Raw genomic sequence first — 106,546 nt, 5'->3', positions numbered from 1 at the left:
AGTATGGCTGGTGGCATTGTCATGCTGGAGGGTCATGTCAGGATGAGCCTGCAGGAAGGGTACCACACGAGGAAGGAGGATGTCTTCCCTGAACGCACAGCGTTGAGATTGCCTGCAATGACAACAAGCTCAGTCCGATGATGCTGTGACACACCGCCCCAGACCATGACGGACCCTCCACCTCCAAATCGATCCCGCTCTAGAGTACAGGCCTCGGTGTAACGCTCATTCCTTCGACAATAAATGCAAATCCGACCATCACCCCTGGTGAGACAAAACCGCGACTCGTCAGTGAAGAGCACTTTTTGCCAGTCCTGTCTGGTCCAGCGACGGTGGGTTTGTGCCCATAGGCAACATTGTTGCCGGTGATGTCTGGTGAGGACCTGCCTTGCAACAGGCATACAAGCCCTCAGTCCAGCCTCTCTCAGCCTATTGCGGACAGTCTGAGCACTGATGGAGGGATGTGCATTCCTGGTGTAACTTGGGCAGTTATTGTTGCCATCCTGTACCTGTCCCGCAGGTGTGATGTTCGGATGTACCAATCCTGTGCAGGTGTTGTTACACATGGTCTGCCACTGCGAGGACGATCAGCTGTCCGTCCTGTCTCCCTGTAGTGCTGTCTTAGGCGTCTCACAGTACGGACATTGCAATTTATTGCCCTGGCCACATCTGCAGTCCTCATGCCTCTTTGCAGCATGCCTAAGGCACGTTAACGCAGCTGAGCAGGGACCCTGGGCATCTTTCTTTTGTTGTTTTTCAAAGTCAGTAGAAAGGCCTCTTTAGTGTCCTAAGTTTTCATAACTGTGACCTTAATTGCCTATCGTCTGTAAACTGTTAGTGTCTTAACGACCGTTCCACAGGTGCATGTTCATTAATTGTTGATGGTTCATTGAACAAGCATGGGAAATAGTGTTTAAACCCTTTACAATGAAGATCTGTGAAGTTATTTGGATTTTTATGAATTATCTTTGAAAGACAGGATCCTGAAAAAGGGACGTTTATTTTTTTGCTGAGTTTACATCAAGCTTGTGACTCTACAACCTTTTCACACAATAGCCCATAATGACAAAGTGAAAACATGTTTTTAATATTTTTTGCAAATGTATTGAAAATTAAAATGTTATATCTAATTTACATAAGTATTCACACCCCTGAGTCAATACATGTTAGAATCACCTTTGCCAGCGATTACCGCTTTTTGGGTAAGTCTCTAAGAGCTTTCCACACTTGGATTGTACAATATTTACACATTATTCTTTAAAAAGTTATTTAAGCTCTGTCAAGATGATTGTTGATGATTGTGAGACAGACATTTTTAAGTCTTACCATAGATTTTCATGCCGATTTCAGTAAAAACTGTAACTAGGCCACTCAGGAACATTGAATGTAGTCTTGGTAAGCAACTCCAGTGTATATTTGGCCTTTAGTTTTAGGTTATTGTCCTGCTGAAAGGTGAATTTATCTTCCAGTGTGTCACGCCCTGGCCATAGAGAGGCTTTTTGGTTAGGTTAGGTTAGGCCAGGGTGTGACTAGGGTGGGCATTCTAGTGTCTTTATTTCTATGTTTTGTATTTCTATGTTTTGGCCTAACCAAATGGGTATGGTTCTCAATCAGGGACAGCTGTCTATCGTTGTCTCTGATTGGGAATCATACTTAGGCAGCCTTTTTTCCTTTGGTGTTTGTGGGTAGTTGACTTTGTTAGTGGCACTATAGCCTTAGTAAGCTTCACGGTTGTTTCTTTGTTTCTTGTTTTGTTGGCGACATTCTAAATAAAAGAAAATGTACGCTCACCACGCTGCACCCTGGTCCGGTCATTTCCACCTAGACGACGGCCGTGACACAGTGTGTGTTGGAAAGCAGACTGAACCATGTTTTCCTCTAGGATTTTTTACTTTTTATTTAAAAAACTCCTTTGCAGATGACAAGCATTCCCATAACATGATGTAGCCACCATCATGCTTGAAAATATGAAGAGTGGTACTCAGTGATGTGTTGTGTTGGATTTGCTCCAAACATAACACTTTGTATTCAGGACATAAAGTTCATTTCTTTGCCACATTTTTAGCAGTTTTACTTTAGTGCCTTATTACAAACAGGATTCATGCTTTGGAATATGTTTTATTCTGTATAGGCTCCCTTCTTTTCCCTGTCATTTAGATTAGTATTGTGGAGTAACTACAATGTTGTTGATCCATCCTCAGTCTTCTCCTATCACAGCCATTAAACTCTGTAACTGTTTTAAAGTCACCATTAGCCTCATTGTGACATCCCTGAGCGGTGTTCTTCCTCACTGGCAACTGAGTTAGGAAGGATGCCTGTATCTTTGTAGTAACTGGGTGTACCAATACACCATCCAAAATGTAATTAATAACTTCACCATGCTCAAAGGAATATACAATCTCTGCTCTTTTTTTTACCCATCTACCAATAGGTGCACTTCTTTGCGAGGCATTGGAAAACCTCCCTGGTCTTTGTGGTTGAATATGTGTTTGAAATTCTCTGCTCAACTGAGGGACCTTACAGAGAGGGACCTTACAGAAAAAATCATGTTAAACACTATTATTGCACACAGAGTGAGTCAATGTAACTTATTATGTGACTTGTTAATCAAAGTTTTACTCCCGAACTCTTGTAGGCTTTCCATAACAAAGGGGTTGGATACTTATTGACTATAGACATTTCATGCTAACCTCCCCTGTTATTGGTAATGGTGAGAAGTTAGCATGTTTTGGGGGGCATGAACAAACTGCAAATGCATCCAACAAGTTTGTAGTCACAAGCTTTATGTGGTCATCGCGTGCTAGGAATATGGGACCAAATACTAAACTTTTGACCAAATGTAATACAATATAAGTGAATTTGTCCAAATACTTATGACACCTTCAAATGGGGGGACTACAAATATAAAGTGCATTCATTTCTAAATGGTTAAACAGTATGCATGAAACTACCCTCCAATAAAAGGTGACTTTCTCTTCTGTCGCCTCATATAAAACATTTGGTCTCAAATCTAAAATACTGGAATATAGAGCCAAATTAAAAGTTGCAGCTTCACTGTTCAAATAAACACGTAGGCGAGTGTGTATTATGTAGAAGCTTATAGAGACACTGGGCCCTATTCCAGACTGTATTCCCGTCACAGCTTTCCTCCTACTACATCCAGCTGTGGTCAATCACCGACCATTTAGAATCCCACCGTACCTTCTCCACTATGCAATCTGGTTTCCGAGCTGGTCATGGGTGCACCTCAGCCACGCTCAAGGTCCTAAACGATATCATAACCGCCATCGATAAAAGACAGTACTGTGCAGCCATCTTCATCGACCTGGCCAAGGCTTTTGACTCTGTCAATCACCGCATTCTTATCAGCAGACTCAATAGCCTTGCTTTCTCAAATGACTGCCTCGCCTGGTTCACCAACTACTTCTCAGATAGAGTTCAGTGTGTCAAATCGGAGGGCCTGTTGTCCGGACCTCTGGCAGTCTCTATGGGGGTGTCACAGGGTTCAATTCTCGGGCCGACTCTTTTCTCTGTATATATCAATGATGTTGCTCTTGCTGCTGGTGATTCTCTGATCCACCTCTACGCAGACAGTATACCATTCTGTATACATCTGGCCCTTCTTTGGACACTGTGCTAACAAACCTCCAAACAAGCTTCAATGCCATACAACACTCCTTCCGTGGCCTCCAACTGCTTTTAAATGCTAGTAAAACTAAATGCATGCTCTTTAACCGATTGCTGCCCGCACCTGCCCGCCGGACTAGCATCACTACTCTGGACAGTTCTGACTTAGAATATGTGGACAACTACAAATACCTAGGTGTCTGGTTAGACTGTAAACTCTCCTTCCAGACTCACATTAAGCATATCCAATCCAAAATTAAATCTAGAATCAGCTTCCTATTTTGCAACAAAGCCACCTTCACACATGCTGCCAAACATACCCTCGTAAAACTGACTATCCTACCGATCCTTGACTTCTACGTTGTCATTTACAAAATAGCCTCCAACACTCGACTCAGCAAATTGGATGTAGTCTATCACAGTGCCATCCATTTTGTCACCAAAGCCCCATATACTACCCACGACTGCGACCTGTATGCTCTTGTTGGCTGGCCCTCGCTACATATTAGTCGCCAAACCCGCTGGCTCCAGGTCATCTATAAGTCTTTGCTAGGTAAAGCACCACCTTATCTCAGCTTACTGGTCACCATAGCAACACCCACCCGTAGCACGCACTCCAGCAGGTATATTTCACTGGTCATCCCCAAAGTCAACACCTGCTTTGACCGCTTTTCCTTCCAGTTCTCTGCTGCCAATGACTGGAACGAATTGCAAAAATCACTGAAGCTGGAGTCTTATATCTCCCTCACTAACTTTAAGCATCAGCTGTCAGAGCAGCTTTCCGATCACTGTACCTGTACACAGCCCATCTGTAAATAGCACACCCAACTACCTCATCTCCATATTGTTATTATTTATTTATTTGCTCTTTTGCACCCCAGTATCTCTACTTGCACATCACCATCTGCACATCTATCACTCCAGTGTTAATGCTAAATTGTAATTATTTCTCCTCTATGGCCTATTTATTGCCTTACCTGCCTAATCTTACCACATCTGCACACACTGTACATATATTTTTTTATTGTGTTATTGACTGTACGTTTGTTTATCCCATGTGTAACTCTGTGTTGTTGTTTTTGTCGCACTGCTTTGCTTTATCTTGGCCAGGTCGCAGTTGTAAATGAGAACTTGTTCTCAACTGGCCTACCTGGTTAAATAAAGGTGAAATAAAAAAATGTAAAAAGCAGTGAGGGGAATTACTTCTTACTGTAACGCATTGGCTAAACAAACTAACACCAGGCTCCAAATCAAGACACCCTTGAACAATGTTTTATGAAGAGGATCCCTTATCTGAATTGAGACATGTCTACCCGCAAAAAAAAATTTTTTTCTTTAGCTCTACAATTATTATTTCCTTATATTTTCTTGCTTTAGCAACTTTTTCTGCAATCCATCAAAACTTAGAGTGCTTTATCTACGCTACAGTATATTGTATAAACATACCTTACAATAGGTGGCCTAGCCAGGAGAGCAATTCCAGTATGTCTGCCTATAGGCCTTGTGTTAAGGTACTACTGTAAATTATTACATTCTAAACACAGCACCATAGAATTTTTGTGTTCGTTATGATTTATGGACAACATGAACTACAGTATCTAATGAATGCCTTGCCTTACAACTTATTCACTTGTGCCTCATCCAAGACTTACTTCCTGTGACTAATTGTGTGTGTGTCTGTGACATGTGTCAGAGGGAGTGTGCTGGTCTGGTTATCTCTATGTTAGGCAGCAGACATGGCCACCACATCGTTTGGTTCGATGAGGAGGGCTTTTGGGGATAGGAGGAGGCGGGGGAGGAGGGGGAAGAGGGGTAGTGCGTTCATGGAGAGGAATGGACAGCTTAATTAATAACCACTGTCCCCTTTCGCCATGACCCCAGCCAGTCACACATACTCTTCCTACAACCCCAGACATTCAGATGCTCATTAGCAAATATTGATGGTTCTGTACTTTACGTGGAGATCAGAGAGAGGGTGAAGGCTGGAACTAGACTGGATTTACACAGGGGAAATCCACACTGAGGAATAAGGTAAGGATGAATGATAACTTAAACATGTATCACGTATAGCGAGCTGTAAAAAGAAGACTTTTCATAACTGGTGAGAGGGATAGGTTGATTCGTTGTGTAGGCTGACAAACTGGCCTTGACGCCTTCGTTGGGATCTTCTTGTGGGCTGCGGTTTAATCTCTGGGGAAATTAGCCCTGAGTAATTCATTAAAGCTATGTCAGGTAAGATTTATAAATCCAATGGTTCACATCAGTGGTTGGAACTGAAATCATTTTCCAATCGTGTCATTCTTAACAGAACCATGGATTTCTTCGTTCTGTTCCACTGTTCTGACCAGAAAAAAACAGTTTCGAACCCCCCAAAAAGTACCAGTTTATATTGTTTCTTTTTAAACCGCTGAAATTGACATTTTATACATTTAGCTCAACATAAAATTACTTCACCAATCTGTGCGGATAGAGCAGCTTGATATAGAGCAGGCAAGCTATAGTTGTTTACAAGCATTGGACAGATAAATGTAGGGCGCAAGATGCCACTGAAATTTTGCTTGTGGGGAGAAAGCAAATGAGGGTTGAGGAGGAGCTTGGATCTTGTTATGGCATGCATTATTTGAATAAGTGTAACGTCGACGCAAGGAGTCAGGAAGCAAGTGCAGTTAGTGAGTTTAATATTAACGAACGTAGACCGATACAAAACGGCAGACAAGATAACATAACCAATACCGCCTGAGGGGTGAATACAATGAAGTGCTAGATAAAGGGACATTAATCAGGGAAGTGATGAAGTCCAGGTGTGTCTGATGATGAGGCGCAGGAGTGTGTAATGAAGGTTGCCAGGTGTGCGTAATGATGGGTTGCCAGGACCGGTGGTTAGTAGACTAGCGACGTTGAGCGCAGAAGAGGGGGAGCAGATGTGACAGTACCCGCGCCGACACGCCGCTCCAGCCGCAGGATGACGCCGACCAGGAGGATGGTCCCGAGGGCATGGAGCAGGTCGGTCCAGAAGGCGAAGGTGGAATTCTCTGAGGATGTTGTCATCTAGAATGTCATCCACCAGAACCCAGCACTGCTCCTCTGGACTGTACCCCTCCCGGTCCACCAGGTACTGGAGCCGACCCCACAGCGTCCAGGAGTGATCTGACGGTATAGGCGGGACTCCCATCGATATCCAAGGGAGGCGGAGGGGTGTCATGGGGGACGGCATTAGCCAGGGGACCAGGAACCCCCAGCCTGAGGAGGGAAACATGAAAAGAGGGTCCGGTAGTTAGTGGGGAGCTGTAATCAGTATGTTACCTCATTGACCCTCCAGAGGACTTTGAATGGCCCCACAAACCGGGGGCTCAGTTTCCAGCAGGGCAGGCGGAGCGGGAGGTTCCTGGTGGAGAGCCAGACGCGATCACCAGGATGGAACACGGGAGCCTCACTGCGGTGGCGGTCCGCCTGCTTCTTCTTCTGGCGGACGGCGCATTGGAGCCGGACGTGGGCAGCTTTCCAAACCTCCTCTGCATGCCGGAACCACTCGTCCGCCGCAAGAGCGTCGGTCTGGCTCGGGGTCCACAGAGCCAGGGCCGGCTGGTACCCCAGGATGCATTGGAAGGGAGACAGCCTGGTAGAGGAGTGACGAAGTGAATTCTGGGCGTATTCAGCCCAAGGAAGGAATCGGGCCCACTCACCCTGCCGGTCCTGGCAGTGACTCCTCAGGACCCTCCCTAGCTCCTTGTTCATCCTCTCCACCTGCCCGTTAGATTGAGGCTGGTATCCGGAAGTGAGGCTGACCGTGACCCCCAGCTTCTCCTTGAAAGACTTCTATACACGTGATGTGAATTTGGGGCCACGATCGGAGACAATATCCTCCTGAAGGCCATAGTGCCCGGAAGACCTGCTGGAACAGTGCCTCTGCGACCTGGAGAGCAGTTGGGAGACCAGAGAGAGGGATGAAACGGTATGATTTTGAGAATCTGTCCACAACCACCAAAATGGTGGTGAAACCATCAGAGGAGGGGAGATCAGTGATGAAATCAATGGACAGATGAGACCAGGGATGCTGAGGCACAAGAAGGAGAAGGAGTTTCCCTGCTGGAGAGTGCCTGGGAGATTTAGATTGAGTACATACTCAACATGAGTTGACATAGTCAAATCAAATCAAATCAAATTTTATTTGTCACATACACATGGTTAGCAGATGTTAATGCGAGTGTAGCAAAATGATTGTGCTTCTAGTTCCGACAATGCAGTAATAACCAACAAGTAATCTAACCTAACAATTCCACAACTACTACCTTATACACACAAGTGTAAAGGGATAAAGAATATGTACATAAAGATATATGAATGAGTGATGGTACAGAACGGCATAGGCAAGATGCAGTAGATGGTATAGTGTACAGTCTATACATATGAGATGAGTAATGTAGGGTATGTAAACATAAAGTGGCATAGTTTAAAGTGGCTAGTGATACATGTATTACATAAAGATGGCAAGATGCATTGGATGATATACAGTACAGTATATACATATACATATGAGATGAGTAATGTAGGGTATGTAAACATTATATTAAGTGGCATTGTTTAAAGTGGCTAGTGATACATTTTTACATAATTTCCATCAATTCCCATTATTAAAGTGGCTGGAGTTGAGTCAGTATGTTGGCAGCGGCCACTAAATGTTAGTGGTGGCTGTTGAACAGTCTGATGGCCTTGAGATAGAAGCTGTTTTTCAGTCTCTCGGTCCCTGCTTTGATGCACCTGTACTGACCTCGCCTTCTGGATGATAGCGGGGTGAACAGGCAGTGGCTCGGGTGGTTGTTGTCCTTGATGATCTTTATGGCCTTCCTGTGACATCGGGTGGTGTAGGTGTCCTGGAGGGCAGGTAGTTTGCCCCCGGTGATGCGTTGTGCAGACCTCACTACCCTCTGGAGAGCCTTACGGTTGTGGGCGGAGCAGTTGCCGTACCAGGCGGTGATACAGCCCGACAGGATGCTCTCGATTGTGCATCTGTAGAAGTTTGTGAGTGCTTTTGGTGACAAGCCGAATTTCTTCAGCCTCCTGAGGTTGAAGAGGCGCTGCTGCGCCTTCTTCACAACGCTGTCTGTGTGGGTGGACCAATTCAGTTTGTCCGTGATGTGTACACCGAGGAACTTAAAACTTTCCACCTTCTCCACTACTGTGGAGTGTGCAACATCCTGCGCCAAAGTGGGCCACCAGTATTTCTCAATAAGGGATTGAATGTTGCGGGTGATAACTGGGTGTCCAGTGGCGAGGGATGTGTGTGCCCCGGTCAGCAATCAATCTCTGACCCCCGTGGGAACGTAGATGCGTGCCGGAGGGCAGGTGGCAGGAGCGGGTTCCCTCCCCAGAGCCTGGCGGATGTCCACATCTACGTCCCAAAACACGACACCATTGGAGCTGGTGCCTCTCCTGGCCACAATAGGGACAGAGCCCTAACTGTCTCCGATGGCGTCGCTCAGCCGCGGGGAGGCGTATGGCCCCTGCCTCCATGGGTTCAGGCTCTGACTCAGAGCGGTCAACGAAGGAGGGAGAGAGGCGATGGGGGTGCAGACGCTCCCGAAGAAGGTCTTCCCCAAACTGTTGCCACAAAGTTGGAAGCACAGAATCATCTACAATGTCATTGTATGCTGTAGCATTAAGATTTCCCTTCCTTGGAACTAAGGGGCCTAGTCCGAACCATGAAAAACAGCCCCAGCCCATTATTCCTCCTCCATCAAACTTTACAGTTGGCACTATGCATTGGGGCAGGTAGCATTCTCCTGGCATCCGCCAAGCCCAGATTCGTCCGTCGGACTGCCAGATGGTGGAGCGTGATTCATCACTCCAGAGAACGCGTTTTCACTGCTCCAGAGTCCAATGGCGGCGAGCTTTACACCACTTGAGTAAAAGTAAAGATACCTTCATAGACAATTACTCAAGTAAAAGTGAAAGTCACCCAGTAAAATCCTACTTGAGTAAAAGTCTAAAAGTATTTGGATTTAAATATACTTAAGTATCAAAAGTAAATCTAGTTGCTAAAATATAAGTATCAAATGTAAAATTATAAATCATTTTAAGTCCTTATATTAAGCAAACCAGACAGCATCTTTTTCTTGTTTTATTTAGGGGCACGCTCCAACACTCAGACATCATTTGCAAACGAAGCATGTGTGTTCAGTGAGTCCGCCAGATCAGAGGCAGTAGGGATGACCAGGGATGTTCTCTTGATAAGTGTGTGAATTGGACCATTTTCCTGTCCTGCTAAGCATTCAAAATGTAACGAGTACTTTTGGGTGTCAGGGAAAATGTATGGAGTAAAAAGTACATAATTTTCTTTTGGAACATAGTGAAGTAAAAGTAAAAGTTGTTAAAAATATCAATAGTAAAGTAAAGTACATATACCCCAAAAAACTACTTCAGTAGTACTTTCAGGTATTTTTACGTACTTTACACCACTGGAGATTACATGGCTGTGTGCTCGATTTTATACACCTGTCAGCAACGGGTGTGGCTGAAATAGCCGAATCCACTAATTTGAAGGGGTATCCACATACTTTGGTATATATAGTGTATCTACCTCAATTACCTCTCATTGTGTATTTATTGCTCGTATAATTATTTCTCTTTTTTTCTCTGCATTGCTGGGAAGGGCCCTTAAGTAACATGTATCTGTTAGTCTACACCTGTTGTTTACGAAGCATGTGACAAATAACATTTTACTTTATTTACTAGACTATGCTTCGGAAGGGGATGTGCAGGTAGCCTACACATGCACACACACTGGCAAATAGTTTCAGCTGGCAGGCAGACACTGGAATAAGTTTCTGAGTGATAGAGTGAGGGCTTTGCATAGGTGCTTTGTTGCAATTTTTTGTGGAAAGTATAGATCACTTTTGTTACCAGTTCTGATTCAGTTCCTCAAAAAATATATTTATTTTCTGGTTTTCTGTTCTGTTCCCTGAACCGGTTCCAACCCCTGGTACACATGGTGATTTACCTCCTCTCTGTTCACTGCAGCCGGATGTCAGTTAACGCCACCATGGGTGCTGCTAGTCAGTGATAGATTCAGGGAGTCCATGGAAAAGTTTAAGGACTGTGTTTATTTTACTGTGATAATAGAGGAATAGAATAGCACCTGTGTTCTGCACAGGAACAGACCTCATTCAGAGGGGTTGGCTTAAATGCGGAAGACACATTTCGGTTGAAGGCATTCAGTTTTGCAATTGACTAGGTATCCCCCTTTCCCAATACAGAATGTAACCTAAAGGCAATAATTGAGTAGGGTTCAGTGTGGTTATGGTTACACCAAAAGGGAAACAAGACATGGCACGAGACAAGGTCCTGTGGAAATTACATTTTCAGTGGCTTTATGCAGCCAATCTTACCAAATGTAACCAGCGAAACACAAACTGAAATTAAATTATTTGACAATGCATGCTATTGTATTATACACAGCCTGTTATAGAAAGTAAATGTTGGCTTTATGCACCATTATTTTCAGCAGTTCATTATCAAGCACAGTAATTCAATAAGTATTGGATTATCCAATGAGGTGTTTTGAGGAAATAGAATACTATAATACTGGGAACCTCCGGCTTTCGTTCGTTCCAGTAGCCAAGAGACTTGGAAGTCTGGCAACGCAAGACTACTGTATAGTAAACACTTTAAGACTACTGTTCAGTAAACACTTTAAGACCACTGTATAGTAAACACTTTAAGACTACTGTTCAGTAAACACTTTAAGACTACTGTATAGTAAACACTTTAAGACTACTGTTCAGTAAACACTTTAAGACTACTGTATAGTAAACACTTTAAGACTACTGTTCAGTAAACACTTTAAGTGGATGGCAAGTGTACTCCACCACAGTAGGCTACTTCATTGTTAATAAACCAAGATAGCTTTGCCCAGCCCATTAGTGTTGTATGGTCCCTTCCAGAGTTTCAATAAGCACATATCTTACCCCTCTCCTTCACCTCCTACGGGGCACACCCAGGGTGTCACCTCACCTTGGCCTGTATTTAAAGAGGACCTGTCAGGTGTGTTGGTATAAAGGGGGCAGGGGGCAGTCAGAGGGTAATACTGTCTTACCCTGGTCAACGGCTATTGTAGCACTGGGGAGAGTTGCGAGGGAGGTCCCATATACTGTAAGCACAGAGGAGGGATGCATTTAATTTTTTTTGCGGTAGGTGAGGAGTTTCTTTCTTTTAATAGGATGAATTAAGCCATTTACATTCCTTCATAAGAATTGTAGAGGTATGGCCATTGTTAAATTTGCATAAATCTGCAAATATCATAATTACCATAATGTAGAATAATGCATTGCCAATGTATACAGTGCCTTCAGAAAGTATTCATACCCCTTGACTTATTCCACATTATGTTGTTACAGCCTGAATTCAAAATGTATTAAAAATAATAATAATCTCACCCATCTACACACAATACCCCATAATGACAAAGTAAAAATGTGTTTTTAGAAATATTTGCAAATGAAATACAGAAATATCTTATTTACATAAGTATTCACACCCTTGAGTCAATACTTTGTAGAAGCACCTTTGGCAGTGATTTCAGTTGTGAGTCTTTCTGGGTAAGTCTCTAAGAGCTTTCCACACCTGGATTGTGCAACATTTGCCCATTATTATTTTCAAAATTCTTCAAGCTCTGTCAAATTGGTTTGTATATCATTGCTAGACAACCATTTTTAGGTCTTGCCATAGATTTTCAAGTAAATTTAAGTCCAAACTGTAACTCGGCCACATGCACTGTCTTCTTGGTAAGCAACACCAATGTAGATTTGGCCTTGTGTTTCAGATTATTGTCCTGCTGAAAGATGAATTAATCTCCCAGTGTCTGGTGGAAAGCAGACTGAACCAGGTTTCCCTCTAGGATTTTGCCTGTGCTTAGCTCTATTCCGTTTATTTTTATCAGAAAATAACTCTGTGGTCCGTGCTGATGACAAGCATACCCATAGCATAATGCAGCCACCCCTATGCTTGAAAATATGGAGAGTGGTACTCAGTAATATCTTGTATTGGATTTGCCCCAAACATAACACTTTGTATTCAGGACAAAAAGTTAATTGCTTTGACAAATGTTTTGCAGTATTACTTTAGTGCCTTATTGCAAACAGGATACATGTTTTGGAATATTTGTATTTTTACACGCTTCCTTCTTTTCACTCTGTCAGGTTAGTATTGTGGAGTAACTATAATGTTGTTGTTCCATCCTCAGTCTTCTCCTATCACAGCCAATAAACTCTGTGACTGTTTTAAAGTCATCATTGGCCTCGTGGTGAAATCCCTGAGAGGTTTCCTTCCTCTCCGGCAACTGAGTTAGGAAGGACGCCTGTATCTATGTAGTGACTGGGTGTACTGATACACCATCCAAAGTGTAATTCATAATTTCACCATGCTCAAAGGGATATTCAATATCTGCTTTTTTTACCCATCTACCAATGTGCATCAAAGCTGGGACCGAGAAATTGAGAAACAGCTTCTATCTCAAGGCCATCAGACTGCTAAACAGCCTTCACTAACTCAGAGAGGCTGCTGTCTACATTGAGACCCAATCACTGGATACTTTAATAAATGGATCACTCGTCACTTTAAACAATGCCACTTTAAATAATGCCACTTTAATAATGTTTACATATCTTACATTACTCATATCACATGTATATACTGTATTTTATACCATCTACTGCACCTTGCCTTTGCCGCTCGGCCATCGCTCATCCATATACTTATATGTACATATTCTCAGTCATCCCTTAAGATTTGTGTGTATTAGGTAGTTGTTGGGGAATTGTTAGATTACTTGCTAGATTTGTGTGTATTAGGTAGTTGTTGGGAATGGTTAGATTACTTGTTAGATATTACTGCACTGTTGGAACTAGAAGCAAAAGCATTTCGCTACACTCGTATTAACATCTGCTAACCATGTGTATGTAACCAATACAATTTTATTTTATTTTATTTGAATGGGTGCCCTTCTTTGCGAGGCATTGGAAAACATCCCTGGTCTTTGTGGTTGAATCTGTGTTTGAAAATCACTGCTCGACTGAAGGACCTTACAGATAATTGTATGTGTGGGGTACAGAGATGACGTAGTCATTCAAAAATCATGTTAAACACTATTATTACACACAGAGTGAGTCCAAGCAACTTAGTATGTGACTTACATTTTTACTCCAGAACTTATTTAGGCTTGCCATAACAAAGGGGTTGAATACTTATTGACTGAAGACATTTCAGCTTTTCATTTGTAATTAACATAAAAACATTATGGGGTATTGTATGTAGGCCAGTGACATTTTTTTTTCATTTTAATCAATTTTAAATTCAGTATGTAACACAACAAAACGTGAAAAAAGTCAAGGGTTGTGAAAACTTTCTGAAGGCTAAAGAGTTGTCCGTGAGGTATTTAACACCAAGTAGCTTAACGAAATGTCAAAACTAACACTAACATTATGTCTGGGTGTATCTTAGTTTTCTTACAGGATTGGACTGGAAAGAACTTACTTCTTAATTCCCTCCTTGTGTTTTGGCCAATCACACAATCTTTACTCTGAGCTGAGGTTCTGAGCTGAGGTCCAACCAGATTTGTGAATGAATGAGTGGGTGGGCCACGACGTCAATGTGGTGGGACTACTACAGATCCCTCCCAACGATGGATTCCCACTGTCTGAGAGCTCACACTTCTTTGGTAAGCAACCTCCAATGACTAGCCTGGTCCCAGATCAGTACTGTATGTGCTTCATCCAACTCCTCTGACTATTTTTGTCATGCAATACATAATATGCAGTGTACCATATTATATACAGTATATGCATATGGCATGCCAATGATAGGGGAGTTGGCACATGCAGATCTGGGATCAGGCGATCCAGTTGACACCTATGACACACATTACCTCTCAGTCAGTTGCAGCCAGTCACACAGGCCAGATGTGAAAGTGACTTTACACATTACCAAAACAACTACGTTATTGATGGGCAGAAATGTGAATGTCAAGTTAATAAGTAACCATGAAAACCTTTGCTCCCCTTTGTCATTCCTGAGTCAGTCCTCAAGCAAGCACAAAACTGTTCTGTTTTAGGACTATTGAACCAGCATTTTAATTGAGAATTTCCTTTCCCGAAGACAATAGAGGGAGTTATGCTGAAGTAGAAGAAGTAACGATAAGAGTAGAGCCGCAGAGGGGGATTACTTTTCAGTTGGTCACAGAAAGAAAGAGAGAGAGAGAGAGAGAGAGAGAGAGGGAGGGAGAGAGACAGACAGACAGAGAGAGAGACAGAGAGAGAGAGGGAGGGAGGGAGAGAAACAGACAGACAGAGAGACAGAGAGAGAGACAGAGAGAGAGAGACAGAGAAAGGGGAGGTTTTTATTCTGGGTGCTCTGGGTCACCCTGAGATGGCCATGGTCCAGATCAAACCTTCAGGAGGTCAGTGTCTCACGCCTGTCGATCGTGTTGCGTCAGTTTGGGTTATGTGTGTTATCAGATGAGTTTGGATTAACTCAACACTATAAAACTGTACGGCTACATTCCAGCTGTTTTTTGTTGTTGCCCAGTATGTATTTTTACCTTAATGTATTTTAATGAATAAAAATGAAATTATGGTATCAAAATGGTTCAAATGCTAGGGTGGTCTAACCAAGGGTTCACGTTGACAAAATAGGAATAGAATTATTATATTTTATGACAGAGTAGATAAACCTGATGATAAAGCATTTCTGAAATATAGAAATATGTATAATATAAGTAGAAATATAAGTATAGATATATGCAGTGAGTACAGGGCTGGCAGGTAGCCCAGTGGTTAACCAACTGTTCCTAGGCCGTCATTGTAAATAATCATTTGTTCTTAACTGACTTGCCTAGTTACAGTAAATAAAGGTTAAAAAGTACTATATCTCTTTGGAAGTAGTTAGTTAGCCCAAGCTGTCCTTTCAGTCTGTTATGGCAGTGTTCTGTGAGAGCGTGAGGTTAAAGGTAGACTAAGCGAAATGATGTTGCCACAGATATTGAGATGAGCTACATGCAAGACTTTGCTCTTACACAGTCACACACATTATATGCGCATGTGCATGGGTTAGCTTCATGCTGTTACAGTGTGGTAGCCAGCACACCAAAACAGTGGAGAAGTTGAGCCTCGCGCTTCAACGTTCTTAGTTGTTGCAGATATTGACCCACTATGCTGTTTACTTTTTGCATCTACATCATATCACTGAGTCTACCTTTAAGTTTTGCTGGGTTTATATGTGACTGTGTAGATTACTATCCCCTGTTATGTTAACGTTCAAATACTCTAATTAAGTCACTATCTAATACCACTGTAGCTTCTGCTGGGAAGTGTTTTTTGTCCGATCAGATAAATGGTTTTGTTGTGACTCACTATGCTTGGGAAAATACAGGACTAATTGGCTTGGGAAATGTGTAGCTATTGTGGTTATCTGAACCATGCTGAAAAAATGCTGACTTTTTATTGGCTATAAAAACTTTACATCATTAAAATCATCAGTTTATTGCACACTTCTATTCAGTGATACTATCATTTAATCTATGCCTCTTTCTTTTCTCCTTACAGATATTCTGTCAGAACAAGGTAGCCCTCTGCTCCAGCACCAGGAAGTCTTAACCTTCACCAGCTATCCCAGCATGCAATACCCCTCGGTGGAGCCCACCATGTCCTCCCCGCCATACTACTCCAGTCAGAACTACTACCCCCAGTACAACAGCGATGAGTGGTACTCACCCACAGGGATGTATGAACTGAGGAAAGGACCCCTAGAGGGCACTTATAATGCTGAAATGGAAGAGGCGTCCACCATAGTGCCTGCGGTGTGCAATAGGACCCGGCACACATCCCACACAGGCAGTGTCAAAGGGGAGGAGCTGTGTGTGGTGTGTGGGGACAAGGCATCCGGGTATCACTATAATGCTCTCACCTGTGAGGGGTGTAAAGGTATCAAAAATGATACAAAAATTGTCACACGCTTTGTAAACAACAGATGTAGACTAACAGTGAAATGCTTACTTACGGGAACTTCCCAACAATGCAGAAAGACAGAAAATACAGAAATAATAGAAAAGTAATAGCACAAAATAATAAAAGTAATATTAAATACACAATGAGTAATGTTAACTTTGCTATGTACACTGGGTACCAGTACTGAGTCGATATGTAGAGATTTGAGGTAATTGAGGGAGATATGTTCAGTACCAGTCAAAAGTTTGGACACACTTACTCATTCAAGGGTTTTTCTTTATTTTTACTATTTTCTACGTTGTAGAATAACAGTGAAGACATCAAAACTATGAAATAACACATATGGAATCATGCACAGTTGAAGTCGGAAGTTTACATACACCTTAGCCAAATACACTCAGTTTTTCACAATTCCTGACATTTAATCCTAGTAAAAATTCCCAGTCTTAGGTCAGTTAGGATCACCACTTTGTTTTAAGAATGTGAAATGTCAGAATAATAGTAAAGAGAATTATTTATTTCAGCTTTTATTTCTTTCATCACATTCCCAGTGGGTCAGAAGTTTACATACACTCAGTTAGTATTTGGTAGCATTGCCTATTAATTGTTTAACTTGGGTCAAACTTTTTGGGTAGCCTTCCACAAGCTTCCCACAATAAGTTGGGTGAATTTTGGCCCATTCCTCCTGACAGAGCTGGTGTAACTGAGTCAGGTTTGAAGGCCTCCTTGCTCGCACACGCTTTTTCAGTTCTGCCCACAAATGTTCTATGGGATTGAGGTCAGGGCTTTGTGATGGCCACTCCAATACCTTGACGTTGTTGTCCTTAAGCCATTTTGCCACAATTTTGGAAGTATGCTTGGGGTCATTGTCCATTTGGATGACCCATTTGTGACCAAGCTTTAACTTCCTGACTATTGTCTTGAGATGTTGCTTCAATATATCCACATAATTTTCCTGCCTCATGATGCTATCTATTTTGTGAAGTGCACCAGTCTCTCCTGCAGCAAAGCACCCCCACAACATGATGCTGCCACCCCTGTGCTTCACGGTTGGGATGGTGTTCTTCGGTTTGCAAGCCTCCCCCTTTTTCCTCCAAACATAACAATGGTCATTATGGCCAAACAGTTCTATTTTTGTTTCATCAAACCAGAAGGCATTTCTCCAAAAAGTACGATTTTTGTCACAATGTGCATTTGCAAACCGTAGTCTGGCTTTTTTTGGTGGTTTTGGAGCAGTGGCTTCTTCCTTGTTGAGCGACCTTTCAGGTTATGTCGATATTGGACTTGTTTTACTGTGGATATAGATACTTTTGTACCTGTTTCCTCCAGCATCTTCACAAGGTCCTTTGCTGTTGTTCTGGAATTGATTTGCACTTTTCGCACCAAAGTACGTTCATCTCTAGGAGACAGAATGCGTCTCCTTCCTGAGCGGTATGACGGTGTCACGTTCCTGACCTGTTTTCTGTTAGTTTTGTATGTGTTAGCTGGTCAGGACGTGAGTTTGGGTGGGCAGTCTATGTTTTCTGTTTCTAGGTTGGTTTTGGGTTGCCTGGTATGGCTCTCAATCAGAGGCAGGTGTTTGACGTTTCCTCTGATTGAGAGTCATATTAAGGTAGGTTGTTCTCACTGTTTGTTTGTGGGTGGTTGTCTCCTGTGTCAGTGTTTGTATGTTACGCCACACGGGACTGTTCTCGGTTTGTTTGTACGTTCGGTCTTTTGTGTAGTCATTTTCCTGTTCGTGAGTTCTGCGTTGTATGTAAGTTCGCATGTCCAGGTTTGTCTACTCCGTTTTGTTGTTTTGTTAGTTTATAGTGAAGTTCGTGTTTTCGTCTTTTCTGTAAATAAATAATGTCAACTTCAGAAGCTGCGTTTTGGTTCAATCCATGCTCCTCCTCTTCGAATGAAGAGGAGAACCGTTACAGACGGCTGCGTGGTCCCATGGTGTTTATACTTGCGTACTATTGTTTGTACAGATGAACGTGGTACCTTCAGGCATTTGGAAATTGCTCCCAAGGATGAACCAGACTTGTGGAGGTCTACAATTTTTTTTCTGAGATCTTGGCTGATTTCTTTTGATTTTCCCATGATGTCAAGCAAAGAGGCACTGAGTTTGAAGGTAGGCCTTGAAATACATCCACAGGTACACCTCCAATTGACTCAAATGATGTCAATTAGCCTATCAGAAGCTTCTAAAGCCATGACATCTTTTTCTGGAATTTTCCAAGCTGTTTAAAGGCACAGTCAACTAGTGTGTGTTAACTTCTGACCCACTGGAATTGTGATACAGTGAAATAATCTATCTGTAAACAATAGTTGTTAAAATGACTTGTGTCATGCATGAAGTAGATGTCCAAACCGACTTGCCTATAGTTTGTTAACAAGAAATTTGTGGAGTGGTTGAAAAACGAGTTTTAATGACTCCAACCTAAGTGTATGTAAACTTCCGACTTCAACTCTAGTAACCAAAAAATTGTGTTAAACAAATGAAAATACATTTTATATTTTCTTTTCTTCAAAGTAGCCATCCTTTGCCTTGATGACAGCTTTGCACACTCTTGGCATTCTGTCAACCAGCTTCATGAGGAATGCTTTTCCAACAGTCTTGAAGGAGTTCCCACATATGCTGAGCACTTGTTGGCTGTGTTGGCTGTGTTGTTTCATTAATCTGATGACTGTTTTTTATCTAATCAACTAACTACGTTTAATTGTTTCCCGATTAAATGAATCATGTAACACTTAACTCATTAGGAATTGGGGCACCACCAGAGCAGTTCTTTAAAGAGTTACCATCTCCCAAATTAAACTCTAAAGGTCTTTACCTATTATCTCCATAAACAGTCAGCGTATTAATCATAACCTCGTATCATATCATCATTCTGAACAGTCGTAACCTCCTGCATCTGCAAAAAACCCAGCTTTACTTATGATTCAGTACTACACAAATTGGTTTAATTATTTATTTACTAGCTAACTAAATGGTAACACAGGATAAACATACATACTTAATACATTTGAAACAGGTCCCTAGTGGACTGACACAATATGGCGGCTTGTTACAAAAGAGATGGAGAGGGGAGTGGGTAGAAAGTGACATAGACATAATACTTTGGTACATTTAGAAACCGCCACCCGTTTGGAGTAAGAAATCATGAATGTATTTATGTGTAAATGTCTTGGTTCTTTGTGAATTTCTGTCAGAGCCAGGCGTTCTTGGAAAGGGTGTAGGGCCTTTTTTGCGGTGCGCTTGTAAGGCACTGATTGTCCAAATGGGGTCCCCACCCGTCTTCTACTGTTGCTCTCCTCTGCCGTCACCCAGCATCAATCAATCAATCAAATGTATTTAGAAAGCTCTTCTTACATCAGCTGATGTAACAAAGTGCTGTTCAGAAATCTAGCCTAAAACCCCAAAACAGCAAGCAATGCAGGTGTAAAAGCAACGGCGACCCGTTGGCATCCGGCGACCCGTCATGTAGTCCTGAACAGAACTACAGAGCTCACTCTACTTCCACTCGCTCTGAAAGATGATTCTTTGAAGATCGATGGTGTGTGGATGGTTCACAGTGGGGTGATGAGAGTAGCGTACCATGGTATTTCGAGAAGAGTAGTGGAATAGTCCCACTTAAATTTGCTTTTCGAGATACTTTACTTTGGACAGCTAATCAGCCGTACCAGTGATTGTCCGGAAGGTGACGTTAACGTCTCTACCTTGTGTTGAGATTAAGTTCTAACCACTTTGGACGTGAGCTGCAGCTACACGTCTCTCTGGTCTGATGTGTTAATTCTTAACCCATAATTTTATACAGTTCTTCTTAAGGGGCGGTTCGTGAGGCTGACACACTCTCTAAGGGGGGCTCAAGGGGGCGGTGACTACTTACTTGTACAAAGTTATAGAAACAATTTCGTCTTGTAGTTTCTAAGATCACATCCCTCTCTTAACAAAAACACTTTCATCATGTTTCCTATTTCATACAAAACATAGAGGATGGACACTTCACAGATATAGTGTGCATACTTTTGAAGTTACAGTATTTCCTTTATAACATTTTTAATGACATCAAAAAATAACAACCAAACGTGGTCTTTGGCTCGCCTCCACCATTCCCCACGTTCTATGTTAGAAATATTGTTACAGTACTCGCTTTAGAACATGTTAGAGTTTCAGCGGGAAAATGTCTGTGAAACAAAGGAACATTCCTGTTCCTCCTGAATTTGGAGTGTGATGTTCTCTCCTTGATTTACAACAGGCTGTGGGTTGTCAATCCCCCACCAGCCCCCCCCCCCCCACCCGTGGGTGAGAAGGGGTCTGGTTGAAGCTATCCATTGCAAAGCTGATCTGACCCATTCAGATCCTCACAGGACAGTCATGACAGCTGCTTTTCCTTCAGTCTGCAGTCCAACTCATCCCAAACCATTTCAATTGGGTTGAGGTCGGGGGATTGTGGAGGCCAGGTCAACTGATGCAGCACTCCATCACTCTCCTTCTTGGTCAAATAGCCCTTAAACAGCCTGGAGGTGTGTTTTGGATCATTGTCCTTTTGAAAAACAAATGATAGTCCCACTAAGCACAAACAAGATGGGATGGCATATCGCTGCTGAATGCTGTGGTAACCATGCTGGCTAAGTGTGCCTTGAATAATAAGTGAATCACTGACAGTGTCAGCAGCAAAGCACCCCCACACCATCACACCTCCTCCTCCATGCTTCACGGTGAAACCCACACATGCGGAGATCATCCGTTCACCTACTCTGCGTCTCACAAAGACACAGCAGTTGGATTCAAAAATCTCCAATTTGGACTCATCAGATAAAAGGACAGATTTCCACCAGTGTAATGTCCATTGCTTGCGTGTCTTTGCCCAAGCAAGTCTCTTCTTCTTATTGGTGTCCCTTAGTAGTGGTTTCTTTGCAGCAATTCGACCATGAAGGCCTGATTCACGTAGTCTCCTCTGAACAGTTGATGTTGACATGTGTCTGTTACTTGAACTCTGTGAAGCATTGTGCTGCAATCTGAGGTTCAGTTAACTCTAATGAACTTATCCTCTGCAGCAGAGGTAACTCTGGGTCTTCCTTTCCTGTGGCGGTCCTCATGAGAGCTAGTTTCATCATAGTGCTTGATGGTTTTTGCGACTGCATTTGAAGAAACTTTCAAAGTTCTTGAAATGTTACACATTGACTGATCTTCATGTTGCTTATTTGAGCTGTTCTTGCCATAATATGGACTTGGTCTTTTACCAAATAGGGCTATCTTCTGTTTACCACCCCTACCTTGTCACAACACGACTGATTGGCTCAAACGCATTAAGAAGGAAAGAAATTCCACAAATTAACTTTTAACAAGGCACACCTGTTAATTGAAATGCATTCCAGGTGACTACCTCATGAAGCTGGTTGAGAGAATGCCAAGAGTGTGTAAAGCTGTCACCAAGACAAAGGGTGGTGTCACGCCCTGACCATAGAGAGCTGTTTATTCTCTATGTTGGTTGGGGCGTGACAGTGACTAGGGTGGGTTATCTAGGTGATTAATGATCTATGTTGGCCTGGTATGGTTCCCAATCAGAGGCAGCTGTTTATCGTTGTCTCTGATTGGGGATCATATTTAGGCAGCCATTTCCCCATTGTGCTTTGTGGGATCTTGACTATGCATAGTTGCCTGTGAGCACTCTAGTAGCTTCACGTTTCGTTTTGCGATTTATTGTTTCTCTGAGTTTCACTACCTAATAAAGAGGATGGAACCATACCACGCTGCATCTTGGTCCACTCATTATAACGAACGTGACAGGTGGCTACTTTGAAGAATCAGAAATATAAAATATATTTTCTTGTTTACTACATGGTTCCATATGTGTTATTTCATAGTTTTGATGTCTTCACTATTATTCTACAATGTAGAAAATAGTACAAATAAAGAGAAACCCTTCAATGTATAGGTGTGTCCAAACATTTGACTGGTACTGTACATATAACTAGGAATAAAGTGACTAGGCAACAGGATAGATAATAAACAGTATCAGTAGAGTATGTGATGAGTCAAAAAAAGTTTGTGCAAAAAGGGTCAATGCAGATAGTCTGTTTAGCTATTTGCTTAACTATGTAACTAACTATTTAGCAGTCTTATTTGCTTGGGGGTAGAAGATGATCAGGGTCCTGTTGGTTTCAGACTTGGTGTATTGGTATCACTTGCAGTGCGGTAGGAGACAGAACAGTCTTTGACTTGGGTTGCTGGAGTCTTTGACAATGTTTAGGGCCTTCCTCTGACACTGCCTGGTCTAGAGGACCTGAATGGTAGGGAGCTCGGCCCCAGTGACGTACTGGGCCGTATCCACTACGCTCTGTAGCGCCTTGCGATCAGATGCCAAGAAGGTGCCATACCAAGCGGTGATGCAGCCAGTCAAGATGCTCTCAATGGTGCACCTGTCGAACATTTTGAGGACCTGAGGGCCCATGCCAAATCTTTTCAGCCTCCTGAGGGGGAAGAGGAATTGTCGTGCCCTCTTTACGACTGTGTGGATCCTGATAGACCCTTAGTTATGTGGACACCAAGGAACTTGAAGCTCTCGACCAGCTCCATTACAGCCCTGTCGATGTTACTGGGGGTTTGGCACTATCTTTGCAGTCCATCCGTTTCCTGTAGTCCACGATCAGCTCCTTTGTCTAGCTGACATTGAGGGGGAGGTTGTTGTCTCGGCACCACACTGCCAAGTCTCTGACATCCTCTCTATAGACTGTCTCATCGTCGTCGATGATTAGGCATACCACTGTTGTGTCATCAGCAAACTTAATGATGGTGCTGGAGTTGTGTGTGGCCATGCAGTCGTGGGTGAACAGGGAGTACAGGAGGGGACTAAGCACACACCCCTGAGGGGCCCCCGTGTTGAGGCCAGGGATTCCAGGATCCAGTTACAGAGGGATGTGTTCAGTCACAGGGTCCTTAGCTTAGTGATGAGCTTGGAGGGCACTATGGTGTTTAATGCTGAGCTGTTATCAGGTATGAAGGTAAGACTCAGATGCAGACCACGTCGAATAAACAATAGTTTAATATTTCAACGGCGGCAGGCGATAGACAGGTCAGGGAAAGCCAGGGGTCAGTAAACCAGAGGTGGGTCAACAGTACCGGACAGCAGGCAGGCTCAGGGTCAGTGGCAGGCAGAGTAGTCAGGCAGGCGGGCTCGGATTCAAGACAGGCAAGGGGCAAAACCAGGAGGGCGAGAAAAGAGAGACTGGAAAAAGCAGGAGCTGAGACACAAAACGCTAGTTGACTCGAACAAGCAAGACGAACCGGCAACAGACAAACAGAACACAGGAATAAATACACAGGGGATTATGTGGAAGATGGGCGACACCTGAAGGCGGGTGGAGACAATCACAAAGACAGGTGAAACAGATCAGGTGTGACAGTACCCCCCCCCCCTCGCTCTAGTCCTTAACTGGCAGATTCATTAAATAGTACCCGCAAACACCAGTCTCAACGTCAACAGTGAAGCGGCGACTGCAGGATGCTGGCCTTCTAGGCAGAGTTAACCTGTCCAGTGTCTGTGTTCTTTTGCCCATCTTAATCTTTTATTTTTATTGGTCTGTCTGAGATATGGCTTTTTCTTTGCAACTCTGCCTAGAAGGGCAGCATCCCGGAGTTGCCTCTTCCCTGTTGCGGGTACGATTTAATGAAGCTGCCAGTTGAATACTTGTGAGACTTGTCTCAAACTAGACACTCTAATGTACTTATTCTCTTGCTCAGTTGTGCACCGAGGCCTCCCACTCCTCTTTCTATTCTGGTTAGAGTCAGTTTGCGCTGTTCTGTGAAGGGAATAGTTGTACGAGATGGAATAGCCTTCATTTCTCAGAACAAGAATAGACTGACGAGTTTCAGAAGAAAGTTTTTTGTTTCTGGCCATTTTGAGCCTGAAATCAAACCCACAAATGCTGATGCTCCAGATACTCAACTAGTCAAAAGAAGGTCAGTTTTATTGCTTCTTTAATCAGAACAACAGTTTTCAGCTGTGCTAGTATAATTGCAAAAGTGTTTTCTAATGACCAATTAGCCTTTTAAAATGATAAACTTGGATTAGCTAACATAACGTGCCATTGGAACACAGGAGTGATGGTTACTGATAATGAGCCTCTGTACACTTAGGTCGATATTCCATAAAAAATCTGCCATTTCCAGCTACAATAGTCATTTACAACATTAATGTCTACACTGTATTTCGGATCAATTTGATGTTATTTTAATGGACAAAAAATGTGCTTTTCTTTAAAAAACCAATGACATTTCTGAGTGACCGCAAACTTTTGAACGGTAGTGTAGGTGTTATTTTTGTCCAGGTGGGAGAGGGCAGTGTGGAGTGCAATAGAGATTGCATCATCTGTGGATCTGTTGGGGTGGTATGCTAATTGGAGTGGGTCCAGGGTCTCTAGGATTATGGTGTTGATGTGAGCCATGACCAGCCTTTCAAGGCATTTCATAACTAAAGATGTTAGTGCTACGGGGATTGTCATTTAGATAGGTTACCTTGACGTTCTTGGGCACAGGGACTATGGTGGTCTGCTTGAAACATATAGCTATTACAGACTGGATCAGGTAGTGGTTGAAAATGTCAGTGAAGACATTTGCCAGCTGGTCAGCGCATGCTCTGAGTACGCGCCCTGGTAATCTGTCTTGTGAATGTTAACCTGTTTAAAGGTCTTACTCACATCGGCTACGGAGAGCGTGATCACACAGTCGTCTGGAAAAGCTGGTGTTCTCATGCATGGTTCATTGTTGCTTGCCTTGAAGCCGAGCATAGAAGGCATTTAGCTTGTCTGGTAGGCTTGTGTCACTGGGCAGCTCGAGGCTGGGTTTTCCTTTGTAATCTGTGAAAGTTTGTAAACCCTGCCACATTTGACGAGCGTCAGACCCGGGTGTAGTAGGATTCGATCTTAGTCCTGTATTCACACTTTGCCTGTTTTATGGTTCGTCTGAGGGTGTAGCGAGATTTCTTATAAGTGTCCGGATTATTGTCCCGCTCTTTGAAAGTGTCAGCTCTAGCCTTTAGCTCAGAGTGGATGTTGCCTGTAATCCATGGCTTCTGGTTAGGATATGTACGTACAGTCACCGTGGGGATGACGTTGTCAATGCACTTATTAATGAAGCCAGTGACTGATGTGGTAAACTCCTTAATGCCATCGGATGAATCTGAAACATATTCCAGTTTGTACTAGCTTAACAGTCCTGTAGCTTAGCATCCGCTTCATGTGACCACTTCCGCATTGAGTGTGTCACTGGTACTTCCTGTTTGAGTTTTTGCTTGTAAGCAGGAATCAGGGGTATAGAGTTATGGTCAGATTTGCCAAATGGAGGACGAGGGAGAGCTTTGTATGCATCTCTGTGTGGAGTAAAGGTGAACCAGAGTTGTTAGCCTCTAGTTGCACAGATGACATGATGGTAGGAGTGTGTCCACTAAGAGTGCGTCCACTCGATGAGCATGTTTTTGTTTGCGCCATCTTTTTCTCTTCCAAGTCTCGGGGATTAGGGCCTGGTCCGGGATGAGCAGTATGTCCTGCACTGCCGACTCGTTGAAGTAGAATTCTTCCTCCAAATCGAGGTTAGTGAATGCTGTTCTGATGTCGAGAAGCTCTTTTCGGTCATAGGAAATGATGGCAGAAATATTAAGTGTAAAAAAAAAACACAAAATAGCAGAATTGGTCAGGAGCCTGTAAAACTGCAGCTATCCAGCACCATTATTTTTTGTAAGAACAGTGGTTAAGTATTACATCTAGATCATAGCTGTAGACATTGAAGTGCTATTGACTGCAAAGATAGCGCCAAAGAATAGCATCTTCAACATTCAGCATTTGAGAAGCCCTCGATGGATCGGCTCACATCTTCTAAAAGGCTGTCACTTCTGGTGAGGTGATTCTACATGCACATGTGTGAAATAAAGCCTTGTTAACAGCTGAACACTTGAAGCACTAAATTGCATTTCCAGTCCTAATTTGGCTCATTAAGCCTTCCGGCTTGTTGGTTTAGTAATGATGTTCCACAGGGGAAATTCAATTGTGAGGAGGGAGAGACGTTGAGCCCACAAGTGACTCATAGGAAATGTGTTATTGAAAAGAACTTGTAGTTGATAAGAATGTTGTTTTCGACTGGCGTTGCGTTCATAGAGGACATGAATGAAAATAGATCACATTAGGTGACCTGGTGGTGATGAGGTTCTGTTAATCTTCAGTTCTTTTGAAGATTACTCCACTGCAGGGTCAAGTAAGGCGATACGGTCTGGTACTGGTGTCCCGGCAAAATAAAGAGTGGGGGTATGCCTTACCGGTAAAACATGAGCCCATCACAATAATTAAAACAAAATGTCAAGAAAACTGTCGGTTATTACACCGCTTTCTATCATTACCAAATGTCAGAGTTATGGAAAATCAGCGAAGGGGCTTGAAAATGGGTGGTAAACTATAGCCTATTCTCTAAAATGTGATGTGGTTAGACTAGAACACAGACATTTTGCGAAGGGAGAGAAGAGTGGCCGACACCAAAACGCGCACAGACTGCGGTGGACGCATAAATTCTGTCCTAATGACTGTCGCCAAATGTCATAACACTTTTTGGTGTTTTGTTTAACAGAGGTCTCTTTCCATTCACCACTGTTTGTTTCTACTTTCACTCATCCTCCACTGGTATGACAAACACTCAAAGTGATCAATATTATATTTCCTCATGACAAGGAAAAATGTATGTATTGTTTCTGGACTTCACACAGTGCCAAGAGTAAGCACTACTTTACAGCACCATGTACAAATTACGAGCTCAGTCACACCCAAAGTGACAAACCACAACTAACAATCTATCTTTAACTGTTTTATGACAACATTGTTTTATTCTATTTTGTGTAAAACCCCAGGTGAATGGGTGCAAGTGTAATTCCACCCTGTTGGGGTGGACAATGCCAAGGATGTGGTCACTGGGCTGTCCTGCCTCATGTCTGAGTGTAGGTTTGAGGTTAGACTGTCCCTCGTTGGTTCACCCTCTGGATAGGGTTCCCTGTCAGCTTTCATCTGTATAATGGTGGAGGGAACCTGAGCTAAGCAATGTTAATGCGTGTCATTGTACTCATCACCCTGCGCTTGAATGTCTAATTACCTGTTAGAACTATGAGTTACACTGTTGAAAGGGGTTCATGTTAATGGTTTGAAGCATCACTTGAGCATATGTCAAGGCAAAGGGCAGATTGTATAGATCAACCAAAAATCCAATGCCATCATTCCATTAAAGGTGTAATTCATGGGTGACCGTGTACCTGTATCGTGTCATAGTATTTGTAGGGCAAGTCTATCAGGTTTATTCCAATATTTCTATTGAGCTAATCAGTTTCAAGGACACTCCACCTTTACAGTACATAATATCAATAGTATTTCATCATATGACCAAAGACTGAGGTCACTGGGTAATTGTGTTGATCACTGCCTTCAGGCTTCTTCAGGCGGAGCATCACCAAGAAAGCTGTGTACAAGTGCAAGAATGGAGGGACCTGTGAGATGGACATGTACATGCGGAGGAAGTGCCAGGAGTGTCGTCTCCGGAAGTGCAAAGAGATGGGCATGCTGGCAGAGTGTGAGTATCAGGCAGAGTGTGAGTATCAGCCCCCGCCAACAGCTGTTCTCCATGATACTGTACCCATGATGCCACTCTTAATGGTACAGACTGCGAAGTACTGGTATAATGAATAAGGAAAGGGACTAATAGTCAAAACAAACCATAAACCATCAACCTGTTTGGGATAGAGGGCGCTGTTTTCACTTTGGGAAAAAATCGTGCCCAATTTAAACGGCCTCGTACTCTATTCTTGCTCGTACAATATGCATATTATTATTACTATTGGATAGAAAACACTCAAGTTTCTAAAACAGTTTGAATTATATCTGTGAGTAAAACAGAACTCATTTTGCAGCAAACTTCCTGTCAGAAAGTGAAAAATCTGAAATCGAGGCTCTGTTCCAGGGCCTCCCTATTCATTTTCTTGGATTCTATGGCTATACATGCACTTCATACGCCTTCCACTAGATGTCAATAGGCAGTGAGAGGTGGAATGGGGTGTCTAGCTTTATCTGAGGTCAAAAGAGAGCTCTTGGAATGACATGACCCCAATTTCCTTTGTTCAGCAAGGCGCGGGAAGGAACTCTGGATTGCCTTCTGAAAAGCTTTCGTTATAGACGGCTAATATCTCCGGCTTTGATTTTATTTGATAAATGTGATAATATCATCGTAAAGTATGTTTTTTCAATATAGTTTTATCAGATTATTGAAAGTTTATCGGGAGTTTTGGCGTGTTCCGTTCTCTGCGTTTGGTGACGATGGACAGCTTCGCGCCACTTGGCTAGCTTTGGTTGCTAATTCGACAGACGAAGAGGACATTCTAAATCCAAACAACGATTATTCTGGACAAAGGACCCCTTGTACAAGATTCTGATGGAAGCTCAGCAAAAGTAGGACCCATTTATGATGTTATTTCGTATTTCTGTCAGATGTTTAGTATTATTTTCCGTCCTGATTTTGGGCGCTGTCTCGCTATAACGTAAGCTGTATGTCGTACTAGAGTTATTTTTAGAATTCTAACACGGCGATTGCATTAAGAACTGGTGTATCTATTATTTGCTGTACAACAGGTATTTTTTAGTAAAGTTTATGATGAGTTATTTGGTCAGAATAGGTGAGTGTCAGAAATATATCCGGAGATTCTGGAAAAAAGTTGCTACGTTTTCACAATGTATAACCACGGATTTCAGCTCTAAATATGCACATTTTCGAACAAAACATAAGTGTATTGTATAACCTGATGATATAGGACTGTCATCTGATGAAGCTTGTCAAGGTTAGTGAAAAATTATATATCTTTTGCTGTTTTTTTGCGATCGCTAACTTTTGCTGGTGATAAATGGGTTGTGTTTTTGGCTATTGTGGTAAGCTAATATAATGCTATATTGTGTTTTCGCTGTAAAACACTTAAAAAATCTGAAATATTGGCTGGATTCACAAGATGTTTGTCTTTCATTTGCTGTACACCATGTATTTTTCATAAATGTTTTATGATGAGTATTTAGGAATTTCACGTTGCTCTCTCTAATTATTCTGGCTGCTTCGGTGCTATTTGTGATGGTAGCTGCAATGTAAAACTATGATTTATACCTGAAATATGATTTTCGAACAAAACATAGATTTATTGTATAACATGTTATAAGACTGTCATCTGATGAAGTTGTTTCCTGGTTAGTTTGGTGTCACGACTTCTACCGAAGGTAACTCCTCTCCCTGTTCGGGTGGCGCTCGGTGCTCGGCGTGGCCGGTTTACTAGCCGCCACCGATCCCTTTTTCCTTTTCTGGTTGTTTTGTCTGTGTTCCTTTTCACACCTGGTTTCAATTGCGTTTATTTCTGTGTGTATATAGGGCACCTGTTACCTGCCTTATTTCGTGCGGGATTAAGCTTGTGGGTATTTTGCGCTCGTTTATCGTTGATGTTTCTTGTTCTCGTTATTACGCACGTGTAGTTTATTTTCGGAACTGAGTTTGTTCCTCCGTGCGTTTGGCACGAGTTTCTGTTTTGTTTTCACTATTTAGGCACTGTGATCTGTGGGACCTTATATAGACAGATCTGTGCCAATTTTGTATTGGTGGACTATGTATAATAAATTATTATATTAAACATGCTTCTCAGTAATCCCTGCTCTCCTGCGCCTGACTCCTACACCTCTCACCGAGACGCACGTTATCACATTTGGTTGGTTCTTGGTTAGTTTGGTTGGTTTTGTGCAAGCTACCTGTGCTGTGAAAGAAATGTATGTGCTTTTTTGTATTTGGTGGTGAGCTAACATAAATATACGTGGTGTTTTCGCTGTAAAACATTTAAAAAATCGGACATGTTGGCTGGATTCACAAGATGTTAATCTTTCATTTGCTGTATTGGACTTGTTAATGTGTGAAAGTTAAATATTTCTAAAAAATATCTTTTGAATTTCGCGCGCTGCCTTTTCAGTGGAATGTGGGCTGTCCTAGACAGGTTAAATTCATTCATACGCCACCATGATATAATAAGGCCATGACAACAAAAAGACAACAGTCGCATAGTGGCAGAATAAATGAAACTACACATATGTTTGTTTCATCACAGAACCGGAGAGCAACATCTGTCCGGTGAAGTCCACAAAGCAAATATTTCATGCAAGTTAATGTTTTCGACAGTTTATTAAACGACTACTGATTTAGAAACAAGGAGTTACTGCAAGTCAGCACAAAGAGAACAGGAGCACTGCCTATTTCAGCACCTTTTCTTCTTAGACATTGTCACGTAAATGCTGGGAGTCAGGAAGCAGGTGCAGAAGGTGAGTATAATAATGAAGAATGCCGATAAACAAAACATGAGAAGAGTACAGACCGTGAATGAAAACAAACCAATACTGCCTGATGACTAAGGCTACTGAGGGCTAAACAAAGGGAAGGTAATGAAGTCCAGGTGTGCGTAATGATGGGGAGCCGGTGTGCGTAATGATGGGGAACAAGTGTGCATAATGATGGGGAGCAGGTGTGCGTAATGATGGTTGCCAGGACCGGTGGTTAGTAGACTGGCGACTTCGAGCGCTGTAGAGGGGGAGCGGGAGTAGGCGTGACAGACATTTAAACATCATCAAATCAACAAGGCTATATATGCTTAGATTAATACACTGAAAACAAACTTAAAGATACCAAAAATTATTTAGTCCTATCAATGCTGCTAAATATCATGTGGCTGTCAATGGTACTGATTTCTGTGTGCTTGTGTGTGCGTGCGTGAGCGTGCAAGTAAAACACTTGTAGACTAGTTGAACACCAAAGCCATCTTACTCTCTTTCATGTTGGCAAAACGGTCTATGGCTCTGTCATAGAGTATGCTTTTAGTTTTTGTTGTCATAGGCTACCTAGCTAAAATTCTTGCTAGCCTAACATCCTCGCATGGGCAACAATGAACCAGCTAAGTTAGCTAGCTACACTACATGACCAAAAGTATGTGGACACCTGCTTGTCGAACATCTCATTTCAAAATCATGGGCATTAATATGTAGTTGGCCCCCCATTTGCTGCTATAACAGCCTTCCCTTTTCTGGGAAGGCTTTCCACTAGATGTTGGAACATTGCTGTGGTGACTTGTTTCCATTCAGCCACAAGAGCATTAGAGAGGTCGAGCACTGATGTTGGGTGATTAGGCCTGGCTCGCAGTCGGCGTTCCAATTCAACCTAAGGTGTTCGATGGGGTTGAGTTCAGGGCTCTGTACAGGCCAGTCAAGTTCTTCCACACCGATCTTGACAAACCATTTCTGTATGGACCTTGCTTTGTGCACGGGGGCATTGTCATGCTAAAACAGGAAAGGGCCTTCCCCAAACTGTTTCCACAAAGTTGGAAGCACAGATTCGTCTAGAATGTCATTGCATGCTGTAGCGTTAAGATTTCCCTTCACTGGAACTAAGGGGCCTAGCCCGAACCATGAAAAACAGCCCCAGACCATTATTCCTCATCCACCAAACTTTACAGTTGGCACTATGCATTGGTGCAGATAGCGTTCTCCTTGCATCCGCCAAACCCAGATCCATCCGTCGGACTGCCAGATGGTGAAGCCTGATTAATCCCGCCAGAGAACCATTTCCACTACTCTGGAGTCCAATTGTGGCGAGCTTTACACCACTCCGGCCGACGCTTGGCATTGTGCATGGTGATCTTTGGCTTGTGTGCAGCTGCTCGGCCATGGAAACCTATTTCATGAATCTCCCGACGAACAGTTCTTGTGCTGACATTGCTTCCAGAGGCAGTTTGGAACTCGGTAGTGAGTGAGCTCAACGCTGATTGGCAAATGTTTTATTTTTTTATTATCAAAGGAGGCCAAATGCTTGCTGGCATCAATCAATCAAATGCTCCAGCTGCAACATATCATACTGTTTTGTGGCAGACAGCATCAGATACATGGGCTACACATACTGAAACAGAGGGGCACTGTTTCCCTCGCTCAGATTATTTCTCCGGTGGGATTCAGCCACTTGCAAATTGACGGAAAATTATAAAAACACACAGAGAGCGAGAGAGATGAAAGTTTATTATTATTATTTAAAAGCCTGGCTTCCCTTGGTATCTGTGAATACATGCCACTGAGTTGCAGATGCATGGATATCCTACACTCTTAGATAAAAAGGTTACAAAAGGGTTCTTCGGCTGTCCCCATAGGAGAACCCTTTTTGATTCCAAGTAGAACCCTTTTTGGGTTCTATGTAGAACCCTCCGTGGAAAGGGTTTGATAAGGAACCCAAAAGTGCTCTTCAAAGGGTTCTCCTATGGGGACAGCCGAATAACTCTTTGAAGTTGTAGATAGAAAATTATTTAAATAATTTTCTAAGAGTGTACTGCGTGACTAACCATATTGCTATTTCTTATGTGCAACAGAATATCTTGCTAACATCAGGAAATTCATTTGGTGATAACCCCATCTCTTTGATATACTATTATGTGCATTTATTACTTGAGAGACTATATTGTAGATTTTATTAACTCATGGTACTTGTTACTTGATGCACATACTATACGGTATTACCTGCGCGTACAAAAATTCATATTCAAACCCTTTGTTTTAATTCAACTGAAGTACGGACATATCTAAGGGCACCTCCTTTAAGAATATGTGCACCTGCTCTTTCCCGCTAGAGCATGGTTCCCCAACTGGCAGATCGCGGGCCGAATTTATTGGACCCCCAATTTTTTTCAAATTAAAAAATAATAATAATTGGGTTGGACATAAAAGACTGTAAAAACATCAGCAAATCAGCTCCAAGTGATTATAATTTTGGAAATCTGTTCCAAAGTATTCCCACGCATAATAAAGAGATATAGAGAGATATATGTCACATTAGCGCATGTTAGCTCAACTGTCCCACGGGTGGGACACTGATCCTGTAGAGAATATAGAGATATATGTGATCGTATATGCAAATTTAAGCAAGGTTTGAAATTATTATGTTTTAGTCAAATATTATATCTCTTTGGGCTACTTGCGGTCAATTTGCAGTCTACTAATTATTATTTTTATTTTTTTTAATTATCTTGGATTTCTTCAATAGTATTGCATTTTACCATTCATATATCCATTTACTTTTTATCAGTTTAGGATCAACATGATTATAACAGAGCTATCTCACTCTCAGTATTTTATTCTGATTGACATGTCTAGCTGTGATTGACTTGTGTCTAGCTGTGATTGACGTGTGTCTTACTGTGATGGACGTGTCTAGCTGTGAGCCTGACCCCCTGACTATCTCTTCATAAGACTGTGTGATAGTGTCATACTGTTCTTTCAATGCACTGGAGGCAGTCTCAGATCAAGCAGAGAACTGTCTTTGTGGATTCTGACACGACTGCTTTGAATTCCACCGAGGAAAAATGTGTCATACCTCTCACAATAGAAAGGTCTCACCATTGTTGCTCTTAAAGGAAAGACTGTGGAAAGGGAAGGGAAAGGGGGATACCTAGTCAGTTGTACAACTGAAATGTGTCTTCCGCATTTAACCAAACCCCTCTGAATCAGAGAGGTGCGGGGGGCTGCCTTAATCGATATCCACTTCTTCGGCGCCCGGGTTGAAAGGTTGAAAGATAGGAGGGAGGAAAAGAGGGAGAGAGGGAGGGAGAGAGAGAGAGGTGGGGGGAGTCAGGAGAGCAGGAGGAAGGAGTTAGGCTCATGTTGCTCATAAATGTTGTAGGAAGTTGGGATGAATATTGCAGGTAGCAGGCATTCAACAGCCCTGTCTGTTGGCGCTACAGTGCTCCCTCCGATGACTCCCAAAGCTATTTGTTAGGCAGGCCTGGATGGCTATCATGGCCTGATCTCGCAGTCTCCTTTGATCTCAATGTTAAAAGAGCCAATTCTGAAGGTCTTCATTCAAAGGAAACACTGATCATCATTTTCCCCTGGTTTGTCAGAACTTTACTGAAAGGAGTAACATTGACATACTCCCTACATTAAATACAGGGGTTGTATAATTTAGAATAATATCACACTGACAGAATTTGTAATAATGGAGAAATCCCCAGTCATCGAAAATAATTCCCTAATTATCTGAACTTTACATCTGTGCTAACCAACTTTCTCAAACCCATAGCTATACGGTGAAGCCACTTGAATAAAATATCAAACTACAGTGGCTACAGTGCATTCACAAAGATAATAATTATTGAAGAAGTAAGGGTGAAATTCTCCTTCAGCACTTTGTGTTTGAACCCATCATCAATGCCCACAGGTCTGCTGACAGAGATCCAGTGTAAATCTAAAAGGCTGAGGAAAAACCCCAAGGTCTCACCAGGACAGTCCACCGGGGACGAGACAGAGGGGGGAGACAACGGAGACACCAAACAGGTCACCTCCACCACCAAACTGTCGAAGGTAAACTCTCCCCCTTTTACTCTTTAGAATGTTTTTTTGCTCTTCAAAATGGGAGACATGTCAGTGATTCTTTGATTGTCTACTTGTTTTTAACTAAATATAAATGCCCTACACTGATTACTGCATATGGGAATTACATGAAAATGAGGGAAAAAAAGGTTCCTCAGCTGCAGTTGTCTGTGATCCCCATAAGCCCAGTGTTTAAGTAAACCATGAATATTTAAGCATGTCTAAAGTCCTGTTGCCACCAAGGGATTGTATTACTCACAGCTAAGACTGCCACTTTACAAAGTATGACTCATAAATAGCCCTAGTGTTACACCGAAGAGATTCAAAACGGATAGCTAATGGTTTTATTTCAGGAGAAGCTTGAACTCAGTCAAGAGCAACAGGCTCTCTTGAGCTTCATCGTAGAAGCTTATCAGAAACATCGAATTCCTCAAGACATGGCCAAAAAACTGGTACGTGATATCTCCTACAATTCTAGCAAATTCTGTCCCACTGGGCACAGATGTCAATCCAATGTCTATTCCATGTTGATTCAACGTAATATCAGTGAAATGATGTGGAAACAATGTTGATTTAACCAGCATGTGCCCAATGGGGTGTGTTTTTCACCAAGCCATAGTGTATGCTTTACAACTCAGACATATTCATAGTTCATGGAAGACAGTAAGATACCCTTGTAACGTATCCCAGAATAGATGTGACTTACACTACATGCTCTCTATCCAAGTAGAAGTCAGACAGTTTTTTCCCCTCAAGTCGTAGATGAAGTTACATAAAGCTCCTTATCAGCCAGCAGTGTCACCCCACACACATTCTGTAATTATCTCCCTTTTGTGTGCCCTTGTTGTTTCTCCAGCTACAAGAGCAGTTCAATGCAGAAGAGAACTTCCTTCTTTTGACAGAGATGGCCACCAGTCATGTTCAAGTGCTGGTGGAGTTTACCAAAAACATTCCAGGTCTGGACATCTATTAGGCTACGATGATCATGCCAATATTTTCAATACATAAAATGTTTATATAAATAGATTACTCCCATGGATTATCAGTCAACATCAATTATCAGTCAACCTCTGGCCTTTTGTACCTCGGTACTCCATACTTATAGTCTAATCGGCTCCTTGGCATCATCATAGCAAAAAATAGCTTGTATGACTTAACATAATAGTACCGAGCGGGTGTTGACATCGGTCATCATTGTAATTCAAGACTGTATTTTTTGTTATTTTTAACTTACCTTTATTTGACCAGGGAAGACATATGAGACCTAGGTCTCTTTTTCAAATGTGCCCTGCACAATACAACACAAAAATACACATGTTACACAAAATATACATATATACACATTAAAATACAAAAACACAGTCATGGGAAGCACAAATAAAACATCACAAATCACCCAGAAAAACAGTTACATTCCTCCACAAATAAGTCCCCAATCAATGCTTTAAGCCCGAACGGCACCACAACATTAAGTTGAAATGTATTTAGAATGTTGTTCCATCAATACGGTGCATTAAAGAAAAGCAGAGTTACCTAGCTCGGTGGAGACCCTGGGAACCTGAAGAGTTAACCAATCCTGTGAACGGGTTAGGCAACTCAGGTGTCTACTTCAACAGCAAAGTTAGATAAGACAGACGTTTATGAAGTAGGGCCTTGTAAATGAAAAGGGAGCAATGTAGAGATCGACAGGTCTTTAGCGAAGTCAAGCCAACCTTCTGACACAGGATGCAGTGATGAGTATCAAACTGTCACCTGAACAAAACAAAGGTCACTATGGTAGATAGCATCCAAGGGTTTAAGAGTAGTATCAGCTGCACTTTGACAAATAATATCATCATTATCAAGAACAGATAAAAATATTGACTGAATAATCTGCTTCCTATTGCTTAGAGAAAGGCACGATCTGTTTCTGTAGAAAAAGCCAACTTTAAATATTAGCATCTTAACGAGCTCATCTATATGTTTTTAAAAGTCAAATTCATATCAATCCAAATGCCTAAGTATTTATATGCGGGAACACGTTCAATTGGAGAACCATCTAATGTAGTTAATCTGAAACATTCTTACGAGAGTGTTTTCAATCAGCAAGGGATTCCTGCATAGCTATACAATCTGACTGTAGTTCTGACACAGCCAGATCAACAGCCGGGGCAATAGCGTACAAAATAGTATCAGCCGAAGATAGATGAAGTTAACAATTTAACAGATTGACCAGTGGTGTTTATATAAATAGGGAAGAGAACAGGTCCCAAAATCAACCACTGTGGTACACCTTTATGCACTTCGAGAAATTCAGACTAAACCCCATCAATCATGATGGCCTGAGTTCTTTCACTAAGATAATCATGAAACCATGAACAGGCGTCAGAACTCAGTCCTATCGAGGACAACTTATTAAATTAAATAGCATGATCAACAGTATCAAAAGCTTTTGACAGGTCCACAAACAAAGCAGCACTTTCATTTTAGTGTCTAAAGCATTGACAAGAAGTGGCGCAGCGGACTAAGGCACTGCATCTCAGTGCAAGAGGCGTCACTACAGTCCCTTGTTCGATTCCAGGCTGTATCACTTCCGGCTGTGATTGGGAGTCCCATATGGCAGCGCACAATTGGCCCAGCGTCGTCCGGGTTTTGTCGGGGTACAGCAACCACCTACAGTGGTTGCTGTAATATGCTATGCCCAGGCCTAAACCCTGATTAGTTTACATTCAAAATACATTTCTCAGATAAACAAATAACAAAGTTGGACATTTACCAAGGACTCAATAATCTTAGCAAGACAAGGAATGTCTCAGGCAATGTAACTCATCACACAAGCGTTGTTCACCAAACCAACTCTGTTATATTACATTGAAATGGAAAGGTCTTCCTTAACTAATCTCTTTCTGTTGTTGAGGCATCTACTGAGTGAGTTTATTTAGCATAGTTTTATTTGCAAAGAGGATTTTTTACATTTAATTATTTTTAATTTCTCACAAACCATAGAGGAGGTCCATTCTCGCCTTCCTCCCTGCAATAGCCTCCCCTGACTGTGTGTGTGTGTCTGTGTACGTGTGTGTCTGTGTGCATTTGTGTGTGGGTGGGTGCATGTGTGCAGGTTTCTCAGCCCTGGACCATGAGGATCAGATAGCACTGTTGAAGGGCTCGGCAGTGGAGGCCATGTTCCTGCGCTCAGCACAGGTGTTTACCAGGAAGCTACCCCATGGACACACAGAGGTGTTGGAGGACAGGATACGCAAGAGTGGTGCGTTCATACTGGGAAACTGGCACATACAAGTGAAAATACTACAACAATATTCCAATATCCATCCACAAGTCTACTACTGCTATTAGAACTAAACGGAGGTTATCATTATCATCAGTATCATGATCCTCAGAAACATCTTCAGCTCATTCATCAACATGAACATCACCTTAACATGTCAAACAAATTTTTACCACAATCCATGGTTGGCATGAAACATTCATGACATTGATAGGCATCCGGCCTTTCATCCACCACACACACACACACACACGCACGCACGCACACACGCACGCACCCCACACACACACACACACACACACACACACACACACACACACACACACACACACACACACACACACACACACACACACACACACACACACACACAGGTCTGGTGTGAATAATGGATAGGACTGCTTTATCTGACGATCTAGTTGACGAGGAGACTGGCAGCCTAGCAGTGTACTGACCTGTTGATCCTTGGCCAGGTGTGGGTTACCCGTGTAAACGGACCCCTGCCTACCGGATAGCATTTCATTCCATTGTGAGCGTGTATGGGCAATGTGCCAGGTGGGGTGGTAAAAGAGGGCTGTCTTCAGGTGCTAGCTAGACTGGATCAGTTAGAACTATGCACATGATTTATCGTCCATAAATGCTGGTAGTGTTGGGTATCGGATGGCAGTGTGGTGTAAGGTAGCATGAATAATTCACTAAACATCCAATTAATTGTACTGGTCATAACACATCAAACGAGAGGATCTGGCTTTGATATTCTGATTTGTGTGTACAGTACACAAGACAACACATTACCCCAGCGGGCAAAGCTGGTTGAAATGACATCATTGAAACCAGTTTTCTCACTGAAACCAGTTTGCTAACTGGGATATTACAATAATTACTTTTAATAGAGAAGCCCATATTTGTGAATCGATGATTGGACCTTTTGTTGTTGTTAGGAAATCTTCATAGTAATCCCTAACTAAATGTATTTCCGCATCTTTATTTATGAAACTCACTTTCATATATTTTTTAAAGAGTGCAGCAGTCTGGCTGCCTTGATATCTAAAGCCTACTGTATTGCTGTAATATGCAGTCATATCTGAGCTGTCACTTTCATACCCCCGGTTGGACAGTTGAATATAGAGTGGTAGAGATGGCTGCTCTGTGTGCGTCATTACATCCCTTGGTGCAGGTCCTGAGTGAATGGATTAGTTGAGAGACATTCAAGCTAAAGGCCAGTATGAGGGAAAAGAGAGAGATGTCTAAAGAGGCTATTGTTCTTTATCTAAACATCCAGAGCTCTATTGTCCCCCTCTCTCCCTCTTTGTGCGCTCCTGGCATTTCTGAAGGTTTATGGCTCTGTGATTTGACTGACTGGATTGGGTGGATTTCTAAAATGGTTTTGGTGGTAGTAGTGGTGGTAGGTGGAGGTTGTCCTGCTCTCAGGATTTTTTTTATGGTATCCTCAAATGGTATACTACCTTTAATTTTATATCCCATATTTTGGTTCATTACAGTGGGACGTTATGGGAATTATACTAGATATCAGTATATTATCTATGCCGTTGAACAATGTTTGAACCCATTCCCCTGTGATCCATACTGCATCTATGGACAACACTGCCATCCAGTGGTTGTGTATTGATCATGCACCTCCACATGTTTTCCAGGCATATCAGAGGAGTTTATTACACCCATGTTCACCTTCTATAAAAGCATCGGGGAACTCCAGATGATGCAGGAAGAACACGCCCTCCTCACCGCCATTACCATCCTGTCACCAGGTGAGCTGCCACCTGGGCATGTGGCACAAGTTAAAATGTCATTGTCAAATCAACAAAAATCAACTTGATTATTTGGTTTGACCTTACTGAAAGGTGATTGGGCCTTTTTAAAAATGTGTTGAATGCCCCCTATCACTCCTTCTCAGCTAGCGATGGCTAAAGTTATTTGAAGTTTGTAAACCGAACTATGAAATACAGTTTCTCCTTCTCCATAGACTACTTTCAGGGTGAGAAACGATCTATCATTTAGTTGTAAAATATTGAACTTCCCTTTCATCTCCTCTACAGACCGGCCGTACGTGAAGGGCCAGCAGGCGGTGGAGAGGCTGCAGGAGCCCATGTTGGAGGTGCTCAGGAGGTTCTGTGCCATGCAGCACCCGCTGGAGCCCCAGCACTTTGCCCGTCTCCTGGGCCGTCTGACTGAGCTGCGGACACTCAACCACCACCATGCTGAGATGCTCACCTCCTGGCGCATGAGCGACCACAAGTTCACACCCCTCCTCTGCGAGATCTGGGACGTACAGTAAATGGTACACAGAGGCTGCATGGATGGACGGATGGATGGGTGGATGGATGGGTGGATGGATGGATGGGTGGATGAGGGAGAGGAGAGGAAAAACAAACATTTCACCTTAGTGACTCCTTTGACCATTTCAGATGCTGCAACCTTTTCAGAAGCTGACCATTTTACCATTTCCGATGTTCTGACTTTGGACTTAACACCGCTTGAGATGTGAAGGAATGTCGTGTAGGCTATGCTCAGGTCTTCTGTGAGCTTTTGTGATGGACTACTTGAATGTGACCACCTGTTGCCAAAGAAACTTGGAGATATTATTTAAAGAAAAGATCTCCCAACGGGATAATGGACTTATATAGCATTGACAATTCATGTTTTAATCACTCATTAAACATATTTTGACTGATAGACTTTGTTTACTGTAGTCATGTTATTGTCCTTTAATTGTGTTTATACTCATTGGGAAGGTTTCCCGTAAGCACGCTGAGTGGAGAATATTCATTGACATTGCTTTTAAGTCCAGGCTTAATTTGGAAACCGCCCCATAATCATTCAGTTTGGGTAGTCAAACTAAGCTCACCTCATAACCTAGTTATGAACCACAGATGTTTACACTTGCTGAAATATTTCTCACAACATAACTAGATTGGAATACTCCTGTAACATAGTTACTACTGTGGTGGCAAATATAATTAAAATTAGGATTTTAACCTCATGTGGAACCTATGGGGTCATATTTCAGACTTTCCCAATATGATTGCTTGTCGATAGCATGATATCATATCCCCTGTTTATGTTCAGATACAATACATTAAAGAGAAGCCCTTGTTCATGAACAATGCCATTGCTCAGATTGTTCATTGTTCAGATAGCACACATATGACATATTCTTACGTTAAGGATACTGTTTATATTCAGATAGATTAAGGAATGATTATAATGGTTTACAATCAGACTGACATGCAAATGGCACCTGCTTCCTGGTATCCCTTCTGGAAACCTGTGTCATGAATCTAACAATCTGACCCAATTATGTGAGTAAATATTCACATGTATTATCAAAAATGCTCCCAATGACTCTTTCTTTTTATATCTTTAATTTGCATACCCTTGTGACAATACCTCTAACAGTGGTGGGAAAAGTAACAAATTGTCATACTTGACTAAAAGTAAAGATACCTTAATATAAAATCACTCAAGTAAAAGTAAAAGTCACCATGTAAAATACTTTCCCAATATTGAGTAAAAGTATAAAAGTATCTGGTTTTAAATGTACTTAAGTACAGTGGTGTAAAAATTATTAAATTATCATGCTTGAGTAAAGAACAAAGTAAAAATAAATGCCATACATCAAATTCCTTATATTAAGCAAACCATGTCGGCACGATTTTCTTGTTTTTTTATATACGGACAAACAAAAACACACTCCAACACTCAGACATGATTTACAAACTGTGTATTTGTGTTTAGTGAGTTTGCCAGATCATAAGCAGTAGGGATGACAATGCGGTATATTGATATGTGCGTACATTGGACCATAATTCTGTCCTGCCTCAGCATTCAAAATGTAAATGAGTACTTTTGGTGTCATGAAAAATGTATCCAAAGTAAAAAAGTACATATTTTCCTTAGGAATATAATGGAGTAAAAGTTTAAAAAAATATTAATAGTAAAGTAAAGTACACCACTGAAACCACTGACCTCTACTAAAATTGGGAACTAAAGGGAAGAACACTGACCTGATCATTAAAAAACAGCGAGGAAAGAAAAGAAGCTCTGCTTCAGGTTCGCTACAGCATTTGTTTGACACATTCATGCATTTGTAATGTAGTTCAATTGGTTGAGAAACCCATAATATTCCTGGAATTTGAAGATCAAAGTAACAAACAAAAGAAAAAAGGAAACATGTGACAAATGTCCCTCCTCAATAAATGGCAAAGGTTGGGGACACATAGCAGTTCTAAGAACATGGTCCATCCTCTGCTTCAGAAAATGTAAGTGCTTATTATGCTGATTTACTGTGAGAACACTCTCATTTGTCACAATTGGGAACGTTGCGTGCATAACATTTTGAGACACCCGTTTCAACAATGTGTATTTAGCTTTGGAAATCAGGGCTATGAACTTAAGCAATGAAACACTTGTATTATTTTTTTCCCGTCACTGAGTTTACTTTACCTACATGGGGTCTCACAACTCCTATATTTGTGTATGATGCACAAAATGCATCATACACAAAAGAAGTTGCCTGGGGATCAAAATGTTATTTTTATAGATGATTTAAAAGCAAAAAAGCTATACAAGTTATATTTTTATTGATTTTAAGAAATGTTTTAGGAAACAGTTTTCTGTGATATTACTTTTTCAGATGTTATTCATTAAAAAAACAGATTCTGTGAGTACATTAACTAAAAATTCATTTCAACATACAGTATTTTATGTAAATGTATGAAATAGAGTCTATTTATTTTCTGGTTAGTTCAAGGTCTAGATAAAACCCTGTACAACTGATGTTATTTTGATTATTTTGCAGTCATGCTTTCTGCTTCTGATAACACTGTCGAGCAACACCACCAACACGGTTCCCGCTGGCCAAATTCCATGCACCCTCTTGTTGAACAGTGTTGTCTTCCTGTCCTCAGTCCTCCAGGTGGGTGCCCAGTATGTTGCCAGAGAGCAGAATTGATTCACAATTCCCTCCATCCTCTCTATCGGCCTCATTCTGATAGGCTTCCTGCTCTTTGCCCTGAGTTACCTGCTGGGAGAACAGCACAGAGAGATGGGCCTTTGGGTTGGCATGGCCATCACTGGGACCCACTTTGTCTCTGTACAGTATCCTGAGGACATTGGGAGATCCAGGAATGTGGTATGTATTCTCTCCAGCCTGGTCCGACTCCTGGTCACTTCGGCTGTGGTGGGGGGCGTACGTCCCTCTGTTAGGGGGTGGGTTTGATGCTGTCCACTGGGCACATCTGGTTCCTCCAGACCCAGTGCATTGAGTGGACCCAAGACCTGTTTGTATGGAAGATCCACAAGGGGGCCTTTCTGGAACAGACCATGCTGCTCAACATACGTTTTGAGATTCAGAAGGACAGAAAGCAAAAAAGGTAGGATTTGTCCAGTTTCTGTGAAGTGTGAGAAAGTGTATGTTTGTGTGTATATGTGTGGTGTGTGTGTGGTGTGTGTTTATAATACTGTATTTCCTTCATCACTAGGGAAACAGATCCAGTTACAGAGACCTGTGACGAGATGATGAAAATAATAATCCACATTTTCAGGTAAAGTCTGAAAGCAATAATTCTTTCCCACAAATGATAGAATGATGAATGACCTCTTTCTTTAATAGGCTGGACAAATACAGGCCAACGAATAACCCCACCAATGATGTGAGCTTTGAGTCCCACTATCATGACTTAGGATGAGACCCAGATGGCAAATGGTTCAAGTCTCAGAGATTTATTGAATATACGGTGGCAGGCAAAAGGCAGGTTGAGGGCAGGCAGAGGTTCGTAATCCAAGGCAGAGTCAATCAGGGACAGAATGGCAGGTGGGCTCAGGGTCAGGACAGGCAGAAAGGTCAAAACCGGGAAGACTAGAAAACAAAACTTCAACGCAGGGGAAACGGGATACATGCTGGTGTCACGACTTCTGCCGAAGTTGAAGCCTCTCCTTGTTCGGGCGGTGCTCGGCGGTCGACGTCACCGGTCTTCTAGCCATCATTGATCCAATTTTCATTTTCCATTGGTTTTGTCTTGTCTTCCTACACACCTGGTTTCAATCCCACTCATTACCTGTTGTGTATTTAACCCTCTGTTTCCCCTCATGTCTTTGTCAGAGATTGTTTGATGTTCAGTTTCGTTTGTATTGGTGCGCGACGGGTCCTCGTACCCACTTTGTTTTATTGTTATTATAGTTTCGGAGTTATGTTTTATTTATTGTTATTAAACAACTCCATTACCTTAAGTTTGATTCTCCTGCGCCTGACTTCCCTGCCACCTATACACACGACTCTGACAGCTGGTAAGACCTGACAAAACAAGACAAACTGGAAAAAGACAAACCGAAAACACAGGTATAAATACACAGGGGAAAATGGGGAAAAATAAGAGACACCTGGTGGGGGGTGGAGACAAGCACAAGACAGGTGAAACAGATCAGGGTGTGACACCCACATTTACTTCAATGACACCTTTAATGAATACACCCTCTCCCCTGTTTTATATAGATGACGTTTAACTATTTAATCTGCACTGCCATGTGGCTGGTGGCAACATTCTGTTATTAGGTCTTTGGAACCTCGGTCTACATCAGAATCCCAAATCTCCATCTCAATTTTTCCCAGACTGGGACTCATATCTACCTGGATCCTCTGGGACTGATGGATTGGTTGAGCTTTACATCCTTGCTACTGGTGTAGTTCTTTGCCAGGGTGTATCACAGGTGATTATGTTTTAAATCTGTCTTTAGTTTTCATCCAATTCTAAACACTCAAATACAAAATACTCTCTGTTGTACACTGTGATTTAATTTAAATTTAACACTGATTTAAATCTGAAATCCTTGGTTGCTACATCCATTTTCGGACATATAAATGACTGATTCTTCGGGAAATAACTTATAAATGCCTCATGAGTTTAGTTCAACTGTTGTACCCCATCAGAACTCAAAATACAAGCTTTTTTTTATGTTTATAAACAAAGTAAATGTAAACAAAACATGGTTAAAACTATAATGTTGATATCATGGATGGTCAGTTCTTGCATCCATAGCTCTGTCTATGAATTTGAGAGTGATACAATTTCTCCATACCCATCCCTCAGCTTTTTACCAAAACACAGTTGAGGTGACCGCTTTGTTATTGTTTCAAAGGATTCTAGCTTTAATAGCATGAACTGTACAGTATGTCCCATTTTCTTTAAATTCTTAAACAGCTATTACATTGTTGTTCAATTTGTTTTATTATTTTATCTACCCTCGGATCCATTTTGTGGCATTTGTGGACACAGAATCCAAGACTAGGAGAAGACTTGTGAAACACTCATAGCAGGATTCAGTTGATGAGAAGCAGGTAAATGTAGTAAGTAAATATTTTTTCGGATCATCTTGTTGACTTTGAAGTCATAAGTCAGAAAGTCATCAAAATCATTGTATAAATCATAGCAATATCATCCTTGATATGTAGTTGTGTGTCTTTATCCTCTAACTCTCAACGCTTCACAGATTACGCTCATAGAAGAGACAAACAGGGTCAGGTTTCTGTGCATTCAGAATCCGGTTGCATGGCTCAGTAGCAGTGACTGTGTGGTTTAAATGAGTGTCTGATATTGGATAATCCACTGCTAGTAGGTGATGGATAATGGTGGCTGAGCTGGAAGCATTGGGTCTCTCATAGGATAGGGTGCAAGCTGCAGCCAAAGATAGACTCCAGTGGCAGAAGATTTTTGCAGCCTTATGTCCACACTTGAGATGAGGACGACAGAGTAAATACTGCTTGTTGAATTCAGAACAAATATTGCCTGCATGTTGTTTGTCAAGCAAAGTTAGAAAGTGCTTTGCTAAAGTCTGAGGTTTCAAGGAGTGCCTGTTCAAATTGAGCAAACTGCACATGAAGTCAACTACTCAGGATCAGCAATGTTACGCTCTTTTGAACACATATCTGAATATGTAGTAAGCTATGTAGTAGTAAGCTATGTTAACTACCTACTACCTGTGGTATGTACTGTATTTACCTCTGAATTACTGTATTGACAATTGTTTATGTCATGCAGCTGTGCTATTTACAAAATGGATAGTGATAACTCATCTGAATTCTTACATCAAATCTGAACAATGTATTTGTTTGACCTCAGGAAAATAATCTCAGATAAACTTGAGAAAGGCTTGAGAATCGCTAACACTGGTAGAGAATGTTGAGTTCCTGATAATCTTGTAAATTGACCTTTAATCACTATGCATTCAGAATAGATCAAACAATCATAACTACATCACATTCAGGTTATCTAACTCCATACAGTCAGTCAGGCAAACTATACAGTATTTACACAGTAGTCTCTACTCAGTGCAATCACTACAGAAGTTAAAGTATTAAATGGTTTTATGAGTTCTGAGACTTGCATAAACATCTGCTCAGTAAGGATATATAATTCTGTCACTAAAAAAGTCTGTATATATAAAGATTACATAGGAAAGCTCTACTTATTATAACTCATATCCTTTGGTGAATGAGAAAAAAAAGTCAATGAGATTCATGAGGTATCCAAGGAATCCTGATGGTCCAGCATCATATACTAACATATTGCCTATAACTTTGGTTTGAACACAGCCAAACACATAACATTTTCCATCGTTTTACAGAAAATGTGCTTATAATAAGAAACATTACATGATTATGTGTGATAAAGTCATAAGCTTGTCGATGTATCAACAACAAAAAATGACTCACAACACCATGTTGTGGAATGATATAATACTTCAAAGGAAATTGCTATTTAATCAATAGAAGAGCAAACAAATGTGTATCTGTGTATAAGATATGTACATCTTTGCCCCATTTTTCAGCGGTTGCTGCTGTTGTTCAATCCACACCCAGAAAGTGACTGCAGCGGTTCTACACAAAGCCTTTAAAGCATTCGCACTTTCACAACTTTGGTTTTGTAACCATAGCACCATGTACATTTGAAGGAGGGTCCAGTGTGTTTTGAAGAACTCAGAGCCCTCAGACGTGAGTTCTGTCCTAGTCCTGGTCCTGGCTGGCTGTGGTGGTGGGCTCAGCGTCTGGGTAGACCAGGAAGCCTGAGAAGGTGGTGTAGCGTCCCTGGTTGCTGTAGACGGCATAGCGCTCATCCTGCTGGCTGTAGAGCCACACAGTGTCCCCTCTACGCAGCGGCAGCAGCAGACTCTGGCTCTGCATCTCCCTCCTTCTGGACATGTCCTCGTCGAACACCATGGCCTGCACCTCGCCGTGGCCCGTCATCAGCTTGACTGACACTGCCCTGTGCGGATGCTTCCCCACCGTGAAGGCAAAGTAGTAGGCCCCAGGGTAGCGGCAGGTGAAGCGGCCCGACGTCTTGTTGAAGTGCGCTCCAATGTTGACGTACTCCACGTCGAAGGTCAGAGGCTCCTTCTCTTGGTGCCCGCCACCATTCTCCCCCAGGACCGGGGATGTCCTGGCCACGGAAAAGGCAGAGCGAGGCTCTTCAGGGGCCTTAGCACTACCGCTCAAGCCATGCCTGTGGTCTCCAGGAGGAAGGCAGTTGGGGTTGGGGTAAGGCTGCCCTGGCAGGGATAGGTGGTTGTTGAGATAGCCAGGTGTTGGGATGTCGGGGTACACCAGGTAACCGGTGAAGGTAATGTAAGGGCCAGCTGTGCTGTAGAGAGCATGCTGAGGACTGTCCTGCAGCATCAGCCACACTGTGTCCATGGCCCTCAGGCTGATCATGACACTTTGACTCTGGACCTTCCGCCCTTTCTTTTTGTAGTCATCGTAGGCCATAGCCTGCACCTCCTGCCCATTCTTCACCAGTATGACAGATAGCATCTTCTTGGGATATTTCCCCACTGTGAAAGAGAAGTAATAAGCCCCAGGGATTCTGCAGCGGAAGTGGCCGGTGTCTGGGTTGAAGTCACTTCCTGCGTTGACCAGGAGCCTGTTGAAGGTCACAGCCTTCTGGGTGCCTCCTAGGATGCTATTGGTCCGTGTGGCCGAGAAGGAGGAGCGGAGGCCCATCGTCACAGGAGCTACATGGAGGGGTGTGACAGACCCCAGGAAGCTGAGTATGCCCAGTAAACAAGCCAGGTGCCAAGGACTGCTCCATGATGTCCGTTCAACTTGGAGAGATAAACAACAATGAGTAAAAATACTTTATTTTCCTTCAAAAACTATTTACAACAGTTATATTTATCAGCCAGTCTGGCTATTTTATTCTATTTTTGCTTCAACCAGCTGTTTCATTGTAACAATGTAGCTTTTTTGTTGTTGCTTGGAAACATCAAGCCACAGTTTTCTTCTTTGGCAGTCCACCTTATTAACTCCATACTTTTCGAGTTTTTGAAAAGATAGATTTTTTTGCTGATTGTAAAATGTTGTACCTTATACAGTCAAATTGGGCAAAATAGTTTATTCCTGCAGAGCATTTCACACTTTCACAATGTAAACCTTTTTTTATTTTTTATTATTCTGTTAAAAAAGGCAAGATTACAAGCTAAGATTGCGCATTGTGTGATGGGCTGGCTGAAATACTATATGAGTGGGTTAGGAAGTCTGGTTGAGCCCTGTCAGGATAGATCCTGCTCATTAAATCAGATGCCCTGTGGAAGCAACAGCTCCTCTAATTCAGCTGGTATTGTCTGTTCTCTATGTGCACTGAGAAAACGGACTAGATTAGACCCTGGTTCATATGTTCCTGTGTGTCTGGACAATGGAACATTTGGGATGGGGAACGATGTGGGGCAGGGCATCAAGGGTATTGTGGGTTAGGGACAATTTTTTTTGTTGTATAAAGCCTTTTGACATGGTGGACAATTGGCGGACGAAAGATCAGTGAGACCATGGGAGGGATATGTTGTGGGTCAATTGTGGGAATGAGGTTGTTTTCAGGACAACAAGCTTCAATACTTTATCATTATGTTATACATTTATATATTTTTGAATCTTGATTAGACTGTTATAAAAGGCACTGTGGAAATGTTGAAGCAAGTTGTCATTTCAGGGCCTAAGCAAATGTTTCAGCAGCTTCCTATTGTTACTTGATGTTCTGTCTGTGTTATTTCTAACCTGTTATTTCTAGCTCTGGTAGACGCATGGTTGAAAGGGTGGGGATCTCCCATCCCAGAATAGTTATGGCTTCACTGATGAATTATGCCTCTTTTCTGGAGCATTTGACATCCTCTAAGAAATGTCATTATTACTCATCAAATGGGATTGAGCTAACTGAGTATGAGAAAACAAACAGTATATCACTCAATGAACAATTCATTAATATATTTTAAAGTAGATTTTGCTTATGTAAAACATTTAATCACTTATTTTTATTTTATTACTAAAGCTCCAACAAATCCAGAGAGCCGACCCATATTCTGTACAGCTGCTCTTGCACTAAACGTATGGAAAACTTGCACCTAGTAAAGAAAATATACAGTACATTACCACCAGTAATTACAGTCTTATAACCTGAGGTTTTAAACCTGGTTACTTTCATATGTCTACCATTATTGCCTGTAATGTTCATTCATGATCACTGTAATGATACACTACATTACCAAAAGTATGTGGACAGCTGCTCGTCGAAAATCTCATTCCAAATTCATGGGCATTAATATTGAGTTGGCCCCCTCTTTGCTGCTACAACAGCCTCCACTCTTCTGGGAAGGCTTTCCACTAGATGTTGGAACATCGCTGTGGTGACTTGTTTCCATTCAGCCACAAGAGCATTAGTGAGGTAGGGCACTGATGTTAGGCGATTAGGCCTGACTCACAGTCGGCGTTCCAATTCATCCCAAAGGTGTTCAATGGGGTTGAGGTCAGGGCTCTGTGCAGGCCAGTCTAGTTCTTCCTCACCGATCTCGACAAACCATTTCTGTATGGACATTGCTTTGTGCACTGAGGCATTGGCATACTGAAACAGGAAAGGGCCTCCCCCAAACTGTTGCCACAAAGTTGGAAGCACAGAATCACCTAGAATGTCATTGTGTGCGTTAAGAATTCCCTTCACTGGAACTAAGGGGCCTAGACCGAACCATGAAAAACAGCCCAGACCATTATTCCTCTTTCACCAAACTTTACAGTTGGCACTATGCATTGGTGCAGGTAGCATTCTCCTGGCATCCGCTAAACCCAGATTTGTCCGTCGGACTGCCAGATGGTGAAGCGTGATTCATTACTCCAGAGAACGCGTTTTCACTGCTCCAGAGTCCAATGGCAGTGAGCTTTACACCACTCCAGCCAACGCTTGGCATTGCGCATTGTGATCTTAGGCTTCTGTGCGGCTGCCCGGCCATGGAAACCCATTTCATGAAGCCCCTGACGAACAGTTCTTGTGCTGACGTTGCTTCCAGAGGCAGTTTGGAACTCGGTAGTGAGTGTTCCAACAGCCCTACATGCTTCAGCACTCGGCAGTCCCATTCTGTGAGCTTGTGTGGCCTACCACTTCGTGGTTGAACCATTGTTGCTTCTACACGTTTCCACAATAACAGCACTTACAGTTGACCGGGGCAGCTCTGGGAGGGCAGAAATTTGACGAACTGACTTGTTGGAAAGTTGTCATCCTATGACGGTGCCACGTTGAAAGTCACTGAGCTCTTCAGTAAGGCCATTCTATTGCCAATGTTTGTCTATGGAGATTGCATGGCTGCATGCTCGATTTTATACACCTGTCAGCAACCAGTGTGGCTGAAATAGCCAAATTTACTAATTTGAAGGGATGTCCACATACTTTTGTATATACATTAGCACTGAAATCTGTGTGTTTCAATAAGTTGAACTCTGTGAAACCTATACTGAAAGAACGGAACAGTTGACAAGAGGCTTATCAACTGCCAAAATTCAAACTGAAAATGTAGATATTTATTTTTACTTCAAGAGAATATTCAAAAGTCAAACTATGTTCTATTTAGGGATGTGGAAACATTTCGCCCCAGAACATATTTTAAGATATGGCAATTACAAAGAAATCAGTGTCGAAATCAAACAAACAGTAAACTCTTACAAATTATTTGAATGAGGTCAGATTTAGTTTTGATTCTTACAGAAATACAGCAGCAACAATCCCATAGCTCTTACATCTCACAAAATCATAACTTCTGTATTGGAACCTTTATATATACAGTCTATGTAATTGACATGACAGCTAATGACAGAGAAATACAAACAATACAATACCTGTTCTCGTGTTCTGGTACAGAGTGTGCATGTCTGTAGTCAGCTGGTCACCTTCTCTCTCTCGTCAGCCTTTCCCCAAAGTACCTACCACTGTGCTGCTTAGCTAATGTCCACCCCCCTAGCCTCACCGTCAACCCATTGCGCAATGGTATATGTCCATTGGGATGAGTCAAGAGGTGGAGCTCCATGGGTCCCATTTTACACTGCTGAGCCCTGCATCCTGGTCTGGTAGTTTATCATTGAAGGGAGGAAATACACAGGTTTGTTTAGTCTCATAAGGGAACAGAACATCTAGTCCACATTGTGTTGAGTTTATCATCCTTAAAAACAACCATGATACTGGTTTTAGATTGTAGAGCACCACATGCTCAATAAAGTGAAAAAAATAAATAAAAGCATAGTCCTTTCAATTGGCACCCTCAGCAAGAAATGACTTACACTTTGAAATTGATCCAAAAGGGACAGGGTGCCTGAGTGATGGAGCCAAAGCCTACTATGTCTATTTCACAGCAACAGTAGGACTAACATGAAACAAAATTAATCACAGATGTTTTAACAAGCATCACTGACTTAATCTCATTCATGTCCATAACGGAAATGTTTCATTTATGTTGGCACACATGTTCTCTGAGCTTACTGATGGACAAATCTGAAGACATGTTTTCAATCGGCCAAAGCACTTGTCTACAATGGGAGTTTTTGATATTGTACTATATTTAGTCTTTGGACACATTGGGTTACTGTTTTTTATAATTTCATGTGAATATATGTTAAAATTATCAGATCTTAAAAATGTTTGCTATATAGATTGTCCAGACATATATATATATATATATATATATTAAAACAATATCTAAAGAAATCCACACACACCTATAGCATATGCAGTATAAGCAAGTTCAATGGAGACAGTCATTTTACAGCGTAATCTCTATTTTTCAGATCTTAATAATTGTCTGGACCAATATACAGTACCAGTCAAAAGTTTGGACACACCTCATTCAAGGGTTTTTCTTTATTTTTACTATTTTCTACATTGTAGATGTAACGTGTACGCTGGGAGTCAAAAAGCAAGTGCATGGGAGCCTGACGAGCCGGCTGAGGCATGGGAGCCTGACGAGCCGGCTGAGGCATGGGAGCCTGACGAGCCGGCTGAGGCATCCCCGGTTGCAGCGGCAATCGGACCCGACGTAACCAATATAATAAAAAATATCCCTGTTGCTTCCCTTTGAGGTGTTATTCTGTAACGTGTACGCTGGAAGTCGGAAAGCAAGCGCAGTTGGTGAGTTTAATAATTTATTTTATTTAACCTTTATTTAACTGGGCAAGTCAGTTACGTATAAACGGAACATTTAACAATATAACTAACACGAGTAAGGTATAGACATGAAACACATAACCAGAAACAATAACGCATGGGGGAAAAAAACAAAGCGTGTGACAGATATAGGGGAGGTAATCAGGAAGGTGATGGAGTCCAGGTGAGTGTCATGACGCGCAGGTGTGCATAACGATGGTGGCAGGTGTGTGTAATGATGAGACAACTGGCGACGTTGAGTGCGGGAGAGGGGAAGCGGGAGTAAACGTGACAGTAGTGAAGACATCAAACTATGAAATAACACATGGAATCATGTAGTAACCAAAAAAGTGTCAAACTAATTAAAATATATTTTATATTGTTCAAAGTAGCTACCCTTTGCCTTGATGACACCTTTGCACACTCTTGGCATTCTCTCAACCAGCTTCATGAGGAATGCTTTTCCAACAGCCTTGAAGGAGTTCACACATATGCTGAGCACTTGTTGGCTGCTTTCCTTCCCTTTGCGGTTCAACTCATCCCAAACATCTCAATTGGGTTGAGGTCAGGTGATTGTGGAGGCCAGGTCATCTGATCCAACACTCCATCACTCTCCTTCCTGGTCAAATAGCCTTTACACAGCCTGGAGGTGTTGGGTCATTGTCCTGTTGAAAAACAAATGATAGTCCCACTAAGCGCAAAACAGATGGTGTATCGCTGTAGAGTGCTGTGGTAGCCATGCTGGTTCGGTGTGCCTTGAATTCTAAATAAATCACTGACAATGTCACCAGCAAAGCACCCTAAAACCATCACACCTCCTCATCCATGCTTCACCATGGAAACCAGACATGCAGAGATAATCCGTTCACCTACTCTGCGTCTCACAAAGACATGGGGGTTGGAACCAAAAATCTCAAATTTGGACTCATCAGACCAAATTACAGATTTCCACTGGCCTAATGTCCATTGCTCATGTTTCTTGGCCCAAGCAAGTCTCTTCTTATTATTGGTGTCCTTTAGTAGTGGTTTCTTTGCAGCAATTCGTCCACGAAGGCCTGATTCACGCAGTCTCTAAACAGTTGATGTTGAGATGTGTCTGTTACTTGAACTCTGAAGCATTTATTTGGGCTGCAATTTCTGAGTCTGGTAACTCTAATGAACTTATCCTCTGCAGCAGAGGTAAGTCTGGGTCTTCCTTTCCTGTGGTGGTCCTCATGAGAGCCAGTTTCATCATAGCACTTGATGGTTTTTGCGACTGCACTAGAAGAAACTTTCAAAGTTATTAATTTTCTGTATTTAAGTAATGATGGACTGTCGTTTCTCTTTGCTTATTTGAGTTGTTCTTAACATAATATGGACTCGGTCCTTTACCAAATAGGTCTATCTTCTGTATACCACCCCTACCTTGTCACAACACAAATGATTGGCTCAAACACAATAAGAAGGAAAGAAATTCCACAAATTAACGTTCAACAAGGAACACCTGTTAATTGAAATGCATTCTAGGTGACTACCTCACGAAGCTGGTTGAGAGAATGCCAAGCGTGTGTAACGCTGTCATCAAGGCAAAGGGTGCCTACTTTGAAGAATTTCAAATATAAAACACATTTTGATTTGTTTAACACTTTTTTGGTTACAATATGAATCCATATGTGTTATTTCATAGTGTTGATGTCTTCACTATTATTCTACAATGTAGAAAATAGTAAAAATAAAGAAAAACCCTGGAATGAGTAGGTGTGTCAACTTTTGACTGGTACTGTATATAAAAACAATGTCTTAAGTATTCCACACACACTCCCACGCACTTCTAGAGTACATTATACAGCAGAAACATATCCAATGCAAGTCAATGCAGAGTGAGGCATGCTACTGTCACACCCTGATCTGTTTCACCTGTCTTTGTGCTTGTCTCCACCCCCCTCCAGGTGTTGCCCATCTTCCCCATTATCCCCAGTGTATTTATTCCTGTGTTCTCTGTTTGTGTTGCCCGTTCCCCCTTTGAAGAGGGGGAAGACCGTGGCAGCGTTCTAGTCTTTGGGGATCTCCGCTGATACGAAAGAGGTTGAATAGGCAAGTAGTAGGGGTTGCAACAATTTCAGTGGATAATTTTAGAAAGAGAGGGTCCAGATTGTCTAGCCCAGCTGATTTGTAGGGATCCAGATTTTTTTTTTTTTAGCTCTTTCAGAACATCAGCTGTCTGGATTTGGGTGAAGGAGAAGCAGGGGGGCTTGGGAAAGCTGCTGCAGGGGCTGCTGAGATGTTGGTAGCCAGGTGGAAAGCATGGCCAGCCGTATAAAAATGCTTATTGAAACTATCGTAGATTTATCGGTGGTGACAGTGTTTCCTATCCACAGTGCAGTGGGCAGCTGGGAGGAGGTGCTCTTATTCTCCATGGACTTTAGTGTCCCAAAACTTTCTGGAATTAAATTTCTGTTTGAGGCAAGGCATTTTTCTGTTTGAAAAAGCTAGCCTTAGCTTTCCTAACTGACTGAGTATATTGGTTCCTGACTTCCCTGAAAAGTTTCATATCGCGGTGGCTATTCAATGCTAATGCAGAACGCCACATGATGTTTTTGTGCTGGTCAATCAAGTCTGGGTTGAACCAAGGGCTATATCTGTTCTTAGTTCTAAATTATTTTAAATGGGGCATGCTTATTTAATATGGTGAGGAAAGTACTTTTGAAGAGCAACCAGGCATCCTCTGGGATGAGGTCAGCAAGCAGGCCTTCAGGATATGCACTATGCTTTACCATTACATTTACAGTAAGTGACATTTTGTAATGCAGGTAAATTCACAAAACATGTTCCAGCGTTCTTACTGTTCTATCCTCAGAATTGACAGAAGACCCTGTGGTGGTGGTGGAAATGGTGAGGGCCGGGAATGACATACGGCTGTCTTAAATAAAGCAGGCCATTGAGGAGAACGATGACACCTTCGACAATGTGGCATCCATCAGCCTACCAACAAAGCAGGCAATTGAGGAGAACGATGACACCTTCGACAATGTGGCATCCATCAGCCTACCAATAATAGCCCACCTTTTGAAAAGGCACCAGGTATCTATGAAACACATTTACCTGGTGCCTTTTAAGAGAAACAATGACCAGGTAAAACAACTGCGGGCCGAGTATGTTCAGGTACAGCACTATACTGTATACTGTATTACTGTTACTATTTGATGCACATGCTACTTCACAATATCATGTTGGAACTATACTGTAAAAATAACTGACCAAAATATATTTTTAGAGGGTGATGGTGCTTGATGCTGCTGTGAACCATCACAAGTATATCTTTGTTCATGAAGCGTGCTTCAACCTGGCCAAAAACTTGTGTCGTGGGCGGAACCTCATCAGTCAACGGGCGACCGTCCTAGTCCCTGGACAATGTGGGTTAAACATCTCTATGTGCGCAGCTATCTCTGAAGATGGTGTGGTAGGATGTAGGCCATTACTTGGATCCTACAATGCTGCACACCTCATTGTGTTTCTCAATTAAATTGAGCAGGCCATACAGTATGTCATTGTGTGGGACAATGTCAGGTTCCACCATGCAGAGGGGGTTGAGGCATGGTATTGGGCCGATCCCCGATTCGTGACCCCATACTCTACTTTCCTCAACCCTATTGAGGAATTTGTTTCAGCATGGAGGTGGAAGTGTGTACGATCACACTTCCACCCATCCCCATGAGCCACCCTCCTGGCCATAGGTGAGGCATGTGAAGACATCAATGCAGACCATCAATGCAGACCAATGTCAAGCTTGGATTCACCATGCCAAAAGGTTTTCCCCATGATTGCATGAACAATGAGGACATTCATTGTGATGTGGATAAGAATTTATGGCCAAATGCTTAAGACAGGCTTGATCCAAATTAATGGATTTATTTTCATTCGTTTCATTTAATTTCTTACATTTGATTACAGTCAGTACAGCTACGTTGCAATTATTTCGTAAAAATATTTTGCATGAATGATTGTAGAGGATGTTTTTATTGAGCACACCTTTGATTACACATTGGATAGATATTATGTAAATTATAGATTTTCTGTCAATTTTGTTCGATAATGTAAGTGTATTGCCTAATGTGAAAACTATGTAATTTACAGTACTGTAGCATATTATTTTCAGCACTTCTAAGGGTGATTTGAAACGCGTATCTTGCATTGTTTTCTATTGCATTAACTGGTAGTTAAAACAACTAAATTGAAAGATATCATTATGTTTTGGTGATTGTTTAATCTTCTCATTAAATTTCACAAACTTCTATTTTGAATCAATGGTTGTGTGGTGAGAGGTTTACAATCCAAAAGACTGCACAATGACAGGTTGTTAATGAAAAACTGGCTGTGTGACCAGTTTGGAGTTTAGTACTAAGATTTGTCAAAATGTACCACATACCTTTGAATGGAGTACCAAAGCGATTAAAAAAAAAAAATAATAATAAGATCTGATCATTTGAACAGGATTTGATTCATGAAATGTGGAAAAAAAACAGTAACCCCATGTGTCCAAAGACTAAATATAGTACAATACAGAAACTGTTTTATTTCACAAATGACAAAGAGTTGAATAATATACAGTGCATTTGGAAAGTTTTCAGAACCCTTGACTTTCTCCACATTGTTACATTACAGCATTATTCTAAAATGTATTAAACCTCCTGTTGTGTTTGTTTCATGTGAATTAATTCTGTGTTCCAGGTCTAAAATGACCACCCCATTATAGCTGATTATAAGTCCATAATATATTATCACATATTGTGTTAGATCTTTTCATCAACTTAAGTTCTTGTGAACATTACAAGTTATGAACTTCTATTTGCTATTTATGGCCTGTAGGCCTCATTGACCTGAGCTCATACAACTAGTTTTTGAGTTAAAAGCATATATGGATTATTTTGACTATAACAAATACTCAGATGAAACATATTGTGCTATTTATCACAGACTACTTTGTGTCAAAGTTTAATAAGGACTCTCCTCCTCGCCAGTGTCATGATCAAAGATATAATCAAGAGCCTCACATACAGTATATAGTTTGGTCATTGTGCTGCCACAGAATGAATTGTGAGCAAGGTCTTAAAAAAGCTTTATATACCGGGAACACCACAGGTGTACAAAAGTTAAATAAAACACCCAAAATGTAAAGAAAGTTATCAAAATGTATTTTGTGTGTTCAGATGCCCTGTGTGGGCAAAGTCATGGAACCTTATGACAATGAGATTTAATGAACTACATTTTTCAGAGAGAACTTGTAAATTGGTCCAATTTGACCGGAACACAACAGGACGGTTAAATAAGCAATTTTCCTCATAAATCTACACACAATACCTCAGACTGGAGTAAAGGTTCACCTTCAACAGGACAATGACCCAAAGTACACAGCCAAGACAACACAGGAGTGGCTTCCGGACAAGTCTCTGAATGTCCTTGAGTGGCCCAGCCAGAGCCCGGACTTGAACCTGATCTAACATCTCTGGAGAGACCTGAAAATAGCTGTGCAGTGACACTTCCCATCGAACCTGACAGCGCATGAGAGGATCTGCAGAGAAGAATGGGAGGAACTCCCCAAAATCAGGTGTGCCAAGCTTGTAGTGTCATACCCAAGAAGACTTGAGGCTGTAATCACTGCCAGAGTGTGCTTCAATAAAGTACTGAGTAAAGGATCTGAATATTTATGTAAATGCATTATAAAAATAAAAAAAATAATACATTTTCTAAAATTCTATAAACCTGTTTTTGCTTTGTCATTATGGTGTATTGTGTGTAAATTGATGAGGAAAAAAAAGATGTAATCAATTTTAGAATAAGGCAGTAACGTAACAAAATGTGGAAAAAGTCAAGGGGTCTGAATACTTTCTGAATGTACGGTATTTGGCATATTGGGGCTTAGAACAGGTCAAATAACAATACTATGCTTTTAAACAATTTAATTCTGAAATATTCCATTGTCAACTTTGATTGTCATTATCTATTACACTTCCAGTGTCAATCTTAACATTTCAATGTGGCCTGTCGATACTTGTAACTAAATTGAACAAAATATATAAACGCAACATGTAAAGTGTTGGTCCCATGTTTCATGAGCTGAAATAAAAGATCCCAGAAATGTTCCATACGCACAAAAAGCTTATTTCTCTCAAATGTTGTGCACAAATGTGTTTAAAATCTGTAATAAAGTCCTTTTGTGGGGAAAAACTCATTCTGATTGTACTAAATATAGTACAAGGATGTGAATGAGATGGGGATCTGTCCAATCAATCACTGTCACTTATCATACCCATTAACCATAATAAAATTACATTTTCCAATTTTCCAATAATCTTTAATGATCGTCTCATGGCGCAGAACTGCAGAACACCGGAAGACGTGTGTGCGCGCGCCTTTCGCTGTCAATGCAAACCAAAGAAAAGAAGCAAGAGAGCTACAGCAAAGATTTTTTATAACTAACCCAAGATAGACCACAGCCTGTCCAATCGGAACAAAGAGTCATAGTTGGCAGAACTAGCTGGGCGGTGGGCAGAGCCAAGGACAAACTAGTGAGATTCTATTGGCGCGTTCTCGTAAACGTTTGCGTGTTTCCGTTAGGGAACACACATGTATTGCACACATGTTTCCGCGTGTGCAATACCTACATTTTCCTTTGCAGTCCTTCTAAACAACGCGATTTAAAAAAAACTTTTCCAAAGAGTAAAATCTACTAAATGTAGTTCACTCTGTTCATAACAGAATTTAGTTTTAAGAACAGAAAACTGTATTGAGATCAAATGTTTCATCGGCCAAAATCCATCTCGTTCATCTTCTCCCACTGGACTTTCTCTCACTACCATATGTGAAAGTGAGTGGAAACGCCAAGCGGATGCTTCACATTTATACATCCGGTAATATATCTGTCTCATTGTTCTATCTGTGGTTACAGCTAAACCCCGCAATTAAGACAAGATGGCAGGACTGCCCCGCAGGATTATTAAGGTAATTATTCAGTGATTTTGACTGAATATTGTTGTTGTGTGTGACAGATTCATAAAACGAGCTAATGCTGAAAATGCTCTGTACTGTTAGCAAATTAGTTAGATTGCATTAGCTGCAAAGTTAGCTACTTCCGTTTCGTCCCTGTTCCATAACCGAATAAGTATCTACGGGTGGGTTAAATACGTCCACGCTTGTTAAAAATGGCGGATAAATTTGGTGTTTGTTTATTCGTTAATACACTATACACGGTGAATGTAACATATAGACAAAAAAGCGTTAGCAATCACTGTAACTAGCTAGCTAAAAGGTTAGCCAGCCACCCATTCCAAATAGGCTAGCTAACCGTAAATGTGTTGCAAGGAATAAACAATCAATTAAACAGCCTATTCTCTTAACTGTGCCACAATATAAACGGCTGAAATCTTTATTTTGGGCTAAATTGCTCATGAATAAAAAATATACTTTAACCTTTTATTAAAGGATCAATTTAGCAGGCTATTTACTAATCAAAACATGACCATTGTGGCAGATATTTTCCGCAAGGCCTGTGTTAGCTAACTAGCATAAGAAGTTATGGGCAGTGGGCAGGAGACACGGATAACTGCGTACATACTTGGGTGCCAGGGCATAAGCAGGATTTCAGTTTAACTGAGCTTCATTGAAATGGATAGTTCGATTCCACTTACCAGTCAACAATTTCTCTGATTAGAAAGCTAGGTAGTCATGACACACCCATTTTTTAAAAATTTGATTTCACCTTTATTTAACCAGGTAGGCAAGTTGAGAACAAGTTCTCATTTACAATTGCGACCTGGCCAAGATAAAGCAAAGCAGTTCGACACATACAACAACACATAGTTACACATGGAGTAAAACAAACATACAGTCAATAATACAGTAGAAAAATACGTCTATATACAATGTGAGCAAATGAGGTGAGATAAGGGAGGTAAATGCAAAAAAAGGCCATGGTGGCGAAGTAAATACAATATAGCAAGTAAAACACTGGAATGGTAGATTTGCAGTGGAAGAATGTGCAAAGTAGAAATAGAAATAATGGGGTGCAAAGGAGCTAAATAAATAAATACAGTAGGGGAAGAGGTAGTTGTTTGGGCTAAATTATAGATGGGCTATGTACAGGTGCAGTAATCTGTGAGCTGCTCTGACAGCTGGTGCTTAAAGCTAGTGAGGGAGATAAGTGTTTCCAGTTTCAGAGATTTTTGTAGTTCGTTCCAGTCATTGGCAGCAGAGAACTGGAAGGAGAGGCGGCCGAAGGAGGAATTGGTTTTGGGGGTGACCAGAGAGATATACCTGCTGGAGCGCGTGCTACAGGTGGGTGCTGCTATGGTGACCAGCGAGCTGAGATAAGGGGGGACTTTACCTAGCAGGGTCTTGTAGATGACCTGGAGCCAGTGGGTTTGGCGACGAGGATGAAGCGAGGGCCAGCCAACGAGAGCGTACAGGTCGCAGTGGTGGGTAGAAGGGCAATAGGCCAAGAATCAACAAATGTTTTTGTTTAGCTAGCAAAAATCTATTTAATCCATTTTAAATTCAGGCTGTAACAACAAAATTTTAACAGCGTGAACGTATTTAACCCACCCATAGATACTTATTCGGTTATGGAACAGGGAAGAAACGGAAGTAGCTAACTTTGCAGCTAGTGCAAATGCAATCTAACTAATTTGCTAACAGTACAGAGCATTTTCAGCATTAGCTCGTTTTATGAATCTGTCACACACAACAACAAGGATTATAATTATATTTCAGACATCGACTGTGCTGACACAAAATCAATAGAACATTTATTTTGACATACACTAAAGAAAGTGATGAGGCCTAGATACACCAGTATACTAGTACAGTGCCTTCAGAAAGTATTCATACCCCTTGACTTATTGCACATTTTGTTGTTACAGCCTGAATTTAAAATGGATTAAATAGATTTTTGTTCCGTCACCCATCTACACTATTGCTGGGCGATATGGCCTAAAAACCATATGTCGGTAAAATATTTTAAATCTATATATATATATACACACACACACACAGTGTTTTTTTATTTTACCTTTATTTAACTAGGCAAGTCAGTTAACCTTTCTAGGACACACGTTCCGCTAGTGGAACCCCACCACAACATTCCGCTGAAAAGGCAGCGCGGGAAATTAAAAAATATTTTTTTGAAATATGTAACTTTCACAAGTCCAATACAGCAAATGAAAGATAAACATCTTTCAAGTCCAAAAAAAACACAGCCATTTTCCCAGCCAAAGATAGGAGTTGCAGAAATAGAGATACAATTAATCACTAACCTTTGATGATCTTCATCAGATGACACTCATAGGACAGCATGTTACACAATACATTTATGTTTTGTTCGATAATGTGCATATTTATATCCAAAAATCTCAGTTTACATTGGCGCCATGTTCAGAAATGCCTCCAAAATATCCAGAGAAATTGCAGAGAGCCACATCAAATAACAGAAATACTTATCATACACTTTGATGAAAGATACATGTTTTACATAGAATTAAAGATACACTTGTTCTTAATGCAACCGCTGTGTCAGATTTCAAAAAAACTTTATGGAAAAAGCACACCATGCAATAATCTGAGATGGCGCTCAGATATAAAAAACATTTCTCCGCCATGTTGGAGTCAACAGAAATACGAAATTACATCATAAATATTCCCTTACCTTTGATTATCTTCATCAGAATGCACTCCCAGGAATCCTAGTTCCACAATAAATTGTTGTTTTGTTCGATAATGTCAATTATTTATGTCCAAGTAGCTACTTTTGCTAGCACGTTTAGTACACATGTCCAAACGCTCGCGCAGATCCAGGCGAACTCGGACGAAAACTTAAAAAAGTTATATTACAGGTCGAATAAACTGGTCAAACTAAGTAGAGAATCAATCTTCAGGATGTTGTTATCATAAATATCCAATAACGTTCCAACCGGAGAATTCGTTTGTGTCTCTAGAAGTAATGGAACGCAAGACAATATCATTTGGAATGCGCATGACCAGGAACTGGCAATCTGCCAGACCACTGACTGAAACAGCTCCCATCCGGCCCCACATCACAGTAGACACTTCATTCAACGTTCTACAGACTGTTGGCATCTAGTGGAAGGCGTAGGAAGTGCAAACAGATCCATATTCCACTGGGTTTTCAATAAGCGATGAGTTGAAAATCCACCAGCCTCAGAATTTCCACTTCCTGTTTGGAGGTTTGCCTGCCATATGAGTTCTGTTATACTCACGGACATAATTCAAACAGTTTTAGAAACTTCAGAGTGTTTTCTATCCAATAGTAATAATAATATGCATATATTAGCATCTGGGACAGAGTAGGAGGTAGTTCACTCTGGGCACGCTATTCATCCAAAGTGAAAATGCTGCCCCCTATCCCTAAAAAGTTAAGAACAAGTTCTTATTTACAATAACGGCCTAGGAACAGTGGGTTAACCTTTTCTCAATAGGGGGTGCTGTTTTCACTTTGTAAAAATTTAGTTCCCAAATTAAACTGCCTCGTACTCAATTCTTGCTCGTACAATATGCATATTATTATTACTATTGGATAGAAAACACTCTCTAGTTTCTAAAACCGTTTGAATTATATCTGTGAGTAAAACAGAACTTAAGTTGGAGCAAACTTCCTGTGAGGAAGTGAGAAATCTGAAATCAGGCAGGCTGTTCTGGGGTCAGTTTATTAATTTGCATGTCTTCTATTGGTCGACATGCACTGCATACGCCTTCCCCTAGATGTCAGCAAATAGTGAGAATTGGAATGGAGTTGCTAGGCAGATCTGAGGCCATATAAAGGGTCTTGGAACGTGGGGTGCTCTCAGACCTCAGAGCTCTCAGACAGACCTCAGGATGGCGTTCTGGAAAGCTCTCGTTATAGGCCTTAGATAAGACAGACCTCAGGATGGCGTTCTGGAAAGCTCTCGTTATAGGCCTTAGATATATCCGGCTCTGATTTTATTCGATATAGGTGTTAAGAACGTCATAATGTAGTTATTTTAAACCGAGTTATATCATTTTATATCAGTATATTGCGATTTTCGGAATTTTCTTAGTGCTGCGTTATAGTGAGTTGGGCACGTCTTCGCCACATGGCTAATGTTTACTGCTAATTCCAAAGTTGAAGGCGACAATCTACAACCGAGCAACGATTCTTTTGGACAAAGGACAACTTGCCCAAGATTCTGATGAAAGCTTATCAAAAAGTAAGAACTATTTATGATGTTAATTCGTTGTTCTGTTGAAAAATGTAAAACTCCTATTCCGCCATTAATTTCGGTGCGGTCTCGCTTTAACGCACGCTGTATGTCGTAGTAACGTTAATTTTAAAAATCTAACACAGCGGTTGCATTAAGAACTAATGTATCTTTCATTTGCTGTCCAACCTGTATTTTTTAGTCAAGTTTATGATTAGTTACTGATTAGATTAGGTGCCTCTCCCAAGATTTCTCCCGACATTTTGTTGGCAGCTTGGCTACTATTCTCATTGTATAACCACGATTTGTGCCGCTAAATATGCACATTTTCGAACAAACTCTATATGTATTGTGTAATATGATGTTATAGGACTGTCATCTGAAGAAGTTTGAGAAGGTTAGTGAAAAAATTTATATCTTTTGCTGGTTTATTCGTTATCGCTATTGTTGGCTTGAATCAATGCTGTTGTGTGGTTGGCTATTGTAGTAAGCTAATATAATGCTATATTGTGTTTTCGCTGTAAAACACTTAAAAAATCTGAAATATTGGCTGGATTCACAAGATCTTTGTCTTTCATTTGCTGTACGCTGTGTATTTTTCATAAATGTTTTATGATGAGTATTTAGGTAATTCACGTTGATCTCTGTAGTTATTCTAGTTGCTTTGGTGAGTTGTGATGGTGGCTGCAATGTAAAACTATGATTTATACCTGAAATATGCACATTTTTCTAACAAAACATATGCTATACAATAAATATGTTATCAGACTGTCATCTGATGAAGTTGTTTCTTGGTTAGTGACTATATCTTTATTTGATCGAAATTGTGATAGCTACCTATGCAGGAAAAAAATGGTGGGAAAAAAAAGTTGTGTCTTTTGCTATCGTGGTTAGCTAATAGAAATACATATTGTGTCTTCCCTGTAAAACATTTTAAAAATCAGAAATGATGGCTGGATTCACAAGATGTGTATCTTTCATCTGGTGTCTTGGACTTGTGATTTAATGATATTTAGATGCTAGTATTTACTTGTGACGCTATGCTAGGCTATGCTAGTCAGCTTTTTTACTGATGGGGGTGTTCCGGGATTGTGATGAAGTAGAAGTTAACTGCCTTATTCAGGGGCAGAACAACAGATTTTTACCATGTCAGCTCGGGGATTCGATATAGCAACCTTTCGATTACTGACCCAACGCTCTAACCACTAGGCTACCTGCCGTACCAGTCAAAAGTTTGGACACCTACTCATTCCAGGGTTTGTCTTTATTTTTACTATTTCCTACATTGTAGAATAATAGTGAAGATATCAAAACTATGAAATAACACATATGTAATGATGTAGTAACCAAAAAAGTGTTAAACAAATCAAAATATATTTATATTTGAGATTCTTCAAAGTAGCCATGAAACAGACTTTCTTAGTCAAATTTGCATGCTTCCAAGAAAAGTTGCTACTAGTTGGCCTCTATCCTACGGTTCTTTTCAACATTTCAATCTTGATCCCCTCCCACAAAAACAATGTCCCCCACACAGGGAATGTTGAGCTGTTGTTCCCATTCCCAAGTTCATGTCCTGTGCCATTGCGAGTTGTCATTGAATCAGTGCTGTTATGCTAACAGAGAGAAGGACAATCACGCAGTGGTGGCGGGTGGTGTGTGAGTAAGGGAGGGAACACACATGATGGTTACATTGGTTTGATGTGGTGGGAAAAGGAGAAGTTCTGGGAACTGTTCCCAGTGAGCTTGGCCCCCTGAGCCCCTATGAGCGTGTGACTGGTCCTGGAGCCACTCGCTTGTCTGTGTTTGGACTGTGTTTTTGTCTATGGGTTATCTGAAACATTTCAGGAATCTCGCTCCGAGTTGCATTTGGGGAAATAAAAAACAGCAGCAGGAACAGTGGCTGCTGCTGGGCAACTATTTTTTTCCCCCTCTATTAGTTGTCTGTCTGTCAAAGCTGCCTGTAGATAGATCTAGGCTAACACAGTTGATTTATTAAGCTACATTGCTCTGTTGACCTGGGATGTCATTCAGCCTGACCTGTAGCATCATCATCGTAGAGGGAGGCTATTTATTGTCTGAAGAGTGCTCAAGATTGTGTTAGGATTATCCACTTGAATTAAGTATAAAGTCATGAAAGGAAAATTTCTAAAGATTGGTATTGGTGTCTTAGGCTTCCATTTAGGCTGTTGGAAAAATAGATAGGCGAGTGAAGAGGAATAGGCCTAGACCTGTAAAAGTCCATTGTTATTGCTGCACCTGCAGTATTCCTTCAGTGGCTCCTTGTTGTACACCTCTCTGGCTCAGGTGTGTAACCCAGTCAGCCTCATGCATACCATAAGGATGTATCAGATTCATTTTGCTCCATCACATTGAGATGGGTGTGAGTTTCAACAGGTCACAGCCCTGAGTCCGGGACATTTGGCTGCCACGATGAGCTAGTCAGCCTATAGTCTGATGACGTACTCTTGCTGCTGCAGTGGTTGATGGGAAAGTTAACCCTAGTTGTCACCTGGGTCGTATTCCTTAGGACACGCTACAGAAAAAAAAAAATTGGAGCCAGTTTTGTAACGGAAAACCCAAATAAGCATTTTTTGGGGGGAACAAATACAGGTAGTCATCCCCTGTTTCAGTCAGTTTTCTTCTGTATTGGTGCTTAATAATAATAATAATAAATATGACTGTGTCATCTCCAAAAGCCCTTAGCACATTGCAGAGAATGGGAGAAATCTGACTCGGCTGCCTGATATTCTGCTTTAGGTGCTATTGCAGCCGGCTACAGAGGTGTGTGTGTGCTTAAGTGATATACTGTATACCGGGGTATTTTGTGGGTGTGTGCTATGCCACTGAATAAGTTAAGTAGAACTAAAAGAAATCTAAGATGTCAAATAAATTATATCCAGCCCCGTGCTCCTGCTACATGCAGTTGGTTTGCTAAGTGGCTAGATTTCAAGATCTTGGTTACAGCAGAGACATTCAATCCCCTCCTGGATCAAGATCCCTGTTGCCTAAATTGTTTTGTGTGTAAAATAAATGAATAAAAAATGGTTTATTTTGTATATTTTTATAGCGCCCCTTGTGTGCACTACCGGTAATACCGGTATGGTACAGAAACGGTATGACAATTTGGATACCGCCCAACCCGTGTGTGTGATAGAGAGAGAAAGGAGAAGACCACAATGCACCTCTTGGCAACAGGTCTCCTTTGTAAGCGATTAGGCTAAGTGTAGTGAGTCACTGGTTGCTGCCAAGTTGGAGGCGTGGCCCAGGACAGGTTGCTTGTGTTTTTCCCATCCATTTGATGGAGAATTGTTAGGCTAGATGTTTTCGGCTGTAGGCGATGTCTTTGAAAGATTGATCAGTACTAACGCTGATAAAAAGGATAAATCTAAAATGTGCCATTTTTCTTCTATTGTTAGGGTTGAGCTAGCAAGGGAACATAAACTTGTCTGCTGAACCATGGTTACCACCACTAGATTGATAGATTCCAAATGGGAAAGCACAGAATGAACATTGTGGCAGGTAGCCTACATGCTAAGACAACTCCAGTACGCTTCCTAGAAAAGGAAACCTTTGAAATATTGAAAGTAAGCTGCTATGTGAAAGTGAGGTATGTCACAGTTAACAGCATGCTTTTCAAGAGCTACTAGAGGGGTCAGGGCAGGCTCTAGTCCATGTGTCAGGAATGACATGGGACAATCTGTCCTCTTGGAGGACGTGTAAAGGACAGTGAATGTCCCGTTCGTCAACTGATCGCTCAGTGCGCTGTTGACGTCTGGCTGCCGACATTCTCGTACGGCCGGCACTCTGTTCAGTGGTGCTAATTACTCTCGGCAGGCAAACATTATTGGTGTGTCCGAGACTTTAGGCTGCTTTTCACATAGGCTAGGCCTATCTTAAGTTCTCTGTTCTAGTCTAGACAAATACTCCAAAATCACACAATGACAAAGGTGCATAAAGATGGAAGAATTCAGATATGATGTCATTGTTTTTAGCACTGCCCACAGTGTTCTTAAACTACGGTGCGCGACATGGTTCAATGTGCCAGTAAATTAACTTTTTCTTTTTTTTTTTAAATTGCTGCAGTCTTGGAGCTAGAATTTGGATCATGTATACTATGCTAATGCTTATAATAAAACTAATGGAAGAGCAGTGTACAAAAGGTGAACTTAGCAAACAAGGCATTTGTTCCAAGAATATGGGGGCCGCCATCTTTATGCATCTTTGCCATTGTCCCTGGCTACGTCCCGATTCCCTACCATTCTCCCTGTCATGGATTTCCAACCATTGGACTGGTATAAGAATAATAATATATGCCATTTCTCAGTTGCTTTTATCCTAAGCGATTTACAGTCGTGCATATATTTTGCATACGTGTAGTCCCGGGTATCAAACTCACTATTCTGGCGTTGCAAGTGCCATGCTCTACCAACTGAGCTACAGAGGACATTGGCTGGAGGGAGTTTCCTCATTAGAAGGGAGTATGCAATTACAAACTTTGGGAGAAGGGTGGAGAATCAGAACGCAGCCACTGTACCTTTCCTCACTGTGATTGTGTGTCTGTATTTGCATAGAGGTATACCCTGTTTCTATGTCTGTCGTTTGTTTGTCAGGAGACTCAGCGCTTGATGGCTGAGCCTGTCCCAGGCATTAAGGCGGAGCCTGACGAAGGGAACGCCCGCTACTTCCATGTCGTCATCGCCGGGCCCCAGGACTCACCCTTCGAAGGCGGCACGTTTAAACTTGAACTCTTTCTCCCCGAGGAATACCCCATGGCAGCTCCAAAAGTACGCTTTATGACCAAAATATACCACCCCAACGTAGACAAGCTGGGAAGAATATGTCTAGACATCTTGAAAGGTAAGAAACGCTTGACTCTTTGTTTTGCACCAACATGGTAGCCCGGCATCCAAAGTGATTTTGCTACGTTTCACCGTTGTTTCAGTTCATGTTAAGTTAGTTAATGGGGAGCATTTCAACATGGCAAGTTTTGGAAAAAATTGTTTATTTGTCAGTACAACGTGGCTGCTTGAAAACGAAGATTTTGGCCTAGATTGTTAGCAATAATGGAGCAAATTATGTCAGTATTGAAAATATTGAGTAGGTAGATGGTGCAGCTGATACAGGGTCAGATATTCCTTTCATACCCCTAAACATTTCTGTCAATTTTGCTGCAGACTAAGTGACCCTCATTAACCATTCAACAAACAGTAAATAAAAATATATTTAACAGTAAAATGAGGTGGCCAACAGAGAAAACTATCAGAGATTTGTATATAATGACGAGATGCTTTAGGCCCAAAATAATCCCATAGAATAGCATTGGACTTATTTTAGACAGATTTTGCGAGAGTGAAACCTCTCACTTCGACTCTTCCTCTCTGATACTAACGTTATTTATGCATACAAGGACCTGACATTTTTCATGAAGAGCTTAATGGAAACATGCAACGTTAGCAAGCCAATCGTCTTACAGTCAAAAGGCTATAGCCTATTATTGAACATGCAACTGTAATGAAGCAGCTAATAAAATGTAATTCTCAAACATTTGGCTAAATGTAATTTGTGGAAAACACAGTTCTAAACAGAGCACCTAATGTGAGCAGTTCCATATGTGACAGAGATGAACAGCTCTGTTAGAAACTTAGAAAGAGGGGGACTCTAATAGCAACTACTATGATGGGTTGCAAATATGACTAGGATTGTGCCTTTGGCTTCTGGACAATGAAAGAAAGTTGATATGAAAACCAATAGAACTGGAGAGAAGGGCTGGGTAATGGCAGTCTTTATAAAATAATTCACTTCTATGGATGGATTTTGAAAAGGCTACTTTGAAGCAAGGTAAGACATTATTTGAAGTGAAGTAAAACATTCAGGTTCCAAACAATTTTAAAGTGGTGGGTGACCCGCTGATAGTAAATGGTAGGCAGGCAAAAGCATATGCATCCGAATGGGATGGGAGAAATAAAAATGGCTCCTTTTTTTAAATAGTGGCAACCAACGTTATCTGATTCTAGGTCTGACATTTAGGGACGTCTACCTTTCTGGAAATATCACAATATATTTGCTATTGGGGGGGGGGGGGGGTCGATAGTTAAATATCAGGATATTATTTCCCTTCATAGCTTGTTCTCCATCTTCTTTTGAAATAGGGAGCCAATTTGTTTTCAGCACTTTTTTATTTCTATGACTGATAAAAATGTGTTCTCATGGCTCCCTCTGCAGCAGACATCTGAAACATGGAACATCAGTTCCAAAGTACCATGATAATATTGTATCCTGAGGTCCCTGGCAATTCCCAGCCCTAATATTTGACCTGTTTTATCATCAAAAGTATTTATGTACAATCCAGGTGACTGATAACAGATACTGGGGATATGAGACCGCATTAACTTGTCTGTCACATTGCTGCAACTGCTCTGTTTCTCTGTCATGCACGTCAGTAAGTTCAGGCTTGTTAGTGGGACAGGCCTGGGCATTGTTTCCTGCCATATCCCCACTGCGTTAGAATCATGTTTGGCCTGCGAGCACTATGAGGGATTTGCCTTTTTAGTCTCGCTCAAAATATCAAGAGCCTCTCCGATTACACTTTTGACCTCTCACTCAAGCCGCATCTCCCCATTGCTGCGACATGCCACTAACTGCCTATCCACATCACTCAAACTAGAAACATTGCTCAAACCTCTCTCCTGCCTCCCTCGCTCCCCCTTTTTCCTCCTTCCTTCATCCCTCACTTTCTCCCCCGTTCCCTCACTTTCTCCCCCTCGTTTGTCCTTTTTTTTCTCATCAAATCTCTTCACAGATAAATGGTCTCCAGCCTTGCAGATCCGTACTGTCCTGCTATCAATCCAGGCATTACTAAGTGCTCCCAACCCTGATGATCCTCTAGCGAATGATGTTGCGGAGCAGTGGAAGTCCAATGAAGCTCAAGCCATAGAGACGGGTAAGTCTAGATGAAGCCCGGCTCTGAGGGGAGAGTGTAAGAACACTCATGACCTGCAAAACGACTAACTAAATTCTAAAGCTGACCCTTACCATTACCTAATTTTAACCAGTTCTGAAATTAAATATAGTTTTACAGGTCAGGAGTATCTGTATAGCCTTTTCCGGCTCTGAGCAGTGCACTCCTACCCCCTCACTACCCCCACTTGCCTGTGTCATGTTCGTTATGGCATGCAATGGAAACGTTACAATGTTTCGCAACAGAAAGGGAAAATTAAACTTTTCTTTTTAGACAAGTCCAGGTAATCCTCCCCGTTTCAGTCCGTTTTATTGTGTGGTGCCTAATGAACACAACCTTGTTAAAATTGTACTTCAGTCTCTAAATGTAGGCTACCATTCAGCCAATCCTTTGATAAACATTTAACTGTTATATTATAGCTTTTTCACTCTGTAGCCAATCATGCAAAGCAAGTACAAATGTGACAAAGTTAACTTGAAGCCTCAAGGATTCTACCGGAAGACTAATAATGAACTAACTCTCAGTCACCAAAGCATGTCGTTTTTTAGAACAGCCTATAATGGACCTAGTCTTGCTTTCTGACCTCATCTCTCTTCCTTATTTTGTGTTGCAGCCCGGACATGGACCAGGCTTTACGCTCAAAACAACATAGAAGTGTAGAAAACGTAAAACAAGCGGAAAGAAACTGAGCGGGAAGTCAGTGTGAGAACACACTCCTTATTTCTGCCAAGACCTCTTCTTCCTACTTCATTTGCATTTAAAGGACACCGTCTTGGAGAAAAAAAAGGTATTATTATAATAAAATAAACATTTAAGGAATATATTAAAAAAGAGGAAAAAGACAAGTAAATTGGTGATTTTAAATGCACATAAGAGAAAAAATACTTAACTGGTGGTCTTTGTCCTAACTCACTACTGTTCAGATGCATGGGCAGCCAGGGTTGAGATCTAACTCACCACCTGGCTTTCTTTTTCCATTGATTTGGGAGGAAACCGCCAACCTCTGCTTTTAACTAGCTTCGTAAAGAAAATTTTAAAAAACGAAGTGTTTGTCTGTCCCATGTTTTTTTCGGAGGGGGTGGGTTTGAGGGAGACAGTGGGGGTTCTTGTCCAAGATGGCCAAACTTTTCTTTTAACTTTGTTTTCTCTTGTTTTCGCTGGTTGTTTATTGAAATCCGCTGATTAGCCCCGTGTAGTAGACACACCCTTTGATACAGGCTATTGTTGGACTCATTACCCTGTTGAAGGCCAAGCCGCAAAAAAAAAAATCAACATAGCGCCTGCTAAACCACTTTAACATGAAATACAAAGTAATGATATAACGACTAAACAATGATTCTGAGCCTGCCACCATCATCACGTTTAACTGTTGCAACCGCTGTCCGTGTAGAGACCCTAACGTAGGCTTGTGGCGGTGGGTGGCGGAGGGAGGGCAGTAGGGAGTCGGACAGGAATTCCATAACTTTCTTCTGTTTTAGGAATATATTGTTTGTCTCGTCTCTCCTTTTATTTGATATGGATGTTTTCCTGACATCGCTTTACTACTACAAATGACCCTCGGGCTACATGGCTCTTTTAGCTTCTTGTTCTTCCTGTTTGTCACAATCTAATGCTACAAGACACAACGGTTTACTTCCTTCCCCATGGCATTAATTTCAGAAAAGTGTAATGAGTTGTAAGTTCTGCAGTGTGTGTGTGTGTTAGGGGGAATTTTGCTCAAGGAGGTTGGGGGGAGGTAAGAGTAGGTGGTTAGGGGTAATGGGGGAATCGCAGGAACAAACTCCAAGAGATCAATGAAGGCTTTTGTCTCAACTGTCAATATTGGTATTTTGTTTGAAAAGTCTGTATTCAATTCACTGTTTGTAAATTCATTATTTCTATTGAACTGGGGGGGGGGGGGGGGGGGGGTCACGTTTTCCTGTTCTCCAAATGGTATGAAAACAGTCCACCTGCATTTTTTTTCTGTAAATAAAATCTGTTGATTTAATAAGAAAATGTGTGCCTTTGTTTTTTGAGGAAGTAAGGATGGCAGGCTAGGACTTACAGTATATCCTCAATTCTGTTGTTGAATTGAATATATTGAACTCAACTAGAGGTCGACCGATTAATCTGAATGGCTGATTAATTAGGGCCGATTTCAAGTTCTCATAACAATCGGAAATTGTGTTTTTGGATGCCGATTTATTTTATTAAAAAAAAAAATAATAATAATAATGCTTTACACCTTTATTTAACTAGGCAAGTCAGTTAAGAACACATTCTTATTTTCAATAACGGCCTAGGAACGGTGGGTTAACTGCCTTGTTCAGGGGCAGAACGACATTTTTACCTTGTCAGCTCAGGGATTCAATCTTGCAACCTTACGGTTAACTAGTCCAACGCTCTAACCACCTGCCTGACGAGGAGCCTGCCTGTTACGCGAATGCAGTAAGAAGCCAAGGTAAGTTGCTAGCTAGCATTAAACTTATCTTATAAAAAAAACAATAAATCAATCATAATCACTAGGAATAACTACACATGGTTGATGATATTACTAGTTTATCTAGCGTGTCCTGCGCTGCATATAATCGATGCAGGGGGGCATTCGCGAAAAAGGACTCGTTGCTCCAAAGTGTACCTAACCATAAACATCAATGCTTTTCTTAAAATCAATACACAGAAGTATATATTTTTAAACCTGCATATTTAGCTAAAAGAAATACAGGTTAGCAGGCAATATTAACCAGGTGAAATTGTGTCACTTCTCTTGCGTTCATTGCACGCAGTCAGGGTATATGCAACAGTTTGGGCCGCCTGGCTCATTGCTTACTAATTTGCCAGAATTTTACGTAATTATGACATAACATTGAAGGTTGTGCAATGTAACAGGAATATTTAGACTTATGGATGCCACCCGTTAGATAAAATACGGAACGGTTCCGTATTTCACTGAAAGAATAAATGTTTTGTTTTCGAGATGATAGTTTCCGGATTCGACCATATTAATGACCTAAGGCTCGTATTTCTGTGTGTTATTATGTTATAATTAAGTCTATGATTTGATAGAGCAGTCTGACTGAGCGATGGTAGGCACCAGCAGGCTCGTAAGCATTCATTCAAACAGCACTTTCGTGCGTTTTGCCAGCAGCTCTGGTTATGACTTCAAGCCTATCAACTCCCGAGATTAGGCTGGTGTAACCGATGTGAAATGGCTAGCTAGTTAGCGGTGTGCGCGCTAATAGCTTTTCAAACGTCACTCGCTCTGAGACTTGGAGTAGTTGTTCCCCTTGCTCTGCATGGGTAATGCTGCTTCGAGGGTGGCTGTTGTCGATGTGTTCCTGGTTCGAGCCCAGGTAGCGGCGAGGAGAGGGATGGAAGCTATACTGTTACACTGGCAATACTAAAGTGCCTATAAGAACATCCAATAGTCAAAGGTATATGAAATACAAATCGTATAGAGAGAAGTAGTCCTATAATTCCTATAATAACTACAACCTAAAACTTACCTGGGAATATTGAAGACTCATGTTAAAAGGAACCACCAGCTTTCATATTTTCTCATGTTCTGAGCAAGGAACTTAAACGTTAGCTTTTTTACATGGCACATATTGCACTTTTACTTTCTTCTCCAACACTTTGTTTTTGCATTATTTAAACCAAATTGAACATTTTTCATTTATTTGAGGCTAAATTGATTTTATTCATGTATTATATTAAGTTAAGTGTTCATTCATTATTGTTGTAATTGTCATTATTACAAATACATTTTAAAAATCGTCCGATTAATCGGTATCGGCTTTTTTTGGTCCTCCAATAATCAGTATCGGTATCGGCGTTGAAAAATCATAATCGGTCGACCTCTAAACTCAACATGACTGCCCTCGGGTGAATTCAGAAAGAAGAGTAACCCTTGCTTATTGCCAGACAGTCTTAATCTTCACTGGTCCTAGATTTTTTGACAATTACTGAATGTATTAGTCTATTCTTCAATTAATATTGTCAAAGTCAGCCACCTCATGGTGATAACAAATAACATTTTCTCACGCCTTCAAAATATTTTATATTTTTCTGTACATATTCCCTCATCCAAAACAACAGGGACACTTAGAATTATTGTATAACAGGGAAGGTGGCTCGTTATTCGATTTACCACTAGAGGACAGCAATGTAACGTTAAGGTTGATACTAGTTTTTGTTAGTGTTGCAGATTTGACTGTGCTGGCTACAATGTAAAATGTATTGGTGGTGAACACTGCATTCAGTCTCGGCGCTTCGAGGGCAAGAGTGCAATGTTTTTTTTATGGACCTCGAAATGGGGAAATTGACTTGCCCAAGAAGAACCAGTTATGCCAGATTTTAAAGTAGACTTACAATTAACCGTAGTTCCGTTAACTTGAAAAGTAGACTGACAACTGAGTGCGTTTCATTTTAGCTTGAGATATGCCTAGTTATTGAAATTTACAATTCCATGGTAACAGTGATGCTGAGATGTGTCATTTTAAAATGTATTCAAGACAAAAACCAAAGATTGCAAAGATAAACAAACCAAAAACCTCTATGCACAATAACGGCATTGCAACCTTTGGTTTTTGTTTGACATTTTAAAGGGACAAATATGAGTCATCACATTGTTAGATGGAATTAACCACATCTAATCGTAGCATGGCGCTGATAGGTGGACACGGCGCAGTACGGAGGTCAGCAGGTTGCGGTGGTCGCGGACCACAGTGGTTTGGCGTAGGGAATATGTGTGTTGACAACGGAAACCAGCCAGACAGCATGTTAGGTAGACAACACTCCGGGATATGCGATGCTTGTATGCGAATAGATGAATAACGTTTAAATTGGATTGCCTGAAGATTTCTTTGGAGATATTGTGTGCGTGGTTTCTTGTTGCTCTCTTGGCCTAGTAAAGGCACTTGACTTGATCTCGTTAGATCCCCATTCACACCACCTTTCGTATTTCCTTGGAGCACGAAGATTGCAGAATATTGGGAATATATGATGAAGTTTAAGCCCAACCAGACGAGGACTTATGATGGTGAAGGTTTCAAGAGACGAGCGGCATGTTTATGCTTCAAGAATGAAAAAGAGGAAGAGGTATGGATGGGACTCACTAAAATCACGTCACTTCGAGACAGCTACGACTTTTCGTATCACTTTAGAACCTACGTGGCAGGTTAGGATAATTAACGTAGCAGGATAGGAACATTAAATTACGGTTTGTGAAAATGCTCTCCAAACCTGCTACGAAAAGTCAGTTGTATCTAAGTGGCGTAGCTTTAGGGAGTCCCAGGCTAAGACTCGAGATGATTGGTTAGATATGGGATAGATATTCACATTACTGACTCATCACAAGAACACGGCCTATTTAACCAAGTTCAAATGACAAGTTCCTTAAACAGTCTCTTTATAATCAACCAGATCTTGTATTGAAATCCCCAGAAAATCTTCAGTAGAAAACTTAACATCTAAATGGATTTTGTCTACCTATGTGACAAATTCCTAAGTCAAATCAAATATTATTTGTCACATGCGTCGAATACAACAGGTGTAGACTACGGTGAAATGCTTACTTACGAGCCGTTTCCCAACAAAAATGCAGGAAATAGTAACACAATAAAATAATAACGAGGCTATATGCAAGGAGTACCGGTACCGAGTCAATGTGCAGTACGGGGTAGTTTAGTGTTGAGATAATAGGGGTAAAAGTGACTAGGCAATCAGGATAGATAATAAACAGAGTAGCCGCAGTATATATGGAGTGTGTGTGTGTGTGTGGGTAGAGTACCGTGAGTGTGCATAGAGTCAGTGCAACAAAAAAAAGTGGTTCAATGCAAATAGTCTGGGTAGCCATTTGATTAACTGTTAAACAGACTTATGGCTTGGGGGTAGAAGCTGTACAGGAGCCTTTTGTTCCCAAACTTGGCGCTCTGGTACCGTTTGCCGTATGATAGCAGAGACAACAGGCTATGACTTGGGTGACTGGAATCTTTGACACTTTGTATGGCCTTTTGACATCGCCTGGTATAGAGGTCCTGGATGGCAGGGAGCTCGGCCCCAGTGATGTACTAGGTTGTACGCACTACGCTCTGTAGCACCTTACGGGCAGATGCTTAGCAGTTTCCTTACCAAGTGGTGATGCAGCCGGTCAAGATGCTCTCAATGGTGCAGCTGTATACCTTTTTGAGGATCTGTGGGCCCACGCCAAATTTTTTCAGCCTCCTGAGGGGGAAGAGGTATTTTCGTGCCCTCTTTTCACGATTGTTGGAGTGTTTGGACCACGATAGGTCCTTAGTGATGTGGACACTGAGGGACTTGAAGCTCTCGACCTGCTCCATCGATATGAATGGGGACGTGCTCAGCCCTGCGTTTCCAGTAGTCCACGATCAGCTCCTCTGTCTTGCTGACGTTGAGGGAGAGGTTGTCCTGGCACCACACTACCAGGTCTCTGACCACCTACCTATAGGCTGTCTCATCGTCGTAGGTATTACAGACTAGGTCAGGGAGAGGTTGAAAATGTCAGGTCAGCACATGCTCTGAGTAAGCATCCTGGAAATCCATTTACAAACCTGTTTGTACCTGAGTGATCACAGTCATCAGGAACAGCTGGTGCTCTGATGCATTGTTCAGTGTTGCTTGCCTCGAAGCAAGGCATTTACAGTGCCTTCAGAAAGCTTTCATGATTTATTCCACATTTTGTGTTACAGCCTGAATTCAAAATTGATTTAAAAAAAATCTACACCCATCTACACACAATACCACATTACCGCAAGGTGAAAACATGTTTTTAGAAATTCTTGCAAATTTATTGAAAATGAAATACAGAAATATCTAATTTACATAAGTATTCACACCCCTGGGAGTATTCAATGTCTACTTTTTTATTTTACCCATCTACCAATAGGTGCCCTTCTTTATGAGGCATTGGAAAACCTCCTTGATCTTTGTGTTTGAATCTGTGTTTGAAATGCACTGCTTAACTGAGGGACCATACAGAGAATTGTACGTGTAGGGTATATAGATGAGGTAGTCATTCAAAACTCATGTTAAACACTATTATTACACACAGCGAGTCCATGCAACTTATTATGTGACTTGTTAAGCACATTTTTACTCCTGAACTTATTTAGGCTTGCCATAACAAAAGGGTTGAATACTTATTGACTCAAGACATTTCAGCTTTTCATTTTTCATTAATTTGTAAAACATTTCGAAAAACATAATTCCACTTTGACATTATTGAGTATTGTGTGTAGACAAGTGACAAAAAATCTCAATTTAATCAATTTTAAATTCAGGCTGTAACACAACAAAAAGGGGTGTGAATACTTTCTGAAGGCATGGTAGCTCATCTGGTAGGCTCACGTCATTGGGCAGCTCACAGCTGGGTTTCCCTTTGTAATCTGTGATAGTTTGCAAGTCCTGCCACATCCAACAAGCTTCAGAGCCAGTGTAGTAGTATTCAATCTCAGTCGTGTATTGACGCTTTGCCTGTTTGATGGTTTGTCGGAGGGCGTAGGAGGATTTATAATAAGGGTCCGGATTAGTGTCCCGCTCCTTGAAAGCAGCAGCTCTAGCCTTTAGCTCAGTGCGGATGTTGCCTGTATGGCTTCTGGTTGGGACAAGTACGTATGGTCAATGTCGGAATGACGTCGTCGATGCACTTATTAATGAAGCCAGTGACTGATGTAAACTCCTCAATGCCATTGGATAAATCCCAGAACATATTCCAGTCTGTGCTAGCAAAACAGTCCTGTAGCTTAGCATCCCTTTCATCGGACCACTTCCGTATTGAGCGTGTCACTGGCACTTCCTGTTTGAGTTTTTGCTTGTAAGCAGGAATCAGGGGTATAGAGTTATGGTCAGATTTGACTAATGGAAGGCGAGGGAGAGCTTTGTATGCATCTATGTGTGGAGTAAAGGTGAACCAGAGTTGTTTCACCTCCAGATAAACTCTCTTCCTTAATATTAGAGATTGCGCACCAGCTGTTGTTAACAAAGAGAAACACACCATCCCCCTTGAGTGTACCCACCACTGCCGTTTTGTCCTGCTGACGGATAGAAAAACCAGCTAGATTTATATTTTCAAAGTCCTTGTTTAGCCGTAACTCTGAGAAACATAGGATATTGCAGTTCTTCAGATCACTTTGATAGGTTAGTCTCGAACGGAGCTCGTCCAGTTTAATCCAGTGTTTCCTAAACTCCTTTCTGGGGACCCCAAGCGTTGCACGTTTTGGTTTTTGTCCTAGCACTACACAGCTTATTCAAATAATTAATTCATGATCATGCTTTGATTATTTGAATTAGCTGTTAGGTGCTAGGGCAAAAACCAAAACGTGTACCACTTGGGGTCCCCAGGACTGAGTTTGGGAAACGCTGGATTACACGTTTGAAGGTAGAGGCGGTTTATCCACTCTCCGACGTAGTCTTGTCAGGTATATCCTCGAGAGTTGGGAATTTGGGCCTGGTCTGGGATGAGCAAGTATGTCCTTTGCTGCCAGCTCATTGAAGTAGAAATCACATCCAAATTCAGGTTAATGATTGCTGTTCTGATGTCCAGAAGGAAACATGATGTACAAAAAAAGTTAAGGTCAGCGCAAGAAAACACACAAAATAGCACAATTGGTCAGGACCCTGTAAAAACTGATTTCTTGGCTGAATGAAGGTTTTATTAAACCTTCAAAAGAAAAACATTTCTCCCTGAGCTTCAGACGCTGTATGGGCCGCTAATACAGGAGTAGTTTTTTGAATATTTATTTTTCTACTATTACATTTAAAAAAAAATATTTATTTATTCCAATTTGTCTGGGGTGCTGCACCCCTACTTCCCGTGGCTTTGCGTGGGGAAAACATTCTGAATCTCCTCATTGCCCCCCAGCAAAATGTGCCTACATTTATGCTATTGTATATATGTGTACTTCACACTATGTTGAGGTAAAAAACTGAGTATAATGCTTGTATGGATGCCAACCCAAATACATGTTAATATCATCATCGCCAATCAACTGCATTACAGTTAAAAACAACTTTGACTACCACCACCGATCCCTGTATGCTAGCTATGCTACCAGCTTATCCGAACAGGAGTTAGCATTTAGCAGTCGCTTCTTCTAAATCTGAAAAGGGACAACTTCTAAATGTTATGCAGTGAAAACAGCCAAATATATCCAAATCGGACTTTAGTAACCACATTGTGGGCCTGTTACAATCATGACAGATTCGACAAATATCCACTTTGTTAAATCAGATTTGTTGAATGTGCGCCAATCCGGCGTCTTCCTTCTGTCCCCCATGGTCTGCGTTCCATTGGCCTCTTTACCACATGTATCAGAGTCACGTTATTTCCATTGATACAGAGAGGGAAAGAGAGAGAGTAATGCATGCTTTGATGCCATCTAGACTTATACATTTCTTTGTCAACATAAGTTTCATTGACATGTGTAAGCTATGCTTACTCAAGGCATGGTTTTAATAAACAAAAACAACTGTGCCCATTTGGAAACAGTGTCAGACTTAGGCTATGTTATTTGGGCATATATTTTACCACCTTTTTAGACCATTGAGGAACAAATAAGCCTACCTACTGTAATTGCATTCTGAAGCTGTTATGCGATTTGTCCTGTTTCATTGCATTGGTAACAAGCTATAATCACTTGCCTCCAAAATATGATATGATAGCCTACCTCTGTCTATAAATACTGGCCCATTATTAAATCATGTATTTGCAGTCAGTCAGGGTGGTGTTGGCTATTTAATACGGGTCCCTCTAGGCTTCAGCTGTTTTGGTTATATTGTGCAGGGTCGGTACCATGTGAGTGACACCACACATGTTAATGTGATCTCTATGCTGAGGCACCACAATGAACAAAGGCAGCCTGTACTGTACTGTATGTACGCAGACCACACACACACACACTGTTTAGGACTTAACATGGGACTGAAGTGGTAAGAAAGGGAGCATCTTGGATCATGACTACTCTGCCTGGGGACAAGACCCTGTCTGTCAGGCCTGCATTTGATTGGGAGAGCCAGGGGGGCCAAGGGATGAGTGTTACACTGTGCTAAATACCCAGTAACCTGTCAGCTGCAATTTATAGAAACGCTGCGGCAGAGGCACTAGCTGTCCCCTGTCAGATTCCCTTACCCACCTCCTCTCTCTCGCTCTCTCTCTCTGATACACACACACACACACACACAACCAACCCACCCACTCACTCACTCTCTCTGTTCCTCTCCTTACTTGTAAGGAGCAGATACCCATAGACTTCCAGTCATTGTGCTAACACTTGTATTGGCTCTTGAAACTACCTCTAACTTCCTTCATACTGGACACAGAGACATAAAAATGGTATCCACTAGTTCATCTGGGGAAGTAGATAAAGTGCCTCATTGTCAAAATCCCAAAGTATCACTTCAACTATAGGAGACCTTAGCTGCAACGTGTCTGTAAGTTGGCAGGGTGACAGGGTGTATACATGTATTACTCACATTAATACAATGAAGATGTGTGAATACAGGAAATTCCTCCTTAGTGGCATAGATCTCTATTCTCTGAGAACATGCATCTGAGGAGCCATTTTCATTCAGAGATGGGGGCATTAGATGTGTAGCCTCCCCCACAGAATGGATTTTACACTTCTTTAAAAGACAGAGACAGTTTTGTTGTAATCAAAGATGCATACCATTTGACTATCAGGAGGAAAAGCAAATGAAATCACCGTGCTTAATTGAGCTCTTTTACCATAAGTAGGCAGCTTGGTTAAGCCAGGCTGAATGCTGCACTCACCATTGTTTCAGTTCAAGTGAAACAACTGTGAAACGAAACCACTGAAACCTTATGACAACAAGGCCTTCACACCGGTGTGGATTGGATCAGGACTGGTCATTCAGCTGCTCTGTTAAGCTGTTGTGGTTTTCATGCAGAAAGGCAACTGCTGATCCAGTACTTTTGCTGTGTGTGTGTGTGTGTGTGTGTGTGTGTGTGTGTGTGTGTGTGTGTGTGTGTGTGTGTGTGTGTGTGTGTGTGTGTGTGTGTGTGTGTGTGTGCGCGCGCGCGCTGCCGCCAATGTTCCAGCAAACACCTTAGGCTTTGGGTTTATACAGAGTTAGTGTGGGTGAAACCTCTGTTTCTGTGGCCAATTCTGAAAGGTAGTGTCACACATCCTGTTGCACGATAAGTATTTATTTCAATAATCCCGGCCTATAAACAGCAACTCCTTATGATCCTTTAGGTTGTAATTTTATAGTTTGCTAATTCACAATTCCATCTGTCCAAGGTTCACTGGGTCTATTTTGGTCACCTGATAGCTCCTTGTAATTCGAATTGAGGGTTATTCTATGGTTATCTAGGGATAGAAATGACGAGGTCATGTTAAACTGTGTAAAGTTATCAATAGCCAATCTACAGCATTTCATACCATAATGGTGTAATTTTCCAAATGACTCATTCTCAATTTTGTGCAACTCTGGGGTGACTTTCAGCAACATTATCTTAGAGGTCAGGCATTATCATTAGCAAGTCCTCTTCAGAATCTCCCAAGCAACATTATCTTAGAGGTCAGGCATTATCATTAGCAAAACCTCTTCAGAATAATAATAGCATTGGTAGGAAGAAATCAGATGTTGAGTACTATATTTATTTAATATGATTTGAATCCTATCAATTAAAATGGTCAATTTGGGTGCAATCAATGAACTAAATTTCTCAGAGATCAAATTATATTTCAACAAAATAATGTTTAAGGAATGCTAATCGTATCTGTTACATACTACAGAAACAATTTCAGAACAATCTGAGATGGTGGGTGTCAAAATCCTCTTTCTTGTGCTTTTTGAGCTGGAACGACCTGGTGGGATCTGGGAGGCATCCACACGTGGCCCTCTTATGTGAGTCAGTGTGATGCCAGATGGGGTTGAAGGTCATGGGACTGAGGCACCAGAGCGGTACCCTGTCTCTCTCCCTTTGCTTGTCTCTGGTCAGTTTTTAAACATAGACTTGTTGGTATGTTTCCCTTAAAGGAATAATCCACTCAAAAACTATATTTTGGTATTTCTTTCAAATGTTTTGCATGTCAAAGCAAATTGTAATTTTCCACATCATCATGATGATGCAAAATGCATCATATAATGCAAGACACAGCATCATGATGATGTGGCAAGTTACAATTTGCTTTTTGAAAGTCCTATATCTTGAAAAACTGACATACCAAATATTTTGGGACTATCAACAGTGAACTGATGAGTGGATTGTTCATTTAAGATTATAAATCTTTGTCACAATGCAGACATTGATTGTAAAGGCAGCCCCTTTTTTTGTTGATAACTGTCAACTCCTATTTTGTTGTAGACTAAATCTCGAATTCTGGCTTTCTCATGTTTGTTCAGAGAGCTGAACGAGACTTGGAAGTATAGCAACACAAGACAAGTTGATACTTTACTAACTAACCTTGGGGATCGCTGAAAAGGACAAACATGCACAGAACACTTCCCTGATTATGTCTATGGTTTTACTGTCACCTCTCTGTCAAAATAGATACCTGTTGAACAGGGTCCTCTGAGGATGCTTCTGCCACTGGTACCTCAGAGCCCAGGTACCTAAGTTATTTTGGTAATTAACTGAAAATCTATGTCAATATACCCTAACTTTGGTAATTTATACTTGAATAACTGAAGAAAAAAAATAATATATAGAATTCATTGTCTATGACTTTCTAGTGGATAGACCACATGGTTCAAGAGAAAATAGCTTAATGAATGAAAAAAGCATCTAATCAACAATGGCATTATTTTCAATTAACTCTGCAACTCTTCCAACTATTGACTTTTTTCACAACTGCCACCAGTTTGACGCCATGCTGAAACCCTCATATTCAACACCAATGGTATTCTCAAAATGTATTGTTTATATTTAGGATAATGTTTTACAGCTTTGTCATTCAGTTTTTATTTTAAAATCATCTTATTTTATTATTTCATATATTTTACATGTGACAATCTGAAGTACCCAAAAGTGCCACTAAATGTGATAGATAACATAAAATCCTTGAAAGATGCCAACATTCTGGTAGTTTACTGGTAAACTAAAAGTGTCCAGTAATATACCCTCCCTTTGCAAAATACAGTACCCTGCTGCTATCTGACTCTCAGCCATCTGGTTAAACGCCATGGGCCATTTCCATGTAAAAGGACACATGAGCACCCAACGTGAAATTCATAGGAGCATATCAAATTCGGTGTCAAATTAAAGCTTCGAGTCTTTATTTTTGGGAAATGAAGGGCATAGATGCATTTTTAACAATTTTCCATCTTAAAAATTAGGCATATGTAATGGATTTGATTTTTGGTCAAACAGATGGAAAAGAGATCTTGGAAAATATCTACCAGAAAAAAGTCTCAAAGTATTAGAAATACATCAAAACACAATAATGTTGAAGTAAATTTCCAATCTGTCCCTTACCCCATCATGGCCACCTAATCATCCCCAGCTTCCAATTGGCTCATTCATCCCCCCTCCTCGCCCCTGTAACTATTCCCCAGTTTGTTGCTGTATTTGAGAATGTGTTCTAGTAAAAAATCAAGTACAAAAATAAAAAATATCTAAAATGAATCGGAATTACTGCAATTGAATAGGCTACAATGGGAAATTATAGTGGTCACAAACCACAGCTGGGTCACCTGCTAATGTCCTCCCATCCACTGGCATACTGTTATGTTCAGCTCATAACTGTTTTCTTTCTCTTTCTGTCGTCTCTCTCTCTCTCGTTAATGTTACCTATATCTTACTAACACCTACCCATGAGCCCCATCTTTTCCCATTTACTGTAAACAGCATACGCACCCACTGAGCACCGACCGACACCAGACATCCATGGACATTTGAAAAGTAGTTGAAATTTGGTCAGTCCACCCTGGCCTTGATTTTAATGTCCACAGAGGACATTTTTTGGGTCGGTCTGGACCGGCCTTGATTTCAACGTCCACAGACATTGAGTTTTGGTCCGTACTGGCCTTGATTTAGACGACCATGATTGGTGACCGGACCAAATCTGAACCAATCACAGACGTATATGTTTCACAAATTTGGACAGTACAGTGAAGCACAGTAGAGTACATTACAGTACAGAAAAGTAAAGAAGAGTAGAGTATTGTACAGTAAATAGTTACTATATTGTACTCTACTGTCCTGAACTCTACTGTGATGTACTCTACTGTGCTGTACTGTAATGTCCAAACTTGTGAAACATAGACATCTATGATTGGTTCAGATTTTGTCTAGTTTGGGGGCCGAGCTCATTAGAATAATAGCCATTGTGTAGAATAATACCCATATGCAAAGGATAATATTTCTTATTTCTACCTTTGTGTACCTATTCACGATACATCTGAAGAGAAGGACATTCATATCCATAATTCGTCATTTCTGTGTAGTACATATCAGGGACCCATGATGTAATTCTGTTACCGTAATTCTGTTATGGGGTGTAAATCCACTTAATTTACTGTTGTTCAATAACTAAAATATATATTTTTCAAACTCAAGTTGTCATATCATAGCTGACACCCTATTATTTCTGCTGACATTTTTTTATCCTAATTCGGAGCAGATATTTAAGAGTTTTTGAAAATGTGGTCGCATAAAAACGGAGGGAGATTTTACATAAATCTCTTACCAAACTTTGCATCTGCACATACTCCAGTAAATGTATTCAAAGTAGACCTAGTGAATAGAGTTGATTTGTTAAACTTTGATATCAATGGTTTTTGTTTGGCATACATTTTAAAGTGAAAAATCTGAGTAATAATTCCGTTACCGTGGAATTGCCCCATGTTTATAAACCTGACCTGGACGACCATGTGATTGGCACAGAGCTGAGCTGGGGGTTCTTCCAATGGCAGCTTTTCCTGTCACAGACCCACCTCACCCTGGCAGGTGCGGCTGCTGGTGTCAGACATACAATATACTTTATGTCAATTGGCAGATACCCAGATGAAGGCTGTACTGCTGATCAATGTGTTGGTTAATATATGATAATAAAGAAGCATTTTCTATCCAAATTTCACTGTCCTCCTCAATTGAATATCCCTCTGAATATGTTTAAACTCCTCCACATCAAATGTATGCCTCAATTCATGCATCTTTTGTTGGACTGAGAGGTTGTGTAGTTAAGTATCTGCCTGGACAAGAAACTAGAGGCTTGCGGGCCGGATTCTTCCCACAAACCACTATTTGAGTATCATTGGTTTATTTTTACCCATTCCAGGTGTTGCTGGTGAGCAGCAGTCGGCACCCGGACCAGTGGATTGTCCCAGGAGGAGGGATGGAGCCTGAGGAGGAGCCGTGTGGAGCTGCAGTCAGAGAGGTGTACGAAGAGGTGAGAACCCCCCCATAGAAATGTTATTATCCTAATCATCTATCTGTAATGCACCAAGTTAGATAGATAGTTTCCTTGATAAATTAGTAGCACTGATAGACTTGAAGTGGAGATATAGTTAGAAAATGTTCTAGATTGAGCATGATGTACACTGCACAGACATCCAGTTTTCGCTAATGGTTTAGTGCAGGGTTCCACAACTGGCGGCTGTTTTTATTTACCCCTCCAGGTTTTCTCAGCATTTTTTAAAATTAAATATTGTTAAATACCAGTCAAAAGTTTGCACACGCCTACTCATTCAAGGGTTTTTCTTTATTTTTACAAGAATAGTAGTGAAGACATCAAAACTATGAAATAACACATATGGAATCATGTAGTAACCAAAAAAACATTAAACAAATCAAAATATATTTGAGATTCTTCAAAGTAGCCACCGTTTGCATTAATTACAGCTTTGCACACTCTTGGCATTCTCTCAACCAGCTTCATGAGGTAGTCACCTGTAATACATTTCAATTAACAGGTGTGCCTTGTTAAAAGTTAATTTGTGGAATTTCTTTCTTCCTTGATGCATTTGAGCCAATCAGTTGTGTTGTGACAAGGTAGGGGTGGTATACAGAAGATAGCACTGTTTGGTGAAAGACCAAGTCCATATTAGGGCAAGAACAGCTCAAATAAGCAAAGCGAAATGACAGTCCATCATTACTTTAAGACGTGAAGGTCAGTCAATCCAGAACATTTCAAGAACTTTGACGGTTTCCTTAAGTGCAGTCGCAAAAACCATCAAGTGCTATGATGAAACTGGCTCTCATGAGGACCGCCACAGGAAAGGAAGACCCAGAGTTACCTCTGCTGCAGAGGATAATTTCATTAGAGTTACCAGCCTCAGATTGCAGCCCAAATAAGTGCTTCATAGAGTTCAAGTAACAGACACATGTCAACATCAACTGTTCAGAGGAGACTGTGTGAATCAGGCCTCGAATTGCTGCAAAGAAACCACTACTACACCAATAATAAGAAGAGACTTTCTTGGGCCAAGAAACACGAGCAATGGACATTAGACCGGTGGAAATCTGTCCTTTGGTCTGATGAGTCCAAATAAAAAATAAAAATGTCCAACCACTGTGTCTTTGTGAGACGCGGAGTAGGTGAACGGATGATCTCTGCATGTGTAGTTCCCACCGTGAAGCGTAGATGAGGAGGTGTGATGGTGTGGGGGTGCTTTGCTGTTGACACTGTCAGTGATTTATTTAGAATTCAAGGCACACTTAACCAGCATTCTGCAGCAATATGCCATCCCATCTGGTTTGGGCTTAGTGGTACTATCATTTGTTTTTTGACATGACAATGACTAAACACACCTCCAGGCTGTGTAAGGGCTATTTGACTAAAAAGGAGAGTGATGGAGTGCTGCATCAGATGACCTGGCCTCCACAATCACCCGACCTCAACCCAATTGAGTGGTTTGAGATGAGTTGGACTGCAGAGTGATGGAAAAGCAGCCAACAAGTGCTCAGCATATGTGGGAACTCTTTCAAGACTGTTGGAAAAGCATTCCTCGTGAAGCTGGTTGAGAGAATGCCAAGAGTGTGCAAAGCTGTCATCAAGGCAAAGGGTGGCTACTTTGAAGAATCTCAAATATAAAATATATTTTGATTTGTTTGGCACATTTTTTGGTTACTACATGATTCCACATGTGTTATTTCATGGTTTTGATGTCTTCACTATTATTTTACAATGTAGAAAATAGTAAAAATAAAGAAAAACCCTTGAATGAGTAAGTGTGTCCAAACTTTTGACTGGTACTGTGTGTATATATAAAAAAAAAAATTGGGGGGGTTGGACATAAAAGACTAAAAAAGTTTTGCAACTGTTCCCAAGTATTTTCATGCATAATCGGGACACATGATTGTATACAAATGTAAGCAAGGTTTGAAATGATTGTTTTTCGTCAAAAATTATATCTGTTTGGGCTTGCAATCAATTTGCAGTCTACAAATATTTGTTTATTATGTTCTGACTCCCCGACCATCCACTCAAGAATTTTTTTTCCCGTGGCTGAATCTAGTTGATGATCCCTGGTTTAATGAAAGAAGTGACTACTTGTTCACTGTTAGTTTGGACTGGAGTGGATGTTCTGCCGTGTTCTGCCACAGGGAGTCGTGTTGACAGCTGTGAGGAATTGAGCGGTGACATTTAGAGGCAGTGTCCAGTTACCCACATCTTCCTCCTCCTGAGATAGACATGTCCCTGAATAGGGTTAAATGAGTCGCTCCCCAACACAGGCTGTTGGGAGCTAATAACTCAAATGGTCCTCCCACTGTAATACCCTTCTGTCAAGTTCAACACATCCATTCCAAAGAACCACGTAATGGACGTTTAATTGAGGTTTAATATGTGCATGAGTGTCAGATTATTTCGATTTTATCACATAAATCAGTTTTATGATGTATATCCACGTGGTGGTTAAATATATACGATAAGTTCAAATATAAGACTTTTCACCCTGTTGAGCCCCCCCCCCCCCCCCCCCCCCCCCCCCCAAAATAACATATTGGGATTATCCCATCATAGAGCTGAAGTTAGTAGGGGCTTGTGTTTGTCATATGACCATGTGGTCCTGGTAACCTGGCCCTAGCCATGCAGACCTGGGAGAGATGCAGGAACTTAAACCAGAATTATGTCTCTCTCCCAGGATCATGTGAACAGAGCAATGGGCTCCAGTCCTGGAATGTTGCAAGGTGTTAACAGGCTCTCCCAAAACAGTCAGCGGCCGGGTCACAAGAATCTTTTAATATTTTTTCTCATGCATATATCACAAACCTTTATATCCTAGTGCAGTGGTTCTCAAACTGTGGGGCATGCGGGAGGGGAGGGGGAACTCACTCAGGCTTTCAACCTACTCTTGGAAGTTGTAATAGGTGAATGCACAAATTGGGTAGTGCATCATCAGTTTTGCTCTTGTCATGTCAGTCATTGCAGACCTCAGATAATTATTTTTAACTTGTCAGAAATGTCTAGATCATCTAACCCATGTCAGCTAATGTTTTTTAGCTCGTTTCCTTTGCCCATTGATTTTGTTTACCAATAACGGAAGGGAGGCCCCGAGTGAAAGAGTTTGGGAACCACTGTCCTAGTGGACAGTATGATATCCACAAGGACAGTATGATGAGTTGTGAAATGGCTCCACTGCTTCCCATCAGCCATTTCATGTTGTCTGCTTTTTACCACAAATGGTTTGACAAGCAACATTAGGCTTATATATTAGCATGGTCACCAATCTATTTGTGTTGTCTTGCCAATTCCATCCCTGGCGTGTCATTGTTTGGCGTGACAAATGACAATGACAGAAATGTATTTGGTAAGACAGCACAAACTGATCTGGAACCAGGCTAACATTAATAGCTATGATCATTAGCAGGAGTTCTTGGCCTTGTTTTTATATTGCTGACTAAGCTGCTGAGCGCTTCAGTCGATGAGGCATGCTAGGATGGCATAGGTCCTCCTGGGGATCTTGTCTTGAGATGGGCCAAACCCCAATCAGTGGGTATACAGTGCATTCGGAAAGTATTCAGACCTTTGACTTTTTCCACATTTTGTTACTTTAAGCCTTATTCTAAAATTGATAAAATAAAACATTTTCCTCATCAATCTACACACAATACCCCATAATGACAAAGAGAAAACAGGTTTTCAGAAATGTTTGCAAATTTATATATATATAAAAAAAACGTATTTACTAAAGTATTCGGACCCTTTGCTTTGAGACTCGAAATTGAGCTCAGGTGCATCCTGTTTCCATTGATCATCTTTGAGGTGTTTGTACAACTTGATTGCAGTCCATCTGTGGTAAATTCAATTGATTGTACATGATTTGGAAATGCACACACCTGTCTACATATGGTCCCACAGTTGACCGTGCATGTCAGAGCAAAAACCAAGCCATGAGGTCGAAGGAATAGTCCGTAGAGCTCCGAGACAGGATTGTGTTGAGGCAAGGATCTGGGGAAGGGTACCAAAAAATATCTGCAGCATTGAAGGACCCAAGAACACAGTGGCCTCCATCATTCTTAAATGGAAGAAGTTAGGAACCACCAAGACTCTTCCTAGAGCTGGCCGCACGGCCAAACTCAGCAATCGGGGGAGAAGGGCCTTGGTCAGGGAGGTGACCAAGAACCCGATGGTCACTCTGACAGAGCTCCAGAGTTCCTCTGTGGAGATGGGAGAACCTTCCAGAAGGACAACCTTCTCTGCAGCACTCCGCCAATCAGGCATTTATGGTAGAGTGGCCAGACGGAAGCCACTCCTCAGTAAAAGGCACATGACAGCCCACTTGGAGTTTTCCAAAAGGCACCTGAAAGGACTCTCAGACCATGAGAAATAAGATTCTCTGGTCTGATGAAACCAAGATTGAACTCTTTGGCCTGAATGCCAAGCGTCACGTCTGGAGGAAACCTGGCACCATCCCAATGTGGTGGCAGTATCATGCTGTGGGGATGTTTTTCAGTGGCAGGGACTGGGAGACTAGTCAGGAGCAAGGGAAAGATAAATGAAGCAAAGTACAGAGCGCGCTCAGGACCTCAGACTGGGGCGAAGGTTCACCTTCCAACAGGACAATGACCCTAAGCACAGCCAAGACAACGCAGCCAGAGCCGGGCTTGAACCCTTTCGAACATCTATGGAGAGACCTGAAAATAGCTGTGCAGCGACGCTCCCCATCCAACCTGACAGAGCTTGAGAGGATCTGCGGAGAAGAATGGGAGAAATTCCCCAAATACAGGTCTGCCAAGCGTTTAGCGTCACACCCAAGAAGACTCGAGGCTGTAATCGCTGCCAAAGGTCCTTCAACAAAGTACTGCATAAAGGGTCTGAATACTTATGTAAATGTAATATTTCAGTTTTTTTTTTTTTTTAATACATTTGCAAACATTTCTAAAAACCTGTTTTTGCTTTGTCATTATGGGCTATTGTGTGTAGATTGATGAGGAGAAAAAATTATTGAATTAATTTTACAATAAGGCTGTAACATAACAAAATGTGGAAAAAGTGAAGGGGTCTGAACACTATCCCGAATGCACTGTACATGCAGTCCTCATCATGGGCAATGCTGAGACTAAGTTTTATGGGAGCAGATACATGGTATTCCCCTTTGGCTAGTCTGCTGGAATTCTGTCTCGGCATGAAAATATCCCACAGTCAGTCGATGTTCACATCTGGCTTTTGCAGGGGGTGAGGGTAGGGTACTGTCAAACCTGTTGCATTGTTTGAGGTAAAACATATCTGCCTTACCAAACAAGCACGTTCTTTAAGAGCACATTCCTTGCTTGTGAAAACCACAATACATGGATTCATTTTTAGTTGTTATAATCTGTGATGTGTTAGTTATCCTATCATCAATTAAATAAATGTAGGCTATTTGTTTATGTAAAACATGTCACGCCCCTTGCTTAGTGAGTACCACTTCCCCCTGATTCAGCTCATACCAAGGTTCGAACCCAGGACCTCTGCCTCGCAAACACAAGTGACTTCCCTCCTGAAGCGTCTTACTATTCAGCAGCACATGTGGGGACACTTCAGGCTGAGGAATCAGTTTCACAGATTTCCATCTGCTACATTTACATTTAGTAGAATTTGATTCTGTTTTCTGAAAATAATTGTCTTGCTGATGTTGATTTAACAGAAGAGTAGAACTCTACATGATATTGGCTTGTAACAACTTTTAAAAGTGATTCTGTCTTGTAATGTAGGATGTGGGAATGTATTGGTTTTATACTGGTGTTTATACAGTAGCTGACTGTCCTTTGTTCTAATCTGTCTGTGTCACTGTCCAGGCTGGTGTAAAGGGAAAACTTGGCAGGCTACTGGGGGTTTTTGAGGTAAGCCTCGCAAACTGTCAATCATCATGTCATAGCACACTGTAGCATAGCACTGTATATTACATATCATGCAACACATTATATCAAAACATTTCTCTCATTACAACATTATTATTAAGCCCTACTTCCTCATACCTTAGACCAGTGATATTCAAAGTCATGGTCGCGACCCCACGTGGGAACTGCAGTGGGGTTGCCACATAAAAAATGATATTCAGGGAACAAAAAATTAAGAGTACAGATTTAGTAAATGTATTTTATTGAGTATATGTATTTATTGGTTACTTTTGATAAGAAAGACAAATGGAATGAATGCAAGGTTATTTGTTGATGTAAATAAACATTTACTGATTTCAAGGTTGTATCATTAGATTTGGGCTGGGGTGGGGTCGGTTTCAGCTGGGACCCCAAAAAATGGGGTCCCAGCTGAAAATACCACACACCACACCACAACATGTTTAAGCCCTGCATGCAATACAGAAACACTGTACAATGGGTTTATTATGATATGAATCAGTCTGTCTGTTTGTCTGTTCCTGTAGCACAACCAGGACAGGAAACACAGAACATACGTCTATGTCCTGACTGTGACAGAGACCTTGGAGGACTGGGAGGATTCTGTCAACATCGGTAGGCTTCTACTGTACATGAAGACATCTGGTTAGGGAACTTCTACTGTACATGAAGACATCTGGTTAGGGAACTTCTACTGTACATGAAGACATCTGGTTAGGGAACTTCTACTGTACATGAAGACATCTGGTTAGGGAACTTCTACTGTACATGAAGACATCTGGTTAGGGAACTTCTACTGTACATGAAGACATCTGGTTAGGGAACACAATTTTCCCACATCTCTTTAGACCTTTATGCACGTATTTTGTCTAAGCATTTCCTCTCTGACACAATTGGTGGGAAACTGGGAACTTCTGAGAAATTTAGACAAACAACCTTTTCTTACTACACCTACGCAACTACGTCTCTCTCACACCCCGGGCCCCTTTCACTCTCCCAGTCTGTGATGTTGACATCAAAACATTGGAACTCACAAACACATTTGTGCCTCATTAAACAAAAAGGTTTTGATCTCCTAAGCAGTCAGGGCCGTGAAATGAGGTTTGAGGACTGTTGGTTTGACTCCTGGGTACTTAACGCAAATCATCAGATGATATTTGCTAATTCCATTCACAGAGAGTGTATCAAAGTCAGGTTCATGTAAGAATCCCTTTGAAGAGAATTTGTATCATGAAAAGACAAAAGCACGAATACTGTTGGAGTTTGTAAGTTGAAGTGGCTCTTTGGGGGGTTCATGCATAGTACTCATGTTGTATCAAAACATTTATTCTTTAGATAAGTAAAATTATTATGCATTTATGTAATTTGTCCAATGTTATTAATAGGGGAAAGAAATGTAACACTTTCATATTACGACTGTACAGTGCCTTCAGACGGAGAATCTGACTGTTGTTCTAAGTCAATATACAGGTCAGGATATCTGTTGGTCAAAGATCAGTGTCTCAATGCCTCAAGGACAGTTGACCCTCGCAAGGCCGATAGTCCATCATGGACCGGAATTCTTGGGAGCAAGAATTTCACAGTGTCATCACTATTCTTTGCATTTCAAGCTGCTGAACCATGAATTTGATAAATTTATTTTACGAGCTTTTTGCATAGGTCACATGTACATCACTGTTCTCTCCTGGGTGGATCTGTGGAACATCAAAGTGGAGCAGATGAGCCATGTTCCTAAAATGGCTACTGTACATACCAAATGATGTATGTGTCTTGGTTATCTTTTAATATATTAAAAACAATTATCAGTGCCAAATAATCAATGATTTTGTATCTACTGACTGTACTATTGACTGATGTTCCAATCAATCAAAAGTTTAAATTGTAATTCTCAGCATTGAAAGGAGTTCAAATGAACCTCTTAAATGTAAAGTCCCCATATTTAGGAACCCTATTAGATGTTTTTATTCAATTCAGTCTGGTATGAGAACGGTAGCCCTATCTGCAAAAGCAGGGTGTCTGCGGAAATCTGAGTATCTTGGCTATTTATCTGTGCCTTAAAATCTTTGGTGGGATTTACTACCATATAGGGGCATATGAATGTATAAGGGCAGGCCGAGCAGATGACCTCATTTCAAGATCCCGTGGTGTTCGTGCTGATTGTATGGAGATTGTGACAGCCGGTTAAATGGCGTCCCTTGAGAAGGCAAGAACAAGATGTATGTCAGGAGAAGTGCAGTATTATCATAAGGAGACATATACTTGGAATACGGAAGAGGAATGGAGGGAAAAAGAGAGGCAGAGGAGGTCTAAGAGAGGAAGAGGTGGCGATTGAGTCGGTTAAAAATGGTGGAAAAAAGCTGAGATGGTTTGTTAGAGAAGAATGCTCGAAAGTGTAAGCAGAGTGAGCTGAAGACAGGAGGAGAAATGGAAGTGAATGAGGTTGAAGTATCAGGGGTGGTAGGTGTAGTTTAGTTCTCCGAGCCTTATGCTTGCACCGAGAGTCGGGATAAAGATGAGTCTGTGACAGTAGGAGTGAAGTTTTTGGAACAAGTGGACCCTTGCCTTTTGGCTGATCCATTTGTGGTTTCAGGATGGGTGAAAACAGAGTTGGGTGCTGTGGAATCAGTGAGGTTAACCAGAAGTGGTCTTGTGATAATTGTTTGTGTTTCTGCTGCTCAGAGGGAGAAGGCGTTCTGCGTTAAATGAATGGGGGCAAGACGTGAATTGTTTTGCTCTCAAGAAAAGGGTGCCATTGAAAGAATTGATTTCTGGGGTAGCAGTAAAAGTTGACCAACTGAAGGGGAAGATTCCCAGTGTTTGTGATGCTTGTCGTTTGGTGCGACACAGACAGGGTAGCGTGAGTGGTGAAACAGAAGAGTCATTGTCTGTTTTTTTTTATTTTTACGTTGAGTCTTTGTGTACAAGCTTTTGTGCCGAATACATTATGTTGTTACAGGTGTCAAGCTTATGGGCATGTGGTAGCAGTGTGTAGGAGGGAGGTTCCTAGGTGTGAGAAGTGTGCAGAAGGGCATGAGACAAAGGAATGTGTAGCATTGGGGAAAGTAGTGGAATGTGTTAATTGTAGGGGTGCCCACAGAGCTGGGGATCAGAAATGTCCTGTGCGAGAGAGGCAGGTTGAGGTTTCCAGGGTTAGAGTAGTGCAGAAGTTGTCATATGCTGAGACAGTGAAGAAAGTAGAGGAAGATGGTTCAAGGGGGAGGGATCCTGAGAGGAGTGGTTTGTGTAGTAGATCTGTACCCGTACAGAGGGATCGACCAACAAGGAATATATGTTTCAGTAAGATTTGATTTTTAGCATTTATAGCAATGGTTATCAACTGTACTGCAGGGATGGAACGTAAGTCACAGAAAAATGAGGTTGTGGTGGCAGCTGCAGAGAGGTATTTGGGTGTGCGAGACTTGACATAAGAACAGTTACAGGGTGTGTTAAGTGGTGGTGTCACATCCTTTCAGGTTGTTGGCCTGAGGTATGACTAAGTAGATTTAAATAGTGGAGTAGGGGTGGTATTTATTTAAATGTGTTATTATATTTTGTTAGAGTAGATGGTAGGGTATTTGTTTATTCATACATTTTTTCAAGCAAAGTATAAGGAACGTGCATCAATGAGGATTTCGACTCGGCCGACAAATATTGCTTTCTAGAAGATTGGATCCACTTTTAGATCTGTAAGTAAATTGATTTCATGACTTTATATAGAACATGTACTATATGTAAGTTGTCTGCTTTTTATGCTTTGGATTTCGTTTACATAGGCCTATGTAACAAGTAATTTATATGTTATATAATTCCAAAGTAGTTATTGTCTATGTTTCATATTAGTTCACTGTATGCTGTTCTAAGTTTCATCCTTGTAACTTTGGAGAGGCCACTAAACTCTCATGTTCATTGTTTATTTGTGGTTCTCACCTCTGCCTTTCTTTCCAAAGTGTTACTGTTTGCATTGTGTGTGTACTTCACACCTTCTATGTGAGTCACTGTACAGATAAAGTTTAGGCTTGGTGTTTTTACTTTACAGTAATGTCATTTAGTAAATTTAGTCAACTGTAATTCTGTGTCATACAACAATATATCCCTTTATTTTATTCACCGCAGAGGATATTGATGACGTTTGAGAGCCACCCCTCCCCAGCAAGCGCCCCCGCCGTTCAAGGTCTTCACTGCGATGTCAATCAACCCGTCTGATGGTTCTACATCCACTTTTCATAGACCTCTTCAAAAAGAAAATAGGGGCCTGTGGCACCATTCGTCCTAACAGAATCGGTTTCTCCAAGACCAAGGTAAACAACATGACAAAGACAGCGGAGAGGGGGACCATACGTTGGATCAGGACAAACAAGCAGCTTTTTGTGAAATGGAAAGACACTAAGGAAACAACCATGCTCACCACACAGCATAAGGCATTCAATAACAACAATGTCACAAGGAGAGTGAAAAAGGAAGAATGTCTCCATTCCTGTTTCTGTGAAGGACTATAATGCCAGCATGGGGGGTGTCAACCTATCTGATGCTCTGATAAACTACTACCAGGTTTTCCACAAGACCAGGAAGTGGTATAAGACTTTTATTTACCAGTTTGTGGACATTGCTACAGTAAATGCTTTCATTCTCCACAAGCAGATGGCCAAAGCAAAAGGTCAAACCCGTCTCCCAGTTGGCCTTCCGAGAGCAGCTGGTTTTGGAAATGGTTGAATTGGGGGCCCAAAGCAACCTCACAATCATCACAAGACCCCCCCACTCAAGGTGAGCACCACTATCCAACACACATGCCAAAAAACAAAAAGGAAGAACTGCAAGCATTGCACAAAACACAGGGGGGAATAAGGGTGAAATGCCAGATTTTCTGTCCGAAATGCCAGTTGGCTTTTTGTTTCCAGGCAGAGGGACTGCTTCAAAGACTATCACTACATGCACAAGGTACGGTGAAAGGGAAATCTAATCATCTACACCTGGGATGTAAAACGAACACGAATGCCATTTGTAAATATTTCAGCTTATTTCTATTTTTGCACCTTTTTTTAGTGAAGGATACATGTGTAACCAACTTTGTGTTTGATAAGAAATTTTATATATTTTTAATGTATATCTGTTGCTTCTATGTTGTTTTTGTAAACAGTTTATTTGTATATGGGATTAATACAATGGATATGCCTAGGCTAAACATTCTGTCACTTTGGAGAAGTTGAAAAAACACTTGGATATCCCCTGTATGTCCCCCGACACCACCACAATGTTTGAGAGAGGTTGGTGTTGTAGAAATGTTGTTTTTATAGTGAACAATAACTTTTAGGCACATCCAGTGTGCAAAAACTGTGCAATTACCACTTTGGAGAGGTTGAAAGGACACTTGAATGTACCCTGGATACCACATAACACCACCACAATGTTTGAGTGAGGTTAATATGGTAGAAATTGTATTTTTATACTGAACAGATTGCAAATGTGTAATAGCACTGGAATTATCTAATTTACAGACGTATGCCACTTTGGAGAGGTTTAGAGACACTTGAAAACATCCCGTGACCACACCTGACCACTTACTAAAACATCTGCCTATTTCTAGTTGTTAGGTCTATCAATCCCTTTTTTTCTGATCTTGTTCACATGTTGTGGAAGCCATCTGAGAGTGTTTCCAGCTCTGGGCATCAATAATTCACTTATAGCTTGTCAATGAAAGATTACTTTCAAAATAAAATGTTGTGTGTGCTTGATCTTGTGTATTCTGAACTATGTAACAACTATCTTCTGATCATTTCCTCATAATCTCCCAGACGTCGTCTTTCCAAATATACCAAGTTTTGGCATGTCAGAATCATGTAATTACACATGAATAGCAGTTACTTTTGGCTATGTCTATTTAGGTGGAAATCTAAATTTTGCCATTACATTTAAGAAGTTAAAATGACTCATATAGAGGCTGACCCCAGTTTAGTTGGCAGGAGACAGCTTGTAAAAACTGAGAGAGGAACAAGCAGACAGACTGACAGATGGTCTCTGTTGTCACTTGAGATACTGACCGAGGGACACGTCCATGTCTACAGTAATACGTCCCTAGCCACCTGAACTCTGACCTACTGGATATATTGACTGAAAAAATGGTGTCAGTTGTTTTCACACCATCATCACCTCTATGTCAAACACCTTGTCACGCCCTGACCATAGAGAGCTTTTTATTCTCTATGTTGGTTAGGTCGGGGTGTGACTAGGGAGGGTTATCTAGGTGATTATATAGATGTATGTTGTCCTGGTATGGTTCCCAATCAGAGGCAGCTGTTTATCGTTGTCTCTGATTGGGGATCATATTTAGGCAGCCTTTTCCCACCTGTTGTTTGTGGGATCTTGTTTTGTGTTTAGTTGCGTTGAGCACTGCACTACTGCACGTTTGTTATTCTTTGTTGTTTTGATTGTAAGTTTTCACTATTAAATATAATGTGGAACTCTACGCACGCTGCGCCTTGGTCCATTCAGTATAACGATCGTGACACACCTGTTAATCTTCAGTAATGTCAGCATATTGCTGGATGTCTAAATAAAATGGTTGTATTTGAAGAATGGTTTGAAAAAACAGTATTTAATGTCCACTTGTGTTTTGATACACACTTTTCTTTATGCAAACTAAGTATAAAATTATGAGATGAAACTGACCAAATTCTGTTTTGAATAAGTTACTTGTACATTTGTTTGTCTAATATTTACATGAAGACATTTTCCATGTTCTGTAACTAAAATATGTGGTATCTGTGCAAATTAGTGTCAAGTAAATATTGTACGGTAGAAAACACCGAACTGTCTTAGCTAACTAGACACTTTCTACATGTTAAGACGTGGACTAGATCGCAGAAATTATCACCATAATTGGTTTAGGATGTGGTAGCAGGTGTTTAAAATATAACGTTTGACAAGGGACCCTGTAACTCAAAACGTGAACTATTTGTAGCCGGTCTGAAAAAGTGCTTATCGTTCATTCCCTTCAGCCATATAAATAGAATTCAGGCCTGTTCACAAGGTGCATGCATGTTTGCTGTGCACAGTTGTTTTCCAGTCTTCGTCACTACCCGCACTGTCGCCCCCTCCCTCCCTCTGTCCTCTCTTGCCTTTTACAAGGCCCATGACTGTGCCTGGTCAGGCTCTACATTTGTGGGCTTGTCTTACAAGTGGAGTACCTCAGTGGTTAGTGAACCCCCCCCCCCCCCCCCCCCCCCATACACACCGCTACGCCCCCCTCAGTAACCCATTTTAATGTCAGATGGCACTTTTGAATGCCTTTTACAAAATACTTGAATGATAAAATATGGATAGCATTTGGAAGCCAGGAGAAAGTGGTTTTGAAGAGATGTATAAATAATGTTAACTGACAGTTAACCAGACAATGTTTTTTATGGGAAATCTTTATACTGAGGCTTAGGTGGGAAGCTTCATAAACACCACAGGATAAATTACAGAAATGTCCAGTTGTACTATGGGTAAAGGTATCAACATTCAGGGGTGTTACATTTTTCAGTATTTCAGAGCTGGTTGGTGTGAAGGGGTGGGGAAAACGTGTAGCTGCTTACAGAGGTTTAGCCAGTGTTCATGTTGATATGCTAATTGGGAAGTCCAACAAAAGCAGATAAGTAAAAACACTTTCTGAATGTCACATGCATCCGTTACAGTAACAAATACCTACTTTAAGGAAAGTTTTGATTAGTTCCTAATACAATGTAATGTACATTCAGGCAGTCAGGGAAAAACAAACAGTAATCATTGTTGGCTTATTACAAAAACTGAAAATCGTTGTATACAACTGATGGGAATCAGTTTTTAGATCCTATTACTGTTAACCTGCTAAACTCTGAGTGGTTGTTTTGGACCCGGTACAGGGTCCGGCGATGACATTTGAAAGCTGCAGTCCTTTTTGGAAATCTAACTCAAATCTTACTGCTGGCAATGTCATATGAATATCCTTGTATACATCCTCCACATGCGCCACTGATCTACCGCATTGTTTACAATAGGAAAAGTGAATGGGAAAAGAAGTTTGAAGTTTCCTCACCTGTCTGTCTTATTTATTAAAAAAATTAAAAAAGCAAACTCCATAACTTGAAAGCCCTGATTGATAATGTAATTTTAAGATGTCAAGCTTGAAAAACCGTTCAGCCATTTTGGCACAGTGACTCACGACCCAAACCAGACGCAACTGGTGGCCAAGAGATGTCATGTGATCTCCTATTGCTATCTAGTGGATGAACTGGGAATCAGACGGGATACAGTGGGGCAAAAAAGTATTTAGTCAGCCACCAATTGTGCAAGTTCTCCCACTTAAAAAGATGAGAGAGGCCTGTAATTTTCATCATAGGTACACTTCAACTATGACAGACAAAATGAGGGGGAAAAATCCAGAAAATCACATTGTAGGATTATTTATGAATTTATTTGCAAATTATGGTGGAAAATAAGTATTTGGTCAATAACAAAAGTTTATCTCAATACTTTGTTATATACCCTTTGTTGGCAATGACAGAGGTCAAACGTTTTCTGTAAGTCTTCACAAGGTTTTCACACACTGTTGCTGGTATTTTGGCCCATTCCTCCATGCAGATCTCCTCTAGAGCAGTGATGTTTTGGGGCTGTTGCTGGGCAACACAGACTTTCAACTCCTTCCAAAGATTTTCTATGGGGTTGAGATCTGGAGACTGGCTAGGCCACTCCAGGACCTTGAAATGCTTCTTACGAAGCCACTCCTTCGTTGCCCGGGCGGTGTGTTTGGGATCATTGTCATGCTGAAAGACCCAGCCACGTTTCATCTTCAATGCCCTTGCTGATGGAAGGAGGTTTTAACTCAAAATCTCACGATACATGGCCCCATTCATTCTTTCCTTTACACGGATCAGTTGTCCTGGTCCCTTTGCAGAAAAACAGCCCCAAAGCATGATGTTTCCACCCCCATGCTTCACAGTAGGTATGGTGTTCTTTGGATGCAACTCAGCATTCTTTGTCCTCCAAACACGACGGGTTGAGTTTTTACCAAAAAGTTCTATTTTGGTTTCATCTGACCATATGACATTCTCCCAATCTTCTTCTGGATCATCCAAATGCTCTCTAGCAAACTTCAGACGGGCCTTGACATGTACTGGCTTAAGCAGGGGGACACGTCTAGCACTGCAGGATTTGAGTCCCTGGCGGCGTAGTGTGTTACTGATGATAGGCTTTGTTACTTTAGTCCCAGCTCTCTGCAGGTCATTCACTAGGTCCCCCCGTGTGGTTCTGGGATTTTTGCTCACCGTTCTTGTGATCATTTTGACCCCACGGGGTGAGATCTTGCGTGGAGCCCCAGATCGAGGGAGATTATCAGTGGTCTTGTATGTCTTCCATTTCCTAATAATTGCTCCCACAGTTGATTTCTTCAAACCAAGCTGCTTACCTATTGCAGAGTCAGTCTTCCCAGCCTGGTGCAGGTCTACAATTTTGTTTCTGGTGTCCCTTGACAGCTCTTTGGTCTTGGCCATAGTGGAGTTTGGAGTGTGACTGTTTGAGGTTGTGGACAGGTGTCTTTTATACTGATAACAAGTTCAAACAGGTGCCATTAATACAGGTAACGAGTGGAGGACAGAGGAGCCTCTTAAAGAAGAAGTTACAGGTCTGTGAGAGCCAGAAATCTTGCTTGTTTGTAGGTGACCAAATACTTATTTTCCACCATAATTTGCAAATAAATTCATAAAAGATCCTACAATGTGATTTTCTGGATTTTTTTTTCTCATTTTCTCTGTCATAGTTGAAGTGTACCTATGATGAAAATTACAGGCCTCTCTCATCTTTTTAAGTGGAAGAACATGCACAATTGGTGGCTGACTAAATACTTTTTTGCCCCACTGTATATTTACATCAATGGATAGAGACTTCAGCTTTCTCCTCATTTGCCTTCAGAAAGTATTCACAACCCTTGACTATCCACATTTTGTTGTGCTAAAGCCTGAATTTAAAAGTTATTAAATTGAGATGTTGCGTCACTGATCTAAACACAATGTGGAATTGTGTTTCTAGAAATGTTTACAAATGAATAAATTATAAGCTAAAATGTCTTGAGTCAATAAGTATTCAACCCTTTTGTTATGGCAAGTCGAAGCTCAGGAGTAAAAATGTGCTTAACAAATCACTTGTTCACTCTGTGCAAATCCAACACAACACATCACTGAGTACCACTCTTCATATTTTCAAGCATGGTGGTGGCAGCATGATGTTATGGGTATGCTTGTCATCTTCAAGGACTAGGGAGTTTTTTTAGGAAGAAAATAGATGGAACAGAGCTAAGTACAGGCAAAATCCTAGAGGAAAACTTGGTTCAATCTGCTTCCCAACAGACACTGGGAGACAAATTCACCTTTCAGCAGAACAATAACCCAAAACTCTAGGCCAAATATACACTGGAGTTGCTTACCAAGACTACCTTGAGTGTTCCTGAGTGGCCAAGTTACAGTTTTGGCTTAAATGGGCTGGATAAACTATGGCAAGACTTAAAGTTTTTTTTTTTAACAACCAACTTGATAGAACTTTAATTTCTTTAAAAGAATATTTGGCAAATATTGTAAAATCCAGATGTGCAAAGCTCTTAGACTTACCAAGGAAGACTCTCAGCTGTAATCACTGCCCAATGTGATTCGATCATGTATCGACTCAGGGGGTTGAATACTTATCTAATCAAGATATATTAGTATTTTATTTTCCATAAATAAAATGTCACATTTTGTGTAGATTGTTGACAAAAAAAATGACATATACATTTTAATCCCACTTTGTAACACACAACAAAATGTGTTAAAAGTTTAGGGGTGTGAATACTTTCTGAAGGCACTGTATATCATTCACGGAAAATTAAAGCATGGCACGTTGCACAAGCCCGGCGCTTTTAAAATGGCTGTGTCTTTATGGGTAAAATACAATTTTTGTTTGTTTACCCCCCCCCCCCCCCCCCCCCACACACACACACACACAGAGCACTAAGCATGTATTTGTAGGATGTTTTTTATACTGACATGTACTTTGAGGGTAGTATACAATAATGTGTCGTTTAGAAAGTGCCACTAGAGGGCGGCAGTTTAAGAGGTTAATAGAGCCCGCTGACCTTTTCTCTCTGCCTTACCTCTTTCAGGTAGGAAACGGAAGTGGTTCAATATCGACGAGGCTATCCGGGTGCTGCAAAGCCACAAGCCTGTCCACGCAGAGTACCTGCGCCGACTCACAGCCACTTGTAATCCCACATGCAGCTCCACCTGTTGCGGCCCCACCAATGGCAACACCTGGGTGTTCCCCATGACGGACGACAATGCCCCTGACTACGTCAACTCCACCACAGGGGACAGATAGAGGACCTTCCTCGGTCGACAGATAGGACAGATAGGAATGCCGCCATCAGAGGAACCAGCATCGTAAGAGGACCTAGCCTAGGTGCCAGTCTGTTTCTGCTGTCCTGCCAACTCCTTGTGGACTTGTCATGTTTGGCTTGACAATGACAGTAATGGAGTATGGCAAGAGCACAAACTGATCTGGGACCAAGCCAAGGAGGACCCAGGGGGACTCTAGGGTGCAAGTACCCAGAATAGACATTTTGCATGGATTCCTTTCTGTGTTGATTCTTAATTTGTACAGTATGAACTTTCTAAGTTAAAAGGAATTCATTATTTTATTAGGGGGCATGAAGAGTGTGAAAATGTGTCAAATGGATATTCAATATTTTTCTTTGTTTATTGTTTTTATCAACTGTCATCAGCCAAATAAGGATATATATTATTAATAAAAACTGGATCTTAAAGCTCATCTCTGTTAATGAGATCCATTAGTCTATCAGCTTTCTATCATTAGAATGACGTCAACCTCTGTGAAAAGGTCCTTTGTTTCAAGTTATTCTTACAAGTTTATCTTACATTTTGATTATATAAGGTCAAAGACGACAGTCTATGGTCAGAGTGCAGCATTTTGGTGAACTGCTTTCTGCTTGAAGTAGCTCTGATAGGCCAATAGAGGGTAGTGTTACCTCTGGAAAGGCTTATTTCCTTTATGTCAAAACCCCAAATGCTACTTAGTTTAGGGCAAAGGTAGGAAACATTTGTCAGGGTGCCGGAACTAGGGCAAAGGTAGGAAACATTTGTCAGGGTGCCGGAACTAGGGCAAAGGTAGGAAACATTTGTCAGGGTGCCGGAACTAGGGCAAAGGTAGGACATTTTTGTCAGGGTGCCGGAACTAGGGCAAAGGTAGGAAACATTTGTCAGGGTGCCGGAACTAGGGCAAAGGTAGGAAACATTTGTCAGGGTGCCGGAACTAGGGCAAAGGTAGGAAACTTTTGTCAGGGTGCCAGAACATAATTATTTAGTATTTATTAGGACCCCACTTAGCTGCTGTTGAGGCAGTGTCTACTCTTCCTGGGGTCCAAACAGGAAACGACTCAAATAAAATGCATAATATACATACAATACCTTCAGAAACTATTCACACCCCCTCACTTTTTACACTTTTTTTGTTACACCCTGAATTTAAAATGAATAAAATAAAGGTTTTTGTCACTGGCCTACACACAATACCACATAATGTCAAAGTGGATTTATTTTTACAAATTAATAAAAAATGTAAAGCTGAATTGTCTTTAGTCAATAACTATTCAACCCCTTTGTTATGGCAAGCCAAATAAGTTCGGGAGTAAAAATGAGCTTAAGTCACATCGGTTGCATGGACTGTGCAATAATAGTGTTTAACATGATTTTTGAACAACTACCTAATCTCTGTACCCCACGCATACAATTATCTGTAAGGTACCTAAGCTACCTGGGGTGGCAGGTAGCCTAGTGGTTAGAGCGTTGGACTAATAATTGAAAGGTTGCTAGATCAAATCCCTGAGCTGACAAGGTAAAAATCTGTCGTTCTACCCATCAACAAGGCAGATAACCCACTGTTCCTAGGCCATCATTGAAAATAGGAATTTGTTCTTAACTGACTTGCCTAGTTAAATAAAGGTAAAATAAAAAGCAGTGAATTTCAAACACAGATTCAACCACAAAGACCAGGGAGGTCCCTCAAGTTTTAGGACTGGGGAGTTTTTCAGGATAAAAAAATAAACGTAATGGAGCTAAGCACAGGCAGAATCCTACAGGAAAACCTGGTTCAGTCTTCTTTCCACCAGACACTGGGAGATGAATTCACCTTTCAGTGGGACAATGACCTAAAACACAAGGCCAAATCTACACTAGAGTTGCTTATACCAAGAAGACAGTGGCCTAGTTAAGGGTTTTGACTTGAGTCTACTTGAAAATCGATGACAAGACATGAAAATGATTGTTTAGCAATGATCATCAACCAATTTGACAGAGCTTGAAGAATTTTGAAAATAATTATGGGCAAATGTTGCGCAATCCATAGACTTACCCAGAAAGACTAACAGCCATAATCACTGCCAAAGGTATTTCAACAAAGTATTGACTCAGGGATGTGAGTACTTGTCAATGAGGTATTTCTGTATTTAATTTTCAATATACTTGCAAATATTTCTGAAAACATGTTTTCACTTTGTCATTATGTGGTATTGTGTGTAGATGGGTGAGAAAAGTATCAATTTAATCCATTTTGAATTCAGGCTGTAACACGTTTTTTGGGGGAAATAAGTCAAGGGGTTTGATTACTTTTTGAAGACAATGTAAATACACATAGCACTATATTTCCATTACAATTTAGTCATTTAGCAGACGCTCCCATCCAGAGCGACCCATAGCTAGTGCATTCATCTCCAGATAGCCAGGCGAGACAACCCCATAATTGCGTGGATGCTACCATCGATCCACGGTTTCTGGTTAGGAAAGGTTTTAGTCACAGTGGGTACGACATCTCCGATGCACTTGCTAATAAACTCACTCACCGAGTCAGCATATACATCAATGTTATTGTCTGAGGCTATCCGGAACATATCCCAGTCCACGTGATCGAAGCAATCTTGAAGCATGGAATCCGATTGGTCAGACCAGCATTGGATGGACCTGAGCATGGGCGTTTCCTGTTTTAGTTTCTGTCTATAGGCTGGGAGCAACAAAATGGAGTCATGGTCAGATTTGCCGAAGGCAGGGCGGGGGAGGGCTTTGTATGCATCACGGAAGTTAGAGGAGCAATGATCCAGAATGCTAGCAGCTCGTGTCGCGCATTCGATATGCTGATAGAATTTAGGAAGTCTTGTTCTCAGGTTAGCTTTGTTAAAATCCCCAGCTACAATAAATGCAGCCTCAGGATGTATGGTTTCCAGTTTACATAGAGTCCAGTGAAGTTCTTTCGTGGCTGATGAGGCATCTGCTTGGGGGGGGGGGGGGGGGGGGGGGTATACACGGCTGTG

General features: G+C 41.3%; 4 protein-coding genes and 1 long non-coding RNA gene across 9 annotated transcripts; 4 read left to right on the top strand and 1 right to left on the bottom strand.

Annotated features, from left to right (window-relative positions):
- The first annotated feature begins 5,489 nt into the window (after positions 1-5,489).
- On the top strand, positions 5,490-41,015 carry LOC120066407 (bile acid receptor-like). Of its 5 annotated transcripts, XM_039017755.1 has the most exons (11): positions 5,490-5,658; positions 14,122-14,338; positions 16,221-16,598; positions 28,072-28,230; positions 34,903-35,045; positions 35,408-35,506; positions 35,911-36,010; positions 38,152-38,298; positions 39,975-40,088; positions 40,377-40,618; positions 40,746-41,015. In XM_039017755.1, exons 2-10 carry the CDS (start codon positions 14,242-14,244, stop codon positions 40,613-40,615), a joined length of 1,476 nt encoding a protein of 491 aa, XP_038873683.1. In that variant the 5' UTR covers positions 5,490-5,658; positions 14,122-14,241; the 3' UTR covers positions 40,616-40,618; positions 40,746-41,015. The 5 variants fall into 5 exon arrangements, with proteins under 5 accessions (XP_038873683.1, XP_038873682.1, XP_038873686.1 ...); XM_039017754.1 differs by having other exon boundaries at positions 40,377-41,015; XM_039017758.1 differs by having other exon boundaries at positions 5,491-5,658; positions 28,072-28,212; positions 40,377-41,015.
- A 5,529-nt stretch (positions 41,016-46,544) lies between these two features.
- LOC120066406 (complement C1q tumor necrosis factor-related protein 4-like) lies at positions 46,545-51,580 on the bottom strand. Its single transcript, XM_039017753.1, has 2 exons — positions 51,482-51,580; positions 46,545-48,432 (listed from the first exon to the last, which is right to left on the bottom strand). Exons 1-2 carry the CDS (start codon positions 51,510-51,512, stop codon positions 47,339-47,341), a joined length of 1,125 nt encoding a protein of 374 aa, XP_038873681.1. The 5' UTR covers positions 51,513-51,580; the 3' UTR covers positions 46,545-47,338.
- A 3,810-nt stretch (positions 51,581-55,390) lies between these two features.
- On the top strand, positions 55,391-57,051 carry LOC120066752. The gene is made up of 2 exons (XR_005478793.1): positions 55,391-55,919; positions 56,032-57,051. It is a non-coding gene; the product is annotated as an uncharacterized LOC120066752 (long non-coding RNA).
- Positions 57,052-59,669: 2,618 nt separating this feature from the next.
- LOC120066405 (ubiquitin-conjugating enzyme E2 N) lies at positions 59,670-72,240 on the top strand. Its single transcript, XM_039017752.1, has 4 exons — positions 59,670-59,756; positions 68,596-68,842; positions 70,785-70,925; positions 71,557-72,240. Exons 1-4 carry the CDS (start codon positions 59,727-59,729, stop codon positions 71,601-71,603), a joined length of 465 nt encoding a protein of 154 aa, XP_038873680.1. The 5' UTR covers positions 59,670-59,726; the 3' UTR covers positions 71,604-72,240.
- A 3,448-nt stretch (positions 72,241-75,688) lies between these two features.
- LOC120066751 (diphosphoinositol polyphosphate phosphohydrolase 3-beta-like) lies at positions 75,689-103,976 on the top strand. The gene is made up of 5 exons (XM_039018220.1): positions 75,689-76,022; positions 86,186-86,296; positions 92,128-92,172; positions 92,715-92,802; positions 103,331-103,976. The coding sequence occupies exons 1-5, from the start codon at positions 75,924-75,926 to the stop codon at positions 103,543-103,545; spliced, it is 558 nt and encodes a 185-aa protein (XP_038874148.1). The 5' UTR covers positions 75,689-75,923; the 3' UTR covers positions 103,546-103,976.
- The last annotated feature ends 2,570 nt before the right edge of the window (positions 103,977-106,546 follow it).

The sequence above is a fragment of the Salvelinus namaycush genome, chromosome 21 (assembly GCF_016432855.1).
Source record: "Salvelinus namaycush isolate Seneca chromosome 21, SaNama_1.0, whole genome shotgun sequence".
Classification (NCBI taxonomy): domain Eukaryota; kingdom Metazoa; phylum Chordata; class Actinopteri; order Salmoniformes; family Salmonidae; genus Salvelinus; species Salvelinus namaycush.
This window is presented reverse-complemented; position numbering and strand designations above follow the sequence as displayed.

Excerpts from the sequence above, each read along its gene's own strand:
- LOC120066406 (XM_039017753.1), bottom strand. The coding sequence starts at position 51,512 with ATGCACACTCTGTACCAGAACACGAGAACAG. Across the intron at positions 48,433-51,481 it reads GTACCAGAACACGAGAACAG|TTGAACGGACATCATGGAGC; the intron begins GTATTGTATTGT and ends TATCTCTCCAAG.
- LOC120066751 (XM_039018220.1), top strand. The coding sequence starts at position 75,924 with ATGATGAAGTTTAAGCCCAACCAGACGAGGACTTATGATGGTGAAGGT. Across the intron at positions 76,023-86,185 it reads AGAATGAAAAAGAGGAAGAG|GTGTTGCTGGTGAGCAGCAG; the intron begins GTATGGATGGGA and ends TACCCATTCCAG. Across the intron at positions 92,803-103,330 it reads GGAGGATTCTGTCAACATCG|GTAGGAAACGGAAGTGGTTC; the intron begins GTAGGCTTCTAC and ends TACCTCTTTCAG.
- LOC120066407 (XM_039017755.1), top strand. The coding sequence starts at position 14,242 with ATGAATGAGTGGGTGGGCCACGACGTCAATGTGGTGGGACTACTACAG. Across the intron at positions 28,231-34,902 it reads GTGTGAGTATCAGGCAGAGT|GTCTGCTGACAGAGATCCAG; the intron begins GTGAGTATCAGC and ends CAATGCCCACAG. Across the intron at positions 35,507-35,910 it reads AAGACATGGCCAAAAAACTG|CTACAAGAGCAGTTCAATGC; the intron begins GTACGTGATATC and ends TTGTTTCTCCAG.
- LOC120066405 (XM_039017752.1), top strand. The coding sequence starts at position 59,727 with ATGGCAGGACTGCCCCGCAGGATTATTAAG. Across the intron at positions 59,757-68,595 it reads TGCCCCGCAGGATTATTAAG|GAGACTCAGCGCTTGATGGC; the intron begins GTAATTATTCAG and ends TTTGTTTGTCAG. Across the intron at positions 70,926-71,556 it reads AGCTCAAGCCATAGAGACGG|CCCGGACATGGACCAGGCTT; the intron begins GTAAGTCTAGAT and ends TTTGTGTTGCAG.